The following is a 144,179-nucleotide window of genomic DNA, read 5'->3' as shown; positions in this document are numbered from 1 at the left end:
AACATAGGCCAGGTGGCTATAGTCTACCACTTCCGGTTTCGGAGTTATGACCCCCGAGCGAAGCCGGTCTGTTCGGGGTTGGCGGCTACACTAGGTCTGCCCCGAGTCTGAAATTTGGGGTATAGGGGTAGCTCCGACCGGGGAGTAACATAGGCCAGGTGGCGTTAGTCTACCACTTCCGGTTTCGGAGTTATGACCCCCGAGCGAAGTCTGTCTGTTCGGGGTTGGCGGCTACATATGCCCCGAGTCTGAAATTTGGGGTATAGGGGTAGCTCGGACCGGGGAGTAACATAGGCCAGGTGGCGTTAGTCTACCACTTCCGGTTTCGGAGTTATGACCCCCGAGCGAAGTCGGTCTGTTCGGGGTTGGCCGCTACACAAGGTCTGCCCCGACTCTGAAATTTGGGGTATAGGAATAGCTCGGACCGGGGAGTAACATAGGCCAGGTGGCGTTAGTCTAGCACTTCCGGTTTCGGAGTTATGACCCCCGAGCGAAGCCGGTCTGTTCGGGTTTGGCGGCTACACTAGGTCTGCCCCGAGTCTGAAATTTGGGGTATAGGGGTAGCTTCGACCGGGGAGTAACAGGCCAGGTGGCGTTAGTCTACCACTTCCGGTTTCGGAGTTATGACCCCCGAGCGAAGTCTGTCTGTTCGGGGTTGGCGGCTACATCTGCCCCGAGTCTGAAATTTGGGGTATAGGGGTAGCTCGGACCGGGGAGTAACATAGGCCAGGTGGTGTTAATCTACCACTTCCTGTTTCGGAGTTATGACCCCCGAGCAAAGCCGGTCTGTTCGGGGTTGGCCGCTACACAAGGTCTGCCCCGACTCTGAAATTTGGGGTATAGGAATAGCTCGGACCGGGAGTAACATAGGCCAGGTGGCGTTAGTCTACCACTTCCAGTTTCGGAGTTATGACCCCCGAGCGAAGTCTGTTTGTTCGGGGTTGGCGGCTACACTAGGTCTGCCCCGAGTCTGAAATTTGGGGTATAGAGGTAGCTCCGACCGGGGAGTAACATAGTCCAGGTGGCGTTAGTCTACAACTTCCGGTTTCGGAGTTATGACCCCCGAGCGAAGTCTGTTCGGGGTTGGCGGCTACATCTGCCCCGAGTCTGAAATTTGGGGTATAGGGGTAGCTCGGACCGGGGAGTAACATAGGCCAGGTGGCGTTAGTCTACCACTTCCGGTTTCGGAGTTATGACTCCCGAGCGAAGCCGGGTATCCTGCTAGTAAACTATTAATTAGACATTTATTAAAAAGACCATAATCAACGCCCTCGATGGCATCTTATGGGTCAAATTTTCATTATATTTGAATCCGAGTTTCTGTCCAACGCCCTTGATTAACCGCAAAAATGGATAATTGAGTCTTCTTTTTATTATCGTAACAGCGAGGCTACTGTGTAAATGAATCAGATTGAAACAATTTCACTTAAATTTTCGACATTTCCCATTTACATTATAATCCAATTTTTATCTAATATATCTAGAATTGTCAGCTTTTTATTTAATCTTCCATAGTGTATCTTTAAGTCAAACAATTTCAGGGCAGGTAACCTAACAGTTTACCACACAGGTTGTCTGGAAATTATTTGTAGCAACCTAGATGTATTAATGATGAGACCGTATTTGTATGTAACCTGTAGGAATTGAGAAGTAAGAGATTAGAATTTAATAAAATTGAGAAATGAAGTTTTTTTTCTTTGTTATGTTTTAATTTACAATATTGAACATGAACATAACTTTGTAACACAGGGGTCAATGGCACAAAATTCTTGAATTAACAAAGGATCGGAAGCACATACTGATATAATACCTGAACAAAATATCCAATCTTGCTGAAAATTGGTACAAGGCATGTTCGATCGACACTCGATGTATACAGGCTTATGTATACAGAGATTGATGACAGGATTCTCTTCAACAAATCTTTGAGGTCACATTCCTAAACTGGCTGATTTCTAGTTGGTCTTAAGACTGTGATCACGATGTCGGCCATTATCAATAAATTAAAAACAAAAAATGTGTTAAATTGTTGAAATCGTAACTGGTTATATTCATGGTGATGCGACTATGCAAATTATAGGTGAACAAATTCATCACCAACATATCAAACTCAAAATAAACAGCATTTAAAAAAATAACACTTTTGCACTTCTAAAACCAATACAGTAATAACAAATCAGAAAAATATAACTTAAGATTAAATTAATTTTCAAAAAGTATATCATATATTAATAATATTATGAAGCCATACTTGCAAAGCCTTTACGCGCAATATAAATAGGTACTCCATCGGTAGATGATTTATTCTACTGCGTACTGAAATTTGTTTTATATTTTAAATAAAATTAAAATCCAAACAATTTGGAGATCTTTTATTAATATTTTTAGCTTACTATAGAATTAAGTGGTGCACTAATATGTACTTTGCATAGATTAAACAGATTACAGCAGAATTCTCCTTATCACAGACTATAATAAGTTTACTATGAATAAAAAATAGTGATACATATTTTCATTTTAAGAAATATGTACTTCACTCTACCATTCAAAATAAATGCCAGTCTCTGTAGAGCTTAATTCAAAAGAATCGTAATACATTATTCTTTAGAGAAAAAAGTCAAAGAAGTCAGGACCGGTTTCTACTAAAATTTATTGGGAATACAGCCTAGCCTAGCTGAGGTATCTTGCTAGTTAGATTTTAATGACTATAGCAGATTCTGTACTCAAATTATATAATATCTGACCATACAGCAGAGTTCATCAAGTCAACCGTGAATACCTGTCAACGAGTCATCATTAACAACCAATTTAGTCTGTTGGTCATTGGCTTAATTTTAGATTCTGAAATGCAGAAGTATATGTGTACAGAAGCTAGAAGTTAGTACTATTAAACAAGAAACAGGCCAAAGTGGTACACATCTCTGCAATCAGTTCACAAAATTTAATCAAAGGTAAATTTGTCCCATCCTTCCTATACTATAATATGCTTAATGGTTTTTGGAGCATCACTCAACTTTTCGACAAAATAAACTGAAATGAAAGTTTTTAAAGTTTCTATATTTTGAAAATTTTTGCTTTGACCTATAAAGGCTATATCTGTTACTTAACTGACTTGATCATTTTGTGTTGAAATAAACCTATATATATATATATGCATATTGCATCAAAGTACTTATATAAAAGTTTTGTAGTAATATGAGGATGGATTTGAATAGATGTTTCTTTTTTTCAGTTATTTTGAAAATATTGGCAAACTTTGAAACAAGAAAGATGTCATTTCAAGAAAGGTGACTATTTACATTTTCAACTTATAACACATATTAATGTGTGTCATGGCAAGATATGTTTCTTGCTCTCGCTGGACAAAACGTCGGAAAGTTTTATCAGCTATACAACGAAATACATACAAAGGACATTATAACTGAATTTGGTAAAACTCTAGTTTGGTGCCACCCCTATACACAAAATATTCAATCTCGATGACAGCCTTGGTGTAACTACCAACCTTGAACAGAATGACAAACAAACGACAGTCATATATATTAGTATGGACTCTATATAATGCCCCCCCCCCCTCCAAAATAAAAAAGTTATGAGTCAAATTTGTTGATATAGGTATGTTAGAACAACACTGACAGATATATGCTTTTGTCTGGTGCCCTTTTTTCACAAAAAACTGTAATCATTTTTATTAATGATCAGGATGGTGAAGCTGCTTGGGTGTGCATGTTTTAAGACGTGACAACTCACATTAAAATAAATGTGAATTTATGGAAGAATAGTTTCGTTCGATATGTCGATATGTGATATTTTGCAGGTAATATATAGTGCACTAACTTATTTTTTCGTTTTTTCGTTCTGTTTAAGATAAACTGACTTGGACGATTAGGTGGCAGAGATGTCCTGTCCATCGTTAACAACATAATGAAGAATCTCAGTGTGACTTATGTACAACGCCTTTACAATTGGACAGGATAAAAAGGCAAGCGTGAATTAGGGGCACATGCTACAGCTACCATTGTTTTTAGTAAGTAATATTGATGATACGTCATTGTTGGAAATAAATGCATATCAATAATAGTTCTGGTACGATGGGGTTTATTTTAATGTTTTTACAATCGTTCATCAAAAGTCTTTTTGAACCCTCTGCATATTTTGTGGTCTAAGGGGAGATCATATGGAAAGAGTTGTGCTGTTTTGTTAGGTTGCACATCAACAGACCTAATGTGCTTTCCTTTTGAATTACAGATCCAGTGAGAAGAAATCCAATTTTTTGAAACACCACAAACAAGGAAATCAAAGCTGCAGTTAGTCGTTCGAACTGGTTTCCTGACAATTTCAAGGGACGGGATGGTGGGAGATCTCAACGAATTTCAACCGTCCTAATTGAGAAAGCATAATAATACAACATGAAACCAAATATAAATAGTTTTGTACTTATCTGGTACAAGATCCCATATGAGTCCCATATTATGCCCATATTACATTTAATTGCACCCTACATGAGTCCCATATAGTGCCATATTACATTTCTTAACATAGCCATATGGGTCCCGTGCAAGCCCCATATTACATTCATTTGCACACCACATGAGTCCCATATAGTACCCATATTACATTTCTTAACATTGCTATATAGGTCCCATGTGAGCCCCATATATAACCCATATTATTCTAAATGACTAACCCATATAGATCCCACACAAACCCCATTTAGTACCCATATGGTTGCCCATATGGATCCCTTATGAATGTTGGGTGCAAAAATGTTGGGGTCCCATATGGGCTTCCCATAATGGCCCCATATTACATGACACATGGTATTCATATGGTACCAATCAGTGAATGTTATCAGGGTAATTAAGATCTTATTGAATAATAAACATAACAATGGAAGTAAGATGACAATAGTGGTTTTGAACTTCTCGATTACAAGGCCATTTTCCCCGCCACTTTTAACAGTTTTCATCTGATTCAGTGCTTTTACGATTTCGGCGTCATTTATTGGATTATCTAAGATATCCGAAACTACTTCGGCGGGGTCACTCAGGGTTAGATTGATTTCCTTCCATAAGGCCGACTCACTTGATGCTTTATACTCCGTTAAGAGATTTTGAAAATGTTCAAACCACTGATCAGTTGAAATACTATTATTTGACAGGCCACAATTCTTAAGTGATCATCTTCAAACTTTACATACTTATTCATTATACCCTAAGGATGATCCCTATTGTTTTTGGTGCATGCCCGACCCCCAGGGGCAGAGCCACGCCCATTTTTTTGTATTTCTTTGTTTGTCATCTACAGGCCGCATTTCTTAACGTATCATATTGAAACTTTGCATACTTATTCTTTGTACTCTAAGGGACATCCCTATAGTTTGGAGTGCATGCCCAACCCCCAGGGGCAGAGCCATGCCCATTTTCTTTCTGTGTGTCGGCTACAGGCCACAATTCTTAACTTATCACCTTGAATCTTTACATACTTATTCCTTATACCCTAAAGATGACCCCTATTGTTTTTGGTGCATGCCCGATCCCCAGGGGCATAGCCACGCCCATTTCTTGTATTTGTTTGTTTGTCGTCTACAGGCCGCATTTCTTAACGCATCATCTCGAAACTTTGCATACTTATTCTTTGTACCCTAAGGAACACCCCTTCGTTTGAGGTGCATGCCCAAACCCCAGGGGAAGAGCCACGCCCATTTTCTTTTTGTGTGTCTGTGTGTCGCCTACTGGCCACAATTCTTAATTGATCATCTTGAAAAAATTTCATATGAATTCCTTATACCCTAAGGATGATCCCTATTGTTTTTGGTGCATGCCCGACCCCCAGTGGCAGAGCCACGCCCATTTCTTGTATTCATTTTTGTCATCTATAGACCGCATTTCTTAACGTATCCCCTTGAAACTTTGCATACTTGCTCCTTCTATCCTAAGGAACATCCCTATTGTTTGTGGTGAATGCCCAGCCCGCAGGACCAGAGCCACACCCATTTTCTTTTTGTGTGTCTGTATGTCACTTACAGCCTGCAATGCTTAATCGATCTTCTTGAAAACTTTTTTATACATATTCCTTATACCCTAAGGCTGACCTCTATTATTTTTGGTGCATGCCCGACCCCCTGGGACAGAGCCACGCCCAAAATTTGTGTGCCTTTTGTGTCGCCCACAAGCCGCAATTCTTAACATTTCCTTTTGAAACTTTGCATATCTATTCCTTTTCCCTAAGGATGCCCCGGTTGTTTTTTTGGTGATTGCCCAACCCCCAGGGGCAGAGCCACACCCATTTTTTCTTTGTGTCTCTGTGAGTTGCCTACAGGCCACGATTCTTAATGGATTGTCTTTAAACTTGGGATATGTATTCCTTATAGCCTAAGGACGACAACTGCATGTCACGACCCCCACGCCCAATTTTTATGTTTATCGTTTACAGGCCAGAATTCTGAATGGATCAACTTGGTACTTGGCATATGTATTCCTTATAGCCTAAGGGCATCAACTATTGATTTTGGTGAATGCCCCGACCCACAGGGGCAGAGCCACGCCCAATTTTTGCCTTTAAGGCACAAAGGCCACAATTCTGAATGGATTATGTTGGCACTTGGTATACTTATTCCTTATACCCTAAGGACGACAACTATTGATGTTGTGATTTCAATAACAGGATGGTACCTATTTATATCGTTTCCATAGCCAACCTCCACGGGCAGAGGCACACCAAGTTTTTGTATTAATCCTCTACAGACTGCAATTTTGAATGGATCATCTTGGAACTTTGCATATTTATTCCTTATACCATAAAGACAGCAACTATTTATTTTGATGCTTGCCCCGACCTCCTGGGCCAGTGTCACACCCACTTTATTGTTAGTATTTTGTCTGTAAATTTGGCAAAACAAACCCGACGCCCAACCTTCTTTGCCTCTGATCATATTACAGCCATTCATATTTCATTCTCTTCATTTTAAAAAGTACCATATCAATCAAAGCTGGAATGTGGACGTATATTGCAGCGTTAGCGATGCTCTTGTTTCCACTTTATTTGGATCTTTCATCTGTATAAGACTATTTATCACATATCTGTCTAGTTTGTTCTACATTTAAAAGTAAGTAATAAAATATTAAAATCAATTCGATATTTAACAGGTAACCAGTGTAAATTATATAAAACAGGAGATATGTGGTCACATAAGTATGAATGGCAAATCATTTACACATACCAATTACTTGTTTTCCAGAACTATTAATATTTACATCAATGGAGTTTCTTAGTGTGGCAAAGTCATCATCACCTAGAATTAAGTCACCTATTGGGAGGTGTTCGGAAATTGCAAGTGAAAAAGAATTAGTAAAATTGGTCGGTGATTCGGATTCGTAAAACGTTTAGAAAATATATTTAAACAAAAGCCACCACCCTTTCTTGGGGGCGGGGAGGGGTGTCCAAGTTTCAGAAAGATCCCTTGGTAAGATTCTGAGAAGAACAAAAAATAAATAAATAAAATAATGACCTTAACAAAAACAATAAGCTTTCAAATGAAATGTGAAAGCTTAATAATAACTTTAACAAAAACAATAAGCTTTCATATTAACAAAAACAATAAGCTTTCAAATGAAATGTGAAAGCTTAATAATAACTTTAACAAAAACAATAAGCTTTCATATGAATGCTTAAAGCGATAATTTCATATTTTCTAAGAAAGTCAAAACATAATTATTTCTATGTCTTTTGCTCAATAGGTTCTCAACTCACTATTATACGATTACATACGGTGGCCCATATACGACTTTTAAATATTTTTTAGTTTTGGGTTTTGTTTTAGGTTTGTTTTTTTTTAGTTCTCACCTCGGTGATAACCTTTTCACCTCGGTGGAAATGTTTTCACCTACATGTAGGTGATAACTTATCACCTCGGTGTTACTTACTAGCCTCGTTTTCATGCATGCAAACATGGCGGTTCCAGAGAAGAGCGTGGATGATGTAAGCCTATCACGTAACTTTATACTTGTCTCTGGATTTATATAACAACTATTGTATGCATCTCTGGGCTAGCGATATCTTCACGTGAGCATGAAGTGGCCATTACGACATTAATGCTTTTTGTTTTCGTTTGCTTTGTTTTTATTTTTGGTTGTTAAGGTAGACTACGCTTGCAAACCGCGTTCAAATAAACATGTGTAACAATTTAACACTTTTGGCGATTTTTATACAAGGAGTAAGTTATGATCCATTATTAACAGGTCGACTGTCATAATGATGGAAGTCACCACGCCTGGAATAATATGTAAGGGCCTGGTAGCATTGCTATTATTCAATTGGTTTTGATATTGGTGCGATTTTGGGATTTTTAGAATGAAAACTGTTGCCTGGCTAATGTTAAATTATGAATTGTTAACAATAACAGAAATTGTTGACTCCTATTATAAAGCCTACCCTTACGCCTTACGTGTTCTTGCCACGTCATCCTTTTGACGATCATGACTCCATCCATGTGGAAATATCGGAACGAAAACAATACGAAGTAGATATCGACTTTCGTATGAAGCATACCATATTATATTTAAATTAAGCATATAAGCTAAAATACAGTATGCTTCAGTTGAAAGACGATGTCCATTCGGTTCCAAATCTGGTTTTGAATATTTTTTGCCATTTTTCCACAAGGACTTAAGAACAATTGCTCGCAGAATGATTGTCATAATGGTGACGACCACGCACCATTAAAAAACATGCAAGTGTATAGGAAAAAACAAAATTTCTGCTAGTACATCGAGAGTTTGTTTTAAATACATTAAGTGTTTGTTAAAAATATATAATTTAACATTGGCCTACACATTGTGTGCGGGACTTCATTTTAAAGATCGCTAATCTCTAAAAAAAAAATAGCAGTATCAGATCAAATCCCTATACTTCTACATGTTATGTGGTAGTGCCGTGACGTCATATAATTTTGTATGTGAGTAATCGATCATAACTCCCTGAAGAAAAATCGCAAAAAATGTGTCAAAGCAACTGAAGCTTGTCTTTTGGAGCTAATATTTTCACTTCGGAGCTAATATGTTCACATGTTTCCTTAACTCGAATTTATTCGCCACAAAACCTTACAATGCAGCCATTGAGTGCGACCTTAAGCTCCAGTCAACCAATCTTATTAACATGACTTTATAATTATGTAAATATATTTATCCTGATGATACTTAACGTAACTGTATAGCGAACAAATAGTTTTTGGTGGTTTTATTTGGGTCTCCGCTTCAACCCAAGATATCCTTCCTTTAATTTATGAGGGCCCAAGATCGAGCACTGAGAAAGGTACCAAAATTTGTCGGCCGGGATTTTCTCGACCGGCCTTAAGTGGGATGGTCGCCAGGAAACAACGTAAGGTCGGGGGCTTCCCCCGGGCATCGAGCCCGGTTACCCCCACCCTCCAATAATCCCTGCAATTAACGCCGCCATATAAGCGAAATAATATTGAGCGCATAAAACATAAATCAATTTTTTTACGTATTTTTTTATTTCAAATATCGTTTGTTTTCGGGGTGCATCCATCAGAATGCTGAATGAATACTTTTCTTGTTTTTCAGAATCTTGTCATACTCGTGGTCACTATCTGTGCAGTTAAATTACTGCCTTGCTGCGGGGCATCTTTAACACAATATCTTCCACTTCAAGTTGCTGGGCTGCATAAAGAAAATGTCATTGAAGCTTATTTTCACTTTGGTTTTTCCTATACAGAGATGTTGGGATTTTTACAGTTATACCATGGTTTAAGGATTGGTTATCGGCAACTTCAACGTATACTTCGTAGACAGGGTTTGAGGAGACATCCGCAACACTCGGACCCCGATGAGGTTATAGATGCTGTCAAGAAGGAATTGAGTGGGAGAGATCTGGGGTATCGTTCAATGCACAACAGAATTAGACAAAAATATGGTTTAATGGTTTCTCGAGAGACTGTGCGTATTATACTGACCCACCTTGATCCTGAAAATGTCCACTTCAGACGTAAGAGGAAGTTACGCAGAAGGGAATACCATGTGAAGGGCCCAAATTATCTGTGGCATATAGATGGGTGGGACAAGCTCAAACAATTTGGGTTGTGCGTTCACGGTTGTATAGATGGATATTCGAGAAGAATAATGTGGCTGGAAGTTTGCTCAACAAACAATGATCCCTATGTTATTTGTCAATACTTTGCGAGATGTATAAAGCTGATTAATGGAATTCCTTGGCAAATCAGAGCTGATTAAGGCACAGAGAATTTGAACGTAGAAATTGTGCAAACAGCTCGGAGAATTCTAAATGAAAGCCTCACTGAAACTTCTCCAGTATCATTTTTGTATAAGTCTACAGCTAATCAGCGAATAGAAGGATAGTGGAGTAAATTTGGAATGCTTGGTATTTCTACATGGATAGATCATTTCAAATCGCTGTCCAGTGTTGGTATCATTGATACATCTCGTGAATTGGATATCCAATGCATCATTTTCTGCTACATCCATCTAATACAGTTTGAACTGCAGAATATTACCGAGCAATGGAACACTCACTACATACGGAAATCAAAGAACAGGGACATTCCACATGGTAGACCTGATAGTATGTACTTTATGCCTGAAATGTATGGTGGGAAAAACGGTTTGAGGACATTGCATATCAGAGAAGCCGATATCCTCTCTGATGTCCTGGCATGGGATATGGTATTCTGTAAAGATAACTATTCTGTATTCTTATGGACGAAACAGGAAAGGTTTTACCGAAGACGCTGGACGAAGCAGCAGATCTGCTTGTGTACCTACTGAACCAGATAGAATATGAGCAATATGTCATAGAACTCGACACTGGAATAATGGTTTTGTAGACCTTTGTTTTACGATAATGTCCGTCTATTCACGCTCAGTTAAATTTTCACCAAAACATCGATTTGGCACTTATTTTTCATAATAATGATGCTTTTTTAAATAAAAACTTCTTTGCCTTGTAGGTGTTCCATTTATTTACCCAAATCAACCTGAATTTTGAATAAAACAACACATTTTTATTTTTTGTCTTTCTTTTTAGATGCATAAATGATTAATATTCCTAAACTTCTCTTTTTTTAACAGCTTGCTGGAAACAGAGGGGCAGTGAACTTTTAGGAGGGTCCGTGGGTCCTCCCCCGAAAAATTTTGAAAATTGGACGGTTGCAAACGCGTTTACCAGCCCAGAAAATTGTTCTCTAACCAATAATAAAAAGTATTGTTTATATAAAAAAAAATAACAACTGTCACAACGCCCCTACAAAATTGTATATAACTCAAACCGTATCATCATATAGTTCACCATAGCCTTAAACCACGTCCCCAAATCAATACTCGACATGATGATTCATGATTGCTGTCTATTATAAACAGTCAGGCGCGGATCCAGAGGGGGGTGTCCAGGGGGTCCGGCCACCCCCCTCCCCCGCTCCGGCTTGAAAATTTGAAGGGTCCGAGAAACTTAAATCTAAAAGCCTGAATCTGATCCAAAAATTGCGAGTTAGTATACATTGAGTTGCGGAGTGGTCATTTTCGGCTGTTCGGCGTATAAAAACCAGGTTAAGATCAACGTTAATAGATGAACGCCTGAGTGCCCTGGTGCTCATCAACATTAACAGAAAGCTCCAGCTAAATGTCGAGAATATCGTTTGGGCAGTTCATCAGAAAAAAGCCGCGCCGACTTTTCTCTGCATTGCACAGTTAAAGTGAAGGTCCCACATAATTTTTGGAAGATAAATCTGTTTAATTTTGTGTGAAAATTCCCTGTAAACCTCTACATTTATGATTAAGCTTGTGCAACTATTGCAAGCTATATTATTTATTTTTATGCGCTGAAAGTAAAAACAGTAAACCAAGTCTATAGACTTTTCGTCTGTGAAAGTTTGTGCTCTGGAAAACCCCGACCAACTTTCCTATACTTAAATGGACTGGTTACTCTAATAGTAAATTGATACTGCTAATAAAGCTTGTTAAGAACAACCATAATATCGTATCTGAAGATATTTTGTTCCTCACCTGTGAAGGGAGCATTCCTATCAACATTTTAAGGACATTTTAGGCGATTTTGATTTTTAGACCTGTAATTTTGGAATTTACCTTCCGGAAATACGTCAGGATGCACCAAATTGAATCTAATTTACCAAATTTTTCTGGGAGAGGGCCCCCATACCCCCCGTTACAATGTTTTAGCACCTTCGGTGCTCCAGGCGGTGGGCTACGCCTACCGCAATTAGTTAAGCAATTATCCAACCTAGACCCCCCCACCTTGCAAAAAATCCTGGATCCGCACCTGACAGTAGGTATTTTGGAACGATGGTCGGCAATTTTTTTTCCCGGGGAAGAAGGGGGTGGGGGGCACCCATGAAATAAATGGAAGATCAAAGCAAGAAAGACAACTCATATTGTCATATTGATTTAAACCAAAATGCAGAAAACATAATGGACAAGGGAACATACCGTATTTTGGAAATCCATCTATGGATCTCCCTTGATTAGTGATAACAGTATTTTGTTTAAAGAATATATTCGATAAACTGATAGACCGGGAGCCCAGGGGGTCAACATAGCTGAAAAGTGTACCAATTTTCTCCTATATGGTATCAATGTATGTATATCTGGTATCATCAGAATGCAAGTCTGCCGGGATTCTGGTGGTGGGGGTGGTATTCCACGCCCTCAATGCCATTACCCCCAACTAGGCTAGATTAGCTCAAAAGTGTACCAAATGAAAATCGTACAGCAGTGTACCGTACATCTTCAGGTATTACAAAAACACTGACATTTCTAGTGGTGGGGTACCCCTGACAGAGCTATGTAATTGCCAGACATTTGTAGTGTTGGAGTATTCCTGACAAGAGTTATCTAATATTTAGACCAAAACTATGCTAGATTAGCTCAAATCTGTACCACCTAAAACAGCTTTGGAGTTGTTCAGTACCACAACAGGAGTCATGAGTTTGTGCGGTGGGTTACCCCTAACAGACACGCCCCAAAATGCCACGCCCCCAACTAGGCTAACTTCGCAAGCACTGTTCCCGTGTTTTAAAAAATTAAATTTTTAGCCAGGATGCGTAGAATACTAATACCTAGAACGTATGGAAGATGCGATAAACTCCGGTTGCAAGAAATTTACAGGTATTATTCTCCCTCTTTAAAAAACTTTGACCCCGGAAATAATAACACAATTACCTCCCTTGTTTTTCTATTCCCCCCCCCCCATTGAATAGCTATCTTCAAACGTTTGAATTTAAAGTTGAAAATTATATTTTTGCCAATTTCTCAACTGGCAATAGTGAATTATATGATTAATAGGATTATTCTTTGAACAAGGTAGGACTGTTTATAGATACCATTTATTTTAAGGCTTTATTTTAATAAATTTTAAAAATATAACTTATAAATATGAAATTGCAGCTTTAATGAGGTGAAATATCGATGCCATTTATATGTTATTTCATACTCATTTCGTGTCAAGGTATGATCAATCCCGCTTTTGTGCGTCACATCTTTCTTCCCGGGAATAAATAATGTATTGTATAATATTGCTTGAATAAACTCTTCGTTTACAAAAAAAAAATCGATCGTTATGGCTTTTAACAATTTGTTTTTTCTAAATGTGGATTTCTTAGGACGATAAAAGAAAACCCGATTTTTAAAGCAGCGAAAAATTAAATTAATATTGTTGAGCTGATGATTTTTTTTTTGTAATGTTTATATTGCTTTTTTCTGTTTTAAGCTTACACTGTAGTGGTTGATAGTGGCCATGTAACACTTCCTGTTTCGTATTCTGATAAATACGAAACAGGAACCTGTCTATCGATATTGTAGCTCAAATATTTAGGGATTTTCTCCGGAACTATTCAGGAAACGCTCATTTTAAAAAGTCGTTATTTGGCCACGTGCTTGCGTTCATTTTTCAAAATGTTCTCAATAGATTAAGGCCATCCTCGCTTTCCTGCAAATTTAAAATGCTTCGAGTCTCGATCATCGCTGGCAAATGAATTATGAAAGAAAATGCTATTCGGATTCGCCCAAAATTTTCTTAACATTTGGAGATTTTTAAAAGAACATGAAATTAGTCTATTTCGGTCTTTTGAATCGTCAGTGTCAACCTTGATTGAAATGGTCATAGCTTGATTTTAAAAAAAATCCACCTGATTAAGTAAACATTGGTGAGTGAAGCTAGCCTTCCAAATAAAAAATTGTCCATACTGTGACTGCCTAGTTACGAATATATTTTGGTTCCTGTAAACGCTTTTAATTAATTTGTGACTGATTTTCTACTGTTTTATGTATTTCAGGAATGTATTTTCATAAAAAATGTTTGAAAATGATGTGATAGTTATGTGTGCAGAATTTCTCGAAGATAATTTTCAATGTAGATATGAGCTGTGGAAGATCATTGAGCACAAAAATGAAATGAAATGGGGTTTAACGTCCTACTCTTCTGCACCTAACCTGGGCTAATTGAAGACGGGCATACGCCATACAGTGTGCTATGAGGGAAATTTTGCCCGGGCAGCGGCGCTACGGCCTACTCTTATATCGAATTCCAAATGCCAGGGGATCTTTTACGTGCACGCCAATGTGTTCACGGGACCTCGGTTTTTCGTCCCATCCGAACGACTAGGCAGCTGTTCTTGTCAGGCCCTCCGTTCTGCATCACTGACAAGGGGAAACCACGCCGGAAAGCACACAAATGAAAAAAAAGTATTATCGAATTATCGCCTGGGTATTTTTCTACCACACACCAAAATGCACAATTTTACAGCACGCACTAAAGTAACCAGCGGTTGCCATGCAAGATACCCACACATTTTGCAAGAGATGGACAGAGAACAAGCTAAACATAAAAGTGATTTTTCGTACAACAGGAGGCCATAATCCAGGAAATTGGGATAAAAACATATTTTTTAAGTTCTATCAAAGTCGAATAAAAATTGTGACATCTAGAGGGTCCACAACATACTTTTACACCATTTGCGTACGTGGAGCGGCCATTTTGTCAGGGAAGTTTCCTTCCGATTTTCACAAAATTCGAACTCAACCATCATTAGTGTGTAACTATGATATATTCGAACTGTTCTTTAAATCCGGTTAAAATTGTGACCTCTTGAGGGACCTCAAGCTAACGAGCCAACAACCTTGGTATTGCATAATTTTACCCTTTTGTGTACAAGCAACAGCCACTTGGACACCGATATAAAAATCGGATACAAATTGTGACCTTTAGAGAGTCCACAACCTTGATATTCCATACTTTTACACTATTTGGGTACAAAGAGTGGCCATTTTGTCGTTGCGTTTCGGTCCGAATTTCACAAAATTCTAACTCAACCATCATTAGGGTGTAGTAAAAAAAATTCTGATCTCTAGCAGGACCACACGCTAAACACGCTATATTTCGTACAGTCAGGGGCCATAATCCAGGAAGTTACGGTACGATATGCGCGAATATCGAAATGAATCGAGATATTTGGGTTATAAATATACAATTTAAAGATACATTATGGGAGATTAGAAACAGAGCTGGCAGTTCTTACTATAATAGTTAAAAACTAGATAATGTAAAGGGAATTCGCTAAAAACTTCAGTCAAATTGATCTACTCTGCACCAATAATTTAGCGATTGAACTTTCGGCCTAGTCCCGATCATCATTACTAAAGTCGGTTTGATAAAATACATAGTCTCGATTTTCCATTTAATGATTTAATCATGAATGAAAGTTGAGCAGCAAATCGGAGCAGCTAATCCAGAAAATATCGCAGGCATGACATCGAGAGTTAATTATTGTCTGGATAAGTTAATTAAAGTCTAATTAATAATTTAGGTAACATTTCAGGCCTAAAGAAAGACCTGCAATAGGGAGATTTAGCTCTTGTATAATGTATGTTTAAGCTTCATCAAAATCAGATAAAAATTGTGACCTCTAGAGTGTCCACGACGACAATATACGTGCAGTACTATTAGATCTTTAAGCTTCACGTTGCCTTCACTCCCGTCACTAAAACTCTAACTACAGCTTAGGTTCTTTTTCTATCTTTTATTGTATAAAAACTTTTAGCATTAGTCCTAAATATTCCGCGTTCTCAAATGGCTGATATGTCATATAAGTTCTGCCCAATGCTATTCCATCACTCTCTTTTATAGTGCCCACACCCCAATTTGATTTACTTAAAAGACTGACCACAGTCATAAATTACAAATATGGAATAGCCTATACCTTGCACTTTTGGAGGGACCTATTACTAAATTTGCACACTGATTAGCAGTGAATATTCGCTAGGCCACTACAATCACTGATAAGGATGACATCAATGCGACTTAATGAGTCTCAAATATTAACTTTTTTTCCACCGACAAATTAAATTCTAAAACATTTTTTTGATGTATTAGAAAAAAAATAAAGACGTTTGACGTATTTGTAGGTAAAAATTATTTCCTTTTTTAGTGTAAATGGGTATTCAAATGACTAAAGGGCAGCATTCTGCCCGAATCAGTAACGTCTTATGTAAACAATACACGCGCCATTCAGCCAATGATTGACGCCGCGTGCTGTGACGGCACATCTTAAAGACAGTCATCTTTTACAGAGATATTAGAGAAGACTCGTAATTCTCTGTGAAACAGATTGCTAAATTTGGTCAAAAGACACATTGCATAAAGATGGAGTATGACAAATGTGTTTATTAACATTTAGTTAAATTCATGTAGATTTCTGTTGTTTCAGGTGCTATTTTGCTTGACTATGAATCTATAATCAATTATTAGTAAAGGCCATAATATTATTACATACGTCCACATGAAAATATGGGCGTGTAAAACCCCATTACATATGCAAGAAGCTGAATAAATAAATAAAATGAATGCTTGTGAGATTCAAGACGGATGTTGATTAACTCAACATATTTGCTTTCTGAAAATAATGGCATATTATGTTACGTTCAAAAGTCAATTATTTTTGACCTTATTTAAGTAATCTAGAAATACAACATATTCCTATTTTTTGATTCAAGCTCTTTTAGAAATACAACAGTATAGGTTAGTTAGCCATATTAATTCCTCAAATAAAAAATGGTATGATTTGTTCACGAACTCATTGGCATACCCTGCCTTCTTCCTGACATACGTAACTACAAGTTTCGACCAGGATTACAAATGAAGCGATATTTCGTACAATCTGGGGCCATAATACACGATGTTACAGTCCCGTATATGTGTGAATATCTACAGGAACCGAGATCTTCGTGATATGAACATCTATTTTAAGTTTCAGGTGCGACGATAATATACGTCCACATGAAAATGTGTGCGTTTAAAAAATGAACAATGTTCAAGATCAGGTGGCCAATCACCAAATTAAGCACGCAATGGAGAAACCAAACGACTTCATAATGATGATTGCCTGGTAGAAATAGCACATTTCTAAATTTATTCGATATTCATGCTATATTATGCAAAGCGTAAATGAGGAAGACATTTTTGTTCTTAATAATAGAAATAATATGAAATAGAAATAAAATTTACGACTTACACAAATAAGAAAACTGGATTATACATTGTCTGAACTTAGAAATTACACGAATAGCATACAGAAATTACACGATGATAATAATAGTCATAAAGATGGGAATAAAGAAAATATGAGATAACGGAAAGAAAGAAATAAGAGGTAAAATATCAACGAAAAGGTCAGCTCGAGGATCATACAGTTTCAGGAGGTCTCGCAATTGCCAACGAAATGTTAACATCGCAAAATCGCAAAAGTTAAACTATATTTGCTGCATTTTGGTCTTTAAAATGTATTGTAGAACCGTTGCTCCCACTAAAAATAAATTAAGTGTTTTCCATAGAACTAGCACAGCAGATTAAGTCTGAAAAAGACACAAAGCTGGAAGTAGGCAGTGGCGCCGGAACCCGGGTACCAGGGTATACAAATGGTACCCATGCCCTAATGATGAAAGTTTTCAACCTTTTTACTAGTTTATTCATTTTTAAAAGATAAGAATTGCTCATGATACGAAAATTGTGAATAATCAGGCTTTGTCTCTTTCATGATCATGTATTTTAAAGGGTTTTATGTTGGAATTTGGAATGCTAGCGGCGCTCTGAACAGCGTTCTCGGAATTGACAAATTTCAAAATTTTCTAGAGGCCGGGGAGAGAGACCCCCCTCCACCTATCTTTTGGTACCCTGGCCCTCGCGCAGTTCCGGCGCCCTGGAAGTAGGAGCACATTTTCTTGTAATTACGACTTATGTAGGGACAATACTAAAATAAGAGTTCCCAAAGTCTCTTATTTGTCACAGAGGGGAATTTTATACCACTTTGAAAATAAGCACGGGACCATTACTTTAACACCAATATGTGGTGATCAAAAAGTGGGAGTACTACAACACAGGAAAAAATAAATCTAGAGAATACAATTTAAAACAAACTCAAAAGTAGAACCTCACTACTGTGGACAATCAAGTACACAGGAATATCTTGAGAATGATCATGTATCTTTATCTTGTTTTGTCGGGATGTCATCGACATTTCGCCAAGATAAGTCGAAAGGGCGATAACATGGAAGTAGGGAGAGGTTACGACAAAAATTACCATAAGAGATTACAGATTTTGTACGTGAGCACATTAAAACATTCCAAACTGTAGTACCTTACTACTGTGGACAATGAAGTACAATGGAATATAGGCGCAGACTCGCTAGTCTGGAGGTCGCGGGCGAGATTCCGGTGTTGCCCGAGATAATTCATCGAGATTTTCCAGCGTGGTGTCCTCTTGTCGGCAGTCTAGTCGTATGGGACGAAAAACCGAGGCCCCGTTTACACATTGGAATTCGATATAAGAACAGGCCCTAGCGCCCCAGTCGGGCAAATTTCCCCTCATAGCACATTGTATGGCGTGTGCCCGTCTTCGTCCGCCCAATCGGAGCAGAACAGTAGGACGTTAAACCCCATTTCAATTCTTCCGACTCTTGTTGAGCTCGTAAGTCTTGCGGACATGAAGATAAGGTAATTTGGAGGAACTTCCCAGGCAGACATAAGGGGAAAGTCAGCTTGCCAACTTTTGGATTTGGGAGAAGCTGCTGGCGATAAGGTTTCAAAAGCAAAGTGCATGAAAGAAAAAAACTAATTATCAAACCAAATCGACTGATGGCGAACGGAAAGAAGTCGAACCCAGGCCACAGTCCCCTGTGTCTAATATATATCCACCTCCCTCCAGGTTTTCCTCATTTCCAGGTTATCAACCTAAGGTTTTGTGGAAGGACTAGCCCCCTCAGGATCGCACACAGTGTCATTTTTGCGACTCTGTAACTCATTTGACTAAAGACTGCCAATTGATGAAAAAGGCTAAAACTATAATTTAGATAGAATTGTGTATTAACAACATTTGTATATGTTTTATTTGTAATAAGGGAACCAACCACACTCTGTACCCAGGGGTAAGGGCTTCTAGGTATTTTCAATCTTTATATCTGTACTTTAAATCTTTCTTCAGGATGTCAGTTTTGATTTCACCAATCCATCAAATGTTGAGAAAAAAAAACATCATAGGCCTTTTACGGTTTTGGGGGAAAATCTGAAGAACTCCCTCCATTAACCCGTTATTTTGTAAAACACCCAGAGGCAGAGCAGCTCGTAGAAAACAAAGTAGCCTATGAAATGGATTCTTTTTTAATCTTTAGAACCATAATAATTTACACTACTAGGAGCCTGTGTTAGACAAGGTTCTCCCTGAAACTGCAACTAACGTAAGGTCTTGGCTGGAGGACAGGTGAACATTTTGGATTTCTTTAGATATTTTAAGGGTAAAGGACAGGTGAACATTTTGGATTTCTTTAGACATTTTAAGTGTAAACTGTATGATTCGGATATCCAAATTCGTCGTACCGATATCTACCCAAATTCCTTACCTTTCACCTAATGCATGTCTACCAGAAACTAAAACTGATGTTGGCACTCCTCATAAACAGTCAGAATTGTCAATTGATCAAAATATGTCACGAGATTTATCGAATCTGTGTTAAGGCAAACAATAATCCCCAGTGATTCACACGAACATGTGTTTTAATTCAGTTACATTCATTTTTTAAAAATTAAACACTTAAGACTAATCACGAAGGACATATAATCTTCACAGTAGGCCTTTCAAACTTGTCGTGGAGGGGTGTTATGTATTCCATTCCATATTAGATACAAATTATAATGTATTTCTATTCGTAAATGTATTCATATGTAGTCTGTAATTTGGACGTAACTCACAATAAAACAATTTGTCTGACTTGCTACAAGTTAAAAGTTGCATGAGCTTATTTGACTTGTTAACTGGTGCTTCAAGTTTCAGACATAGAGCTATAAAGGAATAATATTTCCGGGTGGATGATGCAAGACCAATATACTTAAAAAGGTTTTAGCGGTCCTAGAATCTGTTCGGTCTTTGACTTGTGAACTTAGGGATAGCCGTGTGGTGTGGTGTGTGTGTGTTAATTGTATTTTACGTCCGCTTCCACCGAGGTGATAGTCGTGTGGGCGTTTATGCGGATAATATGGCAGTTATTCACGCTTGGGACAATCAAGATGTTTGAGATAGGGTTTTGAATGAGGTAACGAAAGAAATGTCTCGAATGGTCATGGGGCTGAATATTGATTTGCGAATGAATTACATACCGTCAAAAGAAAATTAGGCCGACTCACTTTCCCGTAAATTAGATTATTCGGATGCAAGGTTATCTAAGGATGTATGGGCGCTTGTCGAACCAGCGTTTAGCCCGCATTCTGTTGATCTTATGGCGTTGGATTCTAATTCACCCTCTAAAGTTCTGGGGTATTGTCTCAGCGAATTCGCCAAGAAACCCACCCATCTTATTGTTCCGGTGTTGTGTCGTTTGAGGGTTAAACCGTGCACATTTGTTGTTCCAAGCTTCTACCTGGTTCCCGCTTGGAACCCACTATTGCATATACATGTGTTTCCGAGTGTACTGTTGGAGAGTGTGGTATCCTGGAGATCCCGTCTAAGAAGGGATTCCGTAGAGATACCCGTCGAATAAAGTGGCAACTGCCTGCTTACAGACTGTATTTCAAATAGCTTATCTTATATATTTTTTTCAGAAATTGTCGGTTAACTTTGAGAAGATTTCCGAGAGACTACTAGAGTTCGATAATAGATTCACAGAAGCAATTGCGTTTAAAAAGACGTCAGGCTATTTTACGTTCCTCGCCCAGCTTCCGATTCCCTTTCGCCGGCTTTCTGTGCGCCAGGAGATGTGAGGAAAATTCTTATTTAGAAGGATTCTTTTGCTAAGACAAAAATTCATAATCTTGATTGTAGACATTTGAGTGATAATAAGGTTAAGGGCTGCGCTTGTCCGACAAGGCTTTGCATTGGTACGGTTGGTACTCGTGCAAAACCTTTCGGTTATTTTCCTAACCAAGGAAAACCTACTTTTCTTCAAAAAGTTCGGCGTATCGCGAGTTACATAAAAACCCAGTTGTCTCGACCGGGTTTAACACTAAAAGAAAGATTCGTTCTACTGCGCGATCAAGCGGGGGATCTGGTATAAGTTGTTTCCCAGGAAATTAAAAGCCTGGGCGATGGATTCGGGTTCGTTTTCAATCATACTTTTAGGAAACACTCATGGTTGTCAATTTATCGAATGGTTATCGGTTTCGGATTGTGTCTGATTTTGGGACCGATCTTGATAATCTTGTCACCAATTCTGTCGTTTATTAGCGGCTTCGTTTGTATTTGTCCACTTTGGTTATCTTTCAGATGAAACCTCACATAGGGATCCAGATGTTGACCCGAGGGGAATTATGGACCATTGCGGTTGGTTTACCAAAGAAAGTGCTGAGAGTAGGTGTAAGGAATGGTACGAGAGTGGCACATAGACTAGCCGGGAATGTGCCCAATGCTGATACTTTTTTTAATCGTGATACTTATTATTGTAACCTTATGCGTGCTTTTGATAACTTTAATTATTAATATGTTAGTCCTGCCAGCCCTGACTTCACTGTTTAAAGTTTTAAACGTTTTTTTCCTAAGCTGTGTTGTGTATTTTATAATGTGTAAAATAAATTAAAGTCTTATTATATTAATGTTTTAGTTGTTTTATGGGATAACGGCGGTAAGTCCAGATAATCAACTTAATGAGTGTTGGGGATGATGAGTATTGGGAATAGTTGATTACAGATGATATCTTTGACATTGACTGTGTAGATCATGTCCACTGTTTTGCCCCAAAAGGCGAAAACTGCATTTTGGGGATAAATCACTGAGGATAGTGAAATGCGGAGCGAACAGACGACTAAGGTTTATGCCAATATACGACCCCTTGTACATTGATATATAGTAACGTGTATAAGTACAATTTGCGTATAATTAAGCATACATTATGCAAGAGCTAATTCTGCCTATTGCAGATCTTCCTTTAGGCTTGAAATGTGATATAAACTATTAATTATACATGTATTAACATGTCAATACCATCAATACCATAATGAACCCTCGATGCCATCGGATATCTCCGATATTATGTAGATTAGAAGGTTCAGTCATATTTTGATTTAATTTAAAAATTGGAGAAACGAGATTTAGTTTCGAACAACCAGTAGCCTACAGTGGTTACAACCAGATCACACATCTTGTCAAACCTTCAAAGGCTAATATAGAGTAATTTGAATGAAATTATCAATATATTCATTTTGCATTATCTATGTTTGAACTATTATAGCAAGAAAGGCTAGCTCTTTATTGAAATCTTACATAATGTATCTTTAACATATTTGAGAAGTTAGCGATCAGTTTGGCCTACCCTTACCACTCATTGCAAGCCGAAATGCTGCCTGTAAAGAAATACTGATACTGCAGATCACCATAATAGAAACGAAACCTATATCGACTGCGGCCTGAGCAGAATATGCATTTATGCACTCCCGGATACATGATAATACTTCCCATTTGATTATGTACTCAGATTTGTTAAGACTATTTCACGGTTGGGATATGGACCCCCGTCGTGTTAATTTACTCACTATTTCTGTGACATGTGATGCTAGGCTCACTAATATGTATTATTTGTTAATTTCATATTTAGGAAATCCATTGAGTATTTTCCGGATTTTATCTTTCGTTTTAAAGAGCATTTTGACGTTAAATACATTATTGGTATTGCATTAGACTAATAACATACTGACTGACCTGTGGTAAAAACTGGCGTTCCCCATAAACAGTGAATTCCGTTGTTCTGGTTAGTGGTGCAACCGACCCGTTGGCACCGTTTAAATGACATATGGACGTGGAAAAATAATAATTATAGGAAAGACACGAGCCTTGAAGTCCGCAAGCCTCAATGCACTTCATCAGGCTGACATCAAGTAATTCTTGGTACTCCCAGTTTTCTAAATACGAATTAACGACCACATTTAATTTCGAAACGTCGGTGCATACGTTTACGGTTCCTTGGCAAAACCCGTTTAATAAGAATACAACACTGTATCCGATTAGGCACCGTACTAACATGCTGCCGATGGGTCTTACAATACTCGTATGCTGATCTTAACGTGTTCATGAAAAGATATATCTTTATAATCAATTGCTATTTCACAACTCAACAATGAGGAAAGCCCTTAACAGTATATATATCTTTATTGGCTGTTTAAAGTCGCACTTCGACTGTGGTACCTATCTAATTATGTTAAACTATAAAAAAAACATTGATTCGAACCGCATTACAAAGAATATTAATTATTGAATATGACAGCCATTCAGAGCAGAGATCTGTGTGCAGGTGAATTCCCTTCCAAATTTTTATCAGATAATTGTGACATATTGTGCGCTTTCTAGTTAAAAACTAGTACAGGCCAAAACGAAAAAAAATGTTATAATAGATGACAATCGGATGTGTGGTTGGGGGGGGGGGCAGTCTGGTACCTATTTATTTACAGAATTTATCAATAGGTTGAAAGGTTAGAGAATGCCGCAATTTTTTTCGTCTTTAATGTTCTGTGTCACACGATGAATTCGTTTATGTTATAAGGCCAGGAAACTAGAATACTAACAAGCCAACAGTGAGGCTGATGTCAAAATTGTAATCTTGTCCCAAAGCATCGACCAAAGATATAGCTTAGCTCTGCTTACCTTTAATGAGAAATATTAATCATTGAACTCGGTCAAGACATTCGCCACAAATGAACATTGTTATGTTCCAAAGTCCTGGCCAATCAAATTGTTTATCGCTACTAAGCCGGAGCAGAAAATCCTCATCAAATGTATTGATATAATGATTTGCATCGCTCTCACCCAATTAGAACCAAAGTTATCGTGTCCCAACCAATCAAATTGCTCATCTCCGCTTAGAAAGTGGAAAATGCACATGGACGAACTATGTCAAGGCATTCACGTAATAGACACCTACACCAATTTTGAACATTCTGCTTTAGTTAGGAGAGTTATTATGTTCCAGAGTCTCGACCAATCAGAGTGAAGTCTCTACTTTGCCTAAGCAGAAAATGCTCAGCATCGAACCTTGTTAAGGTATTGATGTCAGGGCATCATTTTTGACGGGCGTTTGCGCGCTCGCGCCCGTCTGCGCCTGTAATCTTGAAAACACAAGCGCAGGTTATAGCTCCTGCTAAAAATTCAGACAATTTCGACAGTTTTATCAAGAAAGTCGAGCTTGAAAAGTTAAATAGAATATTATTGTATCCGAAAATCATGAAGAGTAGTGTTGTTATGGTATCGAGACATTTGGGTTGAAGATTATTAGCTCGGTTGTCAAGTCTCTCCATGACGTTTGCATTCACGATAGATTATTATTCATTAGTGATAGTATTACATTAGTAATAAACGATTGATCGTTTTTAAATTAAATGCTTTCCGTGTTACGGCGTTAGTTTTGTAAGAGTTTTTGATTGTGAAATTTGAATAAATATAATGTTATGAATTTCTGTCGTGGTCATATAGAAAGCGTCTGGATATTAACGATATATATACATTCCTTTCCCGCCTTTGGCATTGAGCCAGAGATTTACTCAAACGTCCAAGGTAAATCGAGTACTTGACAACCAATGGCATGGTCAATGAGCGTATTCGTCTGCTAGAATTTGGATACAATCAATAGAAATATTGGCTAAAAAATGTCTCATCACCGAAATTGTGTACAACTACACACATTTAATAATTGGGATGTCAACTCTGTAATTTGTTCTAATACCAAAATGGATTCACAAGGCCGCCAATTTGTAATTAATAATTTAATATTTGGTGCAAAATTTGTGCCCGGCACCACGAAAAAGTTTCACGTTCTCAGCATTTACGAGGCAAAACATTAACCGAGTTTGAGATGTTGTGGGGACAACCTTTATCAGTAAACATACTGTATTGTATTTAGACAATAACTAATAAGTACTATTAAATCTATTAAATAAATAAATTGAATTTTTAACGGGTTTTTTTTTACACCATTTGGATAGATGGTAAAAAAAAGCTCTTGTGAGAAAATTTGCGGGTGCGTGGGTGCGTTTTTATGTGCTCCCGGAAATTTAAGTGCAAGAGCTTTTTGTGACTCCTGCATGTTTTACAGAAATGATGCCCTGTGATGTAATACACGGCGTTTCACCTTTATCACTCAATTAGAATCACAGTTTTCGAGCTTGAAAGTCTCGACCAAACTGCTTATCGCTTTGATTACCCTGAGCCGAAAATATACTCATAGTCAAACTTAATCAATCTAGTAATGTGATGAAACTCTCACTTAATTAGAACCAAAGTTATCGAGTCCCAAAGCATCAACCCTAAGCAGAAAATGCTTATCTTTGAACTCCATCAGTGCATTCACCCAATCAACGCCTACACCAAGTTGGAACATTCCACATCAATTCGAATTAGAGTTATTGTGTTCTAAAGTCTCGACCAATCAAATTGCTTATCTCTCTGCTTACCCTGAGCAGGAAATGCTCATTATTGAACTTAGTAAAGGTATTGATGTAATGAAACTATACACCCAATTTCATCACTCTCACTTAATTAGAACTAAAATTATCGTGTCCCAAACCATCAACCAATCAAATTGAATATCTCTGTTTATTCTTAACAGAACATGCTCATCTTCGAAATCCACCAAGGCATTGACCTAATAAACACCTACACAAAGGAAATTTATTGTGTATCAAACAGAATGACGAACCCATTTTAATAGCTCCCTGCTTTCTTCGAAAGGCGGTGACAAAAAGGCCCATTCGGACACCCAAACCCCCTTTAGAAAAAGTAATGTGTTGTTTGAATAAACTATGTTTATTGTACGGCATTAGTTTTCTTTGAAATAATAAAATGTTGTGTACTTGCCCGTGGGATTATCGTACCATAAAGCATGTCAAAGTAAGATCAATTACCAAAACATCGACAACTGATCTGCGTACAATATATATCGATTTGCACTGCCTTCTATTGCAAACTTGTCGTGGAATGCATATCAAACTTCAGCTTAGGTGATATTTAAAATTGGCAGGGTCGTGGAATAACCGTGCATGTCGTCTAAATATACTCTTAGGGGATATTAAAATGCAAATACCTATGCAGGTTGTGATATATATAGTCATGGACACTTGACATCCATTGAGAGTATGTTCACAGATGAAGAACTTACCGTCCCAACAGAACCACTGAGCTGCAAGTGCGACACGCAATAGCGCCATACACGTGGGAGGGGTTCATTGTCAAATTTGACACTTCAAGTAAGGGTTGATGAAAACTGCCGCGTGCTGGTTTATCCTATCCATGTTTGCTTTCCTATCGGTTCTTGCATAAGATTTACTGTTTAGGATATCTTTGCTTTAGTGTGTTACGTTTAATTTGCAATGAGACGTCTTCAACATCATGAACGTCTACGTGCTATTGGCATGCTTCAAATGGGTTCTACAAAGCGAGCAGTAGACAACATGCTTAATGTGGCACAGTCTGCTGTGGAACCGGTACCAACAAACACACAATGTTGATGATAGACCTCGTTCAGGTCGTCCTAAAGCCACTACACAAGCCCAGGATCGATACATTCGTACACAGGTCCTGCGAAATCGAGGACAAACGGCCAATCAGCTTTCTGTAAACTTGTACCGAGTTACAGAAATTCGAGTTACACCCCAAACGATTAGAAATCGGCTACATGCAGCCAATTTGCATGCGCGACGACCGCTTGTTGTGGCTCCATTAACTCGCCAACACATGGCAAACAGACGTTAATGGTGTAGGCAGCATAGAAATTGGGGTAATCGTCGATGGGCACGTGTAATGTTCTCAGATGAGTCGAGATTTACTCTGGATTTCACCGATAGGCGTGCTCGCGTTTAGAGGCGTGTAAACGGGCGTGGGTCTGTTATGGTGTGGGGAGGAATGAAATGAAATGGGTTTTAACGTCCTACTGTTCTGCTCCTATACTGGGCTAATGAAGACGGACATACGCCATACAGTGTGCTATGAGGGAAATTTTGCCCAGGCAGCGGCACTATCGCCTACTTTTATATCGAATCCGAACTGTCAAGGGATCTTTTACGTGTATTCCAATGTATACACGGGACCTCGGTTTTTCGTCTCATCCCAAGGACTAGACAGCTGTCCTTGTCAGGCCCTCCGTTCTGCTCTACTGACAAGGGGAAACCTTGTCCGGCCCTCCGTTCTGCACCACTGACAAGGGGAAACCACGTCGGAAAATCCAGATGAACTTTCTCGGCCAATGCAGGGATCGAACACCCGGCCTCCAGGCTAGCGAGTCAGCGTCTTAACTAACTAGCCACCCCGTGTAGGGAGGAATCACCATGACTGGCAGAACGGACTTGCATATTGTTCAAGGAAGAGTCACTGGTGTGTATACTACCGTGACCACATCCTGGCACAGATAGTTCTGCCCTTTGCTCAACTTGCAGGTCGACGTTTCATCTTTCAAGATGATAATGCCCGTGCCGAGAGCGCTCGTGTCGTGAGTGACTACCTCCAGTCCTGGCCCTTCCCCTACAAAGCATGTCTGGGACATAATCGGGAGACGTGTTTGTCAACGGCGACACTGCAAGAATTGACCGTTGAACTGCAAGAGGAGTGGGTCAGATTGTCCCAAATCGTGATTGGACGGTTGATTAGGAGCATGCCACGACGAATTGCTGAATCTCTGAGGATTGATGGATCAATTACTCGTTATTAAGACAAAATCAAAAACGTCCATTTTCACTTTTCACAGTGTATCTCTGCGAGTGAAATGGGACCGCCAGATAAGCCGCCCATATATGAACTGTTTATGGTTAGGTGTAGGCAATTAGCTTGTTATTAACATACACTGGTTACCTCTAATAAAAACAGCAGTGCATTTCCGCAGTTTTGTATTTTTCTGAATATCCCCCACTTGTTTTCAAGAGTATATTTTCAAATAAATTCATCAGCATATATTTTCTTTTTTAATATATGACTTTTCCGGAAATTATGATTCAGCTAATGATTGTATCGTTTGGTAGAACCTTTAATAACTACGCGTGTCATGTAATATTTTCTTTCGGGTTTTGAGTTGACCTATTTTAAATAAATTCAATGACTATTTTTTCATATCAGGTATTTAAAAAAATTACACAGAAAAATATTATTATATAAAACATTCATTTTATAAAATAACAAGCCAACAGTGAGGCTGATGTCCCCCGCCGAAATAGGAAAATAATTAGAGGACACATATAAAAATCAAATTGCGTATCGCTCTGCTTACCCTGAGCAGAAAATGCTCATTATCAAACTTAGTCAAGGTATTACTGTAATGAAACTATACACCAAGTTTCATCAATCTCACTTAATTAGAACTAAAGTTATCGTGTCCCAAAGCATCAACCAATCAAATTGCTTATCTCTGCTTACCCTAAGCGGAAAATGCTCATCTTCGAACTCCATCAAGGCATTGACCTAATCAACACATACACCAAGTTTGAACATTCTAGCTCAATTAGGAAGAGAGTTATCGTGCCCCAAAGTATCAACCAATCAAATTGCTTATCTCTGCTTACCCTAAGCGGAAAATGCTCATCTTCGAACTCCATCAAGGCATTGACCTAATAAACACATACACCAAGTTTGAACATTCTAGCTCAATTAAAAGTTATCGTGTCCCAAAGCATCAACCAATCAAATTGCTTATCTCTGCTTACCCTAAGCGGAAAATGCTCATCTTCGAACTCCATCAAGGCATTGACCTAATCAACACATACACCAAGTTTGAACATTCTATCCCAATTAGGAAGAGAGTTATCGTGTCCCAAAGCATCAACCAATCAAATTGCTTATCTCTGCTTACCCTAAGCGGAAAATGCTCATCTTCGAACTCCATCAAGGCATTGACCTAATAAACACATACACCAAGTTTGAACATTCTAGCTCAATTAGGAAGAGAGTTATTGTGTCCCAAAAAGTGTGACGGACAGACAGACGGACGAACCCATTTTAATAGCCCCTTCTTTCTTCGAAAGGCGGGGGACAAAAAAACAGTAGGACATATTGCCATTCGGTCTATTACAGTGGGTGGTCCACTTGCTGTAATTTATGATGAACAGTACATTTTACCTTCATGTTATTCTTATGAAACCGGTTTTGGTTTGTTACACACTGATTTGACTTTTGAGTTCAATTTTCTTTTCAACTGATTGCAATTATTCCGTTTCACGCAAATTGCAGAAGCTTACGCAATTAATCTGCTAAGTCAGTCCTAAATATTAGAAAACCAATCAACACTCAAATTTAATTTATTTTAGAAAAACAAATCCCGAATATAAATTTCCAAATATAGAGGACGCTAGTGTTGGGTTGTCAAATGCCAAAATCAACAGGACCTACAATAAATCGGCTAAATAAGAGGTATATATATATTTCAATATGGTTGTCGCGTCTGTACGTCCGGATGTCGGTCCAAAATTTGTTTGTGGAACTCTACATGTTACAATTTTTATCCAATTTTGACACAACTTTCGATATTGGCATACATCGGACCGTAACTTCATGGATTATGGCCCATGATTTAACGAAAAATCCACGATGTTACGGTCAGATATGCGCGAATATCGAACGAAACCCAGATCTTTGGGATAAGTAACATATATTTTAAGTTTCATCAAAATTTGATAAAAAAAAAAATTGTGACCTGTAGAGGGTCCACAGCCTTGGAATCTCCTGTGATTAGTTACGACTGCAAATAGTGCATTTGTAAATTGAACATTATATTATATTGGTTACCTGATTTTGAAACTATATGAATTCTATATCTCAATTAAACGCGCTCATCAAGGGAGTTAAGTCTAATATATGTTTACCTTTTACCGTTAGAAAACCGCAACTGGCGGTCTTGTAGAATAACCATGTCAATTCGTGTAAGTAGATTGTACAGAAATTGTAGTCAGAATTGGATAAACTACAGTCAAGACAACGTGTGAATTTTCTTCGAGTCGCCATTTTTTCTACTAAACGCCCACAGCGTGCGGGCTTTCGAGCTAGCAAAGAGTCACCCCAACACTTCCAGAGACATCGTCAACCAATCACTGGTTACATTAAAGTAAACTTTACTGGTGTTTTAATTGAACTATTGAACTAGAAGTAACGGATTCTTTTTCATTCAATAAACTGACCTACTTCTGCTTTCAAGATCTCGCCTACTATGTTATATCAATAAAGAGCCGAAGGATCTACGAATAGTAAAGGTGGAGAGGATGATACCGAAAACTTGCAAGGTGCACTTAACAGAAAAATTGCTCACCTCAGAAGTTTGTTTACAAAGGAAGACAAACGAGTAGATTCTGTTTTAATAGATAAGAGGGGAGTTGCCTGAATTACAGTTATTGAAGGTTATTCGGTCAAAACTTTCTGATGCCACAAAAAATCTTCATTGCTTAAATGATGAAATTCAAGAAATTCATGATCAACTGGACCACGATAGTATGGCTGCTCAAGAGTTTGAAGAACTTGGTATATCAGATAATCCTTCTTTATTGCTGGGAAGATTTTGTTCGGGATTCTACCACACGATATGATCCGTTACGTCGTAAAAAAGTCAAAACATTCATCAGTTAAATTACCAAAGATTTCCCTTCCAACATTTGATGGAGACCGTTGCAAGTGGTACAGTTTTTGGGATTATTTTAAAAGTAAAATTCATGATTGCGGTGACATTTTCAACGTTACTAAATTCAACTTTCTCAAGTGCCAGTTATCAAATGATGAGAATAATTTTGATGGTATGCTCGGCAGTGATGCTAATTATAATTTACTTGTTGAGGTATTGACAGATAATTATGGCAACCGAACTACATTTTTGAATTCCTATTGCTTAGCATTAGTGAATGTAACAAAGTCGCATAACACCGCGAGAGCCCTGAGATGTTTATATGATGGACTAATGGGAGATATTAGATCATTGACCACATTACGTTTACCAACAACGGTTTGGTGATTTTTTGTACCAGTATTATTGGAGAAGTTACCTTCACCTAACTTTACATCTCAAGTAACACGATAGCCACCACTTATAGGAAGTGCAACAACAATGTCCACAGCTAATCAACAAAAGTATTCTAAAAGCAAAACCTTTCAAGAGGCGATCTCATAGCTGTAATTTCTGCAGCGAACAGCATAACACTTTCCAGTGTCAACTTTCGGTTGAGGACTCCACGTTTAAATCAGCGAAGACTGTTAAGTGTAGTATTAATTGTTTAAAACAGTCACACACAATTGAAAATTGTACTTCACAATGGACATGTTCCATCTGTAGAGAATTACACTATACTGGTCTGCATGGAGCCAAAATCTCAAATCAACACAAGACAACTTCCGCCACTTTAACCCATAATTCAATAACTGGTACCAATTTCTCAGCTATTGTGGGTACAGAAGTTTGTCGTGTGCATGCACAACTAGAAGACCAAGCATGGTATGCATTAAAGAACTAAGCATTAGACTCAACTGTTTCACCACCTTTGTTTACTTAAAACAGCAGTGGCACAAGTAAGAAATGATCAGGTGATCGAAGACGCTAATATATTCTTTGATGAGATATGCTAAACTTTTACAAAATGAACCATATGCGAAGCGTAAAATTGATTCCTTTGGCGGTAAATCTACATGGCATATTTACCTGGTACCGGTTCAGTTGATATGTTGGTAGAAGATAGTGCCGTCAGTATCGAAGTTTTATTCGCTGATCAAATAGTAAAACCTATCAACTGTCATGAGTTGTATAAATGTTTAGATACAAAACACATCAAGGATCTTCATCTTGCATATTCATTCATTCAGTCTTACTTTGATGTCCATATACTCATTGGATTAGACGCAGCATGGAGATTTCTAAGACCTGATATCATATATGGATTTCCCACAGCACAAACCTTTAACTCGGAATGTTTGGTCCACTTTACGACCACCAAACTTCAACTCATGGTGAAGATATTTGATTTTTTCCATTTATGATCATTATTACAGTGATGTTACATGCTTTTCTGTAAATCTCACAGACGAATATTACATGGCAAGAGGTTAACACTCACTATTTTTGTCAAGAGAGCGAAACTACCCCTTTGCGAATTATCTTAGAACACACTTAAACGATTATCTCCAGTCTTTAAATGACCTTCTTCAAAGATTCAGATTCAATAATATACTTTTGTTGCCTATCTAGTGAAAGCTTTCATAAGGATTACACCTTTGGGGTCAGATCGGGATTTTGTACGTTTCCTCTGGTATAAAGATGGTGATCCACACCAATCTCTTCAAGTGTATACTACTATGCTGCATGTCAGCTCATGGCAGAAGCGTTCATCTTCATCTACATTTGACCCCATCGGCTTTCATTTTAGAGCTATCGATATCTAATTGTCCCCCGCCTTTCGAAGAACTAGAATGTTCAGACTTGGTGTAGGTGTTTATTAGGTCAATGCCTTGATAGAGTTCGTAGATGAACATTTTCTGCTTAGGATAAGCAGGGATAAGAAATTTGATTGGTTGGTGTATAGTTTCATTACATCAATACCTTTACTAAGTTTGATAATGAGCATATTCTGATCAGGATAAGCAATTTGATTTGCCGAGACTGTGTAATACAATAACTCTCCTTCTAATTGAGCTAGAATGTTCAAATTTGGTGTAGGTGTGTATTATGCAAATGCCTTCATGGAGTTCGAAGATGAGCATTTTCTGCTTATGGTAAGCCGAGATAAGCAATCATAACTTTAGTTCTAATTAAGTGAGAGAGATGAAACTTGGTGTATAGTTTCATTACATCAATACCTTGACTAAGTTCGATCATGAACATTTTCTATCGAGGGTAAGCAGAGCGATAAGCAATTTGATTGGTCGAGACTTTGGAATACAATAACTTCCCTTCTAATTGGGGTAGAATGTTCAAACTTGGTGTAAGCGTTCATTACCTTGACTAAGTTCGATGGTAATAATTTTCTGCTTGGTCAATTTGATTGGTCAAGACATTAGAACATAACAACTCTGCTTTTAATTGAGGTAGAATATACTTGATGTAGATTTTCATTGGGTGAAAATGATTAACATTTCGAGTTGAAGCTAAGCAGAGCTAATCAATTTCATTGCTCGATGTTTTGGGACAGGATGATCTTGATTCTATCTGATAGAGAGTGGTGAAACTTAGTGTATAGTTTGATTGCTCGATAATTTTGAAAAAACTAAAAGTGCGATTAATTAATATGTGTCATCTATTTATTTTGGGATTTCGGCGGGGGACATCAGCCTCACTGTTCGCTTGCTATGATTTGGATGTCCCGCTTCTACATTCTCTGCACTCGCAGTACAATGAGATAGCAAAAGATATAGAAGCCCTATTATATCCATCAAACATTACGTAGATTTCGACAAACATCAACCAGTGCAGCTCCACGCCTTTTGTGACGTCTGTCCCTATACAACAGTAGCATATGTAGTATATCTAGTTCAAGAAACATACACAAGGAGCAGTCCATTTGCTGATTACACTATTTAGCTTTAATACACTATTTTGCCTATAACGTTTTTTAGGACTTCGAATTTTGTCTTATGGTTTGGATTGTTCGTACTTTGTTTTATTTTATTTTAATTCAAAGTATAAAACAGCATCTTCAAAACACAGTTCCCAGATGGGTGTTAATACGACCATGCTTAACAATGATTTCAGGTCGATTGATCTATGCTATTGGATTCCACTATTTGTTTGTCGTGGATGAAGGCCAGCCCAGTTCATCTCAATGAATGATCTATCTGATATACAATCAACATGTATGCCTTCATTTATGAAAGCGGAATTTAATCAGGAATCGCAGATTGGTGCTTTAAATCACATTCCGGTTGTTTCACGATTGAATTCATATGATAAGCTTCTATGCACTATGGATCTATCTGATATACAATCAACATGTATGCCTTCATTTTTGCAAGCGGAATTTATTCAGGAATCGCAGATTGGTGCTTTAAATCACATTCCGGTTGTTTCACGATTGAATTCATATGATAAGCTTCTACGCACTATGGTGTATGTACAACGCTTTATTCAGAATTTGAAATATTGACATCCACATAAAATTGCTAATGGAGTACAGTTTGATCATCACAACTTCTGGTATCCACAGTTGCAGAAATATAAAAGGCGGAACGCATTATTCTTAGCACACCAGAGAGAATATTTTAATTCCGAGTACGAATTCTTGGTTAAAGCGGTGAAAACAAGACCTCAACTTGTACAACTCCACCTTAAAATCAACTACAGACACTAATGAAAGAAATGCGAGCAGTTGTAAAGACCTTTTACTTATCTATCTACAACAGCAGATGAACCAGAACCCCCCAAGTTATTGTACGGTCATGATATAACAACTTAACCTCACCCTAGAATATATTCTGATATAGAAGCTGATGATGTGTATGATTCTCATGAATCTATCAATCGAGCTGCTCGATATCGTTCAGTCGTACATCAACATTTTGTTAATAGATTCAAGAATGAGTATCAGCCTGAAAGAGAGACACACCTACCAGATTATGGGACTTATGCGGAATCTATTAAATATGGTGATGTTGTTTAAATGCACGATAAAGATTAATTCGCGGACCTGATGGTTTTGCCAGAGCTGCAAACATTAAGACGAGAAATGGTACAACTAATCAATCTTTTAAACTTTTATACCCAATGGAAGTATGTTTATCATAGCCTAAAGAATTCTTTACATACAAGGTTCCACAAGAAGAAGCTGTTCCATTGAGAAGAAACAAGTGGATTGTTCCACTCCCCTGCCACAAACTTGTGGGATCTACGGAAATTATCGATTAGGCACAAGACTGTAAAATATAGTTTATTTGTAAATTGAACATTATATTAGTTGCCTGTTTTAGTTACAATATGAATTCTGTCTATTTCAATCAAACGCGCCCATCAAGGTAGTTAAGTCTAATATATTGTTGTAAATGAGGGTTTTTATAAAGGTCACGTGATTAGTGTGACGTAACTGATGTCAAACAAGTCACTTACTTTACAGCTTCCAAACCATCAAGACTACTGATTACAGACTCGTACAGATTAGTTGAGGAGTTGGAGAATAAATGAAGTAAGTCAATGATTGACGCCGCGTGATGAGATTTCACGTGTATTAAAGGTAGTCTCCTTTTGCAGAGATATTAGACTTTCGTCCTCTGTGAAACAGATTGCAGTATAATGTGACAGGTTTAGTAACGATTATGTGATGAAAGGCGACAGGTTTCTCATTACGATAGAAGCACACAAGTTGACAGAAAGACAGAAAGGACACCAAATAACTACCACGTTTCTATTTAAATATCGTGTCAGAACCGACTGAAGAAGACGTATTTAGTGACTTATTTAGTACTGAATTATAATTATTGTTGATTAGGTTTTATTTTCTAAAATTCGGTAGATAATGTGGAAAAAAAATAATCTGTCAACATTGGATATTTGATGCAAATATTGGTGGAGAACTAGTGCAAACCAAACTGTAGAAAACATTTAGTGAATGGTCTTATATTGGATTTGCACCCCGCCCCCCCCCCCCCAAAAAAAACAAACAAACCCATATAGATTGTAAAGGGATTGGCTACGTGAATTAAACATGTCTGATATGTGTATATCTGGAATATGGCCGTTAGGTTTGGATTATTATACATGTACATGTTATAAATCAGGTCAGAACAAACTGGATGAAGCCTTGTTAACGTCAGACCGTGTGTCCGACGACCTCCAATCATTGATAGAATGGCTACACAAGGCCGAGGCTACACTAGAGGAAGAACTGCCCTGTCGTACCTCTCTACTTGCCCATTGGAACTAGGATGATAGTGTGTCGTCCGAGTTTTGGCAATCTTTAACTGCTGGCAACGAGATCGAAAGAGCGAGCTGTCAAAATTCCGCACTTGATCGGTGTGGACCTCTACCGGGCAACCAAAGGTGACGACAAAATGTACCAGAAATTTTCGCGCTACTGCTGTTTGCTCTGGTAAGGCTGCCATCTCAACCCACTTCGTTGAATTGGTCTATCATAAGAATGTACATGAAAAGGGCCCAAAATATCCAGATGAACACGTTCCATGGGAAAACCGGCACGAAAAGCCTTTAGTGGGGCCCTGCTGCTCCGGCAGGCCTTCTTGTTGCGATTGCACACCGCACATCCCTGTACATGCAGTCTGGCGTCCAAAGCCATATTGTGCAAGAGAAAGGACTGTTTTAGACGAGCCATCGTTTTGTCTATGCCGAGATGTCCACCACTCTTAGAATCGTGACAGAAGCATAGAACCTCCGGCCTCAAAGCAGATGGCACCACTAAGCATAGTCTCCGATCAATGCGCTCATCCCAACGATAATACAGTGTGTTGTCGCGGATTTGCAATTGATGTCGACACAGCCACAAGGACCTCACTCCCGGGGAGGACAAGTTCAGCTCGGCATCGGTGGGAACTATATTCGAGGTCAGCCATGTAAGTAGGATGGAGATCTCTTCATCATCCCATTGCATCCTGCTTATTTCAGAAACGGTATACCTTGAAACCCAGTTGGGTACGGCCATCTCAAGATCGGATGCTGCTGACAGATCGAAATCTTGAATCCGTCGAACAGCCAGAGGAATAACATCGTCAACATCTTCTCAAAAACGACCCAATTGATTGTGAACCCGAGTACAGTAATGGCATCCCCCACATGGTAGATTTTCCAGTGATGTACCGGCTGAATAACAATCACAGCCTACCAGTCGGTCTGGTATCCTTAATAAGGAATCCGCGTTACAATGTTGAACTCCGGGACGGTGCTGAATCTCCATATCATATTGCGAGAGTTGCTCTAGCCAGCGAGCTAACTGCCCCTCAATATGCTTGAACCTGGTGAGCCACACCAAGCTGTTGTGATCAGTTCGAACCAGGAACTCGACGCACCACAATTCTTGTAGTTGGAAGGAAAAGTCACTGAATGAAATATCTGCCTCTAACTATTCATTCATGGGTAGGTTTAACAGTTGTTCTCAAAGTGAACTATCTACATCTTCGGTAAAGTACACGAAGGAGTCTTTGTCCAGTTTAAATGTGACAAATGGAGTGCAACCCGTTTCCTTGCACCAGTGTCAAGATTCATTTCAGGCCGAGTCACCACCAGCCAATGAAGTTCGTGGCGTTACTGAAAGACCAGCTCATGCTCGGACTCCGTTTCCACAATTGCGGAAGGATGTAGCTTGGATTAAGGATGCAATGTGTGACACTCGTATGCTGCATTATGATACGCGGTCCACCCAACACAAGCTGCTTGAATCTCAACGCCCTTTTTATAGATAAAGCTGTCCAATGCCGTTTCGGGGATATCAGAATTCAACTGGTCGTAATGCTTCGGATCACAGCTGGTCTCCTCCACCTTCCAATTGGTATGCCTATCAATCTCAGGATTCACGTAAAACGTCTGACCACACTTATGGTCAGTCTTTCAGGTCACAATCCAGGTCTGGTCTCAATTCTCCTTCCCGCAAACAAACTTGGACTCCTCGGCATTCTCCAGGTGATGCTGTCGCTCAACGGCGATTTTCATCATCTCGAAATCGTGATCACCATACACAATCACTATCAGCTTCTGGAGTTAAACCTGTCCCGATGCAACAGATGGAGATAATATCAACCTTTAAAGTTCGCGGTGTTGCTGACAGACCAGCAATGTTCGATATTCAACAGAGTATGCTGCGTTATGACACGCGGTTCATTCAACAGAATACAATTACACCCCAACACCCCTTTCCCAGATTCAGCTCTCCGGTGCCCAATCGGGGGTATCAGAATTCAGATGATCGCAATTCTTCTGATTGTAGCCAGTCTCCATCTCCTAACCCTTATATCCATTCATCTCAAGATGCGCGCAACACGTTTGACCGCTCTTCTGGCCAGTTGTCCAGGTCACCATCTTGGTCTCGTCTTCGCTCCGCTTCACCAGTTGGTGCCACTGCGGATCAACACGCACAGTGGCAATCAATTTCTGGGGATATAATCAATCCTTTAAACTTCGGTCGACTGGCTGTGAGGGTGTTCAACCAGTCGTAAGAACAGGAAGCGCAATTCATACTAATCTGATTCATCATGTTTGGAGTGGGGTAAGGTTATTGTTACCCATCTACTTGTTTGAACAGCAAACTGATGCAGTGATTTCAATATCCTGTTTGAATGGGGTGGAGAAAGTAGAGCTAGGAAAAGCTGTTCGATTGAAGGGAATTGGTACTGAGCCGTTTTCTGGCCATTTATTACCTGGTAATACTACAACATTTGAAAGCTCTTCTTTGGATTTTGGTGTGCTTTCTATGTTCGACCATGTTACTATTGGATTATACTTCCCAGTACGGAATAACTGTGTGATGAATGGTGCTCTTTCGGTTGGAGAAGAGATTCTTGTTGCTTCCGTAAATCGCACACCTTCTTCCGAAGCATATATTTCCAGTTTTATCAGTGCCGGATTTGCGAAAGACTCTAATTGCTTTGTCCGTTTAGGACAAGGTTCTGTGCTGTCTGTAGATCCTGATACCAAAGTTGATGTTCAGATGGGTTTTATAGGAGCTGAAACTGGTGCTAAAATTGTTATGCCATCTCATTCTGACTGGAGCCCTACAACAGTTTTGATACACAAGCAGGTGGGAACGATTCGAAGGAGTGCCAACTTTCCCATAGTGCTGGTTGTGTCAGAGATGAGTGACCGTGGCCGGGTCTCCTGTTATACCAGAGCATAAATAAGCACCCAACAATGTAAAAAGGAGATCTCTGCGCCTTGGTTAGTTTGGGGTACCGATCCTTTGGTTGCAGGTTGCAGGTCTTTGTGGCATAACATTATCAGGTTCGTGCTTGGTGATGTTGGGTATGTCATTGATTCGTCCTACAAGATTGAACAGCGTATGAAGTTGCCACCTCCTTGGAAGGATCATTATCTTGGTATTCCTGCAAACCTCACATTGTATCGATTGGATGCCAGAAAACAACAAATAGTTATCGACCGTGATCAGATCAAGCAAGGCTTGAACGACTTTCCATTATGGTTGGAGCGACACAGACATTCATTTCCAGATTTAGAAACTGGTGTTGTTTCGCCCTGTCTGGAGTCTATTCACTTGGAATCAATGATGTTCTGGAAGTTAACAGGCTTACAGTTGATGAATTAGTTCCAGCTGATTCATTCCTTGGGCAAGGCATTGCAGGATGTTTTTACTCTGACCTGGAATCTTCGCCAGAAGTTTTAATGATTTTACTGTGTAGGTAGCTTTCAGTTTTATTGTACAACCTGATTTTAACAAGATGTCTGGTCCCTGTATGAGGTTCCCTGTTGTAGGATTCTCTCCTGTACCCTTATCCGTGACCAACTGCCAACAAAACGGGGAGGAATGTTGTAAATGAGGGTTTTTATAAAGGTCACGTTATTAGTGTGACGTAACTGATGTCAAACAAGTCACTTATTATACAGCTACCAAACTATCAACACGTCGCTACAACAGCTCGTCTACTTGTGTGTTTGATGGTTCAACATAGCAAGTCACGAAATATTACAATATGTTTACCTTTTGCCGTTAGAAAACCGCAACTGGTGGTTTCATAGAATATTTTTTAAAACACAACGTGAAACATGTATTTGTGTATAAAGGAGTACACATACTTGTACACTATTACGAAGATCGACAATTTTCATGAAATTCGAACTCAAACGTCAGAAGGGTGTAACGGTGATATTATTAGAGGTTTTTTATACGCCCACATTTTCATGTGGACGTATATTGTCGTCGCCCCTGTCCGTCCGTCCACAATTGTTTGTGAACAGTCTACAGGTCACAATTTTTATCCGATTTCAATGAAACTTGAAATATAGGTTTATCACCCTAAGATCTCGGTTCCTTTCGATACTGGCATCTATCGGACTGTAACTTCATGGATTATGGCCCCTGATTGCACGAAAAATCACGTTTTTGGCTTGTGAACACTGTAGAGGTCACAATTTTTATCCGATTTTGTTGAAACTTGAAATATAGGTTTATCACCCTAAGATCTCGGTTCCTTTCGATATTGGCATCTATCGGACTGTAACTTCATGGATTATGGCCCCTGATTGCACGAAAAATCACGTTTTTGGTTTGTGAACACTGTAGAGGTCACAATTTTTATCCGATTTTGTTGAAACTTGAAATGTAAGTTTATAACCCAAAGATATTCGCGCATATCGGACCGTAACTTCCTGAATTATGGCCCCTGATTGTACGTAAAAACGCGTTTTTTGGCTTGTGGACCCTAAAGAGGTCATAATTTTTATCCGATTTAAAAAAACGTATTATTATATCACCGTTAAACCCTAAGGACGGTCGAGTTCGAATTTCGTGAAAATCGGCCCAAAACTGACAGACAAAATGACCGCCGTTCGTTCTCAAATAGCGTAAAAATATGGTATATCAAGGTTGTGGACCCTATAGAGGTCACAATTTTTATCCGATTTTGTTGAAACTTGAAATGTAAGTTTATAACACAAAGATCTCGGTTCCTTTCAATATTCGCGCATATCGGACCGTAACTTCATGAATTATGGCCCCTGATTGTATGCAAAAACGCGTTTTTTGGTTTGTGGACCTTATAGAGGTCATAATTTTTATCCGATTTAAAAAAACGTGTTAATATATCACCGTTACACCCTAAGGACGACTGAGTTCTAATTTCGTGAAAATCGGCCCAAAACTGACAGACAAAATGACCGCCCTTCGTTCCCAAATAGCGTAAAAATATGGTATATCAAGGTTGTGGACCCTATAGAGGTCACAATTTTTATCCGATTTTGTTGAAACTTGAAATGTTAGTTTATAACACAAAGATCTCGGATCCTTTCGATATTCGCGCACATCGGACCGTAACTTCATGAATTATGGCCCCTTATTGTATGACAAATCGCGTTTTTAGCTTGTGGACCATATAGAGGTCATAATTTTTATCCGATTTAAAAAAACCTTTTATTATATCACCATTAAACCCTAATGACAGTTGAGTTCGAATTTCGTGAAAATCGGCCCAAAACTGACAGACAAAATGGCCGCCGTTCGTTCTCAAATCGCGTAAAAATATGGTATATCAAGGTTGTGGACCCTATAGAGGTCACAATTTTTATCCGATTTTGTTGAAACTTGAAATGTAAGTTTATAACCCAAAGATCTCGGTTCCTTTCGACATTCGCGCATATCGGACGTAACTTCCTGAATTATAGCCCCTGATTGTACGAAAAATCACGTGTTTAGCTTGTGGACCCTATAGAGGTCATAATTTTTATCCGATTTAAAAAACGTATTATTATATCACCGTTACACCCTAAGGACGACTGAGTTCGAATTTCGTGAAAATTGGCCCAAAACTGACAGACAAAATGGCCGCCGTTCGTTCTCAAATAACGTAAAAATATGGTATATCAAGGTTGTGGACCCTATAGAGGTCACAATTTTTTATCCGATTTTGTTGAAACTTGAAACGTAAGTTTATAACTCAAAGATCTTGGTTCCTTTCGATATTTGCGCATATCGAATTGTAATTTCCTTGATTGTAGGAAAAATCACTTTCGTTTAGCTTGTTTTCTATCCATCTCTCGAAAATGTGGGCGTATACTGCCTGGCACCCGCTGGTTTTAAATCGGATAAAAATTGTGGTCTCTAGCCAGGAAATTACGGTCTGGTATGCGCGAATATCGGCAGGGTCCGAGATCGTCGACATACATTTTAAGTGTCATCAAAATCGTATAAAAATTGTGATTTCTAGAGTGTTCACAAGCTAAAAACGTGATTTTTCGTAAAATCAGGGGCTATAATCCATGAAGTTACAGTCCGGGAGCTAAACCTATATTTTAAGTTTCGTCAAAATTGAACAAAAATTGTGACCTGTAGAGTGTCCACAAAGGAACTGATGATGGTGGAGACAGGAATATGCTAACAACTGACAGTGGCGGAGGCAAAAATATACGGAAAGCTGAGGATAGTGGAGACAGAAATATACTGACAATGGTGGTGACAAAGATATACTGAAACCTGATGATGTTGGAGACTGGTATATGCCGACAACTGACAATGCAGGAGGCAAACTTATTCTTAAACATGATCATGGTGGAGAGACGGGAATATGCTGACCACTGGCAGCGGTGGAAACAAAAACATATTGAAAACTTATGATGATGAAGGGACTATTGGATACATCTGATGAAGATATTAATGGCGAATATGTCCTAATGGACCCTTATGTTCCTGGTATATATATAAATCGGAGACAAATAAAACTTGAAGGATAAACAAAATATTTACTTGTTCATAATCAATACTAATATTGTGATATCTGCAAGTGGAAATTTTCTAACTTTTCACAACACCTTTTGTGGAAACACAAAACTGTACATGAAGTGATATCAATTGTAGATAAAAAAAAAAGGATGTAAAGAAAAGGAAACACTTACTTTACTTAAGAACCAAATACAGCCATATTAATAATGTTAAAACTGTTAATGGTCAAAAAGGTGAAATTATTCTTTAAAGACGCGCATATATGTGACCGTTGTCAATTAGATACCTATAGACGGTGTCCTCACAGTCTGACATGGGTCAAAACGATTACAGTGGAAATATAGTCGATCTTGCATCTGGTTTAAATTTTACTTCTACTGAGCTGAGAACTCATACACATTATCGATGCGGATTCAACCTGTTGCTAGTAAAGAACTAATGAGGCTTTTTGAAAAAGATGAATAATTATGAAGTTGGACAAGTTGCTACGTCTGTTATTCTAATAATCCTTTTGGGTAACCTCTAGATGCTAAAGCACATTGCAAATAGCCCGAATCGCGGAAAGTACACATGATGCGGTTGATATCCAGATTCATAGTCATTAGGCCTATTGATGGCGAGCAGAGTATTTTGAAGATATATTGAAAGCAACTATGAGAACTGCTGAATGTGATAGATGACGAAGATGTGGATCAACCCAGTGTCTTTATTAAATTGGGCTTTGACCTGAAAAGGATGCTGAATGCCAAACTAGCATTGGCAATTCAGAATGCACTCTCAAATAAAAGAAATGAAGTAGAAGACCTATTAAATATTTTTGAAGTAATGTGGGGGACCAGGGTTACACAATTTGCGAGGGTTTTATTGAATGCATGATAGGCACTTCAATGAAAATAAACCTTGGCCAGACCCTTCGAACATAGAAAAATTAAACATAAAAAATGGCTACAGTCATTAGATTATGATAAGAAAGACACTGATAATTTTCAACTAACAGCTGAGACAATTGAATCAAAGCTTGTAATTAAAAAACAGAAGAAATGGAAGCCCTCTGGGTGATCTCTTTTCCGTGTGTGTATGCGGTGATGAGTAACAACTCGTGTTTAATCTTTTGTGTCGTGGCATAAATACTTGCAATCGAAATCATAACAAAACAAACAGGGTGATGACATTGCTATTTGAAAAATACAAATTACAAGAATTGTCTAAATGGCGATTTAAACATGAGAAGTGAAAGTAATTGTAATGGGAATGTGGGTTTAATTTTGACTGGCAATGTTCACACATTCAAATTGACACCAGAATCTCTTGGGTAAGTTAAAGCCCTTGTTGACATTAAAATTTCGTCTTTCGCTCTGAAACGAATACTTAATTTCCTTAGTCGGGATTCTTCGGCTTTTTTATGAACGTGCAAATGACGATTGAAGCGGAGTAGTGCATATTCACTAACCATCTCCCTTCGGTGAGATTGGATAGACGATAGTGATTTGAAGTTAGTGTGATTCATATGAGGATTACGTTCTGATATACAGCGCTTGAAACTAACCACAGTATATGGCGTAACCGTGTGTGTGTGTGGGGGGGGGGGTTGTTTTGGTTTTTTTTAAAAACAAACACGGGCTGCTACGTGGCAAAATAACAAAATATTAGAGACTTTTGGCAAGAGGAATATTCCCATGCGTCAATGTAGTTTTAGAACTTTGGCAGATTTTCGTGTCGTGTACTTATGCTGAGCTTAGTTCTATTACAGCATCATCACCAGTAGGCCTACTAGTCAAGTGCCTAGTCTACAAGTCGCTGGGCTATTAAAAAATAAAATGTAATGTCGAATCTTATTAAAAATCTTCGACTTCAATTCGACAGCAATTTCTGAAAGTTTGTATCCCTTTACCATAGAACAAAATCATTTACAGATTTGCAAGGTCCCACCTCCCTAAATTTAGCCGCATGTAGACAGACAGGAAAATTATGAAAATTCCGATAAAAACACATCAAAAATAATGACATTCCAGTCGTTATCATGGTTAAAATCACATTAAATGTACACCTTCGTGTTCTTGGATAGCCTACACATAGATTCAAAAAACGCTATGACACAACATATCAACGTCTAAAAGTAGCAAAAAGACGGTAAAAAGATGACAATGTTATACGGACCTTTTCCGCGTGAAAACTGTTCGATACGTGCTGTTGTATCACGTATGAGAAATACACACACATTGATGACGTCACACGCTAAATCCAAACGGATACGCGATACGGACCAGGAATTTGCGCTTGCCAAACGTCTCAATTGTGCAGGAGTTGCGTATACGCGTACATTGTCATGTGTTCGTGTAAGTAATAGTTATATACCTTGTTTTCAAGGTGTATGGGTTGATACACCGTCTCTTTTTTGAGTGGGGCTCCGAGGCGAATATCAGTTCTGCAAGAGATTTCAATGATCGCGAAGATTTAGAAGCCCGACCCTTCACAGAACAAGCAATTAAAGCCATGCAGATGAGTCGAATTCTGCCAAACACGAGGAAAAATACCAATTGCATAGGAATATGGTGACACTTCGAGATTAGTACAAAAGATTGGATTTTAACTTTTTTGATAAGCAAGGTACATTTGCTAATTTCCGCACAGATCAATTCAATTAACTTCGCGAGGTATTGACATCCACTGACAGACAAAAACAAGAACAGCCATTAAATGAAGACGAGTTGGAATTGTAGAGTTCTCAAGTTTGTAGTGTAGAAAATGCCAATGGATTAATTTATACTAGTAATATATTTGGATTACGTGCTGCGGATGAGCATAAACCGCGACAAAATGTGAAAGTTTTTAGTGTTGAAAATGCCAAGAGATTAATTTGGAATTGTAGAGTTCTCAAGTTTGTAGTGTAGAAAATGCCAATGGATTAATTTATACTAGTAATATATTTGGATTACGTGCTGCGGATGAGCATAAACCGCGACAAAATGTGAAAGTTTTTAGTGTTGAAAATGCCAAGAGATTAATTTATAGCACTAAAAATAATAGTAAAATATTTGGATTATGTGCTGCGGATGAGCAGAAGCCGCGACAAAATGTGGAAGTGCGACTAGATATCAAAATGTAAAGAAATGTGAGACAAAATGTAAGAATCTGACTGAGAGTGACGCACATTCGAAAAGTGCTGAGACAGTTGAAAATGATGACTCTTTTACCATAACATGTTCTAAACGGGTTGTAGATGTTCAAATAAATATGTAAATCATGATTTTGTTATTTTTGTCCCTTTTCAACTGATACACGGTCACTTCACTTTTCAAAAGTGGCCGTGTATCGGTGTATACCCTCCCATTTCCATCAAAGAGTCGAGAAAAAGTATGGGTATAATAAAAAATTACATACGCCTGTATCCAAAAGGTGACCTTATACCCAGCAAATAAATAACCGTCATGTTATAAATTACAAACGCGGTTTTTATACGCGAAAGCATAAGCATATTAAACACGATTGGTGTTGGCATCGGTGTCCTGCTCCTCGAAACTTTTTAGTCTTGATAACCCGATCATTTGCCTTGGTGGCCCAATATTAGCCAAAAACCGGAGGTCAAATTGGCAGTGTCCTAAAAAGATTAGAATTGGTGGCTGGTGACAAGTAATTTTAGACAAGTGGATCTGTTTACCATTATAACGCGATTGTAAGGCCTAATGCATTTACAGATGCTATTTTCACCATCTAGTCAATCGCGTGACCAATGACCTCTAGGTTAACCCGTGTAGTGCGCTAACCGACGGCAGAGTCGAATGCTGAATAGCGAGACATGTATGGAGAATTGCTCCCTACAAGAGGCCGAATGTTGCTTATGAAGTATATCGCTATTATAATATCTGCCTTTAAAATTACCCTTGAATGACTTAAACTATTGGAAACAGTTTCGTAAAATATATTATCAATTGGTTTGTTTAATGTAATAGATGTTGATTGAGTGATATGCTTGTCCAGGATTTTTCAACTGGGCAGGAAATAGGAGGAAGGATTTGTGGCTTGTCATAGTTCGAAATTATGCAAGTTTCATACATTTAATATGAAATTAAAATGTAATTGACCATTACATGATTTTTGTAATGTAATTAAGTAAATTTCCATTACTCATTACTTTTGAAATCTTCCATTACTCATTACATGATCATTAAAAATCTAATGATTACATGATGGTGGAGGTCGAATTTCATGAAAATCGGACCAAAACTGTCGGATAAAATGGCCGTCCCTTGTACGCAAATAGTGTAAACATCTGGTATATCAAGGTTGTGGACCTCCTATTTGCACATATCGGATCGTAACTTGAACAAAAAATCATGTCACAATTATTATCCGATTTAAAAAAAAAACGTTCGAATATATCACCTTTATATTGTAATGATGCATGAGTTCGAATTTCGTGAAAATCGTACCAAAACTGCCGAACAAAATGGGTGCCCCTCGTACGCAAATAGTGTAAAAAATATGGTATATCAAGGTTGTGGACCCTCTATATAAGGTCATAATTCTAATCCGATTTTGATGGAACTTGAAATACACGTTTATAACCCAAAGATCTTTGTTCCTTTCGATATTCGCGCATATTGGTACGTGACTTCCTGAATTATGTCCCTTGATTTTTCTAAAAATTATGTTTTTAGCTTGTATTCCTTCTAGAGGTAACAATTTTTATCTTATTTAAAAAAAGAAAACAGTCGAATATATCGTCGTTATTATACACCCTAACGATGGCGAAGTACGATTTTTGTGAAAATCGGGCCAAAACTGCCGGACAAAATGGCCGCTCCTCGTACGCAAATAGTGTAAATATATGGTATTATCAAGGTTGTGGACCCTCTAAAGGTCATAATTTTAATCCGATTTTGATGAAACTTGAAATACATGTTTATAAACCACAGGTGTTGGTCCCTGTCAATATTTGTGAATATTGGATCGTAACTTCCTGAATTATGGCCCTTGATTTTACAAAATATCGCGTTTTTAGCTTGTGGTTCCTCTAGAGGTCACAATTTTTATCCGATTAAAGAAACGTTTGAATATATCACCGTTACACCCAAATGACGGCTGAGGTCGAATTTCGTGAAAATGGGACCAAAACTGCCAGACAAAATGGCCACCCCGCGTACGCAAATAGTATAAATATGTGGTATATCAAGGTTGTGGACCCTCTAGAAGTCACAATTTTGTTCCGATTCTGATGAAACTCGAAATACATGTTTATAACCTAAAGATCTTGGTTTCTTTCGATATTCCTGAATTATGGCCCTTGATTGTAAGAATAATTCGCTTTTTGTTTAGCTTGTTCTCTATCCATCTCTTGCAACATGTGGGTGTATCTTGCCTGGCAGCCGCTGGTTTATGAAAAAAATTTGCCACGTAAAGATCATCATTTTTGTTTTGGCGCAATATAGCCAATTGGTGTAATAAAACATTGTTCTATTTTATATCAAATAAATAATTGTGTAAACGAATGCAACTTTTGCATATTTTCCTTTGCCAATTTTTGCGTGTACAGAAACTTTGTCCATTTACATTTACTTTAGACCCGACCCAACTTAATCTAAATGACAAGACAAATCCAAAACTATCAGTCACGTCAAGGACCATTTCACCATGTTCCAAGTAATTTTCGGACAAGGTCTAATTTTCATCACTGAATTAAAGCTAAAATATACCCAAATTGATTATTTAACATTAAGAAAAAAATCAAAGTACCGACGATAGATGATCTACTGGTTTGGAATCAATCAACTTAAAAGAGACCCATCAAAACATTTTTTCAAATATTGTAGGTGTCGCTGAATTATTTTGAAATACCGTTTAATTCGTCCGCAGAGGATGCCGAATGTTGACAATTTTTCAATTCATCATATCTTTGTAAAAAACGGAAAGTGAGTGACACATTTTGAGACGTAAATAACTAACTTTCACGAAATTGTAATTTGCATTAGATATGATAAAAACATTCTAAACGACGAACCAAGACTTTAAGATATCCATTCACTTTGCTCCCAATTTGAGAGCAGCCAGAAATAAAGAACCAACTATTAAATAGTGGTACTACATTCGTGTGGTGAAAAGATGACTTGGGTTAGTTTTGTTAAATTTATAACGTTGTTTGAATTTGCGCAAAAGTATATATAATATAAGTCATATAAATTTATGCAAGTCCAATACATGTTCTTTTTTATTGTCTTCTGATATAACCAATATTTCTATATATTTTGCTATTATGTTTATGGAAATATATGCCAATATGGCTTTTAAGTAAATAAATGATTAAACTACACAAATAATTGATAATGGAGTTATTTCCCTTTAACCAGTAATAAAGTATTTTGACACACTATTACGGTAATTTTAAGACTGTGTAAAATGCGTTGGTGGGTGAGGCGGCGGAGAGGGTGGGTGAGGCGGCGGAGAGGGTGGGGGGGGGGGTTCAATTGAACAACTAACCATACATGTCTTGTGAATCCCGAAGGCGTCATCCCTGACAAGTGATTACAAATGGAGTTGGATTAACGCCCATTTGCCGGCACCGACTGCGCTTATGGAGACGAGGATACGCCACATGCTCCAAATTTAAAGAGATCTTTAACATGCGCCCAATCCTATGTGATCGCGATTTTTTAAAATAATAAATAATAATAATCTTTATTTCATGTATGAAGGTCCATAGTACAATTTGTCATCACAATTTTGAGAGACAAAAAAAACCAAGATGAATTCAAATTATCGTAAGGCTCTGATAATTACAAATAAAAAGACTGTTGGGAGGAATATAAATATGATTGTAATGCACAAAACAACGATTTGATATATACTAGTTATGTCATTCATTGACAGATAGATATAATATTCCGAGTCTGAATTTAATATTAAATATAAATTGTCGATAATTAGTTATTTAATATAAATATGTAATTAATAAAATAAAACCAAGTACGAACAATCCAAACCATAAGACAGAATTCGAAGTCCTAAAAAACGTTATAGACGCAAAATAGTGTATTCAAGCAAAATAGTGTAATCAGCAAATGGACTGCTCCTCGTGTACAAAATACACGACAAACAGTGGTAACAGGTGTCCAGAAGAGTAAGCTTACCCTGCCCAAGCTATATATAAAAATTTAATAAATATATTTTTTTTTTTATATATTGATCATTGATAATTATAATGTAAACGTATATGATTATGTATAAGTAAATTATTCAATTAGAATGCTTACTTAATTAATAATTTAATACGTTTAAATATACAATAGATACAAATGTAAAAAATATACTTAATATTTAATACATTGAAGCTTCTTACAGTGATATTGGTTGATACCTACTACTTTTCTTTTATTAAAATAGAGGACATAAAATTACAAAGTTTTGGCGTTGGGAGGTGGCATTAACTACCGGGTGACACAAAAAAAGCGTTCATCACCTAAACTTGAATAACGAAGAGGGGTCGTCAGGGACCTCCAGTGATTCCAGCAGGATGGTGCCACCCCCCACACCTCAAACGAATCATTGGCATGGCTACAGCAGCGTTTCCCTGACCGACTGATCAGCCGCAGGTGTGACCCGGAGTGGTCGCCGCATTCACCGGACTTGAACGCCCCAGATTTTTATCTGTGGGGATACCTTAAGGACAGGGTGTATGGCAACAACCCCCAGACTATCCCTGATCTGAAGGCAGCAATCACAGCAGCAATAAAAGCGATCCCAAGGGAAGAATGTGGGAGGGTCATCGAGCACCGGGGAGCTCATTTAGAGCACATTTTTTGAGCGCCAGTTAAACAAAGAGTTTTTGTGGTACAGACTTGAAACTTTGGAGATGTCTGCTACATCTTTCAACCCGTTCAGTAAAATCTTCTGAAACAGCAGTTTGTGAGTCAGTTTTTTTGTTGGTTTTTTTTTTTGCCATTCTCAATACACTGTCCCTATCGTTCAAACTTGTAAATACGACTAACACTGGCCTTGGTCTATGTTTTGAATTCTTTTTAACCCCTAATCTGTAGATCCTTTCAGATTTTGTCATTGAGTTGTGGTCATCTAGTTTCAAATCAGTTGTTCACAGTCACTTTTTGCTTCAAAAATGTCCCTTTCCTTCAACCCATAGAAAATTAGATTGTGTTATCTTATTCGATTTTCTGAAACTGACACTTTCACTTTTAAGGTTCTTAATTTCTTCCTTTATTACCTGTACTTCTTCTTTAATAGTTAAGTCTTTTACTTCTGATCTTAATTCTGCAATGTCTTTCTTTACGGACTGCATAATGGCGATAAGATCATTTTCAGCCTCCTTGTCTGGGAAAATCATTTCACCAGATTTACTAATCTGTCCCTGTCTAGTATTGGTTCGGCCTGGATCAGGATCAGACATTTGGATATGATAAGAAACACCGAGATTGTTGGACTACCAATACGAAGGGCTTTAATGTGAGTTTTTTTTATTATATGCCTTGTGTCGATACATACCAATATGCATAATATTTACATATAGATATATCCAAATCCATTACGATTAACTGGTTTTAGCATTGTTTTTGGTACTATCCAAACGACTGGGCGCTATTCCTTGTCATGCCCTTCAATATATGCATTTTCATTATCTATGTTTGAACTATAACAACAAGAACGTCCAGATCGTTATTAAATCTTATATAGCGCATCTTTACACCAACCCCATGTAATTATATGACGAAGATATTTCAAGGAGAATTGGGTGTCATGGAATATGCAAATGTAAATTTTTATAAATTACATTGAAATATATTAATGGGCATGGAGTTTGTCACGCAAAGTTTATTTAAAGAGTATTGGTTATTTTAAAAATTCCATGTGAGTATTATCCGGCACATTGCTGTTCTAGGGACGGACACACTTTGGTTAGCAATTGTTTATATATGGGGCATGCGCAAAAATGTGCCCAACGTGATTTTGTGTTAATTTATTTTCTTCGGCCTTTAAATTGGAACTTAACCGCCCGACACCCCAGACTCTATACATATAGTTCCTGCATCCATTCAACGTCTAGTTTGGGAATATCTAAAGATGACTTTAGACAGTTCAAACCGCAAAGTTTCTTTCGGTTCTATGGTTCCTTTGAGATAAACTATTGTCACCCACTCAACATCGAGCCTATCCCATGAGTCATCCTTCAGGACACAGCAATGACACAAACTGCCCCCAACACAGAGTAATCAAGAGCTAAGTGCACCACATAGTAGTCAAGCTCAAAAATAAATTTCTAGTAAACGTTCAATGTATAAGCTGTTAGTTATTTATTTATTCGTTATAGGGTTCTATTAACAATAATGCAAATATATAAAGCAGTGATCCAAATACATACATAAGTAACTACCCTCATATTTCTGTACATACCTAACAAAGAGAAAAGACACTCAGCTTCAGAATTATTCTGGATATACGCACAATAGACGTGAACCTGATACAGAACCTCTGACGAAAATAAAACAACATAAACAAATGTAAAATGCTATGGTTAATATGCAAATATGTACATCATAAACTTTATAAAATTCGACTGATTTTAATTCAGTTATTTTATTTAATATTTATTGGAAATTATCAATATATACCCTTAACGAGGCATTATCACCAAGAAAATAAAGGTATTTAAATTTGAACTTTATTTTCAAAATCATCCAAGCAATCGTCCATGTTGGTTAATCACCCAAGCAATCGCCCATGTTGGTTAAGGCAATCGCCTTACCCGTTTAATACCACTAACACATTTTAATAACTCGTAAATTGATGACTTGGGTGATTTGTCTCAAATTTAGCACAGAATAATACAAATTAAATTAAACGCAAGCGTTGACAAATGTTATTTAAACCGTAATTTGTTAGATTAAATGAAATGAAATTGGGTTTAACGTCCTACTGCTAATGAAGTCGGACATAAGCCATATAGTGTGCTATGAGGGAAATTTTGCCCGGATATACCGGCGCTACGACCTATTCTTATATCGAATTCCAACTGCCAAGGGATATTTTACGGGCACGCCAAAGTGTACACGATACCTCGATTTTTCGTCCCACCCGAACGACTATACGCTGTCCCTTGCCAGGTCCTCTGTCCTGCACCACTGACCAGGCGGGGCAACGCCTGAAAAAACATAATGAACTTTATCGGCCAACGGAAGGATCAAACACAGGACCTCCGGGTTGGCAAGCCAACGTCTTACTGACTGAGCCACATTGGCTCCCTGTTAGATTAAAACTAGACATAAATTGTGTTAGATAATCTCGTGGTGGATACAAACTAAATAATATATTTCCATCCATTTCAGAAGCCCTTTTAATTAATTAGTGCCACACTACAATATCAATAATAAACAGACACGGTTGGAATGGGTTTATCATTTTAGACAAATATATATTGAAATACTCATTGTTTTCAAGAGACCATTCACTTCTATATAATATCACCTAGGCTTTTCCTACTACTAGCAAAATGTATCCTTACCCCGTAGAAGTAGCAATTACAGCGATGATGACATGTTTGTTATAATAAAATATGCATGATTAAAGTTAGATTAAATTGTTAATTTTTGAAAGGCCCTGGCAATAAAAATGAGGGTGACAAGTATAAAGAGCATTTTTACAATAGCACAACTACGGATTATAAATATAATATATTTGTATAAATGGAAAATTTGCCACCATTTGTAAAATGTGTTATTTATTTGTAATAATAAACACTGTCACGAGTGTTGGTACTAAATGTCTTGGCAATATGACCCTTGATTGTCTTGAAGCTGTGTCGTTTCTTTGGGTTTTCCTCCCAGCAGTTCTTCATCACATCATAATGACTGTAAATATAAATAACATTACCATAATCATTCGGTAAATATTTAAATGTCTTAAAATACCGACTATAACAACCACGCTGATTCTATGAAAATAATACCACAATCACAAGTATTTTGAATCTGACAACATGTTGAAAATTATAACGAAAATAATTTAGTATACGAAATCATATGAATTCAATATAACATTATTAAAAAACATTGTTTTATAAATATTACCGTGACTACAAATATTAAAATACAAAATTAAAATCCCGATGCGTCATTTTAGCGCTATAAAATCACTACTGTGAACCATGAATTTCTAATTTCAGTTCCGTTCAGCATTTACAAAGATATGTGGAATGGAAATTTCACCGATCTATGCCTCTCGCTAGGCAATAAATCCGTCGCCATTTTGTTGTTCGCAAAAGATATTATCTAGATTTGGTATTTTGATATATTTGTGTTCTTTTTTCTTATGTTAAGTACGTATTAGCGAGGGTTAATTTAGCTAAAAATGCGAATGGAGCATTGGGGCATAAAGTCTGAAAATATGAAACATCCCAACATAATATTGTAGAGACTACCGGTTGCAGTGAAATATAAGCACCGATAAAACACTATTTCAGATTAAACGCTTAACTTACAAATCTTCACATATTTCAGGTTTGGACATTCTGTAACCAGATTTCACTTTAGTTTCTACGTCACGACTCTTCATATCATTGTATGGGGTCTCTCCTGTAATCAATATAAGTTATCATGAATACTGTATTTCTTTGACATTATACTTTATAATATAATTATATGGTTTCTATTCTCCTAAATCCAAATTATTTCTACCATTGTACATGCTTTTCCCGAACTGTATGTTTTTACTTTTCATTTACCTAATAATGTTTGTTGTACATAAAATACATTAATAAATACATATATACCTAGGCTAAATATTTCCCACAACACAATTCCATAAGACCAAACATCACTCTTTTCATTGGCATCTTTCAGGGATACCAGACACTCCGGTGCGGTCCATTTGATGGGAATTCGTTCTTTCTGTAAAACAAGTTCACATGCAAGTAATCGTTTTTCTATTTATCCATATCATTTTTAATCTTTAAGTTAAGAACTGATTAAATCTCATCCTGAATATTAGAATTTACAAATTATCCCTTTACCTTGGCATTTGAAGCGTTATCATAGTGATTGATGGTTTCCTTTTCTGGTTTTGACGGTCCGAATCCTGCTACCTTTGCTACTCTTGTAAATGTCAACAACACATTTCTTGCCGCTAGTTTTTGATGAACAATCTAAACAAAAACATATGGTACAGTCAAGCTCTTCAGCAAGGAAAGAAATTCTGACGGAATCAGTCATTGATATAGAATATTATCATGTGAATTAAAGATTAATATTATTCGAACAATTTCGGAAGACCCATAACAGACATATAGACGAAGACATGGAAAAATGTTCATACATTTGGAACTTCTTTCAGTAAACATTGTTCTGTGCACCTGGATAATTTTCAATAGACAACAATTCCATGAACAGAGCTTTAGTTTTTGACAAAGTTTTAACATTTTACTAAGATAAGAACATTGTATTTTCAAGGTAAGCACGTTTACATTAAATATCAGTCCAAAATATTTACCTTTTTTGACGCAAGGTAAGCCATTCCTTTACATACATCAAAGGCAATTCTTTGTAAAATTTCAATTGTGTCATCGTTAATATCACCACGTTGTTTTAGTAGCCATTTATCTAGTTGCCCTTGTTCACAATATTCTAATATCAAAACTGGTCCCACTAAAATATATTAATATCGATAATACAACACTATTAACAATATTTTAATATCAACACATGGCCCATTAAAAAGTAGTAATACAGATAATACATATATATACAATATTCTAATATCAACACTGGCCCAACTAAAATACAATATCGATAATACAATATCACTTACAATATTCTAATATTAACACATGTCCTAATAGAATATAAAGTAACGACGATATCACAATACCATTTACAATATTCTAATATCAGCACTGTCGCAATAAAATATTATATAGATAATACAACACCATTTACAATATTCTAATATTAATTCAGGTTCCATTAAAATATAATAATATCCAACTAGAATATAGTAATGGCGATACCACAACACCATTTACAATATTTTAATATTAATACAGGTTCCATTAAAATATAATAATATCAAATACAATATTCTAATATAAAAACCGGTACCAGTAAAATAGTGTAATATCAGCAGCATAGAATAAAGAATACAATATAGAATCTATTTCAACAATTTATTAAATGCAGTGATTTCAGACACACCAAACCGCCAAAATAGAAGTCATATGTTACTTGGTTATCGGTAGATGATGCCATTGATGAGAGCGAGGGTGACCTAAGATGTAGCCCTGTATGGCGATTTGTCCTACGTTAAGCCCTTTCTGTGGTATAAACTACCACGGTCAATGAAACAATTAATGTTAGTGGGCCATTTTAAATCTCAAGTCAAAACATTCTTGTTTCTAAACCGTGATATTCTGTAAAACATCAGTAAATATAACTACTAACGGCGCCTTAGAAACTGTTCTTTAATAATAATACGCTTAATAAATGACGATATTGTTATTGTATATCAAATTGTATATGATCCACAATATCAACATCGGCAATATGGAATTTATTATAATGTAATTTAGAATTTTTTACACTATTACATATGCTGTAAACCTATCCCTCTTCGCTATCCCGAATTTTGATCGATGAGAAACGTATACAAGGTATATTTAAAAAAAAACTGCACTGGGGCCAATAATTTCGGGCGTTTAGAAATGACAGAATATCATAACATTGCAATGCGAAATAATAACGGTTCTTCTTCTACTTCTTCTATTAGTGTTTAACGTCCGCTTAAACTGAGGGTTACATCGCAGACAAGTTGTCTTATTCTATTATGTTTAGCACACGTGGAGGGGTCTTTTCTGTTGGAGTAAACCGGTGTAACCGATGTAAACCCACGAGGTTGAGAAGCCAGATACACTCACACCAGGGATCAAAACCACGACCGCAAGTCAGAGGTGACCGGCCAGCTAGCGCTTAGCGTTCGAAGCGCGACATCTAGACTATACTAGGCCATCCCAACCCCACAGAATAACTGATAAAATTATTCCGTTTAAATACTTACAGACTTCATTATCCACAACAGCACCAATAAACTCTAGTACATTTGGATCTTTACCAACTACTGTTGCATTATAATTTACCTTGGCCCTCATAAAGATTTCATCATCAGACGTGTACCCATCTATAATACAAAATAATCAAGACAAAAGAACGTTTAACGGTTTAAGATCAATAATAACATAGTATGGGTATTCTAACACCCTATATTCTATCAAAGTTTTTATTCGTATTAACAAGTAATTCAGGTGAGAAGGTTTTCAGCAGGTGATTGGTGTCGCTATGGATACATAGTTTACTCCACAATTATCTCATATCTTATTACATCTCTTTCCTTAACAGTCAGTTTTCCTCGATATACTCCGGTAATGACTGGCGGTTTTAGGAATTATCAATTTCGAAAATACAGGTAATCTTACTTTAAGGAAGGTTGGATTAGCAATATCAAGAGAATATGCATGAATGGGGCGGGGGTGGCTCCTAACTGCAAGTGGGAATTAAGTTGTTGGATGGGAATTATTAATTTCGAAGATACAGCCAATCTTACTTTTAGGAAGGTCGGATTAGCAATATTCCAAAAATATGAATGAATGGAGGTGTGGTTCCTAACTGCAAGCGGGAAATAAGTTTATTGGATGGCAATACTATAATGACAGATAACTACCCAAGTCTCAAAAGCATGAGCACGTGCACACAGCCATCATTCGAACTTATCGGTAAATCGCCAGTCTTTAGCCCGTCAGTAATAATTATTTGTTAAGACGCCTGGAAACCGGCGTAGGCCTTTTTTCTGACAAAATATGACTGGATAATCTTTGCAGAAAGGGCCTGTTTTTAAAGCAAATCATAAAGCACTCTACGTTCGATAAAATGGCTACTTTAGATTCAGCTTGAAATAGGTTAGCCAAAGAAACGACAAAGAGAGAGAGAGGGAGAGAGAGAGAGAGAGAGAGAGAGTGAGAGATTTGGGGTTTCACATCCACACGACAAAACTATGTCATTTCGGGACTAACATATGGTTCAATTTCATTTCAATAGTTCGCTTGCACGTGGGGGTCTTTAGCAATGGGAGGAAACCGGAGGATCCGGAGAAAACCGACAAGATTGGAAGGCGACCCTACTCCTTGTCACGTACAACCGGGGAATCGAAACCACGCCAGTTGACTCAATGACAGACCTTATGATACAACGCGCATGCGCTATCCCCCCCCCCCCATGTCCGAGTATTATATTTAGTATCTCATTTTGGGCCGGGATCAAAAAGACTGTCTTTAAAACTCACCTTTGAGCATTTTAGCTACAACTTGTTCAGATCTGCTGCGAATTCTCGCTTGACAAATCTTAGCAAATTTTCCCTCCGTAATAGTTCCCAATAGTGCTAAATGGTCGTGAGGAATTTGCCACGACTGTCCTTTCTGGAAATCCATTCCACCATAATAGTATACCTCATCTTCATCAGCACGATAGGCGTTGTTCTGTGATGAGAACAGTTATAGTTTAAACGACAATCACTACCGATAGTCGCGGCTTACTCTATAAGTACCGGATTATAGTCAAATAACAATGGGATTACTTACCAATAGTTAATTTGTGCTAGTGAATTACTCTTTTTTTGTTTTCTCGGTATTTTGGCCACTTCAGGGGTGAGATAAAGACATGGCAAAACGACCTGATCGCGGTTCTTTAAATCTTTATTAATTATGTAATACCCTATTTGTTCACATAGTTACCATTAATATTACTTTGTTGTCACTTACAGGATAAGATGAAGACGGGCTAGCAGTATGTTGATTTGTTGCTGTTGGTTTACCAAGCATATTTCTAATATACACTGTTCCCCTTTCTTTTCTTCTTTCGGTAAAAGGTTGTCGGTTGGTGAGGAACAGGAAAATCAGCACAGCTATGATAATCAACAAGATCACACCTAACAAAAAAAAATCGCCACAGTTATGATTCTAACAATCAACAAGGTCACACCTGGAGCCACCGTGGCTCAGTGAGTAAGACGTTGGCTCGCTAACCTTGAGGTTCCGTGTTCGATCCCTACCTTGGTCGAGAAAGTGCATCGCTTTTTCCGGCGTTGTTCCCGCTTGTCAGTGGTGCAAGACGAAGTGTCTGGCAAGGGCCAATGTACTGTCGATCGGATGGACGAAAAACTGGGGCTCCGATTACACATTAGGTTAGTTATCATTTTGGACCCTATGATATCTTCCTTACATAATTCCAATTGATATCTTCGTTACCAAGAAATGTCGTAATAAACATAAACCAATTGGTAACTTCCGTTCATCTGAACTCAAAAAGAGCAACCTCTTGTCTTTAAAAACATGCTTCACGTTCATATCGTGGGTAATAAAACAGTAATACTTAAACGGAGGAGATAGAATTAAAGTCGAGCGGGATCAAATAAAGCAGAGGTTCCATGCAAGAATTCGGAAAGATGTTTATGATGTATTACTTCATATTTACCTATAGATATACCGGCTATGGCACCGCCTGATAATCCCGCTGGACCTATACAATAAAAATCAATAAATTAAAGATACATTATGGGAGATTAGATAATGAGCTGGTATTTCTCACTATAAAAGTTAAAAACCAGATAATGTAAAGCGAATTTGCTGAAAATATCAGTCAAATTGATCCACCCTGAACCGAGTATTTAGCGATTGGATTTTGGGCCTAACCTCGATCGGTACGATAAAAAACATAGTCTCGATTATCCATTTTTTGATTTAATCAGAAGCAGCAGACAGAGTTCTAATCCAGTAAATATCGCAGGCTAGCGATACCACGAGAGTTGATTAAGGTCTGGATAAGTTAATTAATATCTAATTAATAATTTAGATAACATTTCAGGCCTAAAGAAAGACCTGCAATTGGCAGATTTAGCTCTTTCATAAATGTATGTTTAATTGCAATATTTTGTGTATTCTTTTAAAGGTATAGACATTAACTCCATATATAAAAGTAACGCAGGATGGAGAGACTGACAAGGACAGCCGCATAGTCGTTCGGATGGGACGAAAAACCAAGGTCACGTGGAAACATTGGCGTGCACGTAAAAGATCCAATTGCAGTTGTGATTCGATATAAGAGTAGGCCGTAGCACCCCTGTCCGGATAAAATTTCCCTCATAACACATTGTATGGTGTAGGCCCGTCTTCATTAGCCCAATTGTGGCAGGACGTTAAACCTCATTTCATTTCATTTCATTTCCATATTATAAAAAGATGGTGTCGTCTTGTTACGCTCGAGTAGCATAGATCGATGAAAATACATTTATCTGAACGAAACTGAACCATTTTATACACAATATATTCCTATTATTATGCACTGAGGTAGGGCTAAACTCTACGAAATAGAGTATATTATATCCCTCCTTCGTGTAGTCTGTGGTGGATTAATCTATGGAGTATGATATGTACACTGGCATTTGCGATTAAGGCATGTTAGGTTGCAGCTACAACCATTGTCTATATGCCACTTACGTCCTTGCACTTACTACCTTTTCCCAGTGACATCCGGGTAAAATTTCCCAATTACTACCTAATATCAATTACCCTTATTACAGTTTTCACCCCCTTTGTCTGCTAAAACCTGCATCGGAGGTGGGTGGGGTGGAGTCAAATTATATATTTTTTGCTAAAAAATACGAAATCTGTCGGATTTGTTTCCTGTGACGTTTTCAAGTAATAATTACCTAAACACACATCTGAAACCTCTCTTATGTCACTAATCTATAAAAAAAAAAAAAAATAATATACAAATAAATGTTTTCGATTCCCCGGCTGTGCGTGACAAGGAAAAGGGTCGCCTGTCCAACCTCGTGGGTTATCTGCGGGTCCTCCGGTTTCCTCCCACTGCTAAAGACCCCTACGCGCAAGCGAATTATGGAAATAAAATTGAACCATATGTTAGTCCCGAAATGACCTAGTTTGTGTCGAGTGGACGTTAAACCCCATTTCTCTCTCTCGTACTTTATATTTTAAACAGGCAACTAATTTATCTTCTGACTTTGATATTAACAAGATGGTTACTTGAATATATTCATCTTTTAATTAGTAAATGATGCTTACCTTATAAACAGTCTCCTCGGATCCCACCTTTGCTTGGTTCATAACAGAGAAGCTCAACTCTACTGTCACTGCATTGCTTAAACCAGCTATTGCTATCTGACAATTATCGAAAGACAATTGTGTAGCCAGTTGAAAACATTGGTCAAATTTAACAATACACATACACCGTGACACATCATTGCATTCCTGAAATGGTTAAATCAACCCGTAAGAACAATGATCATGTCGATTTTACAAATGTATTTCTTAGAGACAGTATTTGCACAAAAAAACACACCCATTTCCACCGCGGAGAAAAGGTTTGGACCGCGGAGAAAAGGTTTCTATCGCGGAGAAATGGTTTCCACAGGGAAGAAAAAGTTTACACCGCAAAGAAAAGGTTAACACTGCAGAGAAAAGATTTTTGTTGATTTTTTTTTATATACGCGAACTACTCTTTATATATTTTATTCATATTATCATAAATTTAAAATAAAACATGATACTGACGAGGCGATGGCATTCCGTTCAATTTATATCTTTCAAACAATACACGGTGAGTATCTTTAAAGATATATCACTATCTGAAATTAACTTGGTTTTAATAACAGTATTAAAGTACCAAAAATGGGATAAACAGTCAAACTATTTATCAAAGGATAGACAAATTCTATAAATTTATAACCAGTAGTCCTAATTTCGGCTTACTTTACTGAAACGAAATAAAATGAATTGTACGGAATAAATATTTTAACTGCGACATGGCATCCTATAATCTTTAATAATTAGAATATGCCTCTACGAAAGCTACGTATTTAATTAATAGAAACTTAGCGAAGCATTGAAAATGTCCGATTAAGAATACTAGTTAGACTTTTAATTCAAAGGTTACAAAGTTTAGTGTGTTTGTTTAGTAAAGATACATTATGTAAGATTTAGATAAAGCGCTGACTATCCTTGCTATAATAGCTCAAAAATAGATTATGTAAAATGAAAATATTGAAAATTTCATTCAAATTACTTTAAGTTATCACTGTTTTTAGTTTTGGCGAGAAGTGTGCATTGTTGGTAACCACGGCACTGGCATATTCGAGAAGTAGCTTCACTTTCCCATTTTTAAATTAAATTTTTAAATGGCTAACCGTTCTATCCTAGTTGAAATCTGGTGCCAACGAGAGTTGATTATGGTCTTTTTTTGTTATTAAATGTCTAATTAATAGTTTATATAACATTTCAGGCCTAAAGAAAGACCTCCAATAGGCAGATTTAGCAATTGCATAATGCATGTATATGTAGATCTCTATTTAGCGGGTTAGCATGCCCAGTTTTAGAGAGTTCAGATTCTGAATTCTCGCATAAATAAGCATCAAGGAACTGTATGTTATCATGGACCTTATGAAACATAGAATGTCCGAATATGTTCTTGTTCCCGGTGTAAATAAAGTTATTAACAACGCATGGCGTCTGTTCTAAACTAGTATTGGTACACTAGTCCAGAATTCAGTTCCAAAGCGTTTGCCGTTTCTGAAGCCCAACCTGGTTGTTGATTTTAGGATCAATCCATTGAAAACATAAATATATACCCATTTTTGTATGAAATAGAACATAACCGAATACATATATTATACTGTTATCGATATTACCTTGGTTATACTCGACCAAAAAAGCTGTCCAGCTGCGTATTCTGTATTGGTATCTAGTCTAACAGCTCTCCAAGAAACAAGAAGAACGCCACTATCAGGATCACTGGCTACAGCGGACAGGCTGAAGCAAACAAGACAAACGAGGCTGATGAAAATTTTTAATATTATAGACAAATATGGAAATGAAATGAAATGGGGCTTAACGTCCTACTGTTCTGTTCCGACATTGGGGTAATTAAGACGGAGACAAATACGGGTTCAAAGAGATTGATGCTAGAGGATGCAAATCATATATAATTCAACCCACTATACCGACGGTTTTCGGAAAAATTAAATAAGATCCTGTTATCGGATTGTCATGTAGTAAATGTTTGTCACATATAAACCTCATGGAACTTGTCTTAGTCAGACAGCTTAGGAGCAAATTTGAGATGGATGTCAACGGTTCCGACAAAAACGCCAACAGACTACATGTAAATATGCATGCAACAATCTCTCTAGTCGTATGTATTTTGCCAGAAAAAGTAAATCTTGTTCAGTGATTGATGGCATTGGTAATACGTTTCCCAGACTTGTTTATTACCTGGAGGTCTTATCTGGAGTAATTTCAAAGTCAAACGTAGTTACAACCGGCGGCGTAGAATCAAAATTAACTTGTGTCGTTTCCACCCTTTCTCTTCCGGAGGGGTCGATAGCCTTGACATATACAACTACTGTGTCGCCATTGCTTACAGAAATGGTTAACGTATGGATGGTAGAAATCGGATCTGTTAAATTGTTCCATACGTTCGGTTCAGCGGGTTTGTTTTTACCGCCATTGCTGTCATGATGATGTCCAATCTGAAACTTTGTAATTCCCCGGGTATTGGGAACAGCTTGTTCGGTTCGCCCAGCAATGTTTTTGTATTCGTCAGCTATTTTTTTGATTTCGGTTTGTCCTTCGTCGACGAACTGAGGTGGGTAGTCAAGGATTTTATTTAATAAATGATTCTTCTCGACGAATTCGTTAGAGAAGTAGTTTGTCCAGTTAACTCTAATAATACCGTCCATGTTTCCTTGCCAGGTGAAGTTAGATTCAGGGGAAGCAGACGTAACTCGCAAGCGTGTATTTGGGTCATTCGATAGCTGAACAGTAGAGACTGGATCATACAAACAAAATCGTCGAATGTAGACAGAATTATTGGCTGTATCAGCAACTTGTAATATGATAGAATACAGACCGGGTTCAGGTAAAGTGTAGCTAGGATAATCTATGGTATCTGAATGATTAACTTCTGCTATTTTAATTGGACCAAGTGGAACTGGCTCACGTAGTTCCTCATCGCCATTTGCTTTGAGCTCAAATATTTCCCACGCATACCGGGCAACACGAGAAAGTTTATCGTCCCATCCATTCCATCTTAAGTTAAGAGTAGGATCCTGAAACAGATGCCAAAGAGAAATGTTCAAATAACAAAATGTCTTAATCTTTTCCGGATTTATATCGTTGGTAGATCGTCTTTCGTTGCTATTGGTTTCGTTTGCTCGTTCATTATTTATACGATACACTTAGCATACATGTAGTTAGATTTTGGAGACACAATAATTATGTTTGTAACACAGAGAGAATGTTCAAACTTTGGTACGGGTGTTCATGGGTGAATGCCTTGAACACGTTCGATGATGAACATATTTTGCTTAGGCCAGACAGAGATAAGCATTTCATTGGTCGAGACTTTGGATCACAATTTCTTTTAAGGATCTCCATAATCATTAATAATAGTAGTGTGATATCGATATGTGGCCACAAATTCTAAGAAATAACTATGGTGTGTCAGGTACAGGATTATCAAAAAGGCCTACCTGCTGACTGTCCTCGGGTCTTCTCCACACATTAGTCACAGCAATAGCCAGGGAAGGAGCAAGACGTTTGGGCCAAAACGTATCACGAATTTATTTTTTTAACTTTAATGATAACTCTATTGACACTTGACATTTTAACAAATGCTATATGAGCACATTTGTTATTATATTACTTACCTGTCTGTATTCAGCACCGTATTCTAACATTTTTTCATTATTAGGGCAGTTTGGGAAACAATGTTTTGGTTTGTCAAAGTCGAATCTGTACGTTAAAGTTTTGGACATGGTAGTTTGTTTGTAGTACTGTTTCGTGAAGTAAGCACCACTGTCAATATTTTTCAACTGACGATAACCGCCTGCATTAGCTGTAAATGTGATAGCAATTCTGAAGAAAAAGAAAATAGTCAATTTTGTTCTCATATATGTTTCAAGAAGACATAAATATTCTTGATTATTCTTCCATAATGGTCCTACTAATCATCGACAATCGACACAATTTATTCATACTTTTTTTTCAATTTTAAAATCATTTCAGTTTTGGATATGAAGTGCAGAATGTGCATATCCATAACATATAATTTTTTGCCGGTCAACGTTTGCAATTCTTTGGGGGCTATTGACAAGAGCAGTTTTGTCAATAGCGCTATAGGATCGTTTTGTCAAAATTTCAATTGTCCGTAATTTTGTCAATATTTTATGAAATCATTTACATTTTGGATACGAAACGTAGAATATGCATATTTATAACATATATTTCCTTGTCTGTCGCCTTTTGTAATACTTTGGACGCTATTGACATTAGTAGGACCGCCATTATGGTAGCATGCATCCAAAAGTTTGACCAGTCTTAGACACAAGGCTACATCATCGGGTGTTGTATACGAAGAAAGCTATATTTATTATCTCCAGAATATCTGATAGCACTTGACTTTATCTTTCTATTGTTACAATACAGAAGGGCAGTCCTCTTGTACTGATTTTAAAATATCTTTAAATTAGTGATTTAAAGTCTCGTAAAAATAGATAAAAACTCATGACGTCTACCTGTCCCCCGATTCCGTAAGTAGGTTGTTGGTGTGGTTTTTGATAGTACAGTTGAAGATACCACTTTTAGGATTGTCTTTATTCACATCGGTATTATCACATACAACTTGATTAGGGTATGTAACAATCGTATTATCCACTTTTAATAAAACCAAAAGACAGATAGTCAAAAAAGTACATTAATTTCTAATTATTATAGTGTAACTCTTTCTTTTATATTTGAAACAACTAAATTAAATTCCTGCTTTATTACTTTTTATCTGTTCTGAAAAAATGTAGGGTCGCATGCCTACAGTCGTGGGCTTTTTGTTTGGGTACCCGGGTTTGCATCCAAAAAGTCCCACAGCGTCATACTGAATACAAAAAAAACAATTTTAGTTTTGAAATGTCAATGATAAGTTGATTAAAGCCAGAAATTGACAAGAACTACAAGAGACGAGAGAGAGGGAGAAATGGGGTTTTAGGACTAACATATGGTTCAATTTATTATGATAATTCGTTTGCACGTAGGGGTCTTTAGCAGTGGGAGGAAACCGGGGGACCCGGAGAAAACCCACGAGGTTGGACAGGCGGCCCTACTCCTTGTCACCTACAACCGGGGAATCGAAACCCCGTCAGTTGACTCAATGACAGACTTTATGCAACAGCGCGCACGTGCTAACCATTCAGCCATCCCCCCCCCCACAAGAGACGAACCCGACAAGCATGACTTTGCTTGTATCATCCTTTCCGCCAAAATAATTTATTTAAGTGGGTTGATCTATTATTTCGATTACATGCGATAACATTTTGTTTAAAGTTATTTTTCACCCATATCAGACTAGTAAATTTAACTTCAATCTTTTGATAATTGTCCAACATTGTATGTCTCTAAATATAAAATATCTGTCACAATATCGGGGTAGTGGATATATACTCACATTTTGTATGAACTGTATTAAATGATCCACCAACAATACCAAGTTTAACATCAGATATATAATCTGAAGGAATTGGTGATAAATCTACTGGATTGTAAAAAGCAATCCCTGTATAGTTGACACGGTTAAATCCCCTCCGATTTGTCCATATTTCCACCGAATTGGTATCATTATTATATGAAGCGTCCAACATAACGCCAAACATCTCCATTTGTTTCGTTTTAATAAATTGCGAAATTCGAAGTCGACATTGGTAAATTTCGGGCCTTTGGTTTGGTGAAACGACTAAAATAAAGTAAGTGGAATTAGAGAACAGATACCCAATTAATAAATCGGGAAAATACACCCACTTACAAGCTACGCCTTGGAACATACAGCAGATTATCTCAACATTGGATGTTGACTATATTTGCCAAGAATCTGCCTTCAAAAAATGACCTATATCATGTAGGTAACCGTTTCCGGGCAAGCATTATTTTCCTTGAATACTGAAAATAAACATCGTTCACCATCTCCGACCTCAATGCTGCATAAAAAATTTTGAAAATCAACTTGGTGCATCCCCGCACAGTCCTGGTTCACGTGGAAATAACTAGGGGTTGTCCTTTCATAATAATTCACACCAAATTTGAAATAAAATCCATTCAACACTGTAGATAGACTTCATAGATTTTCGGAATAGTGGGAGTAGCTATTCACAGCTCTTTAAACGAGGATCCGAAAAGATTAATTTAAACCATACAGAGATACAAATATACAAGTCAGGTTAGAATCATACTAGAAGACGTGTGTCCGTCGTCTCTTCTCTCTAATATATTAAATAATTATATTGGCATTTGTCGCCATAAAATACAAAATTTCTCACGGCTTAATTCATTAATATGTACTCGGGTTGATTAGTTAACATTAAATTAAGAAAACAACGCCACATAATGTCCCAGCTTGGATTAAATCAGATTTAAAACAGGCCTATCAATAAATTATCGTGGACAGCAAAATGGCGGCGAGCATATTGCATAGATCTTTGTATACTGAAAGGCATTGAACCATTTTTGGACCATAAGAGATTCATCTTTCACAATATTGTAGTTTGCAAGTGATTCTTATTGTTTAAAATGGAGCACCGGGACTGTTAAGGAAAGCGACACTATGTCAAACAACATGATTTAAGCAGTTACAACACCATCTACTCTAGAAGAAAACCTGGGTTTATTTTCGACATGAACCGAACATTCAGCAAGAGCACTGTTACTGTTTGTGCATGTTGTTAAATTTACTTCAATCATCAAAATATAAAACGCGTGTAGAAGAAATTGGTCTATATTTTAAAGATAATTTGTACAGTACTATTGACAAAATGTTAGCGCGAATGCAGAATTGACAACATCCCTAATTTATTTCTATACTGACAGGTTATCAAACGAAGACAAATTATATCATCTCTTTGTGTCATGTAGCCTACAGCCAGGTCAACTGAAGCAATAAATATACTTACGGGTCAAACATTCCCTTCCGTTAGCTGAACCACTAAATCCATCCGAACAGGTACAATTGCTACCACTTGCAAGTTTAGAACAACTTCCCGGATAACATGGCTTCAAATGCGAACATAATTCTGTAAATTGGGAAATATGAAAAATAATGTCGACTAGATTGTAATTAATACAGCCTATAGGGCAAATGTCCTTCTCAAAGTTAAAACAACGCACAGTGTGGTGAAATGGCATCTCTAAACATCTCATGTTTTCAATAATGCAATCTAGATTGAAATGCATCACAACAGACGAGAAAATAGGGTCACATCAAGTTAAAACCCTAGTCACACTAGATGCGGAATGAGTCGGAATACCGTCGGAATGAAAATCCTTTGTATAATTATGGATATTCGAAGTACATGTACATTCTAAAAAATTCTGACTGCATTATTATATATAATTTTGGGTGCATTCCAAATGTTTTGTCCCAAGAGTTTCGAGGTGCATTCGAAGTGGATAATATCCAACGGCACTCGAAGTGTAATTCTAAATGCACTGTATTGTAAATACTCTCACAGCATTCCAGCAGCATTCAAAATATCCTGATCGCATTGGAGGGAGAATCGAATCGGCGAGTCACTCCAAATCCTGACAAAATTCCGGAATGTGCCGCGAATGCGTCGGAATGCATCTCGATTGCTGCTGGAACCTATTCATGTTACATTCTAAGTACATTCGAAGTATTCAAGGTGCTTTGTGTTGAATTCGGCGGTCATTCCCGGAGCGTTTTCACAGCATTTGAGGTGAATTCGTACAGCATTCGAGGCACCTTCCAGCCAGATTTCGGAGGGTATTTAGGCAGCAATGGAACCGCACTCGTATTCTTTCTAAATATCCCTACTGTGTTCCAACTACATTCGAGAGCTAATCCACATGTAATCTGCAAGAATCATTCGATGGGGATTGAGGCGCATTCTAAGTATTCGAACGGCATTTTTACAAAGGTTACAAAAGAAAACTCACTGCCTTCGCAGGTGGGTCCATTATATCCACTATTACATGTACATTTATTGGGTGATGTACATGTTCCATTTTTACAGGGAGGGTTACAGATAGCTGCAATAAACAGACATAATATCTACATATTGAATGGCAAAAGAGTATTAGTCTTGCTGTAATTAAAAACGTGTAATTTTAAACCAATCAAACTGTACTTGAGATGCGGCATGCGCTTCCAAAATATCTTTCTTATAGACCCGATCAAGTGAGGGAGAGCAGATATCTGGACTACCGCAATCAAAAATTGGTTTATTTTCTGTCGGGGCAGTTGATGAATACAAGATATCTGACAAATTTTATCCGAGGTAAAACATAGCTTTTTCTTTAATCGTGTAATAAGTATGTTTGTTGTGTATTGTGTTGTATTTATCAGGGGGGGGGGGGGGGTAACAGCACAAACTGTAGCATTAAATAAACCAATATCCAGTCAGTATCGGAGATAAGTGTATGAACTGTATAATCAGTCCATTTGTTTGGATATTTTAAATTAGTGTAATATGGTAGTTTTATATTTATCTCACAAACTTTATTATACCATAGAATGTTGAACAGATGTGGGTAAGAAATGGGATAATATAATTGGTGGATTTATCGGTGATTTATAATAAAGTTAAGTTACCTTCGTTACAATCTTTTGAACCGTTACTACGTTCTTTCCATCCCGGTAGACAGAAATATTGTGTGAAGTAGTTTGGTACTGTCACCCATCTATAATAACAGCAACTTCAAGAAAATAAATTTACTTATTATTTTATTTCTAGCTGGTTTTAAATTATAACTAAAAATATAATAATATTACGATCACAAATTTATTAACAGTGGTATATTAACAGTAACAATTTAAGACCTTGTTTACTATCCTGACAACGGTAGCAATGAAAATCGAGACTCCGATATTCCCCAAAAAGCCATAACCTAGATTAGAATTAAATAATTGAACTGAAATGTTTAATATATCCATTTTTCATTATCTAATATCATAGCGAGAACTGTCAGCTCTTTATCTAAATCTTACATAATACATCTTTAACAGTAACAGAAACTAAAATTAACATTTTCCGAATGTAATTATTTCAATTTTGTCTTGGACTTAGGAATTTTGTCACGACGCCTGCCAAGATATTTTGAATTTCAAATAACCGGGGGCGGGGTGTAGTGGTCGCCGTGGATCTCTCCGGGTCCTCCGGTTTCCTCCCACTGCTAAAAGACCCATAGGGTCAAGAGAATTATTGAAATAAAATTGTACCATATGTCAGTCCCGAAATTACCCAGTTTGTGTCGAGTGGACGTTAAACTCTCTCTCTCTCTCTCTCTCTCTCTCTCTCTCAATAATTATATGTTCTAATAATCAAAGCACAGTTTTCTTAAAACTCACGCTCTCCACGTTCTGTAAGCACACTGCCATACCATCTTGTAGGAACATATTGTTCTGGAACCGTAATTTCTGAAATATAAATATACATAATTGTTGTGGTAGATTATTGTCGAACGATTATTTATGGTTTCTGGTTTGAAAAAAGAGGGAGGGGTTTGTTTTTTTTTTTTTGGGGGGGGGAGGGGGGTATACCAGACTGCAGTTTCTACTTACTGCTCTTTGAAATCCATTTACCCAGAGATCATTTAAGTAATACCAATTTGTAAACGGTGTGTCTATTTTCCGTCACACCTGAACGACTAGAAACGCTTAAATTATGCGCAATAACTGGAATAACCAGACGCTCGAAATTGTCTTTCGGTTGAGAATCGTGCCGTATTTCGCTGGACATAACTGATTTGAAATTAGAGTCAACGCGGAAACAATTGAATGTAAATCAGTTTATATACAATCAGTTTATATGCGTTGCGACCCATTAGGGTTAATTTCTAGGTCCCAAATATTAGCAATTTGGCTCCTTTATAGCTCACAAACCGCCGCACGTGTTTTGTACACGCACGGGTCCGTAGGGTTCACTATTCCGCGGGTACACTAATCCACCGATATTTGTTATTGCCAGTTTAACGATTGGTGATCACATCTGAAAATAATACTAACGCATGTATGTAACCATTTTTCCAAGAATTGATTAAATTCAATATAGAGTAGGCCGGCAGCGCCGCTATCCGGGCCAAGTTTCCCTCATAGTACACTGTATAACAACACATGCCCGTCTCCATCAGTCCACTCGGAGCAGAATAGTGGGACGTTAAATTCCATTTCATTTTATTTAATTTTCCTACTTTTCTGCGCCAATCGGACTATTGAAGATAGACATACGCCATGCAGAGTGTTATGAGGAAAATTTGCTAGGGACAGTGGTATTTCTCCATCTAATTCCAACTGTAAAGGATTATTTTATGTGAACACCAATGTTTGCACAGGGGCTTGTGTGTTTGTCCCATCTATACAACTAGTCACTGTTTTTTGCCTGTCCCTTCGTCCTGCTCTACCGAAAGTCAGAAACCAGACTGCAAAATCCCGGGGAACAGATTTGACCAACACCAGGATCAGTGTATATAATCAAACCGTATATTAAGTGCAAGCTGGCTGACAACCCGACATCATGACATTTTAACGACATTTTTTAATTCCAACTGTCAAGGGTTCTTTTACGTACACGCCCATATTTACGCGGGGTCTCTGTGCTTTCGTCCCATCCGAACGACTAGGGATACGTTGTCCCTTGCCAGGCACTCCATCCTGTATCAATGACATGCACATGTGTGTGGAGCAACGCTCACGGATTATTTGGGAGATGCTAATTGTAGGCCGGATGGGGAGGTTCAGGAATTTCAGGAGTATTTGGGGGGATACTAACCCTAACCCTGTTTAGAAGACCGAACTTGGATCCAATTAATCTTTTACCCCTCTTAAAAGGGTTAGGATTAGTATTCCCAAAATCCAATTAGCATCTCACGGAATATTTAGTCTCGACCATTTAAGCCTATTGTGTTCCCGGTGCGGCTACAACGAATGCTAAACAATATACATATTGTAATATTATGATCGTTAGATTAAAATCGTTTCAAACTTAGCAAACGTAAGGTACAAATTAACCATTGCGACAACACCTCATACAATGTTGTAAGGCGCTATTTAACAGCATATTCCTGAAGCAATGGCTCGAGAAATCCCTCTCTTGTCATTGCTGTACTAAGGGGAAATCTGGGTTTTTGACCGCTCAATTAAATATCTTCTGACGAGAACAGTATAATCTGTATTTTTAGCAGACACTTCAGGGAATTTCCACGACTGAGCGCGGAGTGACCTCTTAATGAAATCCCAGTGTTTCGCTATTGTAGCTAACATTCTTTGACTCAAATCTCCGTTATAAATTATGTATCCGTGTCTGTTTGTGCCAATGTTAATTACTGTTCACGTACCGTTGTTATGAATACAATAATATTTAACCATTCTTGTGAAGAAAATCCATGAAATATTATTATTTTATCCAAAGAGTACAAGTCCAAAACTGTTGGAAGCCGTATGTCTATCCAGTTTGTTGAAACGCAAATAGCTACTTAACATGAGAGTCCGTCTCTTTGATATGTGCTCTTCCCTAAATTCAAGACAGTCGATTAAATTGTATTAAAAAATGGTGAAAATATTGTTCGTCTGCGGTGTGGTAGAAATCTGATATTTCAGGCAGACGGGTAAAGTGTAAACAAAACTTTTTATTTCATCTAGTTCTCAAACTAAATTGTCCGAAATCTAATAACACACGATTGATTGGTTGTTTGGGATTTGGGGTTCAGGTAAGTCACCTAAGGTAGGCTATATTGGACCACACTGAAGTTGCTGTATTCACGGACTGGAATAGCAGGAAAACGCGTTTGCGGCAAAATACATTTTCAAACATTCATCCAGTTCGTAAACCTATGTACGGGACCATTTTATGTATAAATTTATCTGATATTTCTAGATTTATCTTGGTAAAAGAACACCAGTGAAACGTGAAACACCCTTCATAAAAGACCTCTGGTTTTTAGGTTTTTAAAGATACCTTCCCGATACAAATTGGGTAATTTGTTGATATATTACTGAGCGCCATGGAAAACGCATCACTTTTTTTCCCAAATATTTTATTACTAGGTGGTTTTGTATGTATAATATTATGCAATACTATGAACTATTGTTTCACACAATGCTCCCAAACCCAAAAAATATCGGCCTGATGCACATGAGAAACCCAATATTCTCGTGCAGCATTGTGTGTGAGCCCTATAAAAGCATGTTTTCAACTTAATGTGCAGTACATGAACTGTCAAACGTCAATCTGTCGTAATTTGTTGTTGGACGTGTGAAGGAATCGAGCTAGAGATGCCGAGACTTACTAGGTGGTTAAGACGCTGGCTCGCTAGACTGGAGGTCGGGTGTTCGATCCCTGCAAAGTTCATCAGGATTTTCCGACGTGGTTTCCCCTTGTCAGTGGTGCAGAACGGAGGGTCTGACAAGGACACCTGTCTAGTCCTTCGGATGAGACAAAAACCGAGGTCCCGTGTACACATTGGCGTGCACATAAAAGATCCCCTGGCAGTTGGAATTCGATATAAGAGTAGGCGATAGTGCCGCTGCCCGGGCAAAATTCCACTCATAGCCCACTGTATGGCGTATGCCCGTCTTCATTAGCCCAGTATAGGAGCAAAACAGTAGGACGTTAAACCCCATTCCATTTCATTTCATTTTATTAGAAATAACCACCTGATAAATACTTTTGTGGGAAAGTATCTTTAAAAAAATTAAAAATCACTTCGTGCTCCAAATGTATGTTTCTATATTAAATTTATCTTGGTAAGAGGACACCGGTGAACCGCAAAACACCTTTCATAAAAGGCTTCTGGTTATTAAGAAATTTATACATCACGCCATGCTCCAAATGTATAAAATCGTTGATATAATTCCATACGTATATTATTACTGGCATACTTATTCAACAAGGGCGTTACTCAAACAACTATTTTATTGTTACACATGTGACGGCGTTAAGGAGCATAAAAGATCTGATTATTCGTTTTATTCGTGAAAACCAGTGAGGTGTTACATAAAAATAGATGTTAATACAACCGTCTTAATGCTAGTTTCCCACTATCACGATTCGCGCCAGGAAAACCCGTTTGTGGTGGGAGGGGGGGGGGCTTAAACGATAAGCTCCGCCCAGTCGTCTCTCGCAGACAACCGGCATCGCCGTCTGTAACCTGAGATTTTAAGTTTTTCGGACAGTTCAGGTTCTGCCCCCACCCCAACTGGGTTTACAAGGTGCTACAAATTGCAACAAAGGTCTTAACTCTGGAAGTAATTTACAAAAATTGTTGAAATTCGACTGGCTTTTCCATTTTAGGCCTACTAATTAAAACACGGGACATAGAAGTAATTGGCGGAAATTACTGAAATTCAATAGCCTTTTTCATTTCACTAATTCAAATTATGCATATTAAATTCATACAGATCGGAAGATAACTTTTGTCGTTAGAGCGTTCACAAGATTCACCAAACTGGAAAAAAGGCAGTACTTGACGGAAATTGCTGAATTTAAATGATGCATATAAATTTCATACACATGGGATGATAACTTAGGTCGTTAGAGTTTTGAAAAGGTTAAAAAAAAAAGGGAAACAAGAGCCATAACTCTACAATTAATTAGCGGAAATGGCTGAAATTCAATAAACTTTTTGTTTCATTAATCTAAACAATGCATATAAATTTCATACAGATCGAATATTAACTTTTGTCGTTAGAGCGTTCACAGGCTTCAACAAAGTGAAGTAAGGGCCATATCTCTATATTTAATTAACCGAAATTGCTAAAATTCAATAGGTTTCACCGTTTCACTAATTTAAATGATAAATATAAATTTCACACAGATCGCATGATAACTTTTGGCGTTAGAGCATTCACAAAATTTCAACAAAGTGAAATAACGGAAATTACTGAAATTCTATAGGCTCGTTCGTTTCTCTAATCTAAATGATGCATATAAATCGGATGATAACTGTTGTCATTAAAGCGTTCACAAGGTGCAACAAAGGGTCATGACTCCAGCAGAAATTAAAGGAAATTATTGAAATTAAATAGGATTCTTCATCTCAGTAATGTAATCATTATATATAAATTTCAAAACAATCAGATGATAAATGTAGCCTGTAGAGTGGGCGTATAAAAAAATGCATTCAACTAGTTGTCAAATATATCTGGATTTCAAAGTTTGTACTGTCCGCCATGACAGCCACCAAAATAAATGTACATAGATTTTATTGGACGTGTATGTAAACACACGATAAGGATGGTACATATTATCCAGTATGAATTGATTTGATATAATTTTAAAGTCAAATATTAATTTATTCAATGTTCTCGGTGAGGCAAAATTTCTGTAATGGGGAATATACCATCGTACATTGTATTTTATGTAGTCCTCGAATTTTAGGTCGCGCATTCTGTAATTAAAACGTAAAGTACAGACGATGTTGATCAATTATTAAAAGTTCAGTAATTGAATTGTCCTCCTGCTTTATGGGGACAGGTTTCACCCTTAAAACCACCGCGGTGTTTAAATGGTATACACAAAATCTAAAATAGCCACCATACTGTCAAAACATAAGTTTGAAACGAAGAAACCTTTGATATTTGTAACATTAGAGGGGCTCCAGACCTGCTACGAGGTTTACATTATATAAAACCTTAAATATATATTTTTTTTCCTAGATTTAAGTTACCTTTTTCATACAAGCAATATTGTAATGTACGCAAAATACAATTCCCTTGCTATAACAACACCGTGAGATAGTTAAAAGCAGAACGCGATGTATCTCATTGGGCATTTTCTTACATTATTTCTTTGTGAAAAAGCATTGAAGCATCCATGACATATTTATATATATATATATATATATATATATATATATATATATATATACCAATGCAGGTTGCGATATGATAAATAGTCATGGACACTTGACATGCTTTGAGAGTATGTTCACAGATGAAGAACTTATCGCCCCAACAGAACCACTGAGCTGCACATGCGACACGCAATAGCGCCATACACATGGGAGGGGTTCATTGTCAAATTTGACACTTCAAGGGAGGGTTGATGAAAACAGCCGCGTGCTGGTTTATCTATCCACGTTTGCTTTGCTATCGGTTCTTGCATAAGATTTACTGTTTAGCTTATCTTTGCTTTAGTGTGTTACGGTTCATTTGATCGGAAGACGTGTTCGTCGACGTCAAAGTCAACCGACAACACTGCAAGAAATGGCCGTGGCACTGCAAGAGGAGTGGGTCAGATTGCCCTAAATCGTAATTGGACGGTTGATTAGGAGCATGCCATGACGAATCGCTGAATGTCTGAGGATTGGTGAAGCAATTACTCATTATTAAGACAAAAATAAAAAAAACGTCCACTTTCACTTTTGACGGTGTATCTCTTTGCGAGTGAAACGGGACCGTCAGATAAGCCGCCCATATGAACTGTTTATGTTCATGTGAAGGCAATTGACCTGTTATTAACATACACTAGTTACCTCTAATAAAAACAGCAGTGCATTTCCGCAGTTTTGTATTGTTTCTGAATATCCCCTACTTTTTTTGGAAGAGTATATATTATATATATATATGTGTGAATGTGACTCATGTCCCTTTTAACGTAGTCTGTTATATACCAATACTTTAGGGGCTGTGCAAGATATATATCTTGTGAATAAATGAACTGAAATAGGGTTTAACGTCCTGCTGTTCTGCTCCGACTGGGCTAATGAAGAAGGTTTTGCGAATAAAAGGTGTAAATATAGTATCCTAGTTACAATTATCCTTGCCATGTGCAATTATCTGCATGTCTGTGGTAGATTTTTCGAAAACAATTACAAAACGTTCGTTCTTTTGTTTAGTTAGGAATAAACTTTGAACAGTCCCCACTCTAAACCCAAGTGCCTAGATAACCAAAACTTTATACATTGTAACGTAACGTTACTAAGTGATCATTGTGATTAGCAAGTCACGCATACCGCTGAACACAGAACACTTAAGATGATTTGGTAATCATTTGCAAGCGGTTCATTGTTGTGAGCTGAAACTTCCCGATTAGTTAATTAGGTTATTTCTTGACAATTTGGGGTTTGATTAGCTAACTTAAAGCATGGGCCGTATATATATCCCATTAGGTGGTCCCCTAGCCATATTTTTGAACTGAACAAATAATTTTGACGCAATTAATTTCAAGCACCAAGTTTCATTAAATTGTCCTTATCGACTGCTGTGTTGATCCTTTCGTAAACTTTGAAATGTTTCATGACCTTTTCTAATTATTTCGGTCATTATATATGCAGTGTTCCATTTTTTTATTATTAAATTATCTCGTCGGTCTCTGCTGAATATTCGTACATTTAATTTGCCATACGTTCAGTCGATATGCCAATCCTTTAGAACCCGATGAAGATATTTTTGAATGGTATCATGTTCACACAAGAATGCTTAATGTACGGTAATATAAATATTTATGTAAGATTTGTTTTCGCTACCATGCTTTCTTTATGAAATGGGTTTAGATGTGGGGGGAGTCATTATAAAATTTTTGTTACATAATGTCTAGGAAGATGGCAAGTTGGTGAAATCTAAATGTTGTATTCCATACTTTATTATTAATAATAATAGTCAGAGTTAAGTATCGAGTTAAGTAAATTGAAAATACTTCATGCTAAAATATTAATATAAACCAGAAGTCGTGGACTATTGAATTGAGAAACTGAAATCGCCATAGTAATCATGGCCGCAACAGTACCAATTTATCCCAGAACACATAAAAGTTTTGCGAACTAAGCCAGTGTCACCCAAACGCCAAGATATAGAAAGATGCGGACCAAACCAGCCAGCGTATTATTAAAGATATGCCTCATACTATGACGTTGTGAAAAAGCAGAAAAGAGAGGATTTCGTCATCTGGGGATCTGTTTGATATTCTGATATCTCTGTAGAAAATCTATAATGATAGCACCCTTTCTGCAAGCTGGGCCTTTTCTCGCTCGCGAAACCATTACTGAGCATTTTGAGTGCCCATTAAACTCTGTGATGCCAAATCTCTTTTTTTTTCTTTCTTTTTTTATCACGGATTTTTTTTTATTGAATTATTGTATGGTGACTTATTTTATGCCAGGCTGATTTCGCCTCATCACTAGCATCCTCTGCCGTTGGAGAAAATGTTTTCGACAACGGTTTTGCAAGATTGGTATGTGGAGATTTGTATTTAGAGATTTGTTGTATATTTCTGATGAAACGTAAATGTAATTTTCTAAAATAAATTTTATCTTTATATTAAAATACATTTAAAATTAAATTAAAATACATTTAAAATTAAATTAAAATACAATTTACAAATCTGATGACAATTGTCTGATTTGTAAAGCAAATTTTAATTTTAAGATACAAATTTTAATTTTAGTGTTCAAATGTCGAAATACGGCAATAATGTGTTGAATGTATACGTGATTCGTCAAGTGACAAGGATCTTTAAGAAATAGTTAGTTAAAATACTGTCCGAAAACGATTGCTGTCAAGAGATTGGATTTTGACACATAAACCGGGAAGAATATTATCGTTGTTCCCTTTAGAAAGATCATACTATTTAATTGTACGTTTTTCTGGGAACATCCTGGTCTATCAACCAATAATTGTAACGATACCACACGTAATTATATCACGCTCGATAATTTTGACCTGAACTAACGTCATTTAAAAACACGGTTGGTTCTACTGTATGTGTTAAATTCTTTGTCCTTTGTAAATCTTATTCAGGTTCATTACCCAAGCATGAAAATTGCACGACATTTCACATGAAATGACATATTTGATATTTTAGAACAGCGATCAAATCTACATTTACATCATATTATTGCCCAAAATATCCCAATAAACCTCCACTTCCTGAATGTATACTCCAAACAGAATTTTATTTTTATTTGAAAAGAACTGTATTGTCATCTCACTAAAGGGCTGTAGTCGGTCTATAGCCACTACTTGTGCAAAACAAAAGAAATATGTGGATATATCGGAAATTGGTTTGTTAATAAAAAAGATTAGTGAACGTTATAATCTGGATCGCATAAAAACTATCCATTGCCATAAGTAGATAACGTCATGTTAATTTGATCTTAAGCAGTTCATGTGATCTTAAGCAGTTTAGCCAAACACCCCGAGCAAAAATTACAAATGGGTTTGTACTAGACATTATTATTTAAATTCACGAAAATAGCGAATCAATTCATAAATGGTCCCCCTTTTCTCGACAATACCATTATATTATCTCAACGGGTTTAATAGCTGTGTTCTTGTAGAGCTACACAGGGCAGCTATATAATTTCGAAAATCAAATAATTGGGTCAAATGCAACTAACAAGTACGATCGTACTATGGATCAGGACCTCACCATGCCGTTGGAAGAAATTCAAAAATCTAATTCACCAAATCGATGCAGAATGGTTCAAAGAATAAGCATGTAAATTGTCATGTCGATCGGACTTGGATTGACGGAATCTCGGGCTTTTTCGAAGAGTGTCACCCCAAGAAGAAGAACAACAACAACAAAATGAGTAGCAGTTAGCGACCAGTTCCTGGTCTAGAATTATCCAAACATTTAGGAAGAGGTCCCTTGCCGCAATGTTTACTGGTGAATGACGGAACTCTGGTGACAATATAAGTCAGCTCAGCGAAAAGCACCACTTTACATACACACTCGTCGTTGGTATATATCCAATAACAACTGATGAAACACATACATGCTTTATATAAATTTCCATAAGAAGGTCAGCTAAGGCCCCACATACTTCAAGCACCGTGCATTGTGTGTGTTGGGGGGGGGGCACTTTTGGCCATACGATTTTAGTTTTATAATCAGGTGCCAAATAAACTGGAACAGTGATGTCAGATTGTATCGCGAGGGTCGGCTTTCAAAGAACTGAACGGGATCCCAATAGTTCTTACAAACATAGACATCAAGGCATCGGTAGGCGTTCGTAGTAAGACATCATACCGACAAGGGTGGACTGGGTAGCCATGTGCCCTCGGACAAACCGGTTTCATTGGACTCCATCGCGGTGAATAATTATTTTATAATCAGAAAACGAAATTAGCTTGATTCACCCATTCCACACTCCGCTCATAGATCATTTTTCACCTCGGATTCAGGCCATTATATTTTTCAGTGGATGCCAGGACGGGTTTCATTTTTCTTCCAATCTTGGCCGGCGGGTCCCTTACCAGCTCGAGACCCGTTACCACGCCCGATGATCCGAGGCCCATTCCGCCCTTCCATACCGATACCAAAGATAGACATATGATCAAAACTTTTATTGACAACGTGAAGTCCGAATACTGAATTCCATATTGAAATGCTACCATGACATAGAATAGTTTTCTGTTCCCTGTCACGCCTTCTTCTTTGGCCTAGTTTCCAATTTCTTATTCTTCGTACAAATTAATGACATCAAACCCGTTATCGTGCACATTGTTGTACGTATTCTCCGAAAAAACTATCCATAAAAAGTTCCTTCCTGATCAATCGTAGTAAAGATATGTGTGTTAAAATTATACTTGGGACGTCTTTAACCCTGTCTATCACATATTATTCTGAGAATAATGGTTATTTATATTTTACTGAAATTCACCCTAGGCGTGGGTATCTGATATTTATAATATGACATATACCACAGTCGAGAGTATATATCTGTTATTTTAGGGGAGTGGCAATATTGTTATTGCTAAAGACATATTCTCTTGTCGTTAATAATATCATCTACGAGGTAGCTCGCCCTAAAACAGTTATCGGTCATTACGATGAAAACTTGTATTACCTATGGCATATTTAAAAGTTATTCGTGGTTTTAATTTCGAATATTATTGACGATATTGAGTTAGAGGTTTAGGTCATTTTGAATCAGTTTTTCAGAGATCCAATAAAGGCACATACACACGTACACTTCCTCGTAGTTTTTTGGGGGGTTGAATGGCCGAATGGTTAGTACGTGCGCGCTGTATCATATGGCCTGTCATTTAGTCAACTTGCGTGGTTTCGAATCCCTGGTTGTACGTGACAAGGAGAAGTAGGGTCGCCTGTCCAACTTCGTGGGTCCTCCGGTTTCCTCCCACACTAAAGACCCATCGTGCAAGCGAATTATTTAAATAATATTAATCCATATGTTAGTCCCAAAATGACCTAGTTTGTGTCGAGTGGACGTTAAACCCCAATCTCGTCGTACAGACGAGTTGGCGCAAATATTGAAGGTTCAGTAATTGAATTGTCCTCCTGTTATGGGGACAGGTGTCCCCTGAAAGATCAAGAGCGCACAATTTGAGTTTTATTTCTATGCTTGAACAAACCCTGGGCTCGCCCGTAAGAAAGCTCGTCTCATTTATTAAGTAACCCTGGGTATAGCATACTGCTATCGTTTCTGTTATACAGTTTCAATGTGCGTTTTCTTTTTATATTACATCTGTGATAGCGATTTAGTCTTATTCATTCGCTTGACTGGGCCTACCGTCTATATATAGTATATCTGTGTTGTATATTAAAACTCAATCGATTGGGGTATTAACGAGAAAATCCCTGATAATAAATTGTGAGATTGCGCCTATAATTGAACTCTTGCAAAAATTAAGATCTACATCGAATCACCTCTATAATCACCAATATCACTGTGGTGTATGAACGATATACACATAAGCTAAAATATCCTTACTGTCAAACATATCAAGTTTGAGACGACGAAACCTTCGATATTAATAACATTAGAGATGTTTCTTGCCAGCTGCATTGTGTACATTACATGGGACCTCAAATGAATATGACCTTAATATTCGCCTTAAATTGAGTTACCTTTTTGCACATGCAAGATAGTAATGTATGGGGAATAAAAAAACCCTTGCTATAATACCCTCGTGAGATATATAAAAGCAGATCGTAATGGTTTTCTTTGCGCGACTTCTTATATTATTTGTTTGAGAAAAGGCATTGAAGCATCCCGCCATATATTATAGAATAATAAGAGTCATATCTATGTGAACCACACCCTTTTAACACATGAATCATTCACATTGTATTGTAAGCCAATAGCCAATACCTTATGAGTTATTGCACATATATTTTTGAGAATTAAACAAGTTAATATAGTATCATAGTAACATTCTTGCCATGTAACATTATCTGCTGGTGTGTGGTAGCGTTTTCGAAAACAAATACAAACGTTAGATCTCTTGTGTAGTTGGTGATGAACTTTGGCCAGTCCCCAAATTCCACTAAATACCCAAATGCCGAGAAAAACAAAAGTAACGGTGCTAAGTAATAGTCGCGATTAACAAGTCAGACATACCGTTGAACAGAGAAAACACTTAAACAGGCATTATGTAAGAGCTAAATCTGCCTATTGCATGTCTTTCTTTGGACCTTAAATGTTATATAACAAGACCATAACCAACTCTCGAATCCATCGAGTGGCCCCGGTTTTAAGTAGATTAGAACGGTTCGGCCTTTTACTGATGATTTAATTTGGAAATAGAGAAGCGAGACTAAGACTCGAACGACCAGTATGGTGGTTACGATCAATGCACACATCTTGTCAAAACTACAACCATTGATAACTTCGCTCAAAATAAAGTAATTTGAGTGAAAATTTCACTATATTCATTTTGCAGTATTTATTTTTGAAATATCATAGCGAGAACGACCAGCTCTATATCCAAATCTTACATAATGCTCCTTTAAGCAAATTTAGCAATTTGCAAACGGGTCAACGTTGTGAGCTGAAAATTTCCGATAAGTTAAAGGACAATGTTGGTGTCAGCTGAAATTCGACCGTGTATCTGATGTCGCTCGTTACTTTAGTCACTTATATATAAGGATAACTCGTGTTTTCCATTTTTTGCATCCATTCCCATTTCTTCAAATCTTCGTTACGCATCTGAACTGAACAAGTATTTTTGGCGTAATTAATTTTAAGTGCCAAGTTTCATTAAATTATCCTCGTCGACTTCTTGAGAATCGTCTTACGATGCTGTGTTGGTCTTTCTGGTAACGTTTAAAACTTTTCATAGTAAGATTTCTTTTCCGCCTCTGATTTAAATACATATCTATACTTCGTTTCGTTTTTTTATACTTTCAGTTGTACTGGGAGGTCGCGTCAGGGGTCATACGAGGGACTTTTGACCCTATGATGTCAGGCATTGAATAATCAATCAGCGTTGACGTTTCTAGGGGTTTACCCACAGTTCCGTGCAGGGCACGCCAAGAACTCGCCGTAACAGACCGTTTCATTGATTAATTCCTTACACCAACTAGAACGGGTGTTATATAACAACTCTTCCAGATCCTAGAGTTGTAAAGATACGTAAGACGAAATTTTGAACTATAAAAAAACGAAACGAAATAAGATTTGTGTTTTAATCAGACTGTTGGAGAGTCAACATAAATTTGTGTAAGATTATTATGTCTAGGAATTTCATACTTTATTTAAGAATAAATAATAATAGTCAAACTTAAGTATCAATTTAAGAAAATTGAAAATACTTCATGGACTATTTAACTGAACTGAGAAACTGAAATCGCCAAAGAAATTATCACCGCGACAGTGCCAATTACCACCAGAACATCTCAAATGTTTGCGGTATAAGCCAGGGTCCGTCGCTGAAATGCTAAGATGCGGATAAAACCAGTCAGTGTATTAAATGTATGTATGATAACATAACATAACATGACTTTCTTAAAAACACAATTAACTAAATTTTAATGTTTTCATGTGAAACATAATTTCGGTAAATTTTGCACATTAACAGATAGACATGAAATATCCTGTGGGCATCTGTTTGATATTCCGATATCTTGGAGGCTGCAGAAAATCTGTCATAATTGCCCTTTCTGCAAACTGAAACTTTTTTGATAATTGTTAACTAAGAATTTTAGAATTTTAAGCAAATTGACTAAATGAATACATACCCTCTCCATTCTTGTGAGTTACATCCCAGAGTTAGGAGACACAACGCAAACAGAAACTGAATAGACGACATATCTGCAAATTGTGCTGGTTAAAACTTGAACACTTCTATAAACACGCTTATAAACACTTCTAATCAGGAAGTAAATTGTATTTCAAACATAAACTGTATATAGTATTATGTATAATATATTACCTATATTTTTCTCACGTACAACCGGGAAATCGAAACCACATTAGTTTACTCAATGACAAACCTTATGATACACCGCGCACACGCTAACCGTCTTGTAATGCACTAAATCTAAAATCAAGAATATGCCCTGATAACGTACATATTGTTTCAATCCAATCCCCTCATTAACAAGGTAACAATAAATTGACAATCTTATTAAAATACAGATCTATATTTCGTTTCGTTTCGGGGTTTTTTTTTCAACGCGTTCCATGGCTTCCATTATATGAAGATCTGACCGGCTGTAGTGATAGGTCATGTCAGGGGTCATACCAGCCGCTTTTGACCCTATGACGTAAGAATTTGATTAGCCAATCAGCATTGATGTTTCTAGCGGAATACCCACAATTCCGTGCACCGCACGCCAAGAACTCGCCGCAACAAACCGTTGCATTGGCTAATCCCTCACATCAACCAGAACGCGGGTTATATAACAACTCTTGCAGATTGTAAAGACTGAATACCAAATAGAATAAAAAATCTAAAATTAACTTCAGATAAGGTGGTTCATATTATTTCTGTCAGCACATCTTTAATGAACGTAGTTAATGTTGATATATCTAGACATGAATAAAATAAATGAATAATATCTACAGTTTCTTATTTACACATATCTGAAGTTAATTGAAATAATATGTACGTTATCAGGGAGTATTTTTGATTTAGTGCATCACAAGACGAGGAGTTAGATGACTGAATAGTTAGTGTGTGCGCGCATGCTTTCGATTTCTCGGTTGTACGTGACAAGGAGTCGGATCGCCTGTCCAACCCCGTTAGTTTTCTCCCTTTTTTTTGAGTCAATACAGATGTATAATGACACCCGGCCCTTCTGTTCATATATTAGCTGTATTGCCCATTTTCCAATTGAACAATTTATTTCATGTCTGCTAGTTATGGAAAAATATTGTATTGTATAATCAACAAGAGGAAAAGTTTTGGAAAGTTTAGGCAATATGAATTATGTCTCTCCTCTCAGACAGCGTAGGCTACTGTTCCAATATGCATCACTACCGCCAATCAGTTGATTAAATGCATATATTATGCTTTATTTCAATATTTGGCAGCTGTACAAAATTATACATGTCGAGTCGGACAATTTCCTTTCGTTTACTATGCAGAGGTATTTTAGTTTTTAGTTTTGAGCCTTTTACTTTGTCATGAATGAAATATATATGTCATTATATTTCTAAAACGCCCTTTTTCTACAGATATATACCGAAATTTATGGGTGCCATATCGTCATTTGTATTCATTAAGAAGAGTGATAGTTTAAAAACTCAAATCACTTTAATCTATATTACTAGGAAATACTATCCAGTTGATAGAGTGTGGTTGGTGAGAATTATACATATTTAGACACTAAATATCTGATATTTCTGTTATATACACTATAGACAACCATTGATCTCCCAGTCTAGAGCCACGTTATTTATCAGGTGTAGGCCTGCTAAACTCCCCACAGTTTCCCTTTTTCTAGACAAACCTCAACAATATTGTAAAAGGGTAATCTGCCCGTTCAGTATTTACACAGGTCTGGTTAATTGAAAATTTGTCAACACTGGATATCGTCTCTATTTAACCCGATATTTTCACGAATATAGTTATTTATAACTGTTTTTTCTTCAATGTACTGACATTGAAATTTCTTGTAGCACATAGCCGACCTTGACCCTTTATGCGTGGTGCCGTCCTGCTGCACATACTTTAATAGTTGGAATTGGAACACTTATCCTGCTCGTGTTTTTACCTTGCGCGGTAACTCGTCATTGCCTTCTTTGGACGCTTCAGTTGTTTTGATTACCTGATCAAGTCGGTAAAATGATACCCTGAGAATCGCAGCGTAATATGAAACACAAAAAATGCTTATTCATCTTCTTGGTTGATTCTGGGTGTCAATGCTCAATTTTTTCTCTTAATTTATGGGTTAGGGTAAGCGACAACAACGTATTTGCTTTTTGATTACCTCGTATGTGGTTAGCCATCGTTTGCTTTATTAAGTTTTGTAAAATTATTATCCCAGTGCACATTTATAACCTTAGTCATCGTCCTTTATTGTCTAGCTGCATGTAACTATTGGAGGAAATGGGGAATGGGGGGTAGTGACTCTCGCCTTTGACTAAAATGTTAATTCTACCCCATTTCTTTAACATTGGGATGGTCTAAATCGTTGTAACTATACAGAGCCTAATATGTCATAAACATCTACAAATATTGATGGAGGGGAATTTGTGACGTCATGTCTGTTTCCATCTGTCGCCTTTGTCAAAATCACGAACATTCACCAAAATCTGACATTCTGTTTCGCTTTTAGACAAAATAGTCAATGTCAATGTTAATTTTGGTCTCTTTGACCAGATCCAACATTTTCCCAAATTTTCGTTTGACTAAACGCTCTGTAGCAACCATTTTTGCGATAGCAACAATTTTTGCAATAACAATAAATTATTTCAAAAATGGTTGATATTGCAAAAGTAGAACGTCGATGGAGCCATTTTTGCAATAAAAAACATTTTGGCAATAATTATTTCTTTTGTCATTTTTCACCCTGATGATTAACAGAATCATTATTGATGTATTCATCATGCATATTATCATCAGCAACATGCTTTCCATACCTATTTTTACGAAAGTGATAACAGTCTTTTATTAAAAAAAATAGTTGATATTTCAAAATTAGAACGCAGAGGGAACCATTGTTAGCAATAAAAACCATTTTATCTAAGCTTTATGTCAACATTTGGCATTTGTACAAAATTATACATATCGAATCAGGCATTGTCTTTCCGTTTACTATGTATTTCGTGCGTAATTTCGCTAATTCATGTCTGTTTGATTATTCACCAAAATGTGGCATTAAATGTATATTCCAACACTCTTCTTCTATTCTAAACCAAATAGTCAACCAACGTTGCCCTGCAAAGGGGGGGGGGGGCTGACTGGGTACCGAGTAATAATTAATCTTTGTTCTGATAATGGATGAAGACCATGAGTGATTGTTATGACCCCGCCCCCAAACCATGAACATTCACACAACCCTGTCAGAAAATATAAATTCAAACCCACTTCTTAAACAATTCAACCAGAAAGCCATTTTCTGATTAGATCACACCAGTCATGTTTTAGTAATTATGGTTTAGCTTCCGCAAATGATAGAGGGTTTATGCTTATAGAACATCATCTTCCATAGACGACTTGATATCGCTCTACCCCCGTACATCTTACCAAGGCCTTCACGTTAGACTATATTTTTCGTCACTTATTTTGATTGATCTAGGACCAAGCTCTAGACCTCTAAGATTCCTCGATAGAAAATATCATCACGGATGCCAAATCTCGCGATTTTCATCTGAAATGTCTACCTGTGATAATCGAGCTATGATTACGCTTTGAATCACTTCACACCTTAGTTCAAATTTTTCTTATTTACTCTTCTGTTCTTCTCATTATGCTAGTCAAACTGCTTTTCCTTGGTGTTCCGTGAGATTTACAACTTGAAACACAGCTTTCAACGGATATAAACGTATATTATTATCCTGTTTGTGTTTGTATCACGGCCTCCGATCGGACAACGTTATTGTTCACGTGTCTGAAGATAACAAAGTACCTTACAGTTCCGGAATTTCAGACCAAACTAGTAATGGCTAGACGCTGGAAAACTCGCGGTTGTTACTTCAGGAACATGACAGAACATGGACAGGCATGTAGTCTAATAGCAATAAAATAAACCCTCTACCATAACGCGCTTAAAATAGGCAACAAGACAAAATAGAATGCAAATAAGATCATATGTTCAAAACTATAAATAAGAACAATTCCCTAACGTCCGCGAGATCTAAAGCTTTAACGCTAAAATGGACAATCGATTGCCAAGTACCGTTGCCTGGATGATACATAATCTAAACTACATATTCAAACAGTGATAACTTCGCTCAGAATACAGTAATTTGAATGAAATTATCAACATATTCATTTTTCATTATCTATTTTAGAACTATTATAGGAGAACTATTAGCACTTTATCTGAATCTTACATTATATATATTTAGCTCTCTAGAAACAAAGAAAAAATATTATGTTAACATTTACTGATGTTTTCGTGGGTCGGGAGCCGTGAGGTACATTTAACGTGTTTACTAATACGTTAATTCCAATTTGTGTATCTCAATATTTCCCGGATGATACTTATACGAACTATTGGGCAAGAATGTGTCCAATCTGTGGAAGACAGCGTTAAGAAAATGTTAAAACCGCACAGAAAGGCAAGAATTAACATGGGACAATTAATGGGACTGCTATGGTAGTCTGTGACCATTCAAAGTAGGTGTATGATTTTCTCCCCTTATTTCGTGTAGCTCTTTTCGGAACCACAGTTCAGTAAGACGCTGCCTCAGTAGCATGGAGGTCGGTATTTTCTAGCGTGGTGCACGGCAGTGGGCCTTGCAAGGAAACGTGACTATGCGCTCGGATGAGACATTGGTGTGTACTTAAAAGCAATGAAATGAAATAAGAGGAGGTTTAACCTTCTGCTTTTCTGTACCGAATAGGCAGGATTTAATGGAACAATTTAAACACACTCATGAACATGTCTGATTTTTCTATTATTATGGCTACATATAAGCCCAGGTGAGAGAGAAATGGGATTTAACGTCCACTCGACACAAACTGTCGTTCAATTGCATTTCGAAAATTCGCTTGCGTGAAGGAGTCGTTAGCCGTCGAAGGAAACCGGATAACAACCTACGAGGTTGGTCAGACGACCTTACTCCTTGCCACGTACAAGCAGGGAATCGAAACTACGCTACTTGAATCAATAGCAGACATTATGAACTAACACACACGCCTGATAAGGACAGCTGTCTAGTCATTCGGATGAGACGAAAAACCGAGGTCCCGTGTATACATTGGAATGCACGTAAAAGATCCCTTGGCAGTTGGAATTCGATATAAGAGTAGGCGATAGTGCCGCTGCCCGGGCAAAATTTCCCTCATAGCACACTGTATGGCGTATGCCCGTCTTCATTAGCCCAGCATAGGAGCAGAACAGTAGGACGTTAAACACCATTTCATTTCATTTCATTTTGCTAACCTGGAGGTCTCGTGTTCCATCCCTGCGTCGGCCGTGAAAGTTCATCGGAATGTCAGTGGTGCAGGACAGAGGGTATAAAAAAAAAGGTATAGTCTTTCGGATGGTACGATAAACCACTCTCCCGTGTACATATTGGCATGCGCGTTTAAGATCCCCTGGCAGTTTGAATTCAATATAAAAGTAGGCAATATTATCTCACAGCACGTTGTATGCCCTATGCCAGTCTTCATTATCCAGGAACAGTATCTCGTCGTTCGGACGATACTAAAAACTGGCGTCCCGTTGTGGCTGCTGGAATTCGACTAAGAGTACGTAGAAACGCAGCTGACCGGGCACATCCCCCTGCCCCCAAATCTCCCTGCATGACGTAAGCCGACATTAATTTCCCGGTTGGTGCAGAAAAGTAGGACATTAAACTCCATTTAATTTCATTTCATTTCTAACTCGTACTAACAACTTGATCATTTCATATCGAAGCAGTACGCCCACCCGTGCAATCTTGTGTTCAATCATTCTTTTCCAAACTTTGATAAATGTTTCTTTCACACTGAAACTAATAACTAAATACAATACTTAATATAATTACAATAGTTGACCAGTTTGGTTCTGTCACAGGCGATATAAATGTAGTCCGTGAATAACTATTAATATGTTATGTGAATCTGGATATTTTAATGTCAAACGGTAAAGTAAGAAAGGGAGAGAAATGAAATGAAATGGGGTTTAACGTCCTACTGTTTTGCTCCGAACTGGGCTAATGAAGACGGGCATACGCCATACAGTGTGCTATGAGGGAAATTTTGCCCGGATAGCCGCACTATGGCCTACTCTTATATCGAATTCCAACTGTCAAGGGATCTTTTACTTGCAAGCCAATGTGTACACGGGACCTCGGTTTTTCGTCTCATCCGAATGACTAGACAGCTGCCCTTGTCAGGCCCTCCGTCATGCATCACTGACAAGGGGAAACCACGCCGGAAAATCTGGATGAACTTTCTCGGCAAATGCAGGGATGAACAACCGACCTCCAGGCTAGCGAGCCAGCGTCTTACCCACCGTGATCCCCAAGAAAGAGAGAGATATATATGGGATTTAACGTCCAATCGACACACACTAGGTCATTTCGGGACTAACATATGGCTTAATGTTATTTTAATAATTCGTTGGACAGGCAACCCTACTCCTTGTCATGTACACGCTGAAATTCGAAACCACGCCACTTGACTCAATGACAGACCTTGTTATTTCATGCGCACGCGTTAAACTACGAGACCCCCCCCCCCCCCACACACACACACACACACACACACAAACCCTGCGGTAAAGGAAGAAAACCTGGGCGACTGATAAACATAGCAAAATATTATGTCAGTAATATAATGATAATAATAATAATAATGAATTTATAGTCGATGGCGCTGGGCCGCACTGTCACGTTTGGTATTCAAGATTAAATATTAAGTGAGTCTTCAAGCATGATTTAAAGGACTCTGACGTAAACAAATTAAACAACAAACAAGAAACACACATAAGGTATGTTTATTTTGCGATCTAGGTTATATTTTAATATCTTGCTGGTGTATCTGTTTATTTTAAAGGAGTAAAGAATACCATATTGTAGTTGTTTGTAACTAGGTGCTTTAAACTGGTACTGGTGTATATATTGCTTTAACCTAGGCTGACACGAAACAGAATGACTCTCCACAATAGACATCTGAAAATACAAAATATGGTTTATATATTAAAACAAAACAAGCCGGCATAACCCTTCTGGAAATTTCATTAGGTTAAGAAAAAAAACCACCATACTCTGCTGTTTCAGAATCTTTGTGCTAACGCTTTTCCATTGTTTCGACATCTTGACCACTGTATTGGCCATTTTTAAATCTCCAATTAAACAGATTATTTTGACGTCCACCATGTCGCAACTATGAATTGTTCCTATATAGTTTCATTCAACATGGCAGACAGAGCGTCAACTTACAGAACACCATCAATAACAGCATCAGATGAGTGTATTCAAAGTAACCATGAAAGACAGATGGTAAACTAATAGATGCCTAAAACACCATCAAGTGTATAAATAGTTTACACCATGGTAGACGACCAAAACATCAAGTTTATGTGCAGTTTACGCCATGATAAAACATCAGAGGGTGCATGTAAGTTTACACAATGATAGACCACTAAGACATCAGAAGGTACATGTTCAGTTTACACCATGGTAGACAAATAAGACATTATAAGGTACATGTACAGTTCACACCATGGTAGACGATCAAACATCATAATTATGACAGAGTGCAAACTTACAGAACACCATCAAGTTATACCATCATAAGGTGAACGTATTCAATGTATCCATAACAAACAGAGGGTAAACTTAAAGAATACCCCCCCCCCCAGTGTTCATCATAGCCAACTTTAAACTAAACGCAAGGGAACGAGGAGTGGGGACAGAAAGTTGGTCGGTGTCCAATAACTTCTTATTGCTGGAGTCGTTTCTTTCTTATTTGTTTATATATAAATCATATGGATTGGTGATTATAAATATAATAGTAAATATTTACTTGCACAATAACCACCAACACATGGGTAACCACCACACGTCCTGTCTTCGACACATGGTACTATAAAAATATGTAATATATCATTATATATGAAAATATGAATATCATGAATATTGGAGTTGTATTCATCAAAAAGGGGAATAAGAACGAGTTATTTACATATGTCTAGAAACATTATCTTTAATATATATAAACAGTCCGGGTTTGTATAAATGACTCACTGTCTATAATATAAATCATATTTACCGAAACAAGCAAAGTCTGAACAAGTGCCAGCAGAACCCGCGATGGCGCAAACATCTCCCAAACCACAGATAACTATAATAAAGATACTTTTAAATATAGAACTGTGCTTTCATAAAACATTTAAGCATATACTGCTAAGCACAAGGTATATGCCAGTCGCATACAAATGCGAATGAACAATATTGATAATAGTAACAGGCGTGTTATGAATAACATAATATATCTATATGATACTTACATCTGCACGTATCATTCATACATATACTATGAGTATTACAGAAGTTATCTTCCCCACATGGTTGACCTTAAACAATAAAATTAGACAATACAATAAATATGCTTTAATTATAGCAACTTAAAGTTTCTCTCAGCAGGTCGACACTTATCTATTTCTTGAATACGGCTAATTTTCTTTCTGTAGTTATTGATAATAACAGTCCAGTAGTTACAGATATTAAATCGTTAGTGTATATCGGGTGGTCAAGAAAAACACGAGTACACATATTGACGTTTTGTTTATGTAACCCGAGGTCAGTGTGATGCGACTTCTCAGTAAGGGCAAAACTTGATTTTGTTAAACTCGTACCATGTTAACAATATTTTAGCGATGGACCTGCATTTCGCAGTCACTTTAAATAGTGTTTTCCTATCATAAACTGGTTATATGATTGTAGCTCAACTTTATATTGTGAAAGTAGATAATATTGTAAGACAACATACCTGTATCGCCACAGGAGATAGTAACGCCATTTTCCTCTGCATTACACACTTCATCTAAAATATGAAACATATATGAAACGCCATATTCACCTCAAATTTTAATAAAGAGGAGTCTTATAATGGGTTAAAGGACAGTGGGGGGTCAGTCATTATCACATATTGGAAAGAATTAATTAAACACGTTCCAAATATAATTTTAACACGGAGATCATTGCTACGATAGCTGAGTAATACAGGTTTCCTGAATCGGAAGTGACGAACGCCAAAGGAAAACATTGATGTCTTATCCAAGAGGACCTTATATCAACCCCAATTAAGAATGTTACTAACCGCAACGTCACTTCTTTATTTGATTTAGATGCTAGAGGCTATAATACATTTTATTAACAGGTTACGGTGTTAACTCTTCTTGGACATTTGCCATATAGGAAGTCCACCTTACTATTTGCTTCGTTTTGCCTTTTTATTATTATGAACTTGACTGTTATTACCCTTAGTACGTAATGTATTTGTATTCAACTTAATTATTTCAAGAAATGTATTGATAGGTTTTTGAATAAAATTGTCTTCCTCTAGAACACCTGATTTGATACATTATTCACAAGACAGGTAAAATGTTGTTGATAACACCTTTTGAGGTAGTGCACTCATAACATTATATAGGACATTTATTAAGCAGTTTCTGTAACTTGTTAACATATAAAAATATTTGTATACAGTTGTACGGCTAGGTATTATAATCACACAAGAGTCAATCAATGTCCATATCACACATCTAGGGTTATAATCCCATATTAATTAAGTGGTTTCCATCTATGTGTACATTACGATTAGAGGTTTATATTTCTGCATATGGTTTCATTATAAGATCAAAGGTCACTGTTCTCCTAATTTATGGTTTCATTGAATGTTTTGATTATACATAGTATATATATATTTCACTCCTTCTGTCTGTATCAGTTTCCAAGGAGCCAAACTTACGGCCGTGGGGAAGGAATTGAAGAGTAAGTGGGGTATTATCAACATACCCGACATAAAGATCACAGTGCCGGGACATGTTAGACTTGCCCTAAAAAGTAGGTCTGACATGGACCTAGCGCTGGCCCAGAACCTACTTGTCGGTATGACCGTGACGGTGTCCGAACCGATCACCTTGTCTGTTGATAAGGTGATTGTTCATGGGATACCGGCCGAATATACCGGGGAGGAAATTCTGGAAGATCTTACAGAGAGGGGGTACCATGCTACCGAGGTATATCGGTGTAATGTGGCCCAGGGGAAGGATCAGGGAAGCGTCGCCCTATCCTTCAAGAAAGGTACCGCACCTGAGGCCCTTAAAATCGTGTACCTCAATCGCCGTACCCACCCCTATGTTCAGAGGGTGAGGCAGTGCGCCAACTGCCAGAAACTAGGACATACGGTAAAGTACCGTGGGGAAGGAATTGAAGAGTAAGTGGGGTATTATCAACATACCCGACATAAAGATCACAGTGCCGGGACATGTTAGACTTGCCCTAAAAAGTAGGTCTGACATGGACCTAGCGCTGGCCCAGAACCTACTTCTCGGTATGACCGTGACGGTGTCCGAACCGATCACCTTGTCTGTTGATAAGGTGATTGTTCATGGGATACCGGCCGAATATACCGGGGAGGAAATTCTGGAAGATCTTACAGAGAGGGGGTACCATGCTACCGAGGTATATCGGTTTAATGTGGCCCAGGGGAAGGATCAGGGAAGCGTCGCCCTATCCTTCAAGAAAGGTACCGCACCTGAGGTCCTTAAAATCGTGTACCTCAACCGCCGTACCCACCCCTATGTTCAGAGGGTGAGGCAGTGCGCCAACTGCCAGAAACTAGGACATACGGTAAAGTACTGTAAGGGAAAAAACATATGCGCCCAATGCGGAGGAGAACACGCGGTGGCTGAGTGTAGGGTGGGTAGCAAAATTAACTGCTCAAACTGCAAGGGCAGCCACGCAGCCAACTCCCCGCAATGCCCAAGAATACAAGCGACCAAAGCAGCGCTACGTCTGCAAAGCAAAGATAAACTTACCTTTAGGGAGGCAACCCAGCAAGTAAAGAACAAGGAGAGAGAAGCAAAAGTAGTCAGAGAACCGGTGGTGGAACCAAAACAAGCTCCAGCACCGACTCTCTCGACGTCCGATGCAACCCCCACCCCTAAAGGTAAAGACAAGAAGAAAGAGAAGAAAACATCTACCAAACCTGTAGAGGTCAAACAGAAGACAAATCCATCCAAGAAGAAAGAAGAGGAACCGAAAACGAAGATTCATGAAGAACACTTCATTCCTAAATTTAAAACGGAAAGTGGCTTCATGAACTTTATGATCGAGTTCCTCAGGGTGGCCGTGTCCAATGAGGACCAAACTACCAAGATGGAAAGCCTACTCGGCAAAATAAAGACACACATGGTCAACGCCGATGTCCTGTGTGTCATGATTAATTCAATCAACACGGTAAAAAAAGATCAAGAGAAGAAGACGACGAAGAAGAAACCACAAAAGGCGATCAAACGGCAAACCTCGCACTCCGTAGAAGGATATCGTCACTACAGCACTGGCGATATGCCCAGTTGCTTGCCGGTTTTAACACCAAAGACGAACACTAATGAGGTACCTCCTATGGAATGTGAAACGCCAATTGACCAATAAATGGACAAGACAGAGAGGCATCCATCCGGACAGTCAACATGGCGGGCCAGGTAAAAGTTTTACAACTAAACGTTAATGGACTGGTTCCCAGATGTGCTGAGCTGAGAAAATACATCACCCGCAACCCGAAAGATGTAATATGCCTCCAAGAAACCAAGCTACTACCAACTAAGAACGACATCTACTTGCCCGGATACACTTGTCAGAGAAGGGACAGACCGGGCAGCACGACACGTGGCGGCGGTCTTGCCATCTACGTCAGTGATAACTTAAATTATATTTCTGTTTCGCTTGACGTAGAGGACCCTCTAGAAGCAATGGGCATAGCCATCACATTGAGCAATAATACAAAATTGACAATAGTGAATGTCTATGTACCCCCAGATGTCACGAGAAAACCAGTTGACTTCCAGTCACTTCTCGACCAGCTTCCTCGGGGCGAATTTGTGTTTTGCGGGGATTTCAACGCAAAACACGTCCTGTGGGGGTCACCGAGGAATGGATGTCGGGGGATTAGCCTATGCTCAATAATAGAAGAGAACGACCTATGCGTACTGAACGACGAGAGCCCTACTTTTGTTGGAGGAAATGCCCCACCTTCACACCTGGATCTCACGCTCTGTACGCTTGGTATGGCAAACCGCTGCGACTGGCAAGTACACGAAGATGAAACACTTGGCAGCGACCATCGACTGATAGAACTATGCATCCAATGTGAAACAACCAGGGAAGTCTATAACGGGAAACCCAATTGGAAAATAAAAGAGGCTGATTGAGCTAACTTCCGTGTAGGCTGCCTTGCCAACATCGACGTGTACGCAGCCGCAGACGACTCAATTCCCAAGACTTCTGGAGGGCAATCAAGGATTAGAAAACCTTGGTGGTCACCAGATTGTCAGAAGGCGGTTAACGAAAGAAAGAAGGCACTACGCCTACGGAAACGCCACTACAATGAAGTCAATCACCAAAACTACCTGAAGTTGAAATACGCCGCAAGAGACACCATCCGGAAGGCACAGAGCGAACACTGGATGACATTCTGTAATGCGTTGAATCAAAACACGCAAACAGGTGCCGTCTGGAAGAAGCTGAACGCCATGAACGGGAAGCGCAGATCATTCAACATACCAAACCTAAAGAATGGAGATGAGTACGTTACCAACGGCAATGGAAAGGCAGATCTACTTGCAAAAGCTTTCGCTGACGCAACCAGGGACGAAAACCAATCACCAGAGTTCCCGAAGAGAAAGGAAATATTTTACTCACAGCACCCTTCATTAGAAATTGAACCTAATCAATCTACCCTTCTCTGAGGAGGAGTTAAATAAGGCTCTTTTCCTCAAGAAGGATAGTGCGGCTGGTGAGGACAAAGTAAAGTATTCGATGCTCAAACATCTGCCTAGAAATGCCAAAAGGATACTACTAAACGTCTTCAACACATCCTGGCTGGCAGGAGAGGTACCCAAAGAATGGCGGAAAGCCAACGTCATCCCTCTCCCAAAACCAGGTAAAGAGAGAACAAAGGCAGAGTCCTATCGACCAGTAAGCTTGACATCCACACTGTGCAAAACCTTGGAAACAATGGTTAACATACGACTACAGTTCTATCTGGAGAGCAACCGACTGATCGACGAAAATCAAAGCGGGTTCAGGAAAGGGCGTTCAACAACGGACCACTTGGTGAGACTACAGCAAGTCATGTCGCAGGCACTCCTCTCTGGGAACCTGTTATGTGTCGTGTTCGTAGATTTAACTAAGGCTTTCGATTTAGTCTGGCTAGACGGGCTGCTCTTCAAGTTAGGACGTATTGGTATAACGGGCATAATGTTTCGGTGGATTAAAAGCTTTCTGAGCGATAGAAGGATACAGGTGAATGTAGGCAGATTCCTGAGTGCCGAGCAAACATTAGAAAATGGCACGCCTCAGGGGTCGGTTATCAGTCCCACTCTCTTCAATATCATGATCAACGACATACAGAAATCTTCCTACCTCGACGCCAAAACTGAGTTAGCTAAATTTGCTGATGACAGTACGATATGGAGGAAAGGGAGGAACTTCTGTGAACTACAAAAGAACATGCAGAAGGCCTTGGACAAATTCATGGCATGGGCAAACGATTGGGGATTCAAAGTCTCGGAGAGGGATAAAGGGATAGAGGGATACACAGAATGACTCTGTGTATGAACGGGAAAACCATCGAGTTTAAAGACCAAACCAAGTTCCTTGGCGTAATCTTTGACCGAAGGCTGACCTGGAAACCGCACATCCACGAGACTGTAGATAGATGCACCAAAATCCTAAACTTAATGAGGAAAATAACGGGCAGCACATGGGGTGCCAATAGAGTTACATTAATGATGGTGTATCGTGCTCTAATACGCTCTGTATTAGACTACGGCTCTTTGGCCTTCATGAACTGTGCGCCAAAACTCTTAAGTAAGCTTGACACCATCCAATACAAAGCTCTGTGTATTGCGACCGGCGTAGGGCTTGGGACTAGGAGAGAGGCATTACTACAGGAAGCCGGGGAGTTGCCCCTATCCCTAAGAAGAAAAGAACTAGCGACAAGGTATTATTGGGCCAAGATCTCGCAACTGGGCGAAAGATCCCTACTTTTGTCAGTCTACAAAAAACAAGATATGTAAGAGATCCTAAAAAGAAAAGCCTCGGCCAGGGTATCAGAGAAACAATCAAGGAACTGCAACTCGGGGAGCTCGTGATAAATGAACACGACCCTCCAGCGATCGCCCCTTGGACGCTCCCTATACCGCCGGTTAATCTAGATCTACTACAGAAAACTGAGAAGAAAAACAACCCCACTGCTGTACGTGCTTTCTCTCTAGAACACCTGGAAGACAACTGGCCGTCTGATGACTGGGACCATGTGTACACGGATGGCTCACGCAATCCTGAAAGGGGCACCAGCTCGTTTGGAATATACCTGCCAAACGGGAAACAGGGAATAAGCAGGAAACTGCCCAATAACTGTTCGGTGTACACTGCAGAGCTTGTGGCCATTCGTGACGCTATATCATGGATTTCCCATCAACAGACTAGTAAGTTCGTCATTCCAAGCGACTCTCTGAGCAGACTGATTTCAATCCAAAATGACAACTCGGACTCAAGACCAGAAGTCATTTTGGAAATCAGGCAGCTGTACCAGAGATATGTAAGATATGTAAGAGATCCTAGAAAGAAAAGCTTCGGCCAGGGTATCAGGGAAACAATCAAGGAACTGCAACTGGGGGAGCTCGTGATAAATGAACACGACCCTCCAGCGATCGCCCCTTGGACGCTCCCTATACCGCCGGTTAATCTAGATCTACTACAGAAAACTGAGAAGAAAAACAACCCCACTGCTGCACGTGCTTTCTCTCTAGAACACCTGGAAGACAACTGGCCGTCTGATGACTGAGACCATGTGTACACGGATGGCTCACGCAATCCTGAAAGGGGCACCAGCTCGTTTGGAATATACCTGCCAAACGGGAAACAGGGAATAAGCAGGAAACTGCCCAATAACTGTTCGGTGTACACTGCAGAGATTGTGGCCATTCGTGACGCTATATCATGGATTTCCCATCAACAGACTAGTAAGTTCGTCATTCCAAGCGACTCTCTGAGCAGACTGATTTCAATCCAAAATGACAACTCGGACTCAAGACCAGAAGTCATTTTGGAAATCAGGCAGCTGTACCAGAGGGTTATAGAGAAGGGAAGCTAAGTAGAAATCGTGTGGATTCCATCACATGTCAACATTAGAGGAAATGAGGAGGCAGATCGACTCGCTAATGAAGGTCTCAAGGACACAGCACCACTCCGCACCATAGACTACAGCACCACGGAAATCTACAGTATGGTCAAAAGACAGGTCAATTCAATCTGGGAATTAAATCTCGTTGAACTTGACACATACAGATTCCGGCTGGATGACAAGATCTACACAAAGACAACACTCAATCACCCTAGAAGAGATATTTGTAGACTTACATCACAGCTAAGGGTGAAAGAGCGGCTGCGAGACTACAAACACCAAGTCATCATCTGTGAGTGCGGAGAAGAATGTACCACCAACCATGTCCTGGTAGACTGCTAGGTATACGAGGAGGAGAGGAGGGAACTAGTGAGAACAATGGAGACCAACAACATACCATTCAACACTAAGAACCTACTCTTCCCGAGACCAGATCTGAAACTGCAAATTTTCGAACAAATCCACGCCCTAATGGACACAGTTGGACTAAGTAGAATAGTGAAGTAAGAGGGGGTCACGGTTAGACGGGCCCGGCATCTAAACACTGAACTACATAAGGGATTTATACCAAACTGGCAGGATAGTGGAGTAAGGGGGAGTCACGATCAGACGGACTCGGCATCTAAACACTATTCCACCAAAAACAGACACCAAACCTACAGAGTGGGATAGCGGAGTAAGGGGAGGTCACGATAAGACGGGCCTGGCACCTAAACACAAACCCCACAAAGATGACATCTACCAAACTAGCAGGATAGTGGAGTAAGGGGGAGTTACGGTCAGACGAATTCGGCACCTAAACACTATTCCGCAAATAAAACTGATACCAAACCCAGAGAGTGGGATAGTGGAGTAAGGGGAGGCCACGATAAGACGGGCCTGGCACCTAAACACTAAAACGATGACATCTACCAATCCAGAAGCAGACGAGATCATCTACCAAACGATATGTTTTATATTAAATAAAGGGAAGAACTTCCCACTAAACCAAATCCATGGCCTAAGGCCAAATGGAAAGATTGCAAAATCATATTCTAAAAAAACAGGAATCAGCTTCGGCTCTCCTATGTCTTGTCTGCGATATCACTTATGTGGAAGCAGACGTTAAACACCAAGAACGAACGAACGTCTGTATCAGTATTGTGCTTGATAACGACAAGAGAATCATTGTTGAAACGTAGCTTTAATTAAATATAGTAATTGTTATCCATAGAACTGTTGTGTTTATTTTAATGTGTTCAATTACTAAATGCCATTCAAACAGTATAAAATGTTGTACTTACTGAACTTACTGAAGGATACACAAGTATCATCAATACAGTGCGCGCCAACAGTTGTATTACAGGCTTTACCACCACAATTGGTAACTGACAAATACAACAACATTTCTGTTTGTAAGATTGATAACTTAGTTATCGATTTCAATATGGATATTTTCGTTGAGAAAAGGTTATTTGTGATTGATTCATTTACCTATTAATTGACCAATATGTGCCATTAATTGTTAAAACAATCCAAAGATAGGATGGAATTTTCAATTTGTATGGAAAATTACAACATTTAACACAGTTCTGTGAATCATGAATAACTGGTTATGGATTTATTGGTTATTAATGTAGCTGATAGAAAACTCTGTATCGTACCATTGGTGGTACATTTTAATTGGAAACAATTTCCGCCTCTAGCTTCACACTCTGTCACGTTACAGAGTATCGCTGTAAAAAAAAATATTAATGTTAATATAAACACTTATTGTTAGATAATGTGACATTCTCCCCGTCTTCAGAACTGATTACGCCATCCAAAATGTGTCAGATTTCTTGTATATGTTAATAGCAGCACCTGGCCATGTGATTCACCAGCAGGTACAGTGATTATTCCAGAGATAAAATAATCACAACAAATTTAATATTTCCCTCCACCGAAATAAGTTTGAATCAATAGATAGGTCCAGATACCAATTACCCTGTCATTGCATTAATTGAAATTTTGTATTTCCAATACTACAAATAGCAACTTAGTTTTATGCACGTCCACAACTTCCATGTAAATAATAATTTGATTTTTTCTCTCACCCTCTTTAACTGGTATTGTTCCTTCAGAATCTGAAATAAAGACAAAATCGATGAGAACATGGCATCCATGAATAATATTATAGTTAAAATGTAAATATGATATTTTTCCTGTTAACATTTATCATTAGATTACGTAAAGTTTACGTCATTTTGGTTAGCTTCCAACAATGGTAAAATTTTACTGTTAAATTTACGTTACTTGTATGTCAGAATGGTTATGGTTACGTTTACGTCAGAAAATGACGTACATGTTTTGACAGTTTTCTAACCATTTTTTTTTTCGCTTTGAAAACTTGTGGATTAAATAACCATACCAGTGTGTGTACATTTTAACAATAAATAGTTGGAATACACACATAATAATGATGGGATTGATTGTTAGAGCATACTTACATTGTCCCCTGATTATAAAGTATTTACATTAATATAAAGATTTAATTGAGATGTAATGGGTGAATTCTTATGTCAATCTGCTGTCAAAAAATCTGAATCTTGACTCCTTTTTGGTTTAGTTTGTTCATAAATGAGCTTCTTGGGTGGTCAGTCAACGCTGGCTAAATTATTATGGTCATAAAGAATGTACCTAACTTACCGTCACAGTTTTTTCCAAAATACCCTGTAACACAATTACAGCTGTAACCGTTACCAACTGGTGAACAAGTACCATTATTTTTACAGGGATTAGGCAAACACCCATTCACTAGAATGCACAAATAATATAAACAACGTGGCTGGTTTCTCTACAGAAGTGTTCACCCACTCAAGTCGATCTCGCTTTCCACTATTCCACTTAATAATAATAATAATAATAATAATAATATCTTTATTCGTACTTAATTGTACACTTTCAAAGGGAAAAAATAACAATGAAAAATTACATATGTACAATAGTTCATTAGGTATTTACAGTTAAAACTAGACAACCTTCTTATGAAATACACAAATGATCAATGATTTCTTCAATGCTAGGGTCTTGTTTTGAGTCTCTAAATAAAATAAAGTCTCTTATTCTATTAGCTGCCAATACATCATTTACACTATTATGTTCAGTGTCACATTTATTAATCGTATTTAGTATATCATTTACATTCATGTCGCTAATATTATATTTATTAACATTATATTTGTAACATATATAGTTAATATTATAACACATAGTGGGTTTACTTCCATGCAGAGCATGCAGAGCACAGATGTGCGTACATTCATTTTTACTTTTTAATATACTACTGTCAAATTTCATACATCGTTTTTGAAGCTGAGAGAGAGAGAGAAATGGGTTTTAACGTCCACTCGACACAAACTAGGTCATTTCGGGACTAACATATGGTTTTAATGTTATTTCAATAATTCGCTTGCGCGTAGGGGTCTTTAGCAGTGGGAGGAAACCGGAGGACCCGGAGAAAACCCACGAGGTTGGACAGGCGACCCTACTCCTTGTCACGTACAACCGGGGATTCGAAACCACGCCAGTCGACTCAATGACAGACTTTATGATACAGCGCGCGCACGCTAACCATTCAACCATCCAACCCCTCTTTTGAAGCTGGGCTTATATTGTAAAATCATTGCAAATTAAATGTAGTAAGGCATTATGGGTGCGATTTGGTAAATTGAGTAGCCTCCTGACACTCTTACGCCAAGCACAATAAAATCTCCCTATGGACTTGTGCGTCATGTCCCATAAAGGACATTTATATAAAACCATTCAGTATGTCTTAAACAAATCATACTTGATAGAGCTCTGAACAAAATGAAAATTCTTGAGAGTTACATTTACTTTAGTTAAAAAATGTCTAACACATTTATCAATAAAATTATCTTTTAATTTACAACATAGAACATTACCTAGATGAGGTTCAGTGTTAATATTCTGCAACTTTTGACCATCGATATAAATATCTTTACAAGTGAAAGATTTGCCTTTTGAAGGAAACATAAGTAATTTACTCTTATCGGGGTTAAATTTTAAACTGTATTCTTTAGAGTAGTCATTTGCTATGGATAGCAGCATAATCACAGACTGTCTACTTGGAGCTACAAAAGTGACATCGTCAGCATACGCAATAGCTCCAACATATACATTGCCGATAGAACAACCGAATTTGCTATTTTTGCATCGAATGAGCAATTCGTCTAAATAAACAGTAAATAGTATAGGTGATAAAACGCCTCCTTGTTTTACTCCATTAGTTACATTAAAAGATTTAGTTGTATAATTACCCCACCTTATTCGAATTTCTTGGTTAACATACATGCGAAGAAGAAATCTAATAGTGAGGGAGCACAAACCCCTCGATTTCAACAATCTAAACAGCTTGATATAACTGACACGATCAAAAGCCTTACTAGCGTCCATTAGGCACACATAAATGTCTGAGTTATTTTCATTATAATACCGGATTGTCCCATCTGTTATAAAAGAACAGTGACTTGTGGAGTTACCTGGTTTAAAACCATACTGCAGATCTTAACTAAGGAAAACATCTTGATGACGGATCAGTAAGATCCAGTCAAATAATTTACTGATAATGCTTAAGCAATTCCACGATAGTTTTCAGAATCATTTAGTGATCGTTTCCTGTTTTTGGGAATAGATATAATTGTAGACAATACAAAGTTTTCGGGTGTATAACCATGATATATCAAGAAAGTTAGCATAAGTGATAGGTGAACAAAATATAGATTACTACCATTCTTCAAATGATCAGTTGATTGGTCTATATTTTATTTTTGGAGTAATACTATTTTGATTATTGATACATTATTAAGAAGTAGTCTTTGAAACCATAATGATAAACCCCATTTTATCTTATTACGGCTCTCTCTCTCTCTCTCTCTCTCTCTCTCTCTCAGGAAATTATTGATATGATATGCCAGTGATTCTCAACCAGTGTGCCGTGACACACAGGTGTGCCGCGAGATCTCCCTAAGTGTGAACTGAAAATTTATTACTGTCCACTAATAAGTTCGTAGCTGTGTTTTTCTTTATTTAGTTTGAGGTAATTCTTTGTGTTTACTAATCTCTGTCTACTGTTGCATGCTGTCTAACTTACCATGTTTTTATTTTGCAAAATTTAAATATTTCTCATACATATTTAGCCAGATGTAACGCATTTTGTTCATGTGTTCCAGGGCGTGCCGTTGTCAAAAAAGGTTGAGAACCACTGCGATATGCAATGTATCTTACCGTCACAGTTTTTTCCTAACTACCCAGAACAAATACAGCTGTAACCGTTACCCACTGGTGCCATCATTTTTACATGGGTTAAGATCGCAAACTGATACTAGAATTGATAATATTAACTACAGTAACAACTATGACAGTTTTTCTTTAAAATTATTACAGACTAGAAGAATGCCCGGCTTCGCTCGGGGGTCATAACTCCGAAACCGGAAGTGGTAGGCTAACGCCACCTGGCCTATGTTACTCCCCGGTCCGAGCTACCTCTATACCCCAAATTTCAGACTCGGGGCAGACCTAGTGTAGCCGCCAACCCCGAACAGACAGACAGTCACAAATATTAGTATAGATATACATTAATTACTTGGTAAATGTTATAAATCAAATGGGTTTAACGTTTTACTGTTCTGCTCCGACTGGGATAATGAAGACAGGGTAAACGTTTTAGAGGATTGACACAAAATTTTCAACTTTTAAAAAGTGAAACATAACATGTGACCGTAAATATGCGCCCTAGTAGGAATATTTGTTTACCATGATGAAGATCATTTTGAAATCAGTTAAAACAATATAATCTTTGCACCCACTGAAAAATATAGTGGCCTTAATCCAAGTAGAGAAATGAACTGAGTGGTGTGAGGGGAAGTGAATCAAACATTCGTTTTTCTTGTAATGTCTCATATTCTTTACTGCGATGGGGTCCCAAGGACACCAGTTTGTCCGAAGACCCAGAGCTACCCAGTCCGCCTGAACAAATAATGAACCTCTCTTATGGTTGATTATGTTTAATTTGATAAAGCATAGTATACATTATATTATACAGTTTGACAGTCCACCTTTATAGTGTAATAGAAAATAACAAATCCTTGAAAACAAAAAATAACAAATATTTAAAAATACTAAAACCTCACTTTTACAGCACGATTCACACAGATGAGCCTCTTTTACCTCTGAGCAACTGATGCATCTTGGATTTCGCATCCCTCTATCTTTTGACCAAGGCCACACGCTCCTTTGTCCAGAAACAGTCACAACAGAGGTCAAGACCAATGCAATCCGCAAAATAACACGCATGATTATAATACTATATATAATACGATACTATACTATTGCACAAGAGTACGTGAAATAATTACACTGAACACGGGAGTATATCGTTTGTTTTATACACAAATATCTGATCACACTTTTGTTTTTTTATCACAAATACCTGAGCAAAAATTATATGCATCAATTGTGTTTGGAAATAAAATCAGTAACTTTTATTTGGTCGTAAATTTTAGATCTAACGGTTTTAGCAATCAACTTCTTGTCGACATGTTGGCTTTATTTTATTCCCGGAAATAATAATTTATATTTGTTCTGTTTGTGTTTCCTCCTTGATCGTGATTGGTTATTCAAGATAAACGTGGAGGGATCGTCATTGTCCATGCACGAGGCAAGGTATATCCGGGTTAATGAATTTATGAAGGTCACTAAAATAATAGAAAAAGAATTCAGTCGAATGTTATATAAATTAAAACAATACATAAAGCACGACTAGTTATGAATGTTCACCAACCGCCATGGTATGAGATTTGTATATTCTCTCAAACTTCCATCACCAAGAATTTTGTGATTGGCAATTTTGTGAATATACTTGCCCACCCCCCCCAAAAAAAAAAAATTACATAGTAGACCCTAACTCCTATTTATTTACAACAATTATTAGGATTAGTTAAGATTCTATCTGTATAAAACAATGTACAAATTAAAACACAAACACTTATGTTTACTTTTTGAAATCCATTTATAATACACAAAATGTACAAAATACTTTAAATATCTATACAACTTTCTTGTAAATGTCAATGTGTATATGTATATAGTATTGTAGTTAACAAGGTGATTGTCAAATATGCATCCTCATAAACTAAAGTTATGTGATCAAGTTTTGTTTCTTTTGGATTTTCCGGGATGTTTTAGTTTAACGCCGTAATATATGCCAAACCAGTGTTTACAGAGTGTTTGACCCTCCCATACTCCCCCTATCGCGCTACATCGGGCCTCCGGCGTCACAGATTGTCAACATTTTATATAATTTCATTTGCGCCCCCACCTCCCAATATATATTTCACGGCTACGCCTCTGAACGCGTGTGAGTTGTATCATAAAGCCTAAATAAATGTATATGTACAAATTATGCATCTGCCAATTAGTTTACAAGATCGAGAATGTTATCATTAAGTAAATTGTGTTTTAGGATTCTTTAAAATCCTTTTCGAATATTTTGTTTACATCTATTTCAGATTTGTACACTTTTGATGGAAATATTTCTTCATGGTCAAATACTATTATGTAGTATTAGTACTCCACATAGGCTAAATTACATATTCGAAAGAGAATCATAGTTTAAGTATAAGATACTGGATAAGTTCAAACTGTTTTGCCATGGGTCCAGCAAGGAAACGGCGTCTTAAACCGAGTACTCGCTGACGTGCTCGTTGAAGACGTTAAGGCGTAAAAGCCGCTACCTGAACAAAATTCTCTCATAGTTAACTAACTGCATGCCATAGGGTATACCCATCTTCATTAGCCCGGTTGGTGAAAAAACTAGAACTGTAACCCCGTTACATTTAAATTCTCCCATCTTGCATATACCGTTTTGTGAATTAATTCCATGGCTTGCATCGATATATTTCATTATGGTCTACGGCGCACAAGTGTTAAAAATACCCATCCCACACCTATCTCAGAATTAAATGCTTACACATTTTATTGACAAAAATGGTATATTCAGGATTTGAAATATATTATTTATTTGTAACAGTCATTAATGATGGGCGGATCAACGATTTTCAGATAATAAGAAAAGTGGAATGGAGCGCTGTAGATGGTATATATTACGAACACTTAAAAAACAAAGAATGCAAATTCAATGTCCAATATATATATATATATATATATATATATATATATATATATATATTATGGACAGGTTGATTTAACTGAATTATTTACTTTTAAAGGCGTAATATATATACACTCTTCAAAAAAAGTAGGGGATATTCAGAAACAATACAAAACTGCGGAAATGCACTACACATGAGCATAAACAGTTCATATGGGCGGCTTATCTGACGACCCCATTTCACTCGCTAAGAGATACACCGTCAAACGTGAAAATGGACGTTTTTGATTTTTGTCTTAATAATGAGTAATTGCTCCACCAATCCTCAGCAATTCGTCGTGGCATGCTCCTAATCAATCGTCCAATTACGATTTGGGACAGTGCCACGGCCAATTCTTGCAGTGTTGTCGGTGGACGTTGACGTCGACGAACGCGTCTCCCGATCAAATTAAACGTAACACACTAAAGCAAAGATACGCCAAACAGTAATTCGTATGCAAGAACCGATAGGAAAGCAAACATGGATAGATAAACCAGCACCCGGCAGTTTTCATCAACCCTGCCTTGAAGTGTCAAATTTGACAATGAACCCCTCCCACGTCTATGACGCTATTGCGCGTCGCATGTGCAGCACAGTGGTTCTGTTGGGGCGATAAGTTCTTCATCTGTGAACATACTCTCAAAGCATGTCAAGTGTCCATGATTATTTATCATATCACAATCTGCATAGGTATTGGCGTTTTAATATCCCCTATTTTTTTTGAAGAGTATTATATATAGTAAAAGGTTATAGTTAAAGCTATTCTCAGGTGTTAGATATTAGAAATAAAGTTGTTTTAGGAAAGAAAATTAGGCTTTTGGGAGTATTGTCCGCTTAATTAAGCTGCTTCAGGCACAACCAGTTATTTTCCATGATTAGTCATACAGTGCTACGTTGTGAGCAATTAACTTAACAGTTAATTCCCGATTCTGCTATGAATTTCGAGATCGCTTCATATTATATGGCATATTGCGAGGATAGAGAGAGGGGCGGGGGTATATTGAACTTTTCTGGCATCTTCAATTAAACTTCTTACAGGGAATCTTTTCTCTTCCAATTTTTTGCACGCAATTACGACATGATTAACGTTTAAAATGTAGCCGCATTCGCACTTCACTGGATTATATTTATGGTCGATAATTAAATCTTTAGTTCTCAGTCCTGTGATTAATCCACACATTATGCGCCACGTGTGTTTGACCTCCGACTTGACAACTAGATCGTTATTTAATTGAAATTTGAAAGAATTTACTCTTGCCAGCTCATTTTAGATTTGACAATGCTGTTAAATTTCTGGGCGGTATATTTTAAGTCTTCGGTCTTGCATAAGTTGAGTCCATTGCGAGCAAGTTTGTCTGCAGACTCATTTCCCAATATGCCGACATGGGATGGTATCCATGTAAATTTTACGGTTTTATTTTTAACACGAGGGGAATCAACATTTGCTCGAATATTCTGAACAATTTCTGGTCTAGATGTTGTTTTGTCATGCTACTTAGGGAATCCGACACACAGAAAGCTCTTTGAATGGTGGATGATAAAAGCCAATCGAGAGATGTGGATATTGCCTTTAATTCTGCAGTATAGATGGAACACTTATCTGGTAACCTTTTTGATATATTAACATTAATTTAAGGAATGATGACACCGATTTGACAATTTGATCGTGGGATCACGTGCTTTATTCAACATGGTCTCCATCTAGCCACAAGAACTGTTCACAGTCGAGTTTGACGACAGGGATCGTGAGAGGGTTGATAGCCGGGACACTTGGACAGGGGCCCAATGCACTGTAGAAGATCGTAAAGTGGAAGAAAATTGGTAACTTTTCTGAATCTTGGTACCTAGTAGCGTGGGTAGGATTAGAATCGAACTCTGTTAGTCCATTTCTTTTGGAAAAATTGGTGAATTTAAAACTACAAACCACCTCCCGGCCCATCCTCGTTCCGTTTGAAGTTCTTGTCACCGTCAGGGTATCCGGGCCCCGGCGGGTTATCGGGGCCTAGTCCGGGCCTGTAGAACGCTACAGTGCGCGCCAGTGTCGCGCACTGCCGTCAGTTATCATGCATGCGATTATCGATCGCTTATGTAGGCTGACTGGTATCCGATCATCAAAAACGAAATTGAAAGATAAACTTTTACTTTCGACTTCATTTCGTTAGACGCTAACAATCTTGATGTTTTTCAATATTTTTGCCAACTGCGGACCTTCTGACGGTCCGATTCGTCACTAATATATCTGGGAAAAGCTTATTATCGTTCAGTCTGGCAATTTTAAGCTTCGAAAATGGCTTATCACGTACTGTTAAGTTTTATAAAGCTATTAATTAACTCGCTTCCAAGTGTGCACGAAAAGTTCGGTCTGGCCGTTTTAAGCATCGAAAATGGCTTATCACGTACTGTTAAATTTTATAAAGCTATTAATGAGCTCGCTTCTAAGTGTGCACGAAAAGTTCCATTAGAAACCAGTTAAACATGGTCTTGGGTATTGAAAAAAATAAACGAATAGTTTATGTGATGGAACAAATTTCCAGTTTGATATTTTGGCTTCTGATGGTCACGGTTTTTGTTTTTCCATGTGTTTTCCTGCTTAAAAGTTGCTGCCAAAATCATGTACCCCTGATTATTATTAAATCAGTAAAACGTAAACGTAGTATATGTATTGTCATATGTTGTGTTAAATCTAAGATGCTGTGTTTTTGCAAAGCGACCCCAAGTTACCCCAGATACACGCCAAAATGACGCTAGAGGCCAAGTATCTTTCAAAAATTTCCGAGACCACCACCAACCCAACCCATGGTTCATATTTATTTCAATAATTCGCTTGCGTGTAATGGTCTATAGCAGTGGGTGGGAACCGGAGAAAACCCACGAGATTGGGCAGGCGACCATACTCCTTGTCATGTAAAAGTGTGGGAATCGAAACCGCGTCATGTTACTCTGTGACAGACCTTATGATTTAAAGCGCGCGCGTTAGGCCATTCAGTCACCTAACCCTCCTCCTAACCCATAGAGCCATCCCATGAGTAATTAGCCAATCGATGTATGGTCAATGTTTTACGCTCAAATGCATGTGTAGTAGCTCATCAAGGGTCTATTTAAAGGAGCTAAGTCGATAATATTTGGGATCTAGAAATTGACACAAATGGGTTGCAACACATAATGTAATATGAATGTATAAACTGATTTACATTCAATCGTTTCTGTTTTACTGTAATTTCTAATCAGTTATATTCAGCGAAATACGCCAGAAGTCTTGATCAAATGGCAATCTCTAGCGTCTTGTTATTACATTCTACACCGACAGTATTTATTGCGCATGCTCTCCAGATAAGAATATGACGTCACCATTTGACATGACTTGTGGAATATGCCTAGCCTCGTTCTTCGAGTCCCTTGTTACAAATGACGCTGAAAAGCATTCGTGTACCAATGGTACCTCCCGTGGCAAGTCCAAGTTGTTTGACAACCAAGGGTTTAGTTATACAATTAAGGTAGGGTGATTTATTTTACCTAGTTAACTACCTTGTATAGAAATGTATTTCAGCTACAAAATGTAAAGATAATTAACTCTAGTTAACCTAGTTAACTCTATAATAATAAATGAATTTAATATATCTTAGACAGAGAAGAAAACTACCCCTTTATACACACGGCTACCAAGATAAAAGTTACAGTAGGTTTAAAAATTATATATCAATTAAATTAAAAATTTATATATGTGTGTAAATAAATAAAATATAAATAAACCAATAATATATTTGTAGTTTAATATGTTTTATCTTATCATTACAGGCAAAGCATGAAGCCAAAGGAAATGTTTTTACCAAGTCATGTTCCTCAATAGCGGAGAGAGTTTTATCCAGTGTCGGTTCTGCAGAAGAACATATTCATAGCAGACCACCCATGGTCGCTACAAAGAACCCGACAGCCTCTGCGACCAAAAGATCCCACTGACGTGTCGTCAAGCGTAAGTACTCATGCAATTAAATACCCATGTATATAAGAATTTATTAACATGTAATTAAATGTACAATTTTATTTATTTATTAATGTACTTTTTTATTTATTTTTTGTTTTAGCTTGACGAATTTTGATTTTGTTTTAGCTTGACGAAGATTTCATCGATCATAGTGTACCGGGATTTTATCAAAAAAGAGTAAAAGTTGGGGAAAGGCGCCATCACATTTTTTGTACTGATAGACAGATGCAACTACTCGCACGCTAGACAGATGCAACTACTCGCACGCGCAAAAACTTGGTATATGGATGCAACCTTTTGGGTGGTGAACAAGCCATGGTCTCAGCTGTTTTCCATCCACGCCTTCATTAAGACTGGAGAGACCACCCGACAGTTACCATTGGTGTTTTGTGTAATGTCGGATAAAAGCCAAGACGACTATTATAAGGTAAATAGCACTTACTGATTGAATTACTATTAGTAGTAAAAAAGGACTATTATTTGGGACCTTGAAATTGTGACAAATGGGTCGCACTAACAGCGACATTTGTTTCAGGCATATTTGTTTCATCGGTGACACGTCTGGTGTCATGTGAATGCAACGACAACAGCCTGGTTGATTGATTTGTTGATTGGAGTTCAGATGTCTACATTAAATTCGACCACTTTCAGGTTGCCGTATTCATGGCCAGGCAAGACCGACTTGAAATTTCTAGAAATTTTTCTGGGGGAGACAGGCCCCAACAAATCCCCCGACGGTGCGTTTCACGACTTTGGCGCAAGACGGTGACCTTGAAGAGACGTCGAAAACCATTTAATAGACATAGTAAAAGTCATATCTTACGAGATTATCGCTGGTCTTGTCAGAAAATGCTATTTTATATATGACCAGTTTGTGTTTGAAAAATTTAAAAAGAAATTATTTATTCTCCCACCATTAAAGCACACTAATTACGAAATATCGCTCTCAGAAACTTCATGGTTTCTTTTGCAATTTGTTTGGGGTAAGACGTTATATAAATAATATCTATCTGTCTACCACACAAATTTAACAGATACAAATGCATGTTATTCCACAGGTAGACAGACAGGGCCTCCTTTGAAGGGAGTCAGTAAAGGGAACGCGGTTGGTTTAGAGTTTGTCTGACCCCTTTGAATATTTGCGTCTCATCTCCAATGAAAACAATCATGTTGCTCTCATGCTGTTCTCAACCAGAATCAAACATATATCGTACCCGAGATTTGTTAGCATGTTCCACACAACCCAACATTTATCGGCACCGGGATTAAGGGTGTATATCTTTGTTTCTAACGCTTATTGGGAATACGCCACGGAAACTACAATAAAAACTTATTTACAAAAACATTCTAAAGAGTGAAAACTGACATATTTCAAGCTTTACTGTATTTAAAGAAATAATTTAAATCAGCCGGCTGAAACCCCGTCTCCGCTATTTGTTCAGTCATTCTTTAGTCTGAAAAGGCTAATGTGACATAGAACAAGGTCACATTGATGTTGACAAATACGTAAGACGATATGAACATCAACTAAAAAGATATGTAATGTGATTCAGCTGCAAGGTGATATATGCATACATGCAGCATAGATAATTAAAACTTCTATTCAAGTTAAACCAACTGTATCTATTTATTTAAGTCTTACGTCGAGCTGAATACATTTTATGATTTATTGTCATCTATTGGTGGTTAACAGTGTGTAACTAAAAACTAAAATTGGATCTTATTATTGCCAATGATATAATGTACATGTAATAGCAAGTGTATATATATTTTTTGTTCAGTCTGTACACAGTAACATATCTGAGAACCATATTATTATCATTTCTGCCCAAGGCTCCCTGTGCCTTATAGTTTGCAGTGATACAAGGCAATTACCAATTTTCCATGTTCTTGGACTGAAGAAATAAAATAATAAAAGTCAAGTTTTTATTATTATGCAAGTGGAAAAATACAATTATTCAAATACAACTGATTTGAAGTTGGAATTATTATTTGTCTAAGATGACTGGGCATTTACAAATTGAAATAGCTACTCTTCATCAAGAAAATACATGAATATTTTTCCCAATTCACCTGGATTTTATTGTAGGTCTTTGTACGTGAAATAGCTTTATTTAACGTCCGCTACCACCGAAGTGATATTGCAGAAAATTAACAAATTCAGATTCCCTTTTAAAGGAAATTGACTGCACTATCGCTGGATTGTATTATATAGGTCATGTCAGTTTTTTTTTCAAAATGGCGCCCAGAACACAAAACAAACATTGCAATTCAAGGCGGACTGGTGTCGAGGCTGTATCCTAAGAATGATTTTTTGAATATTTAATCACACAGAAACACAAGTATGCACATGCAGTTATGATATAATATTAAATTAGCTTACCTCAAATACCTCGAAATATACTGTTTGGTCAGTTTGTCCGCCCGCCATATTTCTATTAGTCACACATCCTTCGGCCAATTAAAATGGACGTATATTTTGTTTTAACCGAAACGAAAAATTTGCGTTATAAATAGTAAACGAGCTTGATTGACTGACCACTGCTAATGTTTTTTCGTGAAACGGTATAACTGCAATCAACACACGGCCGCCATTCTCGATGATTGACAACTCACGTTTTTCCTCATCCACCAAATAACCGTTAGGTTTCTTTGAACATACTGTAATAACATTGGGATTATCAGCTTTAATTATCCCGCTTTGTTCGTTGCCATTTCTTATATTTTCCACAAAAAAACTTTGCCTTGTACGCACTAATTTATCAATTGGTATTGCCATCTACGACAAGCGTGTCAACGTGCAGCTCGCGGATTATCGTTAACAATTTCTAGGGGCTTGTAAAAAAAGATTGCATGTCGTGTAAATATTTATTTTGTTTTTTGTGTAGGTCATTTTCAAATAAATTCATCAGCATATTATTCGTTTTAAATAAATATAAAACTTTTATGAGAAACGATGATTATCAAAGAACCGTAAGTGCAACTAATGTTTTATCGTTTGGTTGAGCCTTTTACTAACCACGTGTTTCATGTTAATAAATATTTTCTTTCGTGTTTTGAATTGGCCTATTTCTAATAAATTATCTCGAGTCCCAAACGACGTATACCAAAGTCCCAAACGTCGTATACCCGAGTCCCAAATGTCTTGGTCATATTTTTTTGAGTCCCAAATGACATGTAATCCGTTGTTCAAGTTGGAAAGGGCTATTGATATTGTGGAGACGTTTTCTCACAGATCTTGCTTATCAGACAAAGACTATGTAAGTACCATGCATATTTGCTTTTTAAATCAGGAACTGGTTCTATACACTTGGTGGGGGGGTTGGATGGACGTTAAACCCCATTTCTCTCTCTCTCTCCTAAATATTGAGATTTTTGTTTACTTTTAAACTGCCTATATTCAAGGTATCAGGAGCTTTTTATGGCTCCCGTACAATTTTATAAACATGAAGGACTGTACCTTTTGAATATTAAGCCATCAAATTATTTTATAATTTTGAAAATGAAATGAAATGGGGTTTAACATCCTACTGTTTTGCTCATTAATTGGGCTAATGAAGACGGGCATACGCTACAGCCTACTCTTATATCGAATTCCAATTGCCAAGGAATCTTTTACGTGCACGCCAATGTGTACACGGGACCTCGGTTTTCTTCCCATCCGAACGATTAGACAGCTGTCCTTGTCAGGTCCTCCGTCCTGTATCACTGACAAGGGGAAAACACGCAAAATGTAAGTAACATATATATTTGTATTTTTAATCAGGAAGTACTTCTATACACTTGCTTTGTAATCTAGTTATTCTTCTTGGGGCAATGCCTAGGACTCTGCTGTTTCAAGTACTTGGCATGCTTGATTTTTGCCAATCACATCCATTGATTTCCTTCAAGTTGCGATAGGCCCTACATGTATGTGTATTTTTACAGTAAATAGCAGTAAAATAATGATGGACAGTATTTTACTTTCAAATAGATTTCAATAGATTTTAAAGGGTAATATCCAATTTGTTGTCAAATAAAATAAGAATGGGTCCAAAAATAATTAGACATTGCCAAGTAAATAGGTGCTGCCATGATGTAGTAGGGAATCTGGATTTGCAGACAATACATGTATGAAAGGGTGAATAGTTGACCTATTATGAGACTTCAGTCCCAAATCTCAAGACTTTTTTCTGACTTCTAACTCATTTGATTTGAGCATAATAATCTGCCTGGGTCTGTAACTGGACAAGACACAATAAGCGTTACGCAAAGTTGAAACCAAATAGAGACTCGGTCTCGATGTGGCAAAATAAATTGTTTATTTAAACGTTGTGAACCATAGAAAGTATTCTTATTGCCTACTTTTTATTTTTTAGGCTGGAACACCATTGAAAGAGTATTTGCTGTATGATAACAACAAGAAAACCCAAGCATCAATATATTTTATACTTCTGGGAAAGAATGCATTTGACCCAATTTTTAAATATTTATTTTTTGTTATTAATGTTAAATTTTCTTCCAAAACACAATTAGATTTTAATTCTCTTCAGAAATGTATGTATAATATAGCAAGTAAAGTGACATATAAATCACTTAGAATTTGGTCAGAAATCATAAAGTATTTAATAGGCATTACTAGAAACCAAATGTAGATCAAATACACCCAGAATTACAAAAAACCTTGACCTACATAAAGGTGACTTTCCCTAGCTTATGAAATGAAATACGGTTTAGTATCCTACTTTTCTGTGTTCTTAGAGTGATTCTGCCCTACACCCTACTCTTATATCAAATATTTCAACTGTCAAGGGTTCTTTAACGGGAACCCGGGGGGGGGTGGTCAATGATTAACACGCACACATTTGATCAGGAAGTTTGTCATTGAGTCAAATAATTCAATTGTCAAGGGTTCTTCTAAGTGAACGCAGTGGGGACGGTTTCGATTCCGGGAAAGGGGGAGGGGGTGGTGGATGGCCGAATGGTAAGCACGTGCGTGCGGTATCATACGGCCTGTCGTTGAGTCAACTGGCGTGGTTTCGAATCCCCGGTTGTACGTGACAAGGAGTAGGGTCGCCTGTCCAATCTTGTGGGTTTTCTCCGGGACCTCCGGTTTCCTCCCACTGCTAAAGACCCCTATGCGCAACGAATTATTGAAATAGAATTAAACCATATGTTAATCCCGAAATGACCTAGTTTGTGTCAAGTGGACGTTAAACCCCATTTCTCTCTCTCTCTCTCTTTCGATTCCGGGCTTGTACCCAATTATCCCTTGCCATATCCAACACTACTGACAAGTGGGAACTATGCCGGAAAATCCAGTTGACATTTCTCGGCCAACACCTTATACTCACTGAACCACTGTCGCTTATGACTTGTGATTGTATATAAATTTTTTGTACATATGATATTTTTTTATTTCAATCCTGTAATCTTGATGCTTTGCTTCTTTTATTTACAAAATATTCATTTTGTTTGGGGTTTTTTTAATGAAGAAAAGGTTTTACATCATTTTATTACTCCTGCAAAATAGTGCATTTTTCTTTTGTTAGTTTTCTGTGTATATTAGTTATTTCTATATGTCTCACAAATCACTTGTAGTGTGATTTTGTAGCACTTTTCAGTTTTTGAAATTGTTTCAATTTAGTGCATAATTAATCTTAGTGCTTGGTTTGGATGTTATTAAATTTAGATATTATTTGAATTATATATTTTGGAGTATGGGGTAGGGATACTGTGTACATATCTTTATATTCTCAGTTCTTGTTTTGGGGTAAAGAACAATTTATATAGCTTTTTTATATTTTGTGATAGGTAAAGTGTGTGGGGTTAAGAACAATTTAAATAGCTATGTTATATTTTGTGATGGGTAAAGTGGGGGGGGGGGGGTCATTATATATAACACAATATAATTAGTATTAGAATTCTCTGTTTTTCTTTTAAAATTTCAAATATCTATTTAGTTTTGATGTATTAATTTACTTTTTCCTATGATTTTATGAATAAATAATAATCTTACAAAAACAAAAACAAATTTTGTTTCCTTCTTTTATCAAACTTTACAGGTCTAACAGAGCAAAGAGATGGGTCCTGCATAAAAAGGTTGTTATACTGTATATAAATTGGGGAAAAACACAACACAAGTTTTTGTGGATGGTTATACACAAGTTTGTATGAAACCACACAAGTTTCAGAAATTTCAATACAAGTTTCAGAAATTTTAACACAAGTTTCAGAAATTTCAACACAAGTTTCAAAAATTTCAACACAAGTTTCAAAAATTTCAACACAAGTATTGTGTAGATTTTCACACAAGTTTCAACACAAGTTTGTGTTGTTTGATAAATTTTAACACAAGTTTTGTGTTGTTTCAACATTTAACACAAGTTTTGTGTTGTTTCAACACAAGTTTGTGTTGTTAAATAGAGACACCTTACTTGTGTTGAAAACAACACAAGTTTGTGTTGTTTCAACACAAGGTTTTTTTTCAGTGTATCATTTGCCCCATTGACTCAAAAGTTGTAAATTAAGCTTAAAGGGCGTCGTCCACAACGCAAACTACATGGAACACATGACCAAACCAATGACATGTTCAAATTCATGCAGTTGGCGCTGTCGTTGTTGCTTTATATGCCCATATTTTGGAGTTGCTGAATCAATTGAGGTGGAATTTTCAGAAAATGCATGACCTGTCGCTGGGATCACTTCTATACCATATAGGTATATAGCCATGCTTATGGTTTTCTGACGTGTGATAGACAAATAAAACAATGAATGTTAATTCTTGTCCATTATCTATTTTCAGACGCATAAAAAAATACAGATATTTTGTCTGAACTTAACAATAATAGTTCTGATGTGGGCGTAAGTGGTGATAATTCTACCCATTTCCTTCCGAATACCAGCGAACTCGGTAATAGACAACGTCTACAGGACAGAGTCAGAGGTCTATTACGATTTAAAACAATTCAGAAGAAACTACCGCGACTGCCTTAAATAGGTTCAGCAGTTCTAGTACAAGTGACTCTTTCATGCAGATATATAGACATATGGAATCTAAATTTAAAACCAGCGTAAAGAAAAGGAATTTATAGGAAAGTATTGTCCTGGCTTTGGAATCCAAAGGATTCAGATTATTTGTCCCTGCTGTGTGCAATAGAGAGTTGCCGAACACTCTTGCGTCTTGAGTCGAACCGGGCCAGCCAATGACTTTATCTGTGAAAAAAAATTGTTCATGGTCGAATTTCGACCATACAGTTGATATATTGGTAGCTCTCTGTTTATGTAATTCTCGGGAATTTTTTTTTCTGGGGCCTCTATAATGGGGTTTGCTTGGGCTTTCATGAATCTTTGAAGAATATCATTAACTCAGTTACCCTCAGGCCACCTGATGAATTCCCGTAAAAGGTTTTTCTCTGTCAATTCTGGTAACCATGTTATAAGTTTAAAAACGGATGCTTCTTATATACCAAAGACATCAGAAACTCTTCTTAGTGGACACCGTGTAGCTGCATAAAATACGTCACAATCTGTTTGTCAAATGGGATAATAATATATGTTTGTCTGGTACATTGGTCAACGATCAAAAGGGCAAGAACGTCATACATCGTTTCATTCGGAATCTAAATTTAAACCCATTCATGGAATATTTTTGGCACAGTTAATTCCCCAAAATGTCCGATACGAGGACGATCTATTGTTTTAAAATGTTTGAGGACTTAAGGACGGGGTCAAACAAGCTTCTTTGAAATAGACCGTTGGCATTATTGTGTTAGGGTCAGACGATACCAGAAGATTGGGAAATTTCTATAGACCTAAATATCAAAATAATACGTTTTTTTATTACTTATATGCGGTCGAATATACTGTCACGTGACTTCACCACTAATTTCAAAGAGATTTAAAGTTACTTTCCCACAAAAATATTTATCGGTTGGTATTTCCAATTAAAGTATCGCAGTTGTAGAACATCCAGTCTTACAAGAAAAATAGTGGATTCCCTGAAAAACACCCATGGGGCGCATACAAGGCAAAAATGTAAGGGTTTCCCTAACCGACAACCCGACGATTAAGGATGTCTGCTCGAGTGACGTTAAAGGTTGCACGCGAAGATTGTCTGATCTCTCAGCGTTAGTGAGCACTTGATGTATATGTTGATAAACTTGATGGTGAGCGTAAACGTACAGCCGTTTCTGAGATAAAACACGGAAAAAGACATGAGAGCGATTAAATCATCATCGTCTTGTATATGCAACGAATTCTCCCTCAGCTTCACTTGTGCTGGGTACCGCGTCAGCTAAGTCACCTGACACAAACATGACTTCGTTCAATGAATTTTTATAGCAGGGATATTCCCTGGCGAATACAATGTTTTGAGATTGATTTGAAGCAAAATTTTGATAGATTAATTAGTTTGAATATGTTTTTAATCCAAATATATTATCAAATCACCCAGTTTGTACGCAGGAAATTATCTTTAACAGGTCGATAAAAAAAAGTCTATAACTATATTAAGATGTCCTTCAATAAAATGAGTAGGTCTTTACAAAAGTAACAAAACTTTGTGGTAAATGGCCTGTATTTCCTCATGGGAGTAGCAATAAAGATGTTAGAAATAGGGCCATCAAAGCATCTTCAGAATACAAATAATCAGAGATGTGCAAGATTTGATTAAAATTTTGATTAAAATCAGAACAAAACCAGTCCCCAGATATGTATTCTTAACACAATGAAAATGAAAGATTTTTAACCATGTATCACACTCTACTGTTGGTGGCTCACAATCTGCCAACAATACTTTTCTTGATCATTCCGGAGGCCCAGGACCAGAAGTGAATATCCTCATTTTTTGCAATTTTGAGGTTTTGTTTACTTTTGATTTCATTTTGTGCTTTTTTATAGAGATGGCTATGTCCCACAGCTAATCAAAATAGATCAAATGCATTATCTGTTTTTGATTGAAGCCCACAAGAATAAAACTGTTTTAGCCATAAGTGGATATTTGTGATGGTCACTCCTAGCACTCAAATTCTGTAGTCAGAACTGGTTATATAAGACATATTCGTGTTGTTCTTAGTGTTTAACGTCTGCTTCCACGGCAAGCCACATGCAGTCATACCAGAGATCAAAACCATGACCGCAAGTCAGAGGTGACCGGCCTGCTGAGCTAGAAGCGCGAAACTCTAGCCCATCCCAACTCCTCTTAGAAATATTCACTTCTGGTTGTCTTATTGCTGCCAGGCAAACTCAGTGTGTTCGTTTTATCAAACTGCCAAAATGGCCAAAATTTACTGGAACGAAACAAAATATATTCTATAAACTTAATAAGACAATCTTTGCTTGTTTAGGCAGACATTGCTTTAGCAGTTTACTGTTTTAGACCTATACATGTTGGGAAGGTTTCGCCCAATTTGACAAATGAATTTATTGCCTTCTGTCCATAGATTTAAACAATAAATCTATACTTCTAGCTGAAATTATCTTGAGTTGCATATTTCCCGTGCAAATATTCTTATGATTGATTACCCATCGGACAGTTTGTTGCGAGGGGTCGAACAAAATGGTATGATTTGATTTTTTTAAATTGTACAATAGTACAAAGACACTAATATTTTCTCAGATATGTAGATTTAATAAAGTTTAATTCATTCAAGTAAATCTTAACGTACATTTCTGATTTTAACTAAGCCATTACCTCCATCAAAATGGCGCATTTCTGGCATTTGGCAAGTGAGACCAACTCAGATCACTATTAAAAATATCACAATAAATTAATGTATAATAAATATGATTAAAATATAAGTATTTCCAATTAAAATTTAAAATAAACGGCTGTCTCTTGTTTTCTATATTTTCTATATAAACCGGGTTGGGCAAACATAAATGTTTAAGTTAAAAAGTGTGACCAATGGGAGCAAACACAACACAACTTCACCCCTCTTGTTAGCCTGTTTCCAAGAGAGGCTTGATGTGATGACGTCTATATGTGTTTGCAAGATCCCAAGAGACTTACCAGCGGTCATATATAAAATAGTGGATAGAGGGTCTAATATCTGTGAAAGGTAAAAGGCATTGTGAAATAAGAAGATCTAAAGCAGATTAGGCAGCTAATCCTGCTTGATCATTCCCTTTAATATAAACATGACTGGGGAGCCAGCAAAGGGCAGTATCATTGCTGTTTAACCCGAATGATAGCAGCAGACGATAATTAATGTCCAAGGCTAAGGGAAATCCTGGTTAAGCCATGTTGGCAGTAACCAAATATAGCTTAAGTTACTGTTGGGGTAATGATGGTTCTATCGACTTTGAATGTTTTCGCAATATTATTTCCAGATTTACTGCTCTAATTGGCATGCGTACGTTACAGTAGTCTTACTACAGAGTTCAATTCTTGACGATTTCATCAAATTTCCAGGATATGTGTTTACGGTACCTCTCGATTCACACGACTATCACAAACGTGCATGAAGAGTTATTCCACCTAACTGATAGGAATGTCGATAAACATGCCTCTGGATTGGTTATCTCAATTCTGAGTACTTTCACGAAAGTACTTGAAGAGTTATCCCCCATTGACTCAGTAGACATATTTTACTGACTAGTAACTGATTTTGTTTTAAAAATAATAACAATAGGAATATTTTGCATTGGAATAAAACCGCTCAATCAATTTTGAGCGTTTTCCCAATCATTGTCCGAAAATTGTTGCCGGTGGCTTATGCGAGTGTTTATGAACGAACCTAACGGTACTCGTACTTGCCCGAATTTCAGCCGTTTTAGGAATAGCATATTTGGCTAAAGATCACCACGAGTCTTATTATGGCACAGACGACACTGCTGCCGATGGGTGTTTTTTTCATTTCCTGGTAACCTGTATTAGTTGGAGAACGACAACGTATGGGTGTTGCAGTACTGTTTTTCTAAGCATACGAATTCGGCTAATTAGCAGTACGTCTGTTCGGAAACTGCGGATTATTAATTTATTTTCGATTCAAATTAAATTAATTTCTTATCGATTGGTGCACGCGCATAATTGTGCTTTACCACAAGAGGGATAGTGGGTTGAGACACACACACACACACACACCCACACACACACACCATCACACGCTCGCACACACCATCACACCATCACACGCTCACCCACACACACACAGTTTAACATATGGTTCAATTTCATGTCAATAACTCGCTTGCGCGTAGAGGTCTTTAACAGTGGGAGAAAACCCAAGAGGTTGGACATGTGAACCTAATCGAAACCACGCCACTTGACTCAATAACAGACCTCGAGTTAAACAACTAGAACCCCACGCCCCCCCCCCCAATATTGTGTCAAGTATTTGACCGGGCGGTGAGCAACAAACAACAAACTACGTGACCTTTTGCCTCGTAGTCACTAGGACATAACTCGAACGGAAACGGCAGATTTTATTTTTAAGGTTCTCGCCTCTTTTTTTCGCATATATATATATATATATAGGATTACGATGGAACAAAAAGCAAGCCTTCACAAACCTTTGTTCACTATTCAGACTGCACCAATCTGATTAAAACACAGATCCTATTTCGTTTCGATTTTTATAGTTCAAAATTTCGTTTTACTTTTCTTTACTACACTAGGATCTGGTAAACCACTAGAAACGTCAACGCTGATTGATTAATCAATGTCTGACGTCATAGGGACAACAGCGGCATTCCAGTACAACCGGTCAGATCTTCGTGTAGTGTAGGCCATCGAAAGTATACGAAACGATATATAGATCTATATTTTACTCAGACTGAGGCCGCACTAGATTTCTCAAGTGCGATGTACGTACAAATCTACTGTTAAATATTTATTTTTTGAGTTACCACATAATAAGGAATATCCTCTGGAACGGAATCCGTCCACCTATAATCAGGGCCATTTTAACACATACATACATACACACACACACACACCCACACACACCATACCAGAAATCTTGGATAAACACCGTGTTCGCTAATATAAATAACATGACACAGTCAAAGATAAATTCTTTTCATATATTTACAGGTATATATACATCATAAAACGTAGATTTTATTTCAATTAACTTTGTAAAAATAATCTAGGACGTACTATCATTTCATTAGATATACCCAAAAATAATGTAAATACTTAATAGTTTGATGTTCAATAAAATCTAGTATTGGGAAAGTACTATTAAGTAATATTATAAATTAATATATATTGCATTTTAATGAAGATCCTATTATTAATATAATATGTTATACCAAATACAAGTAACTGTGTGGTCTTCGTAAAATGAAATTTAATGAATTCCCGTAACCTGATGGTTTTTATGAATAACGATCCTTAGTATTATAAGACAAAGTGGGGGTGGTTACTAGTGGTCTACGTTTTTTTCGAAATTCAACGTTCATAACTAATTTATGCACAAGACATCCGGTTTTCTTCTTATTTGAACTATTAGACATAGTTTTACTCTCTGTCTCTCGTGTGTACCAATAATGATACATTTATTATAATCATAATAAACACTAGCTATCTGCCATACAATTTTAGTCTGGCCTCGATTTTCATTGCTACCGTTGTTACGATAATAAACAAAATCTCCATTATCCATTTTTACGGTGACAGCATAAACCGCTAAACGTACTTAAATCTACTTAATATCGGAGAAATCCGATGGCAGATTTAGCTCTTACATAATCTCTGTTTAATCAATGCAAAATTATATAATGCCGTCAAAGATAAAAAAAAATCTTTTCTTATATTTAGAATTATATATACATTATAAAATAACATCATAGACTGAAAGTGATCAGTAACCCCACAATAATCCAAATTAGATTATTAAATGACAACCCAGACTTTATCTGACGGCTGTTTGTCGCCAGTATGTGTATAGCTAAGTTATGGCGACTCATTCATAGTTTGTAAGATATGTTGTTTTCAGTAACAAATATAGTTTCTCCGTCTAAACGACAGCAAATTGAGAGATTAGACGTCAATGAAAAATCTTGTAAATAATGTAATCGTATTATTATTAATCAACACAGTTCAGCTCTCTGTTGTTGTTGTTTATTACAAGTGTAACGTCCAACACATTAATAATGATAGGTCGATTTAATTCAGATTGTTTGCTTATGAAAGCGGCAGGAAAAAGAAAAAAAAACATTGCCAGATTTTTATATGTAAAATTGCCACTTTAAGACAGTGTTGAAATTCACTGTCCTGAGAAGAGCAATCGCATCATCTTCTCTTGGGCTCTTTATTACAATGGTTTATTTATAATAATATACAGCGTCAGAGGTGTTCCCGCTGAATGTCTTTGAAATCTGTTCTTTGATTGTATTGAAGCTGTGTCGTTTCTTTGGGTTTTCCTCCCAGCAATTCTTCATCAGATCATAATGACTGTAAATAATATTTAAATTACAAATCATAATTTCAAAACACCAAACCCATAACAACACAAATAATGGATACAAATATTCCAATGTGGTCACAAACCGTAACGACTATAGATATTAAAAGTAATAAATTATTACATTTGTTGATATATTATTAGAAATCGGAAGAAATTCAGGCATGAATTATTATTATTAAAAATTCATAGTGTATGCAAATATTTAATTAAAGTATTACGACTAAGAATAAGGGTTACAAAATTTATAATGCGTATAGTAACCATAATGTAATGGCCTATCGTTTTCTTTATGCCTTAAAGGACAACATATTTACAACATATAAAATCTACATACAATTCAAAATGTCAAGAGTAATTTTAAAAATGGTATCCTTACAATTCTTCGCATATTTCAGGTTTGTACAACCTGTATCCAGATTTCACTTTACTTTCTACGTCACGACTCTTCATATCACTGTATGGTGTCTCTCCTGTAATTGATTATTATTAGCTTTTTTATATCACTTTACCGGTCTTCATTATCCTAGTCGGAGCAAAACAGTAGGACGTTAAACCCCATTTCATTTAATTTCATTTATATCACTTTACTGTGTCGCGTCCGTAGTCATTATTATATTATCTATAATTAAGAACTGGTCTGGTGTTACTTTCTGATTATTTGGTAAGTAAGTTCGCATATCTAGTAATTTATATTGTACATTTGCTTTATATGCTACGTAAATAAAGACGGGTTTAATTAATTAATAAAATAATGCTCACCCAAACTGAATATTTCCCACAATACAACGCCATAAGACCAGACGTCACTCTTTTCATTAGCATTTGTTAAGGAAACTAGACATTCTGGTGCTGTCCATTTAATAGGAATTCTTTCCTGGATTCAAAGATAAAGTATCTTTTGAATTTTCCATATTTGAATATTTGAACGTGTATTTGAAAATCTTCGGCTTCGTCATAAGTTTATCTACCTTTGATCCGACATACCGCCTGTTTTAAAGGGAGAGAGAGAGAGGGGGGGGGGAGAGTAACGTCCACTCGACACAAACTAGGTCATTGCGGGACTAACTTATGGTTCAATTTTATTTCAATGTTTAGCTTGCACTTTCGCGTACGGTCCTTTAGCAGTGGACGGAAACCAGAGGACCCGGAGAAAACCCACGAGGTTGGAAAGGCGACCCTACTCCTTGACACGTACAACCGGGGAATCGAAACCACGCCAGTTGACTCAATGACAGACATTAGGTGCCAAAGAATAGCGATTGGGATCCTTTAAAATAATACATCTGCTTACCTTTAAATTGATTATTCATGATCTTATTTTCAAGTATCTAAATATTTGCATTTCTAATTACGAAAAACATCAATAATAGTCAAAGTCTATTCACCTTCGCTTTTGAAGCGTTATCATAATTAGTAGTTTCTTCTTCTGGTTTTGACGGTCCGAATCCTGCAATCTTTGCTTCTCTTGTAAATGTTAACAATACATTTCTTGCCGCCAGTTTCTTGTGAACAATCTAAACGAAAACAAAACTATAAGAGCGAAGTATCTTTTATTGAAATAAAATAGCAATACAAAGGTTTGATAGATATTTTAACTACTCAAATGAATTTACATAAAAGAAGCGTGATGTAAGATTTAGATAAAGAGTTGTCCGTTCTTGCTATAATTAATGCAAAATGAATGTATTGAAAACTTCATTCAAATTTCTTTAGTCTGAGCGAAGTTATCATGTTTCTAGTTAATATGTGTACTTTGATTGTTTATTATAGTAAACACCGTACTGGTTGTTCAAGACTTAGTCTTGCTTCTCCATTTTTAAATTAAATCATTAAATGGCCGAACCTTTCTAATCATCTACTTAAAATCCGAGCCATCCGTTCGGCCAGAGAGTCTTGTCATGTTAATAAATGTCTAATTAATAGTTTATATAACATTTAAGGTCTAAAGAAAGGCCTGCAACAGGAACATTTACCTGAATGTGCCTCTTTAATTAAAAGTACTGAATGAGGCAACTGAAATCATTACCTTTCTAGAAGCAAGGTAAGCCATTCCTTTACATACATCAAAGGCAATTCTTTGTAAAATCTCAATTAGATCATCGTTAACATCACCACGCTGTTTTAGTAGCCATTTATCTAGTTGTCCCAGTTCACAATATTCTAATATCAACACTGGTCCCACTAAAATATATTAATATCGGTAATACAACACTATTAACAATATTTTAATATCAACACATGGCCCATTAAAAAATAGTAATACAGATAATACATTTATAATATTCTAATATCAACACTGGCCCAACTAAAATATAATATCGATAATACAACATCATTTACAATATTCTAATATTAACACATGTCCTACTAGAATATAAAGTAACGACGATATCACAATACCATTTACAATATTCTAATATCAGCACTGTCACAATAAAATATAATATAGATAATACAATACAATTCACAATATTGGAATATCAAAATATATCTCACTAAAATATAATTATATTCATGACACGCCACGATTTACAATATTCTATAATATCAACACAGCAATTCTATATCATACTTTACAACCTTTAAATATCTAGACCGGCTTATTTCTAATGTGATGATTTGAAAATCATAATATCAAATGTTATATCCCAACCACGTGGGTTTTCTCCCACTGCTAAAAAAGAAACTACCCCCCTCTCTCTCTCTCTCTCTCTCTCTCAAAAAATATTATATCACTAAAAGATAGCCGTAGAGCAACTTATCCAAATGAATACTTGGATGTTGACCAAATGGCGGCCACCAAGAAATCTGATTTCTATCGTGTTTACAAACTTGGAAAACATCCGTTAAGGGCTGTAGCATATATTACACTCTTCGGGTTTTCGGAATAGGTCTCTAGCCGCTGAATATAGACAGGGTTCGCCCGCTTTTGAACGCAAGCCAATTGTTGACGGACCGACGGGATAAATAAATCGCAACAAGATTCAGTACGAGGTAACAAGTAATGTCAGTGATAAACATATTTCAAGAAGGTGGTCCTAGAACCGAACCTTGAGGACGCTATAAGTATAAGAAACGGGTAAAATTAAAAACATATTTCATAAACTAAAGTGTACTGCCAGTGTCATCTATCTAAGTAGAAGACTTAAGACGAGTTACACAGTTATTCAATAAACTATCCATAGTACATTTGTTCAATAGAATTCTCTAAATATATTTAGTCAAGGGCTTTCTTAAAATGGGACATTATTCCATTCCAACCCATTTGACAGGTTTCTAAAAAAGACATAATAAAACACTGGACCTTTTTAGGATATGGCTTTCGAATTATTATTACGGACGTATAGAAATAACTATAATCATACCTTAATACATTCTGTCCAAGAACTGTACTATAATAATATAAAATACTTACAGACTTCATTATCCACAACAGCGCCAATAAACTCTAGAACATTTGGATCTTTACCAACTACTGTTGCATTATAATTTACCTTGGCCCTCATGAAAATTTCATCTTCAGACGTGTATTTATCTATTACACAAATACAACAATAATAGTTAATACAAAACGAATCTTTAATTATATGTATATTTTTCACCCTCAAAAGAGACACTAGCAAAAGGTATAATTTAATAAACATTAATAAATGTTGTCAATTTAAGAAGCTTATTTTTGCAGGTTACATATTAACTTCCTGGTACCTGCTGTACTCTGTATTTTCTAATTTATGGATGTCTTCATACGCGCCAGATCTTATTTTAGCTTTCTTATATCGTCTAATTCCGCTTTTATAATTAGAGTCTCTGTCATATAAGAACGGAAGTGTAATACAATTATGTACTCTGTTTCTAAGAGACTTATTCAATTACCTACCTTTGAGCATTTTGGCTACAACTTGTTCTGACCTGGATCGGATTGTTGCTTGACAAATCTTAGCAAATTTGCCAGTTGTAATAGTTCCCAGTAGCGCTAAGTGGTCGTGAGGAATCAGCCAAGATTGCCCTTTCTTGAAATCCATTCCACCATACAAATATACGTCATCATCCTCGACACGATAAGCATTGTTCTGTTAAAAGAAAAGTTTTAAGAAAGTTAAGAAAGATATTTTGGCTTAATCACGTGTTATGAAATACTCTGTTAGTTCACTTGTTATTATGTAATACTCTGTTAGTTCACTTGTTATTATTTAATCTGTGTTAGATCACTTGTTATTATATTCTGTGCTATTATATAATGCTCTGTTAGTTCACGTAATCACGTGTTATTATGTAATGCCCTGTTAGTTCATTTAATCATATGTTGGTATGTAAAACCCGGTTAGCTCACTTAATCATGTGTTATTGTGTAATACTATGTTAGTTTAATTAATCAGTATGTAATACTTGTTTTTGTTTACTCACGGGATAAGATGAAGAAGATTTAGCAGTATGTTGGTTTGTTTCTGTTGATTTACCAATCATATTCCTAACAAATACCGATCCCCTTTCCTTACTTTCCCTGGTAAAAGGTTTTCGGTTGGTGAGGAACAGGATAGTCAGTACAACTAGGCCAATCAACACTATTACGGCTGTCAAAAGATGAATCGTAAAGATTTTATTGTACGTATATATTGTAACAGTTTGCGTTTTCGATTTCAAAGCCATTATCTGAAATCATGACGTTACATCTGTATTTTAAGTTTGGTTATAGGTCAAGATATGCAGACATTAAAATCAACTTTTAAGTATCTTATAAATTTCATTAATATTTACCTATAACTATGCCAGCTATGCCACCGCCTGATAAAACTTCTGCAGCTATACAACAAAATACATAATTAATGTTTTATTATGTGGGTGTACTTATTAACCTACAGACATAACCCCTTATTTATTTCTAATTGGATTTCAATGTACAATTAAAAATAACAACATTTATCCCGATTAGATGACGGATATTGATATCTAGCGTTACTAAAGTAAATAAATTCATACTGCACCGATTTGATATTGTGTTCTACTCACCTGGACCTGCAATATGAATTTTCAAAATTCTTGTAAATTGTACACTGGAAAATGTATATGCAGACAACGTGACAAGAGATGAGTGTATATTAACCTTACATGGAAACTTAATGACGTTGGAACGTAGGATGTTTGTGTAATATAACTATAAGATAATGAGAGAGAGAGAGAGAGAGAGAGAGAGAGAGAGAGAGAGAGGGGGGTTTAACGTCCACTCGACACAAACTAGGTCATTTTGGGACTAACAAATGGTTTTAATTTTATTTCAATAATTCGCTTGCGCGTAGGGGTCTTTAGCAGTGGGAGCAAACCGGAGGACCCGGAGAAAACCCACGAGGTTGGACAGGCGACCCTACTCCTTGTCACGTACAACCGGGGATTCCAAACCACGCCAGTTGACACAAGGACAGGCTTTATGATACAGCGCGCACGTGCTAACCATTCGGCCATCCACCCCCTCCATAAGATAATGACACAAACTGTGTTGAAACAATATGTTAATAATCCGGGCCTTTTTTTTATTAGACTACGTTAAATTATTGATAATTGTCAGAAAATTTTGTGTGAATATGCTTTGTATGTAAACAAAGCCAATCAAAAAAAGCAAGCAATAACTTATTACAACATATATTTGTGTAATTAATATGTTATCAAATAATAATTACCTAAACACGCATTTGAAACTTTTCTTATATCACTAATCTATAACAAGAAACATACATGATTTTCAAAATTTTAAAAATAACTTTACCTGCTCTGCAAATATCATTATATTATTTATTTAAGAAATAAAATAAATAAAACATTAGACTTTTTCTCGTGGTTTTAAATATCACTAAATAATATGAATAGAATTTTAAATAGCCAATTACATTTTGAATTGGCAACAAATATAATATTATTTTTTAAATTTAATAAAATAATGACAGTGTGAGTTTCAAACTAATTGATCTACTGACTTTATTAAAACAGCATAATCTTTGTGTGGCGTTAAAAGGTCTGTTTAACCTATTCAGCAATCCGTGGTCATTATGCCAGTCGGTGCAGACAATTCAGGGATATAATTCTAAAATTTTGTACCTTATCAACGGTTTCGCTGGATCCAATCATTGCTTGGTTCATAACAGAAAAGCTCAACTCCACTGTTACTGAATTGCTTAAACCAGCTATTGCTATCTGACAATTATCAAAAGACAGTTCAGCTTTTAGTGGAAAACATTGACCAAATTTAGTAATACACGAACACTTTGTCACATCACTGCATTTCTGGAATGAAAGTAAAGATGTTTTGTCAGCAATGTTAGCTCTGTGTTTAATTCTACCAGTAAGGATAATAATAATACAGACTCTACAACTGGTTTTATTATGTATGTAAATTTGAATTTAAAAGATCTTTCAGTAGGGCGTTCCAAGCTACAAATGGCGATTTTTTGAGTCCATCGATCAAATTTGTGTAATTTGTGTGTCTAAATTAACTGTTTCGATCCTCTTCGATAGACAATAATTGTTCCAATTCATGCATATGGGTGGTCCGCTTCTTCAGGAAATCAACTGATTCAGTGACGTCACTTTACAAGTTTGGGCATATTTTTTGTGCCCATAACAAGTCACAAAGGACCGCTCCCCCACCCCCCACTCCCAAACTCACATCAGCTTATTCCTAGATAACGAACACACAGTCTCCCTATTAGTACAGTTGGATAAATTCTTCGACGACCGGCCAATCTATAGCACATTCGTTTAGGGGCGTTATACACCAACAGAGCGGGCGTAGATAATTCAGATATCTTAAAATTGGTTCCCACATAAGCCGACTCAGGTTAGAGGCTGAGGAGAAATACTGGCCAGAAAGTAGAAACAGAATCATAGGATCACAGGATGTTGTATTGTTACCTTCACGGGCTGGTGCTACATTTATTAAAAGTGGGAACTTTCAGAGGAATAGAAAATATCATTGTTTTACATTATTACACTAATGTGTTATATATAATACAGATAAGTCCGCAGTTCTTCAACATATCATCTTTTTCATGAAACATGGTTTTGTAAAGAAGTTAAGGACATATGGGTCCTTTCATTCTTTCTGTATGATCACAAACGCAGTACCAGTAATTCAGATTTACTCAAATTAATGGTCAGTTACAATTAGTACTGTTGGTTGATTCCCGAGATCTTGGACCTAACCAGATCTATTGCATCCGCGTTTAAGTTATCCAACGTTTCTTTGAAATACAGACATAAACAGTTACATGGTTTGTTAGTTGACGTTGGAACTAATCCATTGCATAAAAATCAATTGTTTGTTTTAGATACAAAGCTGCTAATACCATAAAACACTCCCAAATTTACTATAATAAAGTAAGAACTGGGGTTAGACTTTGAAAATAGATTTTCAAGATACATGAATCGAATATAAGCAATTATGTCCCATGGCAGTGTACATATAGTGTTATCGTTATCAATTTAACAAATTCATTACCTCGAGTTTAGGCCAAGGAAGTTGTCCAGTTGCGTATTCTGTATTAGTATCTAGTCTAACCGCACTCCACGAAATAAGAAGTACACCACTATCAGGATCTCTGGCTGCACACGACAAACTGAAGAATAAAATAATTCTTAAGTGATAAGCCCAGAAATCAAAAAAGACGGTTGATAAAAATCCTAATTAAGTACAAATTGATGTTTAGGATACAAATCGAATTTTTTAGATTACAGGCTGTTGTCCGAGTTTGGATGTTACATGTAACATAATGTAAACGATTTTTTATATGACACATATCAAACTTGTATAAACCTGTGAGATTATGATAAGACTGGTATTTTTATTATGGATGCATTTTTTGTTTTGTTTAGTGTAAAAACATATAGTTTATGTGAGATTGAGCACTTGAATTTAAAAAGGTAAGCCCAGGATACCTACTGACCATCCCCCCCCCCTTTCCCCGTTTCTTACCTAGAGGTCTTGTCCGGGGAGTCTGGAGAATGTTGAAATTCTAACGTTGTAACAACGGGTGGCGTTGAATCAAAATTGACTTGAGTCGATTCTATCTTTTCCCTCCCGGTGGCATCAATAGCTTTGACATATACAATTACTGTGTCGCCATCACTTACAGAAATGTTTAACGTCTGGATAGTAGAAATCGGATCTGTTAAATTGTCCCAAAATTTCAGTTCGGCTGGTTTGTTTTTGCCACCGTTGCTGTCACGATGATGTCCAATCTGAAACTTTGTAATTCCTCGGGTATTGGGAACAGCTTGTTGGGTTCGCCCAGCAATGTTTTTGTATTTTTCATCTATATATTTTTCTTCTGATTTGTCTTCGCCGTGAAATTGAAGTGGGTAGTCAAGGATTTTATTTAATAAATGATTCTTCTCGACGAATTCGTTAAAGAAGTAGTTTGTCCAGTTAACTCTAATAATGCCGTCCATGTTTCCTTGCCAGGTGAAGTTAGATTCAGGGGAAGCAGACGTAACTCGCAAGCGTGTATTTGGGTCATCCGATAGTTGAATATTACTATTAGAGTTAGGGTCGTAAAGACAAAATCGTCGAATATAGACAGAATTATTGGCTGTATCAGCAACTTGTAATATGATAGAATACAGACCGGGTTCAGTTAAAGTGTAGCTAGGATAATCTATGTTACCCGAATGATTAACTTCTGCTATTTTAATTGGACCAAGTGGAACTTGCTCACGTAGTTCCTCATCGCCATTTGCTTTGAGTTGAAATATTTCCCACGCATACCGGGCAACACCAGAAAGTTGATCTTCCCATCCATTCCATCTTAAGTTAAGAGTAGGATCCTGAAACATTTACCAAAGAGAAATATTCAAATAACAAAATGCCTTGACCTTTTCCCGATTAATATCGTTGATATCTGTCTTTCTTTGGTGTTGGTTTCGGTCGTTATTACTCATGCTGTATATAAGTCCCTTAGTATATTTAGATTTTTGTAACAGGATAATATCAAAGAGAGTTTCACGGTACGACAGCTCTGCTTCTAACAGAGCGAGGATGTTCAAACTTGGTACAGTTCTTCATGGGGTGAATGTCTTGAATAAATTCGATGACGAACATTTTTTTGCTTAGGTTGGACAGCAATACGCATTTCATTGGCTGAGACCTTGGGACACAATTTCTTTTTGGTATCTTCATGGATCGATAATAATGGACTATTTCCTGGTCTTCTCCATACATTAGCCACAGCACAAAAAATAGGGAAAGAACAAGGCATTTGGGCCAAAACGTATAACGATTTTTAAAAAAAAAAAAAAATTTCACGTTAGCTATATTGACTCTATTGACTTTTAACAAATGCTATAAAATGAGAACATTTTGTTACTTATGATTTTTCTAAATGATGTGTGTTGGTATCACTTACCTGTCTGTATTCAGCGCCGTATTCTAAAAGTGTTTTGTTATTAGGGCAGTTTGGGAAACAATGTTTTGGTTTGTCAAAATCGAATCTGTACGTTAAAGTTTTGGACATGGTAGTTTGTGTGTAGTACTGTTTCCTGTAGTTAGCACCACTGTCAATATTTTTTAACTGACGATAACCGCCTGCATGGGCTGTAAATGTGATATTAATTCTGAAAAAAAACCATACAAAAGTCAGTTTTATTTCGGAGGGGAAATAAATCATTGACTACTGTTTCATAGCACTATGATAGTATACATCTATCAGCTTTTGTCAGCCTTTAGATACAGGACTACCACATCAGGTGTTTGTTGTATACGACATAAATGACTAAAAAAACTTACTAGGTCTACATTGAAATAATGCAAATAATCAAAAACAAAAGTCATTCATTGAAACTCCCGATTATTCAATAAAGTATATATTACAACACCATACATTATTCATTCATATTTTTTTTAATCGCGGCAAATCCAGCTTCAACTGTTGTGGCAACTGATATGAACTTTTCACCAAAGAATACAACGAAACGAAAAATCAAAATTTGTAAAATAAAATATTCTCACTATAAATGTTCATTCTACGACACTACATTAATTTATTCTTTCAGAATATTTAATGGTGTTAGCACTTGTCTGGAGTCATAATTATTTGAGGGCTGTGTGATTCCGTGGTAATATGACGAACTGGTGCGGCTGTCAAAGGACATGGGGATAGGGATGACGGGTTGGAGGTTTTCGACTATTTAATGGTGTTAGCACTTGTCATGGAGTCATCATTATTTGCGGGCTGTGTGTTTCCGTGGTAATATGACGAATTGGTGCGGCTGTCAAAGGACATGGGGATAGGGATGACGGGTTGGAGGTATTCGACTCTCTGACCATCCACATTGGTTGATTTGTTTCTATATTCTAACAGCAGATAGATAATTGATGACAGTTTCAGTACTCGAATCAGTATTTTGGACAACTGTGCCTCGTTCAGGTGTTACACTTATACAAAAATGCCAGAACTTTCTACATGGCATGCACAGGGTTAGAAACATCTATGTCTTATTCAAATTTGTGTGTCAAAATTAACTGTTTTTCGCGTTACTGCCCTTTCTAATTGATAACTTATAGTTTTCGTTCCGTCATGGCGGGTTTTTAACGTAGACATATAGAAAGTGGGTTTATTTTTCAAGTTGATTATAGTAATTACCACCTTTATCGTTATGTTGTTAGAATACAGAATGGCAGTCTTCGTGTATTACCTTTAAAATACCTTTACATTAGTAAATTGTATAAATAGAATACATCTCGCGATGCCTACCTGTCTCCCGATTCAGTAAGTAAGTTGTTGGGGTGGTTTTTGATAGTACAGTTGAATATACCACTTTTAGGGCTGTCTTTATTCACATCGGTATCATCACACACAACTTGATCGGGGTATGGGACAGTGCTACCATTCACTTTTAATAAAAAACCCAAAGACACATTGTCAAAAAATGTACATTAAGTTAACTCTTATTTCCTGGCGGAAACGCAGTTTAATTAATTCCTGCTTAGTAAGTTTGATCTTTACTGAAATTGTTTAGGGAGTTTTGTGCAGATACCCGGGTTACCTTCCACTAAGCTCCGAAGCGGAATATTGAATAGAAAAAAAATCATGTTTGTTCCGAAATGTTAATGATGCGTGGGCGTTAAACAACTCTGCTTTATATTTAATTAACGTCGAAAATTGACAAGACCCACCTTGGATAATCTAGAGATGAACCGACATAAGGATGACTTCGTGTTGATTATCATTTAAAGCTTCTAATCCTCTTAGATTTAGGTCAAAATAAAGTGTTGAATTGGGTTGACCTATTATTGCGATTGGTGACGAGACGAGCTCCAGGCGATTACATTTTTGTTTCGAAGAATTAATCGATGATTCTAAATTTAGTAGAATTAATTTTCAGCCGTATCAAAGAAGACCAGTAAATTTAACTTCAATCTTTTGATTGTCCAACATTGTATGTCTCTAAATATAAAATATCTGCCACAATATTGGGGTAGTGGATATATACTCACATTTTATATGAACGGTGTTAAATGATCCACCAACAATACCAAGTTTAGCATCAGATATATAATCTGAAGGAATTGGTGGTAAATCTACTGGATTGTAAAAAGCAATCCCTGTATAGTTGACACGGTTAAATCCCTTCCGATTTGTCCATATTTCCGCCGAATCGGTATCATTATTATATGAAGCGTCCAACATTACGCCAAATATCTCCATTTGTTTGGTTGTACTAAATTGCGAAATTCGAACTCGACATTGGTAAATTTCGGGCCTTTCGTTTGGTGAAACCACTAAAAAAATAAGTGAAATTAGTCAACTGATACCCAATTAATAAATCGTGGAAACACGCCCACGTAGACGCTACGGCTTGGAACAGCAGATTATCTCAAACGAAAACTTGGATGTTGATTAAATTTGACAAGGATCTGTCTTCGAGAAATCTGATCTATATCATGTTCGTAACTTTTTCCGGACATGCATTACTATCTCTGCAACAGAAAGTTCTTGAATACTGAAAATAAACAGCTTACAGCATCTCTGATCTCAATGCTTCATAACAAATTTGAAAATCAACTTGGTTCATCCCCGCAGAGTACTAACTATTCACGTGTAAATAGCTAGGGTTTGTCCTTTCATAATTCTTCACACCAAATTGAAATAAAATCCATTAAACACTGTAGCCTATATTGATTTCACAGATGTTCGGAATAGTGGGAGTAGCTGTTCAGAGCTCTTTAAACGAGGATCAGAAAACACAAATTTAAACCATACAGGAATACAAATATACAAGCCTAGTTAGAATCATACTAGAAGACGTGTCTACATCGTCTCTTCTCTCTAATAATATATTAAATAATTATATTGGCATTTGTCGCTATAAAATACAAAATTTCTCACGGTTTAATTCATTAATATGTACTCGGGTTGATTAGTTAACATTAAATTAAGAAAACAACGCCACATAATGTCCCGGCTTGGATTAAATCGGATTTAAATTATCGTGGACAGCAAAATGGCGGCGAGCATATTATATAGATCTGTGTATACTGAAAGGCATTGAACCATTTTTGGACCATTAGAGATTCATCTTTTATAATATATTGTAGTTTGCAAGTTATTCCTATTGTTTAAAATCGCGCATCGGGACTTCAATTTAACAAAAAGACACACCTGTCCATACCATTATGTTAAGGAAAGCGACACTATGTCAAACAGCATGATTTAAGCAGTTACAACACCATCTATTCTAGAAGAAAACCTGGGTTTATTTTCGACATGAACCGAACATTCAGCAAGAGCACTGTTACTGTTTGTGCATGTCGTTAAATTTACTTCAATCATCAAAATATAAAACGCGTGTAGAAGAAATTGGTCTATATTTTTAAGATAATTTGTACAGTACTATTGACAAAATGTTAGCGCAAATGCAGACTTGACAACATCCTTAAATAAAATATGTTTAAATAAAAAAAAATAAATAAACCTTAATTTATTTCTATATTGACAGGTTATCAAACGAGGACAAATTATATCATCCCTTTGTGTCATGTAGCCTACAGCCAGGTCAACTGAAGCAATAAATATACTTACGGGTCAAACATTCCGATCCATTAACTGAACCACTAAATCCATCCGAACAGGTACACCTGCTACCACCACTTGCAAGTTTAGAACAACTTCCCGGATAACATGGCTTCAAATGCGAACATAATTCTGTAAATTGGGAAATATGCAAAATAATGTCGACTAGATTGTAATTAATACAGCTTTTCGGGCAAACGCTCTTTTTCAAGTTAAAACAACGCACATTGCGTGAAGTACAAACAGTAACGATGTGGTGAAACAGCGTCTCTGAATATCTCCCAAATGATATTGAACAGCTCATATTATCAATAATACAAAAATTATACTATGATTCTATTAAGTGCTGTAAATGTGTCGAATACCACCAACTTCTATACTAGAATGAACTGCTAGATTGAAATGCACCACAACAAACGAGAAAATAGGGTCACATCAAGTCATACTAGAGGTGGGGCATTACAGATGTTCTAAATCCATTCTAACAGCATTCTAAATATTCCTGATGTGTTCCAAATACATTTGAGCCGCGTTCGAGAGCTAATACACCCGGAACGTGCAAGAATCATTCGATGGAGGTTCGAGGCGCATTCTAAGTAATCGAACGGCATTCTTACAAAGCTGTAAGAATTTTTGTCAATTTGAAATTACCTTCCGAATGTGGCACGAATTTTGAGAATTCTTCATTAGGCTGGTTCTGCTTGATTCCAGCAGCAGCTGATTCCGAATAAGTATGACAGGACTTAAAGATTTCAGTTCTAATATGAGGCACAACTGTAGCATAATTTACTATTCAGATTTTCAGCTTTATTGTATATTATCCATTTGGAAAGTTTATAGCGCTTATGCCTTGCTTGTGGTCGTTTGTAACACTGGGACATGCAATTGGGATTGTTGTTTCTTGTGTCTACTTTAACGAAACCAATGTCTTTATTCCGGATGTTCGTCGACAAGCATTACAACTATTGATTCGATTCGACCAAAGACTGTCTGTAGATAATGATTTGGATAACGCTGTTCGAGTCAATTCCTCCGATTTGACTAGGAAATCGACATATTATTTGGAGTAAGGAATATAGGTGAGTTGAATTGTAGTCTGGACACGAGTGGGAAGGGGAGGGGCTTCTCTGTGCCTACCCGGGGAGATTTCGAATCAGTAAGACCCCTGTCGATCAAAGTCTGACTAATGTCGAATAATGGGAATGTTTTTGGCTTTCTTTTACATTGAAATCATGTTGGATATTAGAATGGGCTATAAAAGTAACCGTCAGTATATTTATAGTGATAAGTAAAAATAAAAACAAAACTCACTGCCTTCGCAGGTGGGTCCACTATGTGCACGATTACATGTACAATTATTGGGTGATGTACATGTTCCATCATTTTTACAGGAAGGGTTACAGATAGCTGCAATAAACAGATATAATATCTACATATTGAATGGCAAAGGCATACTAGTCTTGTGGTAATCCAAAAACATGTAATTTTAAACCAGTCGATCTGTACTTAAGATCCAGCGTGCTCTTCCAAAAGGTTAGTGCTAAATGATAAGGCCATCTCAATTTTTCGTCATAGGTAGCAAGATGTAAATAGGGCTAGCGCTAATCACAACCCTGAACTTAACCCTGGACCTAGTCCCAATGCTTACCCTAACCTACAATCTCGCCAAGAATCCCGTGCCCTAACCGTATTTACATCTCAACGAACTTGACAAAAATTGAGCTGGCCTTAACATATAGATGTAGCTCTTCCAAAATATGTTTCTTATAGACCAGATCAGTTGAAGGGGGTGGGCAGATTTCTGGACTACCGCAATGAAGAAATGTTTTGGGTTTTTTTGTCAGTAGTTAATGAATACAAGACATCTGTTTATCCCAGGTAAAACATTGCTTTTTCTTTAAACATACATTATGCAAGAGCTAAATCTGTCTATTGCAGGTCTTTCTTTAGACCTGAAATGTTATCTAAATTATTAATTAGACATTAATTAACTTATCCAGACCATAATCAACTCTAGATGGCCTCGCTAGCCTGCGATCTTAAGTGGATTGTGAGCTGATTTACTGCATAACTTTCCTTCTCGATTAAACGATTAAATAGATAATCGAGACTTTGCTGTTTATTGTACTGACTTTAGTAATGATGACCGAGGCTAGGCAGAAATTTCATTCGCTTAGTTTTCGGTTCATATTGGATCAATTTGAATGAAATTTTCTGCAAATTGCCTTTACGTTATCTAGTTTTTAACTATTATAGTGAGAACTGCCAACTCGTTATCGAATCTCCCATAATGTATCTTTAATCGTTTAAGTATGTTTGTTGTGTATTATGTTGTATTTATCAGGGGGTTAACAGCACAATCTGTAGCATTAAATATACCAATATCCAATCAGTATCGGAGATAAGTGTATGAATTGTATGATCGTTTGGATATTTTAAATTATTGTAATGTGGTAGTTTTATATTTATCTCACAAACTTTATTACACCATAGAATGTTAAACAGATGTGGGTAAGAAATGGGATAATATAATTGGTGGATTTATCGGTGATTTAAAGTTAAGTTACCTTCGTTACAATTTCTTGATCCGCGACTACGTTCTTTCCATCCCGGTAGACAGAAATATTGTGTGTAGTAGTTTGGTACTGTCACCCATCTATAATGACAGCAACTTTAAGAAAATAAATGTACTTATTATTTTATTTCTAGCTGGTTCTAAATTATAACTAAAAATATAATAATATTACGATCACAAATTTATTAACAGTGGTACACTAACATAATTTAAAATGCCCAGACAAGAAAGAAAATGCGGTAATTTTGAATTGCATATCATCCTTCGGTAGCTAGGTATTTTAACTAAACTGTAATGATTTTGTGTATGGCTTTATTAAAGATGCATTATTTAAAAGCTAAATCTGTCTATTGCATGTCTTTCTTTTGCCTTAAAGGGGGGTCACGTGGCTAAGTGGGTAAGACGCTGGCTCGCTAGCCTGGAGGTCGGGTGTTCGATCCCTGCATTGGCCGAGAAAGTTCATCCAGATTTTCCGGCGTGGTTCCCCCTTGTCAGTGATGCAGGACGGAGGGCCTGACAAGGACAGCTGTCTAGTCCTTCGGGTGAGACGAAAAATCGGGGTCCAGTCTATACATAGGAATGCACGTAAAAGATCCCTTGGCAGTTGGAATTCGATATAAGGGTAGGCGATAGTGCCGCTGCCCGGGCAAAATTTCCCTCATAGCACACTGTATGGCGTATGCCCGTCTTCATTAGCCCAGTTTAGGAGCAGAACAGGAGGACGTTAAACCCCATTTCATTTCATTTCATTTTTGCCTCAAATGTTTTATAAATTGTCAATTAGACATTTATTAACATGGCAACACCATAATCAAGACCAGTGGTTCTCAACCTTTTTTTTTTGACAAAGGCACACCTTGAAACACATGAAAACATAGCGACACACCTGGCTAAATTATCTGAATTTTGCAAAATAAAAACATTGTTAATATAAGTCAGACGACATACAACCGTAGACAGACTAGTCATACATAAATAGAATGACTCGTCAAACTAAATGAAGAAAAACACAGCAATGAACTTATCAGTAGACACTAATGAATACTCGATATTTTTTACAATATAGTGTGTGGTTCAAAATTTCGCAACACACATAGGAAGATCTGACGGCACACTGGTTGAGAATCACTGATCAAGACCATAATCCATTTTGAATGGACTGAAACAAGGTTGTCGTTTAATAATTTAATTACAAAATGGATAATCGATACTTTGTTTACTATCGTAACAACGGTAGCAATGACAATCTTCTCCAAACAGTCATAACTTTGCTCAGAATGAACTATGACTGAAATTTTCATATATCATGACCTATTTCTCAACTATCTTAGAGTGAACTGTCAGCTCTTTATCTAAATATTACATAATGAATCTATAACAGTTGTTTCGTGTTAAAGGGAGGTAACTCTTTCACTAAAATCGGCAGTGAATGAAGAGGTCACAAGCCGCTATTTCCCTGAAAAATTATTTGTTCTAATAATTATATAGCACACAGTTTTCTTAAAACTCACGCTCTCCACGTTCTGTAAGCACACTGCCATACCATCTTGTAGGAACATATTGTTCTGGAACCGTAATGTCTGAAATATAAATATACATTGCTGTGGTCGAATGTCGTATTAACGGTTGTTTATGGTTTCTGATTTGAAAAAAAAGGGTGTTGGGAGAGGAATTTATACCAGACGGCAGATTCCACTCGGGGGCTAAGTGAGAGGGACGCCACGAGCTTTGCGTCACATGGCTTTGAGTTTTTGCGCCCCCTTCAGTTTTTGTGCCCCCTCGCAAATGGCAAAAATTCATACGGTTTCATTAATAGCTTCAATGCGGTTTTCAACATTATAATCATAATCATAATGCTTAACCAGTATCAAATATATACCGTGGTTCAGATATGCTACAAATCAACTCTAGCATGATCCACACAGTTCAATATTACCCGGCGGCACCGCAAAGGACCCCCCCCCCCCCACCAGCAAGCACACACTGTGACACACTTACTGTTCTTTGAAATCTAATTACCATGCGCCTACATTGAATTTTTGGGGGTATATACCTATATGTGCAATCGCGTTTATATTATTATATCTATTATCTTAAATGTGTATCCAATTGTATTATTTGTATTGTTTGTATTGTATAATTTATACAGCCCATATCTATTTATACCAAGTGTACTATCTGTATTGTATAACGTATACAACATGTACAGTGTGTTTCCAATTATACCATATGTGCTGTTTGTACTGTATTCTACAGTGTGTGAGGGTGAATAAATAGTTATGACGTAATTAACTACTTTCCTTTCTTTTGACCTCACACAAAGAGTTAAGCCAAACATATCCATTCAACTGTTGATACAATTACAAGGCGGAGTCTCCAGACAATGGAGCTCGTGTTAAAAAATAGGAAAACTTCCGTGAGCTGAAATTAGGGAAATGAAATGAAACAAAATGAAATGGGGTTTAACGTCCTACTGTTCCGCTCCTAAACTGGGCTAATGGAGACGGGGATATGCGCCATACAGTGTGCTATGAGGGAAATTTTGCCCAGGCAGCGGCTCTACGGCCTACTCTTATATCGAATTCCAACTGCCAAAGGATCTTTTACGTGCACGCCAATATGTACACAGGACCTCGGTTTTTCTTCCCATCCGAACAAATGAAATACTAGAGAGACACCAGTATTGGATTCACTTCACTTGAGTAATTAAAAGCCAAGATAATGTTAAAAATCTGGTTATGGTCAAAACATCGGGTCAGTGTTAAAGTGCACATAAGATGGGTCTGGAAACTTTGAGATACGTTCGTTCGTTCGTTCGTTCTCGGTGTTTAACGTCTGCTTCCACATAAGTGATATCGCAGACAAGACATAGGAGAGCCGAAGCTGATTCCTGTTTTTTAGAATATGATTTTGCAATCTTTCCATTTGGCCTTAGGCCATGGATTTGGTTTAGTGGGAAGTTCTTCCCTTTATTTAATATAAAACATATCGTTTGGTAGATGATTACGTCTGCTTCTGGATTGGTAGATGTCATCGTTTTAGTGTTTAGGTGGAGGCCCGTCTTATCGTGGCCTCCCCTTACTCCACTATCCCACTCTCTGGGTTTGGTATCAGTTTTATTTGCGGAATAGTGTTTAGGTGCCGAGTTCGTCTGACCGTAACTCCCCCTTACTCCACTATCCTGCTAGTTTGGTAGATGTCATCTTTGTGGGGTTTGTGTTTAGGTGCCAGGCCCGTCTTATCATGACCTCCCTTTACTCCACTATCCCATTCTGTAGGTTTGGTGTCTGTTTTTGGTGGAATAGTGTTTAGATGCCGAGTCCGTCTGATCGTGACTCCTCCTTACTCCGCTATCCCGCCAGTTTGGTATAAATCCCCTATGTAGTTTAGTGTTTAGATGCCGGGCCCGTCTAACCGTGACCCCCTCTTACTTCACTATTCTACTTAGTCCAACTGTGTCCATTAGGGCGGGGATTTGTTCGAAGATTTGCAGTTTCAGATCTGGTCTCGGTAAGAGTAGGTTCTTAGTGTTGAATGGTATGTTGTTGGTCTCCATTGTTCTCACTAGTTCCCTTCTCTCCTCCTCGTATACCTCGCAGTCTACCTGGACATGGTTGGTGGTACATTCTTCTCCGCACTCACAGATGATGACTTGGTGTTTGTAGTCTCGCAGCCGCTCTTTCACCCTTATCTTCGATATAAGTCTACAAATATCTCTTCTAGGGTGATTGAGTGTTGTCTTTGTGTAGATCTTGCCATCCAGCCGGAATCTGTATGTGTCAAGTTCAACGAGATTTAATTCCCAGATTGAATTGACCTGTCTTTTGACCATACTGTAGAT

At 37.2% G+C, this 144,179-nt stretch overlaps 2 protein-coding genes and 1 long non-coding RNA gene across 3 annotated transcripts; all 3 read right to left on the bottom strand.

The window, feature by feature from the left end:
• Positions 1 to 52,115: 52,115 nt before the first annotated feature.
• Positions 52,116 to 128,778, bottom strand: LOC126807690 (megakaryocyte-associated tyrosine-protein kinase). The gene is made up of 7 exons (XM_056103188.1): positions 128,586 to 128,778; positions 56,881 to 57,000; positions 55,321 to 55,475; positions 54,845 to 54,976; positions 54,605 to 54,722; positions 54,314 to 54,407; positions 52,116 to 53,684 (listed from the first exon to the last, which is right to left on the bottom strand). The coding sequence occupies exons 1-7, from the start codon at positions 128,728 to 128,730 to the stop codon at positions 53,555 to 53,557; spliced, it is 894 nt and encodes a 297-aa protein (XP_055959163.1). The 5' UTR covers positions 128,731 to 128,778; the 3' UTR covers positions 52,116 to 53,554.
• On the bottom strand, positions 90,710 to 105,549 carry LOC126831516 (uncharacterized). The gene is made up of 10 exons (XR_007684188.2): positions 105,314 to 105,549; positions 101,811 to 101,918; positions 101,219 to 101,248; positions 100,787 to 100,858; positions 100,427 to 100,510; positions 92,721 to 92,774; positions 92,239 to 92,304; positions 92,001 to 92,072; positions 91,755 to 91,814; positions 90,710 to 90,898 (listed from the first exon to the last, which is right to left on the bottom strand). It is a non-coding gene; the product is annotated as an uncharacterized LOC126831516 (long non-coding RNA).
• Positions 128,779 to 132,664: 3,886 nt separating the features above from the next.
• On the bottom strand, positions 132,665 to 133,528 carry LOC126807689 (uncharacterized). The gene has a single exon (XM_050532437.2). The coding sequence runs from the start codon at positions 133,526 to 133,528 to the stop codon at positions 132,665 to 132,667; it is 864 nt and encodes a 287-aa protein (XP_050388394.2).
• Between the last annotated feature and the right edge of the window lie 10,651 nt (positions 133,529 to 144,179).

This window comes from Patella vulgata, chromosome 9 (genome assembly GCF_932274485.2).
Source record: "Patella vulgata chromosome 9, xgPatVulg1.2, whole genome shotgun sequence".
NCBI classification, from domain to species: domain Eukaryota; kingdom Metazoa; phylum Mollusca; class Gastropoda; family Patellidae; genus Patella; species Patella vulgata.
Note: the sequence above shows the minus strand (reverse complement) of the source record. Positions and strands in the feature narration are given on the sequence as shown.

Bases quoted from the DNA above. Each gene is read 5' to 3' on its own strand.
- LOC126807689 (XM_050532437.2), bottom strand. From the start codon at position 133,528: ATGTTTCAGGATCCTACTCTTAACTTAAGATGGAATGGATGGGAAGAT.
- LOC126807690 (XM_056103188.1), bottom strand. From the start codon at position 128,730: ATGGATTTCAAGAAAGGGCAATCTTGGCTGATTCCTCACGACCACTTA. The intron at 55,476-56,880 runs GTAAGTATTTAA...AATATATTTTAG, and splicing joins TGTTGTGGATAATGAAGTCT to TGGGACCAGTTTTGATATTA. The intron at 53,685-54,313 runs GTAAGTTAAGCG...TTATATTTACAG, and splicing joins CCTGAAATATGTGAAGATTT to TCATTATGATGTGATGAAGA.